The sequence below is a fragment of the Vipera berus genome, assembly GCF_964194415.1.
Source record: "Vipera berus genome assembly, chromosome: 7".
Lineage (NCBI taxonomy): Eukaryota > Metazoa > Chordata > Lepidosauria > Squamata > Viperidae > Vipera > Vipera berus.
In genome coordinates, this window is record NC_138209.1 from 80,350,969 (window position 1) to 80,488,331 (window position 137,363).

The 137,363-nt window shown below is 54.3% G+C and overlaps 6 protein-coding genes across 10 annotated transcripts; 3 read left to right on the forward strand and 3 right to left on the reverse strand.

The window, feature by feature from the left end:
• The first annotated feature begins 3,880 nt into the window (after positions 1-3,880).
• ABLIM2 (actin binding LIM protein family member 2) lies at positions 3,881-41,127 on the forward strand. 2 transcript variants are annotated; one of them, XM_081333214.1, is made up of 20 exons: positions 3,881-4,220; positions 10,957-11,100; positions 12,992-13,175; positions 14,324-14,427; positions 15,351-15,477; positions 15,582-15,675; positions 17,155-17,242; positions 18,489-18,547; positions 21,144-21,227; positions 22,292-22,438; positions 24,668-24,788; positions 30,471-30,569; positions 32,347-32,448; positions 33,361-33,414; positions 35,307-35,356; positions 35,781-35,925; positions 36,104-36,165; positions 37,115-37,163; positions 37,930-38,196; positions 40,057-41,127. In XM_081333214.1, exons 1-19 carry the CDS (start codon positions 4,202-4,204, stop codon positions 37,971-37,973), a joined length of 1,776 nt encoding a protein of 591 aa, XP_081189340.1. In that variant the 5' UTR covers positions 3,881-4,201; the 3' UTR covers positions 37,974-38,196; positions 40,057-41,127. The 2 variants fall into 2 exon arrangements, with proteins under 2 accessions (XP_081189340.1, XP_081189341.1); XM_081333215.1 differs by lacking the exon at positions 30,471-30,569.
• A 1,625-nt stretch (positions 41,128-42,752) lies between these two features.
• Positions 42,753-57,299, reverse strand: LOC308670537 (solute carrier family 2, facilitated glucose transporter member 3-like). Its single transcript, XM_081332090.1, has 10 exons — positions 57,201-57,299; positions 54,478-54,576; positions 51,691-51,851; positions 51,042-51,282; positions 50,500-50,662; positions 49,678-49,865; positions 49,160-49,264; positions 48,580-48,681; positions 45,723-45,926; positions 42,753-45,350 (listed from the first exon to the last, which is right to left on the reverse strand). The coding sequence occupies exons 1-10, from the start codon at positions 57,231-57,233 to the stop codon at positions 45,135-45,137; spliced, it is 1,512 nt and encodes a 503-aa protein (XP_081188216.1). The 5' UTR covers positions 57,234-57,299; the 3' UTR covers positions 42,753-45,134.
• A 9,933-nt stretch (positions 57,300-67,232) lies between these two features.
• FOXJ2 (forkhead box J2) lies at positions 67,233-81,408 on the forward strand. Of its 3 annotated transcripts, XR_014027132.1 has the most exons (12): positions 67,233-67,632; positions 74,057-74,413; positions 75,719-75,793; positions 76,166-76,234; positions 76,657-76,797; positions 76,946-77,144; positions 77,898-78,182; positions 78,435-78,536; positions 78,672-78,875; positions 79,395-79,493; positions 79,792-80,369; positions 80,479-81,408. XR_014027132.1 is itself a non-coding variant. In XM_081332919.1 (11 exons), the coding sequence occupies exons 2-11, from the start codon at positions 74,081-74,083 to the stop codon at positions 79,869-79,871; spliced, it is 1,587 nt and encodes a 528-aa protein (XP_081189045.1). In that variant the 5' UTR covers positions 67,233-67,632; positions 74,057-74,080; the 3' UTR covers positions 79,872-81,408. The 3 variants fall into 3 exon arrangements, 2 of the variants coding, with proteins under 2 accessions (XP_081189045.1, XP_081189046.1); XM_081332919.1 differs by having other exon boundaries at positions 79,792-81,408; XM_081332920.1 differs by lacking the exon at positions 67,233-67,632 and having other exon boundaries at positions 70,599-74,413; positions 79,792-81,408.
• A 1,584-nt stretch (positions 81,409-82,992) lies between these two features.
• C3AR1 (complement C3a receptor 1) lies at positions 82,993-86,682 on the reverse strand. Its single transcript, XM_081332334.1, has 2 exons — positions 86,397-86,682; positions 82,993-84,880 (listed from the first exon to the last, which is right to left on the reverse strand). The coding sequence occupies exon 2, from the start codon at positions 84,858-84,860 to the stop codon at positions 83,496-83,498; it is 1,365 nt and encodes a 454-aa protein (XP_081188460.1). The 5' UTR covers positions 84,861-84,880; positions 86,397-86,682; the 3' UTR covers positions 82,993-83,495.
• A 221-nt stretch (positions 86,683-86,903) lies between these two features.
• On the forward strand, positions 86,904-94,633 carry NECAP1 (NECAP endocytosis associated 1). 2 transcript variants are annotated; one of them, XM_081333146.1, is made up of 8 exons: positions 86,904-87,113; positions 87,771-87,871; positions 89,256-89,360; positions 90,169-90,250; positions 91,157-91,265; positions 91,345-91,531; positions 92,301-92,412; positions 92,750-94,633. In XM_081333146.1, exons 1-8 carry the CDS (start codon positions 87,010-87,012, stop codon positions 92,796-92,798), a joined length of 849 nt encoding a protein of 282 aa, XP_081189272.1. In that variant the 5' UTR covers positions 86,904-87,009; the 3' UTR covers positions 92,799-94,633. The 2 variants fall into 2 exon arrangements, with proteins under 2 accessions (XP_081189272.1, XP_081189273.1); XM_081333147.1 differs by having other exon boundaries at positions 92,755-94,633.
• A 19,040-nt stretch (positions 94,634-113,673) lies between these two features.
• Positions 113,674-116,999, reverse strand: MSX1 (msh homeobox 1; the record flags this gene model as incomplete). Its single annotated transcript, XM_081332108.1, has 2 exons — positions 113,674-114,116; positions 116,564-116,999. 2 exons carry the CDS (start codon positions 116,997-116,999, stop codon positions 113,677-113,679), a joined length of 876 nt encoding a protein of 291 aa, XP_081188234.1. The 3' UTR covers positions 113,674-113,676.
• Positions 117,000-137,363: the final 20,364 nt, after the last annotated feature.

Genomic DNA, 137,363 nt, shown 5'->3' on the forward strand with positions numbered 1-137,363 from the left:
CAGAAAGTGTAACTGAAATATTTCTTCAGTTCCCCACTGTCAACCAATGTTAGCTTTTCATACCTCTACAGAAAGCTGCTAATAAGTAAAAATGATTTCAAAAAAGGGGGGGAGACCTAGTAGTAGCCACAATTTTGAAAACAAGACTGCAGTTAGGAAAATATTAACCACGTCTGAGAAACAGTCCCTGAAAAATTTCCAGAGTCTCTTACCTCTTTTTGTGGACTCTTGGGGCTATTTGTAGTCATGCCACCAGACCCCAGAAACAAACCAAAAACCTGGTGAGAAGGAAGGATAACGAGATGCAGAGCTGAGGGGGAAAGGCAAAGCAATTTAGCAGCAGGAAAACAGCCAGGGGTGGTTTCAGCCAATAAAGAGGGGAGGAAACCTCAACTTAAAGGGCCAGATGGGGGATCCCCACAAGGCCACTTCTGACCATCACCTGCATTTCCTTCCTTGACCGAGCTCCATGTATGCGAATTCACCCCAGGGGGAGCTTCCAACGGCTGTTTTTCCCGCCACAAAGGCTGCCTCCTTGCCCACCATTCTGACGGCTACTCTTCTAGCAGGCACGGCTAAGGAAGCAGGCAGTGCCTCGGCTGTCCCGGGAATCCCATTTGCCAATCAGGTCCTCGGCTCTCTTGGTGCTTTTGGGGTCACTTCAACAAGGGAAGGTTAACAGAATTCAGGTATGAGGTACGTGAGGGAAGTCAGGCAATTCGCTTGAAACAACTGGGTAACTCCTGAGACCAGCAACTGGGTGAAGGGATTGGAGCATGTGTGAATTCTCCTCACACAGGGGGAGGAGTGCTCTGTCTGCGCCTCCCTTGCAGCGGTGAGGACAGCGCACACTTGGCCACTTAACTGTGGCTTCACTTGATGCTTCTGGCCTTGGCTCAAGATGGCAAAACTCCAAAGGGGAGCCAATTAAAGCCCAGCTAGGTATTTGTGAGGTGATGTGAAAAGACAAGTGTTTTTTTTTCTTGTCCCTTTCTTGCATTTGTAGCTTTCTCTTTGATTTCTTCTGTCTTTTTTCTCACTTTATATTAATTTGGTTTTTCAAGTAAAATATTTAATAAAATTATACGACGCCCACAAAAGAAAGAGTCCAGGTTTCAATTTTGCGGTTGTGGCTGCCATTCTGTTTTGACTCCCACCTGGGACGCCAAGGAAAGCCCCAGGAACCAAGTAAGAAAATCTACCTGACAACGAAGCCCAAATACAGATTTCTCAGCAAGAATTCAGCACTTGTTAATTTTAAATAGTCCATTTCTACCGTCTTTTATCTTTTCTTGTTTAATTAGGCAATCAGGTTTGTTTAAAGAACAGAATGGCGGGGTCTACAGGGGCCTCTCAGGGTGGGCGAGGGGACCCGATGAATCTCATAAGACTGGATTTTTATGGTAATAATAATTAATAATAATAATAATAATAATAATAATAATAATAATAATAATAATAATAATAATAATAATAATAAGAAGAAGAAGAAGAAGAAGAAGAAGAAGAAGAAGAAGAAGAAGTAGTTGGAAGGTACTTTGGAGGTCATCTAGTCCAACCCCCTGCTCAGGCAGGAAACCTTATACCATTTCAGGCCAATGGCTGTCCAGTCTCTTCTTAAAAACCTCCAGTGTTGGAGCATTCACCACCTCTGGAGGCAGGTTGTTCCACTCATTAATTGTTCTGTCAGGAAATTCCTCCTTAGTTCCAGGTTGCTTCTCTCCTTGATCAGTTTTCACCGTTGCTTCTTGTCCTGCCTTCTGGGGCTTTGGAGAATAGCTTGGCTCCCTCTTCTTTGGGGCAACCCCTGGGATACTGGAAGACTGCTATCCTGTCCCCCCTCACTCTTCTCTTCGTTAAACTACACATACCCAATTCCAGCAACCGTGTATGTAAACATGGGGGGCTTTGAGGGCACCCTCATGACTCCCCCCCTCCTTTGTTTTTCTTTATCTCTCTGGACTTCACAGGCCCAAAAAATGAAGCTCATGAACCGCTCCTCAAGGAGTAAGACTTGCTGCCCTGTAGACCTCTGTGTGTTACAAGAATAATAATTAAGACTACAAGAGCAGCCTCGGTTTAGCAAACAGGCACCAATTCTTTTTTGCTTGTTTGTTTGTTTTTAACAAACACGTGTCCTGCCTCCCAGGAACCTGTCCTGACAACTATCCAGAATATTGGATATGTTTTCATTTGATTTTTATCTGGCCTTCTGAATTAGGATGAAGCTGGCTTCGACTAGACCAGGGCTAGGCAACCTCGGCTCTTTTATGACTCTTGGACTTCAACTCCCAGAATTCCTGAGTCAGCTCAGGAATTCTGGGAGTTGAAGTCCATGAGTCATAAAAGAGCCAAGGTTGCCTAGCCCTGGACTAGACTATTATTCTTTTCCACATTTCCATATGAATGCGGTCTTTCTCAACCTGTGCAATTTTAAAGACTGTGGACTTCAGTCCCCAGAATTTGGGAAGTTGGAATCCTCTGCCTCAGCTGCCCAGCTGGAGGAAATCCAGCAGCAATGCATCAGATTCCATCCGGGCACCCTGAGTTGTCCTCAGATTGTGAACGTTTAATGGAGTGTGCACATCGGTCATAACTCGTGACGGTCATAAATTGGATCAGCCACCAATGCCATTTTACAGCTTTTTTTGAGGCGGTTGTAAAGCAAATGCCACAGTCATTAAGCGAAGCAAGGGTCCGTTGTAGGCCAGTTTTGCTGAAAAAAATGCTGCTTTTTGAGAAAACTCTCATAAAATGCCGGAAATGGCCATATATACAGCCCGGTTGCCAAGCTCCCAAGTTTTGAATCAAGGTCATAAATGCCCCCTGGGGGGGATGGGGGTGTCTTTCACAACTTCAAATGGTTGATGACTGACCAGCTGCAAGTCAAAGACTAGTATTTTGTTATATAAATTATAGGAAAATAATACTAACAGCTTTATTGTTGCAGTAGTTATTAACATCGTTATTAAAACATGGAATTTTCTTCGTTTTGATTACTTTATTATTTGCATAAAAAGAATACTAACCATCAACCCTGCTTGAGCTAGGAAAAATGCCCCAGGCAGCCTGAGCCGCCACAGACAGGTGCCGGGAGGGGGGATCCCAAACCAGGGGGGGGGGGAAACCCCAATCTTTGGCACAGCCTCGGTCCTGGGAGCCGGGAGGGCCCAACCACTCCGGGACCAAAAATACAATTAAAACCCGAGTTTGCCGCAGGGCCGGAGACGGGTCCCGACTTCGGGAGCAGCGGGGTCTTGGCTCCGCGGCCGAGGCATCCGTGCCGACTTTCAGCGTGGTTTTTTGGGTGGGCAGACCGCCCCAGGCGGCCGTTCCCGCGGGACCGGGTCTCCGCCGAGGGACGGAGCAGCCTGCAGACCCGCGGCGGATGCGGGCAGATCTGACCCGCTCTCGTCCGCGATCTTGAGCTGAGCCCGGGAAGAGCCGTCCGAAAGCCGCCTCGACCCCCAGCCCGGATCGCCGGGGCCCGCCGTCCATCCAGACCCCGCCTGGCCGCCCCCAAGAGACGCGTAGTAGCAGCCCGTCCAAGTTTGCGCTCAGCCCCCCGCCTCCCCGCCCTGCAAAGCCCGCTATGAGCTTTACCACCCCCCCCCTCCGCGCCCAGCTGCCCCTTCCCCGCCCCCCCCGGCAGGCGGGGGACCGCAGTGTTTTCCCCCCCAGCTATGTTGGGGCGCCACTGGCCGCCACCCCCGGGCCCCGCCCTGCCCTCCGGCCGGCCATGCAGGCGCTGCTCTCCGCCCGAGACTGCGGGGGGGGGCTTGTGCGGGGGGGCGCGCCCGCTTCTCTCCTCGCGTCTCCCGTCTGCGGCGGGTCCAGCTGGCGCCCAGCCCAGCGGCTCCGCAGAGGCGCCGGTGCCCGGCTGAGCGTGGCGGCGGCCGGCTGGCTGGCTGGCAGCCGGCGCGGACTCCCCTGCCCGGCCGCCGCCCGCCCGCCCGCTCGCCCGCTCGCCCCACCTTCTGCGCCGGAGATCGACAGCGCGGAGGAGCGGCAGCCGCAGCCGCGCACAAGCGCCGCGGCGCGCCCGGCTGGCCAGCCGCAGGGAGGAGGCGCGAGCCCGCAGGAGGTCCGCAGAGGAGCCGCCGCCGCCGCCGCCGCCCCGCAACAGGTGCCCGGGGGATGCGCGCCCCGCCGGCCAGCGCCAGGGGCAGCCCCTCCGCGGCCGGGGCGCGAGGCGGGCAGGATGAGCTCGGGCACGGCAGGTAGGTGCGGGGCGGGCGGGTCCGGCCGGGCGGCCACGTCCGACTGCGGCGGCTGCGGCCGCCGCCCCTCCAGGGAGGCGGGGGCGTCCCCCTGCCCGCACCCCGCGCCCGGCCCGGGAAGGCCAGGCAGGCCGAGCCGCGCGGGCGGAGCCCCTCCGGCGGGGCAGCTGGATCGGCGGCGGGGGCGGGAGGGGGGGCGGGCGAGGTGGCTTCCGAGCGCCGCCGGCCCCTCCGCGCCTCCCCCTCCCGGCCCAGGCGCCGCTGCGCTCGGCAGGTGCCGCTGCGCTCCGGCGCCGTTCTTCGGCCGCTGCGGCTGCGGCCCCGGCGGAAGCGGGCTGGGCTGGGAAGGCTCCGGGAGGCGCCGGGTCTGCCCGCCGGGCGCCTCGGCCGGGGCGTTGCTGGGCGCAGGTGCCGCGGCGATGGGAAGCCCCCGGCTGCCTCCTGCGGCGCTGCCCCCCACCCCAGCCCGCCTTCAGGCCGCAACGGGCGGCTTAGTCCGGCTTTGCCTTTCGGGCACCGGCGCGGCGCTGATATCCGGCTCGGAGGGACGATTCTGCGATGCAGACCTTGCAGGCGGAGAGGGTCCCCGTTGCGGGCGTGGGAGGCCCGTGGCCCTCGAGCGGCTCCTGAACTACAACTCCCGGCATCCCTCGGGATCGAGCGGTCCGAGGCCCGGGAGCGGGGAGTTCTCCGGAGCATCACCCGAGGCCTCTCCCGGTTTGCTCGGCTGCAGCAAATTCAGGGCGAGCAATGGCGGTGAATTTGCCAATAGCAGCAAAAAGACAGGCGAGGCCGGAGCCCGGTAACCGGGAAGGAGCCGGGGGACTGGACGAGGGAGGGCTCCTCCTGCCCCTGGGAGGACCCCCCCCCCAAGTCCCTGCTCTGCCTTCCAGCAGCCGCCCGTCCCTCTGGCCTGGCAACCAAGAGAGCGGAAGGTTGGGAGGCCCCTCGGGGTGCTGGGCGCCCCGGGCCAGGAGGGCTGCAGCTGAGAGGGGGCAGAAGGGGCAGAGCTGGGGAGCCTGCTTGGCGGGGGGGGGGTCAGCCCCACACTTCAGTGGTGCAAAGGCGGGCGAAGGGCCCGCCCTCCCCAGGGCCCAGTAAGAGCAAATCTACTAGATCTCCCTGGACTCCAGCTGCAGATGGGAGATCTAGAAGATCCTGGAGGGAGAGGAATGGCAAGAGGCGGTCATTGGGGGGGGGAGGGAGGCCTTGGATGCCTGGCATGGTGGCTCCTGAGAAGGCGAGCAGGTGCAGGTGGCCCAACTTCCCTTGGCAGGTCCAGGGGCTCCTGACAGAACCCCACCCCACCCCCGCCGCTCCCCCATGCACTGAGTCTTGTCCAGTCCTGTCAGTTGCCCCTCACGAGGGAGAGAGAGAGAGAGAGAGAGGAGGAGGAGTCGCCCCCCCCACCAGGTCCCGCAAATGGCTGTCCAGTCTCTTAAAAACCTCCAGGGGATGAGTGGAATTGTCTTCTATAGTACCTGGAGGGAAGTTTTAAAATTTAATAACATCTGCTTTGGTATGCATTTTTGAGTACCTAATTTCCTCCCATAAATTTTGCAGATTAGCTTTATTGTGCCTTTTTATTACACGGTTCTTAGGTGAGGGCCTTGTTTATCAACGTGGGTCCAACTGTAGGACAAGATCGAAGCAGCCTTTGGGCTGTCCTGGTTTACCCAAACAAGTCGGTCAGAGTCAGATGTGGTGCCCCCTCTGGGGAGCCAGCCCAAACTTTACGTAAGCTGTTTCTCAGATTATTAAAAATTTGGGCACCCATTACGGAAACAGACATTCCAGTTTAGACTAGCAGTAAAGGAAGCCACCTCTTCTGTGAGAAAAAGACTCAGAAAAGTCCCACCACGAGATCTATATGGATTCTAAACAGTAGCGTCTTCTTGCGGGAATTCTTATACCGGGGCTTCATTTCGCGTTAAAAACTTTCTAGAGGGAATGCTGCCATGTCGCGCTTCAGTTCAGGTTGCTGCCAAAGTCCTGGGCCAGACTGCCTTCAGCACCAGCCTCGGGCCCACCCCAGAGGGACGCTTTAAACACAGGGGCTCCTGACCTCCTGAGCTTGTTCCCAGAAACCCTGGAGGGAACCTCCTGCCTTAGAAAAGGTGGGATAAGCAGGCCGTGGAGAGGCCAGAGCGGGGACTTTGGCTGTTTTAATCAAATGACTTAAATCTATAATGACTTATCTATAATTTGAGGCGCTTCAAAATGCTGCTGTGTTTTGTTGTTAATTTGCACAGTACATGGATTCCTGCCAGTCTGATTAGCAGGCTACATGGAGTGGTTTGGATGGCATGACAGGGAAGGGGGTACAAAAATCATGGAGAAGCACTCGGGGGGGGGTCCCTGTCAAACTGGAGGGACGGAAGGGGGTGCTGAAAGGTTCAGCCCACTGGAACATTTTAAATAATGTGTTTGGTGAGGGAGGTAAAGGATGCTTATCAAGTTTGCAGAAGACATAAATTGAGTGGGATAGTTAATATTCCAATAGCCAGAAATAAACTACAAAACTGTCTTGGTGGATTAGAGAAATGATCAGAAGGAAATGTCTTTAATTTAAAAAACAGAAATGAAATGTCCAGGTATAAAATGGGGGGTATTTATAAAAAAGATATTTGAATTATAGTTGACAATAAACTGAATAAGATTAATTAGTCTGAGACACGGCTGTGAAAAAGGGCTGCAGATTCAGGATGCCTAGGTGCTGTTTCCAAGTGACTAAAGGTCCACTCTGTTTGGTTTGGATATATACCCCACCCCTGCCCTGAGGACCGGACTCTCGGAAGGATTCAGAGAAGCAGGAACGCATTTTCAGGAGAGCATCAGAGATGACCGGAGGCCTGGAGGAACAGGAGAGTCCCTGAAGGGAGATTCTTCGGATGGACTCGGTTAGCCTTGAGAAGACAGAGGGGGCTACGATAGCACTCTTCAAACACCTGAAAAGGTGTCGGGCAAGAGAAAATGAAGGAAAAAAATTGGGTCAAAATCTTTTGGTGTAAGCTCGTGAAATAGTTGAGCAGTGGGTTCAACAAAGAAGCCATTTGCCCTCTGAACAGGACAGGTGGGGGCATTTTTGGCCAAGCATGTTGATTAATTTGATTTACGCAGCCACCCAGACTCTTGCCTGGACCGAGCAGATCCCCCTACAGACAGGAGAAGCGTGCTGGCCCTCTTTGCCCCTAGGAATCTTGGACCGTCTTTGGCTACGAGAGGAGGCGTCTTCACATGCTCTGCCTGGCTTGTTTCTACTTGACCCATTGCTAGTTCAATGTGTCCCTGTTTGCGGGAGCTTCTGTTTCTCGTGTTTCTTCAATGGGAGAAGATATTGTGATTGGGTCTGGCACACGGAGCACAGGATCCATGGTGCACCTGCTCAAAGGATGGAACAGCGAGCGTAGCGCTCTCTGAGGAGAGCAGGGCCAGCTGAGCGTCAAGCCTCAGGATCTCATCCCAGCAGCCACTAGCAGGCAATCCCTCTGCCCTGTTCCCTGTTCCCTCTTCCAGGTCAGTTTTACAGTGCTGGTTGAGGTGCAGACAATTACAGAAACCTAACACACACACACACACACACACACACACACACACCAGTCAGGTTAGTGGACAAGATCCAGGCACATGGGAAACACTCAAAAGTTGTCCATTTGGGAAAGCAACAAAGACGAGAGGGTGGCCACTTGAGGATCTTCCTGCCGCAAGAAAAGCAAAGGTGGGTCTTCCAGATGTCCGACATTACGAGGCCAGAGGACTGGCTGAGGGATAGAAATGGCAAAGACCCATCCCTGCTGCTGCTGTGGAAATGCCAGTGGCAGCCAGAGGCACGGACGTTCTGGACACAAAAGCCTTTCTTGCATGGAGAATTAGAGGAATATACTGTTTTGTTCGTTCATTCATTCATTTATTTAACAGAATATTGGAGTTGGGAGGGACCTTGGAGGTCTTTTGTATCAGGCAGCAAACCCTACATCATTTCAGACAAATGGCTGTCCAGTCTCTTCTTAAAAACTTCCAGTGCTGGAGCATTCACAGCTTCTGGAGGCAAGTTGTTCCACTGGTTAACTTCTGTCAGGAAATTTCTCCTTAGTTCTGGATTGCTTTTCTCCTTGATGAGTTTCCATCTGTTGCTTCTTGTCCTGCCCTTGGGTGCTTTGGAGAATAGCTTGACTCCCTCTTCTTTGTGCCAGCCTCTGAGATATTGGAACACTGCTATCCCGTCTCCCCCGGTCCTCCTTTTCACTAAACTAGACTTACTGAGTTCCCGCAACCCTTCTTCGTATGTTTTGGCCTCCAGTCAAATACTTGTGGCTCTTCTCTGCACTTTCCGGAGTCTCAACATCTTTACATTGTGGTGACCAAATTAATCCAATGCAGATGAAAAGCCTCTTGGGATTTTGGAGACTGGAAGAGATGAAGAAAGAAGTCACCTCCTGAACTGAACGCGGCATTTGGTTTAGAGCACGTGGAGGCTCACCTGGTCAGCCTCCTTGTGAGGCCAAATTTCCCAAGGGAAGATTGAACAGCAAAGCTGGGAACAGGAAATAGAGGAGCAGAGTTAGGGAGCTCCTGGATGTGTCGACACAAACTAGACCAGAGACGGTCACAGTGGGGAGAACCGAAGACAGGAAAATAAGTGCCAGGCCAACACAGGCGGGACTGCAGCCAGAAGGCTGGGCGGAGGGCTTAACTCCTGGAGGATGAATTGAGCTGAAGTCAAATCTGCCAGCCAGCAGCTAGCTACCTTGAACCGTCCGGCCACCTGGATTCAGACTGAGTTGAGGATAGTCTACAAGTGGACATCACATCGGTGCAGCAGTCAGCCATAAACCGTGGCTGAATAGGTTTTGTCTGGCCAGTTATGAAGCCACAGGGGCTTGCAAATCACCAGGAGACCAGCCAGAACAAAAGCTTCTGCCTTTTAATAAAAGGGGCCGTCAGCCTCTCCCTGATTTCTGGCTACTATCTTTGGAGTGGCTGAACTCAAGCTCGTACTAATTTTAGGAGAGACAAAGATGGCATTCAGTTCTCTCAGAAAGAAGGAATTAATTACTGTGAAGAGAGGAGCTCACTGACGCCAAACAGTCCTACTTCTGGATTTGCAAACTCCAGACATGTCGGTCTGCAGGACCGGCTCCCAAAAGCTGTTGGCGGCTGATGCTCTGAGGACCCTGGGAGAAGAGGGTGGCCCAGAGGAGGAGAACGGCCTCCACGAAGGCCAATGCTGGGAGATAAATCCAGGGAAGCCTCCGTCCATTCCAGCTGGTCTGTGGTTACCTGAAGGACCCCTTGTGTGTTACACAAGGGTCAAGGGCCCTTGCATTTCTCTTCTCACCCTGCCTGCCCCCCTCTCCACAGCTTGCCTCTCCCTCTCTCTAGTAGCCTAGTTAGAAGTGAAACTTTCCTAGTCTGCGTATTTCTTACCAAATGGAACTTTTCCTCAAAACAGTATGAGGAGTATCTGCTAGCATTCACTGAAACACAGGCTTAAGTCTCCAAGGTAACTATTTTTTGAGCCTTTTACTCTCTTTAAAGTGACTTCCTGCTGCATAATTACCATCATTAATTTAGCCAGGAGAACATCCTCTCTCCAGACTCCTGCTGGGTCTAAATCCATAACATCAAGCTTACTTGTGGCCAAGGAGGGCAGCAGTCCAGTTAAGGCCTGGGTGGGCAGGAGAGATGGCGCTTGGGTACCTCTCCCGGTGCAGCCAGGCCACCATTAAGGGTCCGGCTTTGATAGGAAGGCAACGTACTAGGCACGTTCACAAGCAAACAACCTGATGCCTGAACAATCATAAAAAGAGGGGACAAGTAGCCAAGTAGCCTCTCTTCCCCAAAAGAGGGGTTTCCACCCATCACATCACAAGAGTAGATGAGAGAGGAGCACAAAGCTTGAACCCTGATTTTATTACAGGTTGGAGTTGGGTTTGATATGTAGCCATTGCTGGGATTCTTTCCTAATCACTTCAGTAATACTGGTTTTTGCACTTTTCTTATTCCATATAAAACACCTTACTTTACACACCCTGTAGGAAATGAAAATTAGCATCGCTCTTAATTTCATTAAGGTAGTTATCTGATGATAATTAAAGCAATATAGTGACCTAGAGGGGAAGACCCTCGCCTCCCACTCGAAGTTTGAGAGTTCAATCCCAGGTGGCGACAGATGTTTATCAGGGCATGAAGAGAAAATATCTACTGCGATCTCCACGTAGGCATCAGGGAGGGAGTCTGGCCAGTAAATGCTCAGCTCCATTCAGCCGCCCAGACTCCACCCCGATACAAGGGATTACTGGGTTGTAAAAAGAAAAAAAAATCTGATAATAATTATTGAGTTAAAGCACTCTGGGAAATGGACTTTGTTCAACGTCCTCTCCACCCCATCTCTCAAAATTTCAGAAACAATCCCTCTCCATTGTTTTCATGGATCTTTTTATGATCTACTTGAGGATTCTTCCAGGTGTTGAGGGCAGTGAGTGGTCTATACTTCCTAAATTATCTTTTTGGGGGCCTATTTTCAAGCAGAAACAGTTGTTCTCCTTCACTTGTTGGTTCTTGCTGGCAGGGGAATTCTGGGAGTTGAAGTCCACAGGTCATAAAATGGCCACGGTTGGAGACCCCTGTTCTAGGATGGGCAGAGTCGGGTCAGTCTCTGCTGAAGGACGAAAGCGGGGATGGAAGCCACCTTCTCTGTAACCCTCTGAATAAAGGCCGTTTTCCTTTCCTGCAGCCTCCCAGCGACAGGCTGTGCACAGCCATCTGGAGACGCCCTCTGGAGCCGCCATCCTTTGCCACAACTGTGGGAGTCCGTGCAAAGGAGAGGTGCTGAGAGTGCAGAAGAAGTATTTTCATATTAAGTGCTTCGTTTGCAAAGGTAGGTGCGATAACTTCTGTAGTGGGGAAATGATGTGAACACTGAGCTTTTTTGCCAGCGGGGGGGCCCGGATGCTCCTCCCTAAAATTTGCACTCCGGCACTCTTTGCAGACATTCGCACATGGGGAAGTAGGACAGTTAAATTAGGGGAGGGTCCTGTCCCCTTTTTTCAGGTGTTGCATGCAGGAATCACACAGTCACAGCCAACCGCTGGTCTTTTTTGACCCCCACACATGCAACCCTCCTTTCCCCCCCCCCCGGCTACGCATAGCCAGGGTATTATATCGATCCTTATTTCCGAACAGAGGCTTAGATTTGTATTATACCCCAGAGCTGAAACTTAATTGGGGGAAACTTAATTTGCACATGGGAAAATAGGACAGTTCAATTAGGGCGGGGTGTGACTGCGCCACTGAGTGTTGACGATCCAGTGGCTGCTACAAACCCCAAAGGACGAGGCTTGAGAGAAGTGGGGGAAGGCCCTCTCCGAGGCGTTAAGTCTCTCTCAAGCCTCAGCCTTCGGGGTTTGTAGCAGCCACTGGATCGTCAACACTCAGTGGCGCAGTCACACCCCGCCCTAATTGAACTGCCTTGTTTTCCCACCTGCAAAGGCCCAGGACCCTTCCAGGGAAGGGAGGATCGGGTTTTCTCTGATCTCGCCTTTTCCTGGGAAAGGAAGAGGTGCCTCTTCTGGGCACTTTTCAGAAGGAGACCGATGGTCACAGATTTGGCCAGTGAGGAGACTGCAGGGTTAAGAGGTAACTTCATAGTAAACACTATGTAAACACAAGGCCATTGCTGGGGGAGGGGGGGCGCTCAGTCAGTTGCCCCAGAGCAGACCCCTCCCTGGGCAAGTCTATAAATAGGGTCCTTCCAGAGAACTGAAATGTCATCCTGGAGAGCCGGCACACGGCGAGAGGGACGGGCCGGTGACTGGCTGGAAACAGTTGCTGGGTGATGAGAGCTGGAATAAGGGCCTCCGCGTGCCCGGTGCCAACCAGGAGGGCACAGCAGAGATGCTGCGTCCAAAGCAGCAGCTGTGCCTTGGCAGAGGCTGGGCTGCAACGCCCCTGTGCCTCTCACCGGCTCCCGCTCGGTAGGAATGCCTGGGGTGGGGGCCCTTTGGAGCAGAAGAGCTGATCACCAGGGGGCCTCTGTGGCCGAAATGCAGGGCTGGACGGGGGCTCTGGCTCGGGCGCAGGCGCCTGGACCAGAGGACCTGCAGCCCTTCCACAGAGCAGGCCACGACCTCCATTCATAAAAATTAAGGCAGCTCTCCAAACAGCCCGCATGTGTGTCACATGATCAAAATTCAGATGCCTGGCCAGTGGTTCAAACTTATGATGGCCGCAGTGTCTCGGGGTGTGTGTGTGGAGTCACAGGATTCCCTTTTGCAACCTTCTGACGAGCAAAGTCAAAGGGGGAAGCCAGATTCACTTAACGACCGAGTTCCTTATCAGCTGCGGTGATTCACTTAACAACCGTGGCAAGAAAAGTTGTAAAATGGGGCAAAAGTCACTTAACAAAACTTTCTCTTAGCAACAGAAATTTTGGGCTCATTTGTGGTCATAAGTAGAGGACTACCTGTAATAAGAGTTGGAAGGGACCTCGGAGGACTTCTAGTCCGACCGATGCTAGAAGAGAAGAGAGGGAGGCTCTTGCCCTGGCTGACCTCTGCCGGCAGCCGGTCCTGGCCGCCCGAAGGCCCCCAGCCCGGTTGGGAGAGAAGGGGGGAAGGACAGTTCCCAGCATTCCCAGCCAGCAGATCAGGGGCTCTTCTGCCCTCTCTGGAACCTCCTCCCTCCCCCCCCGTGGTTTGGTTCCCGGATGGTCCTGCAGGAGGAGGAGACGCTCCTTGGGCTTCAGCTCCCTGGGTCTGTTTTGCTTGCAGCCTGCGGATGCGACCTGGCCCAGGGGGGCTTCTTCGTGAGGCAGGGGGATCACATCTGCACCTCGGACTACCAGCGGCTCTACGGCACCCGGTGCTTCAGCTGCGATGGGTTCATTGAGGGCGAGGTGGTCTCCGCCCTGGGGAAGACCTACCACCCACACTGCTTCGTTTGCGTGCTCTGCAGGTAGGCCCCCGGGGCCCCCTTTCCTCCGAAAACCGGGGAGCCACGGGGAAGCCCAAAACAGGCTCGGTCTACTCTGTTTTCCCCTGGGGCTGCTCCAGAGAGTGTCCAGGGCAGCGGACAAGAACCTGGGGCTCCATCCAAGAACCGGCCTCACTCCAGTTAAGGTCCTCTGCTGATGGGAAACCTCCATCCAGGGGCCCAACCGAACTCCTGAGTGCTGTGAGCCTGAAGGGCCGCCCAGATTCGTTTGTCCCTGTAATCCCAGAGCCCCCCCCCCCCCGCCACACACACACACACACACACTAGAAGGGAGAGAGTCAGCCGAACAGCCTCGGCCTCTTTGTCAAACCTTCAACAACTGGAGAAGCAGGAATCAGCCAGAGTGTTAGTGATCCCATTGAATGCCAGGAGAAAAAGGGGCTGGGATGCAGAATTGTGGAAACGGAGCAGGCCCTTGTTTATTAGTGGAACCGTGAAGGTGACGTCTCTCCGAATTGCTCGACTTTCTTTCTCCCAGATTGCGAAACTGAAGGTCTCGGAGGACTTCGGATAAAACTTTTTTCTGTTTTTGTTGTCAGCTTTTGAGATGATCCTTTTTTTTCTCTCCTCTGAAAATTTGTCCACTCGGCTGCAGCCTTTCAGAACACATCAGAATTCCCCAAATCTCAGAGGGGGAGAAACTGTGATTTCCGCCTGTGGCTGATGATGTCCAGTCCTCCAGGCCATTTGTTTGGTGGCGGTGGGGATTTCTTGTGTCATCTCCATCCCTGCTTTGGATAAGACCTAGGAGAGTTCTGGAGAAACTTCGTGCTATCAAGAGAGGTCCAGCCAGCTCCTTAGATTCTTAGAGAATGACAATTCTCAAACCAGTTCATGTGGTTTGTGTAAAATATACACCTTCAGAAAGCGAACATTGTGCCCTTCAGTGTGTCTGTGCAAAGACGGTTAAATGTTGGTCTGATCTGAAGGGCAGCCACAAGCAGGGATCATCTGGGTGACTGAGAAAGGGAGCGAAGGAACATTTGTGGAGGAAAATGGCCCCTTCTGCAGAGGATTTCCATGGGGGAAAAGATTGAAGGGAGGGGAGGCGAAGGGGAAAGAGAGCCGGAAGACCCATTTAGTTATGCCGCTTCTGCATCCTTCTGCAGGCAGCCGTTTCCTCCTGGGGACCGGGTGACTTTCAATGGCAAGGAGTGCGTCTGCCAGAAATGTTCGCTGCCCCCTGCTGGTGCCAGCTTTCCAGCCCTCCGAAGTAAGTCACGGCTTTAGGAATCTATTGCGAAGTGGCTGCTTTTAATAGCCGAAGGAAAATATCCTTCCTGAATGTTTGCCTCATCTGCAGCCTCCAGTTTGATGTTAAGTAAAGGATGCTCAGAGTAACTTTTCAACCTTTGGCTGGCCTCCTGCAGTGTGCGGGACGTGGCGCTGCTGATGGAGGCAGCCTGTGCCAGCCGGATTCCTCCCCGGTTAGGTGAGAATAGGATGGATCCTGATTGCTTATCCCTGACTTCTGTGCCCGGTTCACGGTATGGATCGCTGCTCGGTAGTGGAGCCCCAGGACACCCCCTCAGCCTGCCCGGCTTGATCTTCCAGACGGGGACACACACTCCCCTCGAGGCAACAGGCCTTCTCAGGAGCGCCCCTTCTTTAGAGCTCGCCTGCGCAGAGCCCTGGTGGCCTGGAGAAGTGGTCAGCCGATGGCCGTTCGTTTAGTGGTGGTCCAGAGTTATAATGGCCCAGGGGGGAAAGTGATTGATGACCTGTCTCCAAGGCCGGTCCCAGCATCCGTGCAGTCGTGGGATCATGACTGGCAACCTCCCCAGCAAGTTTCCAACAAGCAACATTAAGCTGGATTTGCTTAATGACCATGTGATTCACTTAATGGCTATATGATTAGTTTAACGACAATGGGGATTCACTTCACAGTCAGGGTAAAAGGTTGTAAAATCGGGTTCAGTCCTGTGATGACTCGCTTAATGACTGCATTGCTATGTGAATGAAATTCCGGCCCCAGCGGTGCTCCTCAGCCGAAGGGCCCCTGTGGGTTTTATGAAGGGGCTCTTAATTGTCCAGCTGTGGGGCCGCCGCTCCCCCCCAGCCAGTCTTGGCGCATCCCTTGCAAGGCCCGGTGGGAGTGGTGGGTGCAGCTTCTGAGGTTTGACTTTGTCTTCGCAGATTGCGGGAACTGTGGCTCCGAAATCAAGAACGGCCAGTCCTTGGTGGCTCTGGGCCAGCACTGGCACCTGGCCTGCTTCAAGTGCAAGGCTTGCGGGAAACTCCTCACCGGGGACTACATCAGCAAGTAAGTTGGGGACCCCCTTCGGCCACCCCGCAGGGAGTACAGATCAGGTAGTGCCAGCTAGCCTTCTGAAGTGCTGCGTGACCGTGATCTTTTCTCCCCTGCAGGGATGGTGTTCCATATTGCGAAAGAGACTATCATGCTACCTTCGGGATCCAGTGTGACCGTTGTGGGAAGTTTATCACTGGCAGAGTTTTGGAGGTAAGGCGAGGCTGAAAGAAAGACGCAACAGGGATAGAGCAGCACGGTTTGACTCGTGAGGTACCTGTCAGGCCCTGAGAGCATGGAGTTACTTTGGAGTAGTTTCCTTTATTGTTCTTCGCCTATAGATAGGATCTTGCCAGAGTGAAGTAACTCTTCACATAACTGCAGATGCACCTGAGAAAAGCAGGGCAGGAGGCTTCTGAATGCTCTTCCTGCCACCCAAACTTCCAAAAGCAGCCCCTCCCCCCTGGGAATCCAGGCCACATTCCATGACAGTAGCAGACGTTTTGTTCAGTGTAATTTAAAATAAGGAGAGACCCTCTTTCTCAAGGCAGACATCTTTATCTGGATAGTCCTCTTGCTCTTCCTTCTCCAGTCAGACCTGCTTCTTGGACCCTGCAGGATTTCAGGGAAGGCAAGCAATGGGAGACGGCCAAGGGGGTGATGGGGGTTCCCTTGCCTGAGACTCCATTGATTGCCTCCCCCTCCCCATTTTTCTCACTTTTTAAATCCAGGATAGAACTTTAAAAGCCCCATTTTTAAACTTGGAGCAGAGAACTGGGGACGCCTCAGATCCTGAAAACTGGAGCCCGGTGGCGTCCATCTGCTCACGGCAGCAGGCTCTCTGCCCCACACCCTGCCTCCCCTCTGGAAAGAAAGTGCCCCGATGGTGATCGTGTAATTTCATGTCTTTCCCTGCTCCTGTGGGAGGTGGTGACTTTAAGGCCTCGGATGGATTTTTATCCCCTGGGGGAAGGCAAACCCTTGCAGACAGAGGGTGCTTCTGTCCAAAGCTCAGGCTAAACCCAGCCTTCTATTTAAAGCCGAAAGATAAATCACGGGCAGAAGAGTTATTGCAACGGAGGGAAGAAACTGGGCAGGGTGTGTGGAAAGGAATTGGCCAGGCACCTGCTGGAAGAGATCAAAGATTTTATTAAGTGCTACCAGAAGAGACAGGGAAATGCAAGCAGTGAGGAACCTTGGGGGCGGGGGGGGGAGGAGAAAAAACACAAAAATCAGCATTTCAAAATGCAGTAAAGCAGCGCCTTCCCCCCAGCCCAACCTTTTGGGAACCAGGGACCGGTTCTGTGGAGAGAGGTTTTTCCACGGCTTCGGGTGCTGCTTGGGTGCGCGGCCCGGCTTCTAGCATACCTCCACGGACGGGGGGGTTGGGGACCCTGCTGTAAAGCAGATTTTTTTTAACATTTTGTCATCTGATAAATTACTAGTTATAGCCGTTTTATTTTCTTTTGTAAAGCAAGGTTGTGACCGCATCTCTGCTGCGAAGTAAACCGGGAGTATGTAGGATCTTTTCACATATTTAAAGCTGTCTCTTCGCTGAAGCCATGTGAAAGCAGTTTTATGCATCACTTGCGGGTCAGCACTTTAATACAACTGGCCTCGCATTTCAGGGGACAAGAAGTGGTTGCGCCCTCTCCGATAATGTTCACGCTCACTACTTGCCCCCCCCCCCAGGCTGGAGAAAAGCACTACCACCCCACCTGTGCCTGCTGTGACAAGTGCAGTCAGATGTTCGCGGAAGGAGAGGAGATGTACCTTCAAGGTAAGCCAGCCAATCGGGCAGCCAAGCCTGCGAACTAACTGGCGTTTGGGGTGGGCAAATGTTTCTCCTCCAATTCCAGATATTCCGACCTTGAGATATCCTGCTAGGAGTTCAGGACAGCTAGTCTGTGTTTGAAATGGGAGGCTAAATAGGATTCTCGGTCACGTTTTTCTCAAGGGTGCTTTTTTCAAAAGGCAACGGGACAGCTTTTTCCTTGAGGAAGAAGACATTTCGCTTCTCATTCAAGAAGCTTCATCAGTTCTGACCGATGAAGCTTCAGAGCTGATCAGACTTTTTGGATAAGAAGCATGTGGTCTTCTTCCTCAAGAAAGAAACAGTCCAGTTGCCTTTTGAAAAAAGCACCCTTGAGAAAGGGGAGACTGTTTCAACAATTCCAGTAGTGAAAAGGAGCTGCATACTGAATGCAAACCACTTCTGGGGTGGCCAGAACAGCTGTCCTCCGGTCTGCAACAGCTGGCTCTGAGGGCATCTGGAGCAGGAGGGTCAGCCGGTTTGCAAGGTTTTTGTTCAATATGCAATGGCAGGCAGAACTTTCACTTGGATCGTTCGCTTTCATTAAGGGAAATAGACTAAAAAATAATTGAATAAACGGGCTGTGATTTCCCCCCCCTGCAAAATATATGTACGGTGTATATTTCTGTAAGGGTCTAGGACAACTTGCCGCAGCCAGCTCATTGTGGCCAACTCACCTTGGGCAGCTCACTACAGCGAGTTGTCCCATTCCGTTTCTAAAAAGCTGCTGCTGGTTGCTTAGTAATTCCCAAATGGTACCTTTGTGTCTCCAGTGACCGTGATACTGACAGGATCGAAACACTCTCCCATACTTAGAATCCTGCAAATAATTAACTGACACACGGAGACGTCACCCTTCCCTCTGAACTTGGTTTAGCGTGTTCACCCCACTCCCAAGGAATGAAACCTTCCCCGTGTAATTCCTGGCTGTCCAGCTAGATGGCGGCATCTGCATGAGTGTCGGAAGGTCAGACCGGCCAGGAGTTGGAGGGAAGCCCCCACCACAAAGGAAAACTGTGGGGATGTTTGCAGAGAGGGCAACCCAGGGCACCCTCCGTGGAGGCGAGTAGGGCTGGGTCTGAAGGGGGCTCCCCTCTGTAATCTGTGGCTGGGCATAACCGTCCAGTAAAGCGGTCATTTGTCGTCTGTAGGCAGAAGGCTGAAGAAAAAACTTGGGCAAACAGCTAACTGGGACTCTTAATTCTGTTTTCAGGATCTTCTATTTGGCACCCAGCCTGTAGGCAGGCAGCTAAGGTTGAAGAAAAGGCCAAGGTAAGGGATCCCGGCCGGATATCCTGCTGGGCGTCTTTGTCAGAGCGCTTGGCAGCCTCTGGCCGCCTCTTCCTGGCTGCCCAGAAATCCCACAGCCCTCAACCGGGAGCTTAAAAGAACATCCTCTTTGATGCAACGCTGGCAAAACTTTCCATTTTCCTCCAAGAAAGCTACAAGGAAATGTCCTGGGAATCTCCAGGCTCCACTCCCGGGACTGCCATCACCCTAACTCACGTCTGTCAAACTGGGGGTGCTTTTTCTTTCTTTCCAGAGCCATTAAAGGTGCTTCCCCAATTATTGCGTGGAGGCCAAGCTGGGTTGCATTGCAACTGTGCCTCTTTGGAAAGACGACAGTCTAAATTCCCCTCCCCCCAACGTTCAGGCCCCACCAGGTTGTTCCAAACGCAGCTCCACAAAGGCAGCTCTGCTCCTGGGGGTGGGGGGACTATTGGAGGCACAGGCCCACATGCACATCTAGAAACTTCTCCCTGCTGGTTCTCTGTGGCGCTTTGCCTGTTTGCTGTCCTGGCAGGAGAATCCACAGGGGCCTTCATAATGATTGATGATGTCCTTGCGCCTGGAGCCCTTAAGCCACACTTTACTCTTTGGTGCAGAGATGCTGGACACACTTGGCCTAGTGGGCATCCCAGGAGGTATAAACCGCCACTGGCTACTCAGTACAAGCCCACATGGCTGGCAGTGGCTGAATTTTGTCATGTTCAGGACCAGCGTCAAATTCTGATCTAGCAAGAAAAATATACTGTTCCTAGAAAGAATTTTAGTATCTTTTTTTGTTGTTGTTTTAACTTGGCTTCAAAGCTATATTTTATCTGGAGGACCTACCTTTTCTTTCTCTTCCTTTTGTATGTTGTGACCATAAATTGAATAAACTGAGTTAAACACTCAAGGGAGACCTTGCTTTTTACCGGGATGGGTCTCGTCCCCACCCCTGTTTAACCTACCCAGCAAAGAAACATTTGGAAGGAATGACGGGTGGAATAAAAAGCAGAGCCCGTCTTCTCTAACCCTTTGAAAAGTGAAAGAGAATGGAAAAGGGGGCAGGTGAAAAGGACGAAATTTTAAGAGCAGCAGCAGCCGCCTCCCTGCTCAGAGAACACAGGACTTAGTCAGGAGTAAAGGAAAGCGGGGAGGAGTTCCTGTTTTCTCTTGTCAGTTCAGGAATAGATGGACAGAGTGCTGGTCAAACAAGAGAAAGGCAAGTATAGATTCAGCCAAGGACACTTTGAAAGGGAACGTGGGGGGGGGGAAGACCTTGCGGGGTGGGGGGTGGGGGGTGGAGGACGAGGGAAATATATGCTACCTAGGAAGCAATCAAACAAGAGAGGGGGGAGTTAAAAGGTCAGAGGAAGAAATTTAGGAAGTTAAAAGTGGTGGTGGAAAGTCTGCACGTTCAGCCTTGCAAGAGAGTCTGTTCATGTGTCCTTACGATGAAGTAGATTTCGCTCATCGCTTGTCGTGTTTCCTGTCTGGTCTGCCTGGGCAGGCTGTCTCATATGTCTCATCCAGTCTACAACTAATCAGAGGAAGTTGTGCAACTGTGCAAGTGAGATAATTCTGAGAAAAATGTTCCTTTGAGCGATGGATTTGGAGACAGTTACTAAGAGGAAAGCCCCAGTAGCTCCCATGCTAGCGAAAAACTAGGGGTAGTCTGTTTCTGACCAACACAGTTTATAGGCATAAGTTTTGATGAGCTGCACTTTCTCCCTTCAGATAAAATGTATGAGTTGGAAAAGAAAATAGCAGATTCCAGTAGATCAAGAACACCAGGAACTGCCAGTCTTTGGCGTTCCTCCGTCATCCGGGTCACGATGCCTCTCCCAAAGGTGCTTTTTTCCCCCAAAAGGCAACTGGACTTTCTTGGTTTTTTTTGCTTGAAAACGTTTCGCTTCTCATCCTTGAAGCTTCTTCAGTTCTGAACTGCAGAAGCTTCTTGGACGAGAAGCGAAATGTTTTCAAAGAAAAATCAGAAGAGTCCAGTTGGCCTTTGGGAAAAAAGCGCCTTTGGGTCAATACTAGGCACTCTTGGAGCTGAGAATCAGCAAACGGAGACCGACCGATTGGACTTTGCTAGGCGGTGGGGGAGGGACCAGGAAAAAAATGACTGCGCCTGGAAAGGTTGAGAGAAGTAGGTTTAAAAAAAGGGTCAGGTGAGTGGACAAAATCAAAGAGCTTCTGGAGTGTCCTCGGTGTGTTGTTTACAAGACGGGGAGCATCTGGCCTAGAAGGCTTCTATCAGGATGTAGCATTTTTTCAAATTTCTTGATTTTTGGCTTGCATGGATCCAGTGATCCGGCTGCTTCCTGTATGATTCTGGACTTGAGAAATAAAAGGAAAATTGAGATGGGGCAGCGAAGGATGGACCTTTCCTATGGGGCGAAATTCTTATTTTCCTCATATTGCTATAGCTAAAAATAGTTGGTTATAAAATTAGCTGGTTATAAAAATTCCAGTTTTGAAGTAATTGAGTCCCTTACCTGCTAATTTTAGGGCAAAGTTTATCTGTAAGCAGGAGGCTTTTAAGGTATGTTTACAAAAATAAATATGTAACAAACTTCTCACCTATATTTGTTTTCAGTTGCAGGAAACCCGAACTTCATCTGAAAGCATAATTTCGGTACCTCCTTCAAGTACATCAGGTTCCCCAAGTCGAATAATTTATGTACGTATCCATGGGTGAAATGCAAAAAAAATAAATAAGCGGGAAAGTAGGGATTTTTCAGAATACGACCATTTAGATAGCCGGTTATTCGTAAGATTGTCACCCGGAGTTCTTTGGGGGGAGCCTCTGGGTTTGGTGAGGGGGAGGGCTTGCCTTTATGTAGGACACTTGTGTGGCTGACCAGCTCAGTCACCCGAGTGAGTCTGGCTGGACTCAGTCAAGAAAATAAAAAGAGCAGAAACGGTTAAAATCAGAGCAGCGAGAAGCAGCAGCCAGTTGGGAACACCAACATGCCTCAGGCCTGCCCTGGCAAGCATGCCCACCGTCCCGGCCCCAGGGCTCGCGCCGCCCTTCGGAGGGCCAGCCGCCTCGGGGCCAGCTGGACATTGGTGGGAGGTCGCTGCAGAGGCAGGCCTGGCAGGCCTCGTGGGCCCCATGGACGGCCTTGTTTCAGAGAAGGACCCCAAACACGGGAGAGGCTGTGGGGGCGGGGGGGCCCTTGGAGCAAGGTGGAAGGGGCAGGCAGAGCCTTCCTCCCTCCTCCAAGAGCTGGAAGCCAGAGCTGCTCGGGCAGAGGCCTCCCTGACGGGTCCCTGGGCTGTGAGGAGGAGGAGGAGGAGGAAGGCTAAAGCATCATCAGACTGGCAGGGCTGCATTCCCAGAGCCCGTCTCCACAAAGCCTAGCTCTGGCCTGCCTTCTGGCCTGGCCTGCCTCCCAGGCGGCTGATGTCAGCCTTCTGCATTTGGCTGCTTTAGTCATATTTTCTACTGTTTTTCCCGGAATGGCCCTTCAGCAAACTGGTGATAATTTCCACTAACCCTCCTCAGTCAAACAGAAGCTACTGTATGTTAGCTATTTTCCTGTTCTATTTTAGGAAAAAGTTTCATTTTCTTTTCCCTTGCTAAGTCGGCAATTTCACATTGTAAGTTCTCTAAAATCTCGGGGGGGATCCGTTGTAGGAGCCAGGATGATGATATTATTATTATTATTGTTGTCGTCGTCATCGTCGTCGTCGTCTTGTCAAGGAAGCTGCTACCTTTTGCCCTTCTCTCTTCTCGTCCAGGCGAAGCTCGGGGAGGAAATCCTGGACTACCGAGACTTGGCTGCTCTGCCTAAGGACAAGGCCATCTACAATATTGACCGCCCGGACATGATCTCCTACTCGCCCTACATCAGCCACTCAGCCGCCGACCGGCCCAGCTACGCCGAGGTACTTCCGGTCTCTGCGGGCCTGGAGCGGCGGCCGTTGCGCTGGGACTCCAGCCTCGCTTTCCTCTCCTGCTCAGGTGTTCACGCCCTTTCGTGGGGCGGGTGTGAACCCTGGAGTTCAGCGCAAAGCCCTGTCCGTTACTCCACAGTCAGGCCTAAGTGCCACGTTTGTTTCGTATCTTTTGCTTCCTGAGGGGGAGACGAAAGTTTGCATTTTTTGCTAAAACTGAAATCGCAAAATTTTGGACGTTGGGCAGTCGCGATGACCGTGGAATCTTGCTCAGGGCAAGAATCTGTATGAAAGCATCCCCAGCGCTGGCTTGCACAGCTTCTGCTTGAACGTACCAGGAAGAGTGACTTTAGCTAAGAAGCAGGTGTGGATCAGTGTAACAGAGTTGGAAGGGACCCTGGAGGTCTTCTAGTCCAACCCCCTGCTCAAGCAGGAGATCCTAGACTAGGGGCTTCAAACTGCCGGATGCCTCACACGGAAGCTGCGCTCACCCCAGCTCCGGCAAGGGGGAAAAATTTGCGATACATCGCGACACGTCGTGTGACACAGCAAGTTTGACACTCCTGCCCTAGACCATTCCAGACCAGTGGCTGTCCAGTCTCTCCTGTAAACTTCCTTTGTTGTAGCACCCACAACTTCTGGAGGCAGGTTGTTCCTCTGGTTAATTGTTCTCACTGCCAGGAAGTTTCTCCTTAGTTCCAAGTTGCTTCTCTCCTTGGTTATTTTCATCCGTTGCTTCTTGTCCTGCCTTCAGGGGCTTTGGAGAGTAGCTTGACTCCCTCTTCTTTGGGGCAGCCCCTGAGATATTGGAAACATGGCTATCATGTCACCCCTGGTCCTCTTTTTTTCTAGACTAGACATAACCAACTCCCCTAACCATTCTTTGTATGTTTTAACCTCCCGTCCCCTGATCATCTTTGTTGCTCTTCTCTGCACTCTTTCTAGAGTCTCAACATCTTTTTCACATCGTGGTGACCAAAACTGAATGCAGAACTCCAGGTGTGGCTTTACTAAGGCTTTATAAAGCGGCACTAGAACTTCACGTGATGTTGATTCTATCCCTTTGTTAATGAACCTAGGATTGCATTGGCTTTTGTGGTGACCACTGCACACGGCTGGCTCATATTTAAGTGATCAAAGGACCTCCCAAATCTGTTGCAGTGAAGAAAATGGTCATCTGGTGATCGGGTGATCCATCCAGCCTAGTATTCGCTCAGAATTGTCTGCATTCTCCTCCATCTCTCTTCCACCCCAAGATGGTTTTGGACTGAAATGCAGAGACAGTTGTCCTCTTGTGCTGATGGTGTTTCACTCTCCAACTTTGGACGGTTTTTCCTTGGGGCCTGATATTAAAAGAGCGCTCTTAACGCCAAACTTGCATTCAGCTTGAAAAAAGGAGTCATCTATTATTCTGAGTTTGGTATTTTGGCAGCAGAAAAAAGGGCTGGTTGAGGCTGCACAAGTTAGCTCTCATTATCAGCTTATTTTCTGGGGTCAGAGAAAAGAATATTCTAGATCCAGTATTTGCAAATTGTCTCTCAGTCTCTTCTGTCTAATTCAGTTTATTGGATTTTTTGATTTTGAGGATACCTGCATTTCTGAAGCTGTGTGTAAACTTTCCATTGCTGGATTTTCTTAGATGACAGAAATAAAACTAATCACCAACCTAAAACTAAGGAGGAACGTCCTGACGAAGAGAACAATCAACCAGTGGGCGCTCAATCGCTGGAGGCTTTCAAGAAGAGACTGGGCAGTCATTTGTCTGAGATGGTGTAGGGTCTCCTGCCCGTGCAGGGGGTTGGACTAGAAGACCTCCAAGGTCCCTTCCACAGCTCTGTGATTCTTTTATTTGGAGTCTGGGTGGATGAGGGCCTGTTTGGCACCCTTCCTTTAGGGAGATTTCTTCCTCTTGTCTCGTGTTTTCTGCCTGATTATCTCCTTACCTTTTCAGACCTGAGCTGCTCTTCCTAGCTCTTGTCTTCTCCGTTTGCGTTTTGCCTTGCTCCGAGGGGCAGATCCCCCCACAGCAGCAGATATTTCATCAGGGCCATTGGCCACGGGGGGGGGAGGTCCCCCGGCTCCCATAAAAGCAAAGCAAATAGCCGAAACAGTCCCAAGAAAGGAATGTTGCCTACCTGAGAGTGGCTGCCGGATGCCTTTTGTGCCTTTCCCTCTCCTGGGGGCATGAAAAAAGCCCCACCTTCCCTGCCCTCTTCACAGGGTGACCAAGAGGACCAGCCCCTCAAGCCGGGCCGGATTTCCAGCCCCAGTTCCACCAGCTCGCTGGGCTACGGGCGCACCACGCCTCTCTGCGCTTCGCCTCCGAATTTCAGCCGAGCAGGTAAGGGGCCGGGCAGGCTGATGCCCGTCGTCCTTCCTCCTCCAGAGGAGACCCCTTTCTCTCTTCCAGAGTGGGTAGCCAAGACGTCCCAGGCCGGGCGGCAGGTGTGGCCCAGAAGGCTTTAAGCAGGGCCAGACAGACTGTCCTGAGAGGGGGAGCCCCCTCGGGAAGCCCTTTCTGACCCGCCAGTGTCCCCGGCCTCCAGGCCTCCCCACGGAAGGGGAAGGGCCTCTTAGCCATAGGGAGCAGGGAGCAATTCTTCCGCCGTGGGTGGCCCTGCTTCTCTGGAGGGGCTGGGGATTCCCTGGCTGCCTTCTTCTGAAAAATTAACCCAGTCCGAACAGGGTGCCGGGTGCCGGAAAGGGCTGTGGATAAACACGCCTGAGTTGGCTGGCCATTGTCACGCTTGCTGTTTGTCTGGGACTGGTTTTTTTATTTATTTATTTATTTATTTATTTATTTATTTATTTATTTATTTATTTATTTATTTATTTATTTATTTATTTATTGAATTTCTATACCGCCCTTCTCCCGAAGGACTCACAGGGCAATAAAAGCATTACATACAAAAGTTAAAATAAAATTAAATTAATTAAGCCCTAACAATAAATAATTAAAAATACCCCAAACCCTTAAACCAGGCCGGCCTGTTCAAATAAATAGGTTTTCAGATCACGGCAGAAAGACTGAAGGTCGGGAGCCATCCGGAGCTCAACCGGTAATTGATTCCAAAGGGCTGGCGTGCCCACAGAGAATGTTCTCCCCCTGGGGGCCGCAAACCGACACTCTCTGACCGACGGCACCCTGAGGAGGCCCTCTCTGTGGGAGCGCACTGGACGGAGGGAAGATGACGCCGGCAGTAGGTGCTCCCGTAAGTAATCCGGACCCATGCCATTTAGGGCTTTATAGGTCATCACCAGCACCTTGAATCTCACCCGGAGGGCACCTGGAAGCCAATGCAGCTCGTGGAGAAGAGGTGTTACATGGGAGTATCAGGAGACCCCCATCACAACTCACGTGGCCGCATTCTGCACCAGTTGAAGCCTCCGAGTGGTCCTCAACGGCAGCCCCATGTACAGAGCATTGCAGTAGTCTATACGAGAGGTCACGAGCGCATGAGTGACTGTACGCAGGGCATCCCGGTCCAGATAGGGTCGCAACTGGTGCACCAGGAGAACCTGGACAAAAGCCCCCCCTGGTCACAGCTCCTACATGGTCTTCCAAACTGAGCTGTGAATCCAGGAGGACACCCAAGTTGCGAGCCCTATCTACGGGGGGTAACACCTCACCCCCCATGGTTAAAGATGGAATGGACTGAGATGCTGGAACGTACAACCACTCGGTCTTGTTGGGATTGAGCCGAAGCCTGTTCCTCCCCATCCAGACCCGAACCGCCTCTAGGCAACGGGACATCACATCAAGGGCATCACTAGGGTGGTTTGGGGTAGAGATGAAAAGCTGGGTATCATCGGCGTACTGATGATACCCCACTACAAAACCACGAATGATCTCACCCTGCGGCTTCATATAGATGTTGAACAGGAGAGGCGAGAGGACCGACCCCTGAGGAACTCCACAAACGAGAGGCCTTGAGGCCGACCTCTGCCCTCCTGTCAGCACCGACTGCGAACGTCCCAGGAGGTAGGAGGAGAACCACTGGAGAACGGTGCCCCCCACTCCCAACCCCCTGAGGCGCCGCAGTAAGATACCATGGTCGATGGTATCGAAAGCCACTGAGAGGTCAAATAGGACTAGGGCAGAGGAACAACCCCTGTCCCGAGCCCACCAGAGATCACCAGTGCGACCAATGCCGTCTCCGTGCTGTACCCGGGCCTAAAGCCCGATTGGTACGGGTCCAGATAATCCACTTCCTCCAGGAACAGAGGGAGCTGATGCGCCACCACGCTCTCAACAACCTTCGCAAGAAAGCGAAGGTTGGAGACCGGACAATAGTTATTCAAAATAGCCAGGTCCAGGGCAGGCTTCTTGAGGAGGGGCCTCACCACTGCCTCCTTCAAGGCGGCAGGAAAGCTACCCTCACTCAAAGAAGCAGTTATCACTGCCTGGAGCCAGCCTCGTGTCCCCTCCCGAGCCGCATAGACCAGCCAGGAGGGGCACGGGTCCAATAAACACGTGGTGGAGCTCAGCTTCCCCATGATCCTGTCCACATCTTCCGGAGTCACAGGGTCGAACTCTTCCCAGATAACATCACCAAGACCGCTCGTGTCACCTCCGTCAGACTCTGCCCAGTCGGAGTTCAGACCGGCCCAAATCCAAGCGATTTTGTCCACCAGATGTTGGCTAAACTCCTCGGCACAACCCTTCAAGGGCTCCATTTAGGGTATTTTTTAGGGGAAAGGCAGAACACAGATATTTTTACCAAAGATACATATTTTTCTGGTGTACGTGCGTGTAGAAACTTTGGAGGGAAAACCTCTTTTTAAATGTTGCAGCATTTGTGAGCAAACCGAGAGTGTGAGAAAGCGGGCCCTTGAGGACAATTACCTTGAATGCCTTTCTTCATAGAAGGAAATTGCGGATGCTTTTAATAAGACAGGAGACATACTTGTGCCTTACAGTTTGTTTGTTTGTTTCGTGCTATTTCCTGGAAGTGTCTTGTTCTGGATGAATGTGAGGGATGAATCACCTTCCCCTTTTTTTAAACTCCGGAGGAAGCGCTGGAGAATTGCGAGGGCTGGGAAAACCCCAACAGGCCGGAGAAACGGGCGGAAGAGTTTGAGCTTCAGGAAAAGCAGCCTCCTCCCGCCAGAGCCCTGGGCTGAGCGGGGAGCGTTGAAGCCAGACCACCGCTCTGCTCCGAAAGGGTGGCGTGCAGAGGCAAAACCTGCTCTGGAGGTGGCCGCCCTCTCGCTCTAGCTGGGGGGAGAGGCAGGCCGGAACCCTTAGCTCAGCCAAAGACCCAGAAGAGGCAGGCTGAGACCCGGGAACTGCAGTGCCAGGAGGAGGAGGAGGAGGATGACTTTCGGTTTTCCAGGCAGAGTTGAGGGCCTTCAAAGGGGGGGGGGGCAGAGGGGGCCCTGACCCGTCTTTGAGACCCCCGGGGGGGGCACATCATTTTATTCGCAAGCAGACTTTCTGAAATGCTTTTAGGATGGGACTTTTGTCTGACGTTTGTCTCTTTTCTGTATTTCCAAACACGGAGAGCGGCTTGGTGGCCCCTCTTCCATCTAAGCAAGCCGACTGGAAGGCAGAGGCCGCAGAGAGGGGGGTCCTGGGGGTAACGCCACCCCACTGCACCCTCCGGCTGCTCCCCGAGAGGGTGGGGGCCTCTCCTCGTGGTCTGCAGTGTGTGTGTCTGTGTGTGTGTGTGCTTGGGGGGCTCCGATCCCGCAAGCAACGCGGCTGAATTGTTGAGCCTGATTGGCAGAGCCAGCTAGTCCAAGCGGCCCTTTACAGACCCCCAGCCCACTGGGGAGACAGCTGTCACTCATGCTTTTCTGCCATGCATCAAAATTTGTGTTTTCTGAATCTCTCTGTCAAGTCCAGCTGTCTGGATTGGTCGATGGACCAGATTGCTAAGGCCCCCAATGCACACGCTACAAATTCCCTTGTAAGCCAACACCTTCACTCCTGTGGTGTGCCACAGAAATGCTCCCTGATAACCTTCGGGGCCATTTTATTTCTATTTTTAGCAAATTTATCTGCTGACTGGTGAGAAAGTTGGCTTTCTTAAAAAAAAAAACAACCAATTTCACTGATGGAGCAGTCAGAGGAAGGACCAGTCTTTGAGTTGTGCTTTTTTTTGTTTGCTTGCATGTTTGCATGTTTTTGTGTTTGACCTGCTGAAATTGGCAGGAGTCCCGCCTCTTTCGCTCCCGTGTTGTGGCATCGTGATGCAGGTCCCGCCCCTTTCCCAAGCCTGTGCACGTTCACGGAGTCCGTGTGCCAAAGGAGAGCTGGCATCGGGCCAAAGCCATGCCGTGTGTTCCCACCCCCTCCCCGTGGGCAGCTCTGCCTGGACTCTATAGAGCAGGGGTCCTCAAACGTGGCCACTTTAAGACTTGTGGACTTCAGCTCCCAGAATTCCCTAGCCAGTTCCACAATTCCCCAGCCAGTCATGGCTGGCTGGGGAATTCTGGGAGTTGAAGTCCACAAGTCTTAAAGTGGCCAAGTTTGAGGACCCCTGTTCTAGAGGGTCACGATGCCCCTGATGTGGGCCTGGCTTTTCCTCCGGAGAGGGGAGACCTTCAGTGTAAGACCAGTTTCCTCTTGGGCAAATTGCCAGGAGCGGCCCTTGAAGACTGCAGATGTCACCCATGGCTGACACCTGGCTGGACCTCCTTGCTCATTCCAGCATGGCTACCTCAGCATCTCACGTTCCCCTTGCTCACACACACACACACACACACACACACTTGGTAAGAGGAGGCCCCATTCCTGGCACTTCACTTGGGCTTTTGTGATAATGTCTGAAGGGCGTTCTTGGAACGTTTGTGCCCTGGGTGGTGTGGCTGATGTTTCCCAAAATAAGCCATGAGTTTGACACTTACCCGTGTTCACGGACGTAATGGCTGTGATCCTAAGTGACCTTGGGGATAAGGAGTTTTCCTTCCAAGTCCTAAAGGAATAATAGCCCGCTTTAGTTACTGCTTTCTTGTGGCTAGTAAAGAGCCTTTAATACGGTCTCCCTTTCAAATTCAAATCAAAATGTACTAGTGGGTATTAAGGTAGACCCTGCTGTGCCCTGTAGGTATTACACCCTGACACATTCATTTTAAGATTTTTACATCGGGGGTTTTCTTTTCATCCACTAAATAAGGTTGATTTTATACACGGTGCAAAGCCTTAGTGTATTTGGGTGCTTGCTTCCCTATTATAGGGTTGTTGGCCAGGGCGATGTATCAGCCTCGGGCCTGGGGTGATCAGACAGGGTTTATGGCTAAGTGGGCATTTCTCTTGCAGGGCCCCTGGTGTGAGCAGCAGCAGCCCCTCTTTTCAGCCCCCAGGGTGCTTCAGGACTGGCACTGGTTTAAGGAGATTCCTCCTTGAAGCAGCCACATCCTTTTTCAGGCTCATAGGAAAGCCTGGGGGAAAATTATGGCTTTTTTATTGATTAGCAAAGAGGTGCTGCGTGCACATGAGATCCAAGGGACGATTTCCAAATCTCTTTCAGGCTGCATACCCCCATAATGGTCACGTCTGAACTATGCCACTGCGGTTTGTTCCAGTAACCATTGCTTACTGTGACTTGAACCAATGCACTGCTGCACGATTTAGATTAATTACGGACGCCCTGACTGAGAGAGGTACTGATCTGATCGTGGGGAAGCCCTGGACTGGACAGGAGAATGAGGCTCCAGCCCAGGAAATCCCTCCTCCAGCTACGAGGGCCCTGCCCAGAAGCGGGTGGCTGTGTCCAGACTGGGAAAGGAAGGGGGCAGGACGTAGACCACCCCTTTTCTTTGGGGCTTTTGCCCTTGATGGAGAGCAGAGGGGCTTCCTCTGGGCAAAAGCCCCCGGGGTCCTTGGCTTGAGAAACCGGCCTGCCTGGGCCGCTGCCAGGAGGGTCAGGATTGCAGTCTGACTGGGATGCTGGGAACTCTCAGAACCAGGGGAAAAGACGCATTTCGTGCATTGAAAGATATCGTTGTTTTTGCGAGAACTTTGTAGCAAGTGAGAGAGAGAGTTTGTTTTCACTGAACTTTCTGTTGCCCCCCCCAGCTGGTACCGAGACTCCTGGTACCAGTAGCTGCATCTCCCTGCCCACCTACCCCAGCCTCCCCTCCGCATTCAGGCATCGCTACGTCCCTTTCTTCAAAGGTAAGGCCCCGGAGTGCCCTCTGTGGTGTGGTGCCTGTGGACATCTCCCGCTGTGTGCTTCATGCCTTGTGTGTCTGCATGTGCCTGTGTGGCGTATTTTTTCTCCTAACCTTTGTGAGTCCTTTCTCACTTTAACTTCCAGCCCAGGCCCTCCACGAGAACAGAATGGTTACAGAAGGCAAAACTTTTTAAAATTTATAAACCATATTGCATTATTTCAAACATGTTTTGTCAATGTTTGAGTAACCCCCCCAAAAAAAAAATCCCTCATGGAAATAAGGAGACTTTGCAGGATCAGACCCAGAATTTGTGTGGGGATTTGGAAAACCTGCTAGGAGGAGGATGCTGACGCAGAGATCTCTTTCCGTTCATCGGTGCAGCATCGCGGAGACTGTTTCGGCCTCCGTGCGTCTCCGCCGGTTGCTGTGGGCCGAAGGGACTTGGCTCGCTTCCTTTAGAGACTGAACGACCAGGAAGAGGGATGTCAGTGCTCAGGACCAAACACAAGGGGGAGGGGCCTTTGAGACCCCAGGTGACCTCAGCCAAATGCAGGAGGAGGAGGAGGAGGAGCTGGGCTAGGAATGCCCTGAGGCTGGGTGGGCAGCCGTCTGCCTAGAGGAGGAGAAAGCCACAGGCAGCCTCTGGGATCCCAGAACCAAAGCGGGTCCCAGAAGCTCTTCCCGTGATCCCTGCATCCGATCTGCCAGGGGACCCTGCCAAGGGGTGGCCTTCCCAAGAGGGTCGCTGCCCTGTGGCCCTTTCCCTTTGAGGCGCACTAAGCGCCCTTCTCCCACCAGCTGCCCCTTGCTGGTGCCTCCTTCAGTGCCCCCTCTTATTGCTGATGAGCCACCCTGGACCTGGAAACAGGAGTGCAAGAATGGAGGGGGCAAAATGGGTACCAGGTCAGAGAAAGAAAACTTTGCTGAAAGTGGTTTCCACCGGCCCCTTCCCTCCCCCCCCCACATCCTGACCCTGATTGACACACTCACGTGTGGCTGGGTCCTCCGTGGTCTGAGTTTCTTTCTGGCAGCCGTGAAACTGCAGAGGACCATCAGCTGCAGGCCGCTCACCTCTTATCCAACATAGCAAGTTATTTCGCACAGAGAAGCAACTGCGATGATGCTGCACCTTGTGCTTTTTTGCTCCGTCCGGGGGAGGCCTTTGCGGGCCCCCTGAAGACCCCACTTGAAAAGAGCCAGGAGAGAAGCCATTGCTGGTCCCATCAGAGGTGGGGGGGCACTGAGTTGGGCAGCCGAGTGGTGGGGCCGGCATGCCTGAAAGGCCGAGCAGAGTAGCCAAAGGGGAGGGGGCTTTTTTGAGCGAGGTGGAGAGAGAGCTGTCCAGAGGGCTCAAATGCTGCGGGGGTGGGGTCTTCCAGACTTTGCCTGGTGAAACAGAGGATGAGGATCAAGGGATCGCCCTCGCATCGGCCTAGAATGATGGATTCCTTTCAGATGTTCGAGGGGAACCAGCAGGAGTAGCCAGCCCTTCTGGCGATGGTGTTTTGGCCCTGTGAATCCATGACTTGATAGTCCAACATCTTCATTAACTGGAGAGATAGTTTTGAGACCGATTTGAGCTTTTTGGCCACAGAATCGTGAGCCAGGGCTGAAATATGAGTCCCAAAGTGTTTTACGTAAATATTTGTTGGATTAACGAGTTATTTGAAAGCAGCTTTTTTTTTCCATTGAATTTTATCTATTTTGCTTGCCATTTTTTGTTTTATATGCTTTTTCTTTTCCTTTCCTTTTCCATTTTTGTGCTCTTCCCCTTGGAGGCAGTGAAAGTGGCCGGAGCACCCCAAGCTTATCCCTCTGCTCAGACAGCAGATCTGCGTCCTCTCTCTACCAACAGGCACCCAAACATTTTCATATTCCAGGTAGGATTCGTGACTCCTTCCTCACCTTCCCTTGGGGCCATCGGCAGCCTTTTACAGGCCGATAGGTGCGCTGCTGGGTAGGGAGAGGCAGAACGGAGAAGATGCGGACCTTGTGTAAGATCTAAGATAGATTCTTTTTAGAATAAGTGGCATGTGGCTGTGGAACCATCTGTTCAGCAACCCTCTCACTGGTGGAAAAAAAGCCCTTTTAGAAGCATCTGCAGAAAAAAAAATTCTCCAGCATCTCTTCCTTTGCTAACAAGGAGTAAAAAACAGAGAAGTCCTGGAGTTTGCAGATTCCCCAGTTGAGGTCACCGGTGTCCCAAGATGGGTCTGGACAGGAGAATTCCACCTCCCTCTCTCCTCTCCCTCCTGGGTCTCTCCCTCACAGGGGAAAGAGGGAGGGAAGGAAGGAAGGAAGGGAGAGAGGAAGGAAGGAAAGGGAGGGAGGAAGGGAGGGAGAGAGGGAGGGAGAGAGGGAGGGAATGTAGGGAACTCATTAGAGATTCCTCCTCTCGTCAGTTTTGGCTTGACTCATAACTGGCTACGTTTAAAGGAAGAAATGGAGAAAAAGAGTTGCCCACAAATTTCAGCTCAGCCCATTTGAATTTAATTCTTCTAAGAATGAGGGAGACTTCAGGAGTCAAGTTTTAAAAACGGCCTTTCGTGGTAAAAGACGTGAGGGTTAATTGGAGAAACCCAGGCCTTAAGATAAAAAGGGAAGCGCTGTGAAGGGAAGGCGGAGGGCGGCCAGGTCCTCCTGCTGGGAAGAGAGTGGGGCTGCTCCCCCAGCGTTGGCGCCCTTGCTTGAGATGTGTGGGGAACAGGTTGGGGGGGGGGCTTCCAAACAGAGAAATCCTGTTTCCATTGCTTGTTTTTTTTTCTTTTCTTTTTTTCTTTCCTTTTCCTCAGAGACTGGAATAAAAGATAACATCTATAGGAAACCCCCCATCTACCGACAGCATGGTACAGTCTGCTTTGCTCAGCTGCCCTTTCCCCTCCCTGGCACACACACACACACACACACACACACACACACGGACAGCACCCCTCTGGAGTTTTGCTGGCCGGCCCCCGCCTGGATCTGGCTGCCCTGCTTTTCAGGATGGGTCTCCGGACCGCCACGCAGGGCCCCTCAATCCGAGCAGCCTCTGGCTTCTGGGGCACCTGAAGAGCTGCTGCCTGGCTTTGGGGGGGGGGAGGGGCTTCGTCCAGGCGGAAGGCTTGGCTCTGCAGCCCTGCTTTTCTGGAGCCCCCCTCCCCCCCCAGGGGAAGCCCTCCCGAAGCGCTTCCTGGCGCTTCCACGAGCATCCGTGCCGGCCCTGGCAGCCCTGGGCAAGTTGCCTCCCCTTTCTGCCTCTTGCCCCTCCTTCCTGGTGAGTCCTTGCAGGAAGCAGCTGGTCGTCTTCAACTCCTGAGGGATAGCAGGACAGGATCAAAATGTCTTATTCAAGAAAACGTTAGCATAAGGAAACGCGGGCATAAATTTCTGTCCTGAAGGCGTGGCAGCGTACCTAGAGCTCACTTCTTCAACGAGGGTTTGCAGTTGCTCTGCCGCCTTGCGAGCGTGTCTGGATGTAATTGTGTGCAGGGTGGGTTCTACGGGCGAGAAAACGTCTCCTCGAGGGCATTCGACTTGTGCAGGAGGGTGCAGCCACCTTTTTAAATGGAAAGAAAAAGTGAGCACCACTGGATTTCAGGCTGGATACGGCAAAACCAAGAACGTTTTGTCTGCAGAGACAGTTCCAGATGGTTCTCGGCTGACCTTGCTGGCTTCTGATCATCCTCCCGTTTCAGTTTCTGGATCAGAATAGCTTTGAGCTCCCAGGACAGACAGCGCCTGTCAGGCTGGAATTGGCCAGGTCACTTGAGATGAACGTCGTTTCTAGAGAACAAGCAGGCCACGGCTGTTTGGCAGTACTTAAATATCGACCAAACAAGCTTTTTAGAAACTCTTTGTTAGCTATTTTTTGACATTTTATTGTCACTCAGGCTTTCCGTCTGGACGAAGTGCATCTCAGAAAATCAGGCACAATGTTTCCAGTCTGGGCAGGTTAGAATGACTAGAAGGTGCCACCGTTTGGAAATTGCCAGCCGCCACGTGACGTGAACACCCAGCGATAGGGATAGAGATCTCTGTGACCTGCCCTGCATCTCTCCCTCCTGGAGGGAGGCAAACTGGCCGGTCCGCCTCCGTTTCTTGCCCCTCGTCCGACCCGCGGGGCCTTCGGACGTGGGTCCTGAGGGCGGGCAGGCTGTTTGAGCTTCAATTTAGTGGTGCGTTGGGAGGGAGCGTCATCACTTTTCCAAGGCCCCAGCCCCACACTCGGCGCGATCCCGTCTCGTGGTGAAGGTCCCCTCTTCAGTGGGGTGGTAAACGGCCCCTAGGAGCAAGAGCCGATTGGGCCCCTGCAAAACTCCCCCCCTCCCCCCAAATGTGCCACCAGGTCAGTCAGGTGCTGCACAGTGAGGCTGAGCGACCTGTGTGGAGGAAGGGCCTCACGTCTGCAGTTGCAGGGACATCCCTTGCTGGAGAAGTGAGGGGGGAGGGGGCAGTGGCGGGGGCCGGGAGGGGGTGTGAAATGAGCTTGTCTGCCACTCAGGAGGAAACCGAGCATCATCCCCACGTTTCTCCTTTGGGCCAAGTGCCTCCCCGGCAGGGAACCATCCCACACACATCCCCTGTCTCAGCAGGGATTCCACCAGCTTTCCTCCTCCTCCTCCTCCTCCTCCTCCTCCTCCTCCTCCTCCTCCGGGACCCCTTCCCACCTTTTCACCCCCTCCCATCTGTTGGGGCAGAGGGAGAAATTTAAAATCAGGCCTTTTTCTTTTACCTTGGACATTTTTTTATTGTCTAGCCTCAAGAAAATCCGATGGCGAAGGGAATTCCGATCAAGACAGCAAGAAGGTAAATTTCAGTGACATCCAGTGAGGATTTCCAGTAGCAGAAGAGCCCTCTTTTGCAGTCCAGTGCTGCAATAAAATGTCTTCCTTCTCCAATGCTCGGCCCTTCCCTTTCCCACGTCCACCGGGGTCCTGCCCCTCTCCGACCCGCTGATGCCCGAGGGAGGACGGAGCTTTCTCCCTAAACCACCGGCCGGATCCCCAACAGGCCCTCCTGAAGGGCGATGCAGGCCTGGGGGGGGCATCCGAAAAGGAGAGCAGCCACCCCCATCCGCCCTTCCGATCGATAGAAATCGATTGTCCCCTTGGTAGAAACCGCTTTAAAGCTGGAGGAGAAATGCAGCTTCCTTGGTTCACCTAGAGAGCCCCCCCTGAGGTGACCGGAACGTGCAAGGTTTCTGAGGTGGGAGGGACGTTGTTTCTGGCAGTTGAAGTCCAGCTGGCTGACTCTGAAAGGGGACCTGGATTTTAGAAGTAACTCTCCCGACCTGGATACTCAGTCGCTGCCTCAGAGCCCCGGGACAGAGCGGCAACTTCAGCGGCTGCACAGCAACACCAGCTGCACCTTCCTACGTGAGTAGCCGGGGGCTGCCAGGCCTGGGCCGGGGGCTGCCGGCCCTTCCGGGTGGTCCAGAGCAGGGAACCAAAAGGGCACAGCTGCGAACGGGCTCCTCTGGAATAGAATAGAATAGAGCTGGAAGGGATCCTGGAGGTCTTCTAGTCCAGCCCACTGCTTCTGTGTCTCCCACAGGGCTCCCCTATTCCAAATCGGCTTCTCTCCCCGACTACGGAAAGCACGGCTTGCGGCAGCACGTAGGTGGTGGACGTGACAGCGCCGGAGCCGGGTGGAGGATGGAGCGAGTCCCGGCCCTTCGCCACGGCCCCTTTTGTGTTGCACGGCCCGTTGGGGCCTCCCCTCGGCTGCCATCATTGTTGGGGGTCTTTGGCCCCTTCCCCTAAACTCCCCCAATCCTCTCCCCCCCCCCCGGTTTTCAGCAGCCTTTTGAGAGCCTGCAGACTGCACTTTGCTTTGGGCCTCCTCCCGACTGGCAGAGACGGACACGGGGTCTCCTGGAAAAACCTCCTGGCACACGCCGGCCCTGCCTCCTCCTCCCCTCCCCTCCCCAGGATAGCAGAATTGGGGGGATTGTTATTGTTATTAATTTGCCATCACAGAGGGTTTTATTTCATTAGTCAACATTGAGCCAAGAGCTAAGCCCAGTTTCATTTAGGGTTAGTCCTCGGAGTTACGGCCACATACGGGATCAGAATGTATCAAAATGGGTTTTTTTATTTTTGACTAGTTTTTTTTGAGGGAAAAGAAGACGTTTCGCTTCCTATCCCGGAAGCTTCCTCAGTTCTGTTGGATGGTGTGTGGGAGATGGGAAGGCAGTTACTGACAGTCAAAATTCATTCACTCAAAGATCAGAATTTCCATCGCCAAGCGATGTGATTGTTGTAAGATGCAACGTCATGTGACTGCTTCTCTTAGCAACGGCAATCACTCCCGATGGCCGTCATTAAGCAAATTCTGCTGGTCGTTAGCCAGGGAGCCACTCCGACGCAAGTCGTTGATGGGCTTGCTCCACAATCCTCTCAAAATGGGCCTGGCAAATAACCTGTTGATGCCCGCAGTGTGTGTGTGTGTGTGTGAGAGAGAGAGAGAGAGAGAACTTGTGTAGGAATTGACTTCTACGCAAGCCTTTCCCCTTCCCCCCCCCCACACACACAGACACACATCAAATCTTCCTTTCTCTCCTAGGCCGCAGCTGAGGACCCGGAGGACTCGGAGGCCGCCTGGGGCAAGAGAGGTACTTAGTCCGCCCCACCCTCCCTTGGGGGGGCAGCAGGAGGGGTGAAGGGGGCTTTTCCCCACTGGATGGATGCTGCAACCCACAAATCGGGCTCCACAAAAGCCACCATCAACACAAACTGGGGCCACTCCGGCTATACGGGACAGATGGGAACTGCCATGCTTTAGGGGGGGTCAGTCGAGGCCGGCCTCTGGCTCCCGATTAGACCCCCTCGCTTGGCCAGGCAGGCCCTCTGTCCCTCTGGCTCCGGAAGCACACACCTGTTTCCCCCCCTCCCCTCCCCTGGCGGTGCCGCCCTGAAGCTCCCCCTCAGCCTCGCTTCCTCCGTGCACTCGCTTAGCGTCCAGCCTTTCCCGTAAAGTTTCCTTTCGCCCTGAAACTTGGGGCGAGAAAGGAGCTGGTCTCTACTAATGCGGGGATGGACCTGAGCTGGCCAGGCCGGAGGAGAGGGTCAAGAGGTCCCTGTGCACCTGTCCGGCCAGCCCCCTCGCACCCGCTCACTGCCCGATGCAGGACCAGCCCTTGCTCTGCCCCAAAGGGACCCCCACACTCCACCAAGGGGGCTGCGGCAGCTGTCCTGCCCCCAGGCAAACCAGGGCAGCTCCTACCTCCCTCCCTCCTTCCTGCGATGGGCAAAGCCCCCCCCTCGGGGGGTCTCCCCGCATCCTTGCTTTCCCCCAGAGAAAACAGGAGATTGCAGAAAGAGACACACTATTCTAGCTGAACCTACACTGATTTATTTATTTTTCTTTGTCTTTTGCAGAATACAAGGTAAGGAAAGCTACTAAAGACACCAAAGCATGTTGAAACTCAGCCTTTTCGTCCCAAAGGTTGACTCCTTTCTTCTTCTTTACTCCGTGTAAAAACTGAGCAAGTATGTACATCTCTCTAAAAATGGCCGCCAAGAGCCCGTTTTTCCAGGAATCAGACTTTCCCCCTTCCCTCCCAGATCTATCCGTACGAAACCCTCATTGTCACCAACCGAGTTCGGGTAAAGCTACCAAAGGACGTGGACAGAGCCAGACTGGAGGTAAGAGAGGATGGCGCGGTAACCCTGGAGATTAATTGCAAATACGAAACGTAGCAAACCCATCTCACAGAACTTCCAAAATTGGTTTTAGGTCGATAGATTTCATTTTCTTTTCTCACACTGGCGAAGAAGTTGTAAAGCTACAGCTTTGTAGCTGTTCTGAAGAGGGCCAGATTAGAAGAGAGTCTTTTGTGTGGTTTGAGAATCTGCACCTGATCTAAATAACTACACGTTTTGATGGTCTCCTCTCCCATTTAAACATTTCAAGACCTAAACTTGCTAAAAAAGAACCCACCGCTAGAGGACTTTTTTTACTAGGACTACATTTCAAGAATCGATGTTTTTAAATGTTAATAATGGTGCAATTTCACAGGCTGTGCCATTGCCTGAATGGTGACAGCCTTGAGCTGTCCTTGCAGAGGTTCGGTATTATTTGCCAGCTCTTTGTTAATTTGAAGAACTGTGAAAAGTGACTAAATGATTAAAATTCCAGTGAACCTTATAAATGTAGGTCTCTCTCTCTCTCTCTCTCTCACACACACACACACACACACAAACACACACACAAAGTAGAATTCCTGTAAGAAAACAGAATAAAGAGTTGAACCTGCAATAGATGAATGAGATTTATCTGCAAGCTCAACAGATTAAATTAAATTCTGTAGAGGACATAGCCATGTCTCTTCTGCTGTTGTTTTTTTATTTATTTGTTGCAAGATTTAAAAAAGAAGAGAAATAGAAAAAGAAAGCAACAAAAACATTTAACAAACATTCAGTATAATTTTTGAAAACATTGAACTTAGCCCACAGAAGATACGGTTGATCCATCTTTCTGCTCCATCAGGGGAAGGAGAGGCCAGATCCCCGGTGAAGGAGCCCCCTGCTCCGTAAATCCATCCTTTGTAGCGCAGTGGTCCACCCCAAACCTCAGCCGGGTGGGCTCGGCCCTGGCAGGGCACGGCGGGGCATCGCCTGCTACTCTCCCGAGGGCTTAAGAGACGGAAGGCGGAAGGCAGAGCATTCCCAGAAGTTTCCCCCTGCACAGCACTCTGCCCTCAGCTCCAGGCAGCCTTGGGGGCTCTGAGGCCTTGTGGAGAACCGTCTCCACCACCTGAAGGCGCCTCTGCTCAACGCCTGGCTTAGACCCTCCCAGAATCGCCTTCTAGACTATCAGGCTGAAATTGGTGGTCCATGTGACTGAAATTCCAGCATGTAATTCAAGAATACCTTCGCATCTTGGAAGTTCTCTCTCTCTCTCTCTCTCTCTCTCTCTCTCTCTCTCTCTCTCTCTCTCTCTCTCTCTCTCTCTCTCTCTCTCTCTCTCTCTCTCTCTCTCTCTCTCTCTCTCTCTCTCTCTCTCTCTCTGTGTGTGTGTGTGTGTGTGTGTAAGAGAGAAAGAGACTGCATTACAGTCAGTGAGGGATTCCCAAATTGACTAAGGTTGTGTGGGTACTTTGATAAGTATGTGGTAGAAATGGATGTTTCCAAAGCGTTCAAATAAGTCTTCCAAGGGCCTGTTTGTGAGCCAAAAGTTTTCCTCCCTCCCTCCCCTCCTCCCTCCCTCCCTCCCTCCCTGCCTTCCTCCATCCCTCCCCTCCTTCCTTCCTTCCTTCCTTCCTTCCTCCCTCCCTCCCTCCCTGCCTTCCAATTTCTACAGGCAGCTTCCTCCGTAGCTCGGGGGATTCTTCCGGTACCATCTGGCCTAAGAAAGCCTTCTTAACTGAATCTGCTGTTCTTGCTCTGTAGACAGAAGTTGTGGGTTGATCCACAACATCTCAGTCCCTTGGTTTCTGGTCTGCCGCGTAACGTGGATTTTGCCTCTCTTTGAAGTACTTACCGTGTCCATTCTCTGTCTCCAAGCACCACCTCTCCAACGAGGAATTCCAGGAGGTCTTCAAAATGAGCATGGAACAATTTGAACGACTTGCACTTTGGAAACGCAACGAGCTGAAGAAAAAAGCTTTGCTTTTCTAGCCTGCCCGGAACTAAGAGAAACGTGCTTGACGTAGGCCAGCTCCATCCTTCCTTCCGCCACCTGTGCGCACCTGCGACTCACCTCATCGCGCTTCACTGTATTTGGGCAGAGAAACAGACCCCGCGGGAGGCCCGGCTTGCCCTTGCTCCCCCCCCTCTGGCCAGCTCATTAAAGGGTGTGACAATCTCGCTTCCAGTTATTGCTTTATTCCTTGCTTGCCGCAAAGGCTAAACCAAACCCGATAATCTCAGATAGCAAAGAAAGAACCAACATTTTGACCAAAGCAAAATACTCGGCTACTGTTTGGCCTCTACATGTTTGGACTTGTGAGCAGACCCTGTGCAAAGTCAGAGTTGATGAAAGAGGGAGGGGGCATCCCCCAGGGAGCAAAATAAAATAAAGCCAGTGTGAAAATGGTCAAAGAAAAGCATCAGAGAAACTCACTTTTGCCAATGATTGTGTGTGACACCTTTTTAGAAATAAAATAAGAGCAAATCTACACTGTAACATTGTGAAATCTAATTTTCTCACATGCCAACCAGTATTTCAGACTCAAAGTACTGTAAAAAACAAAACAAAAAAAATATTACAACTAGACTGTAACGTAAACGTGTCCAGATTGGCAAAATACAATTCTTCTTAGCTGTACTTTTATTTCAAACATGTGAAATGTTTGCATTTGTGGAACAAAATTCTCCTAAATTTAAATTCTAGGGATTATATAGTAATTCTGTATTTACAAATAATAGTGCATTCTGGTGTGGAAAAAGTCATCTGGCTGTGCAATCCTGGCTGTGTGTCCTCCTGTTTTGCTCCACCGTTTCACACTGACACAAAACGTGTAATTTTCTGACACACACGTCAGCATCCCCATTAAATGTCTTGTTTGGTAACCGACCGGTCTCCGGGTCATCTTCCCCTCGCCTGGTGGGGTTGCTCTAGGCAGGGAAAGGAGCTCCATGTTTGGCCCAAGGACATACACAGAGAGAGAGAGAGAGCCTCGTGGAAGAGCTTGGTCCTGACCTCCACTTTCCCGCATAAGGAGCTTTGCGCCTGGCAGGATCAGGTGGGGAGGCCCGACTGGGGCTGCCTTCCCACCCCTGCTCCCAACTGATCCCTTTGGATGCTGGAGGTGACATCCCAAGGAACCATCACAAATAAAACCAATTCCTTGCATAATTGGGTGGGAACAGGGCTCTCGTGGGGACCCAGTGAAAAAGTTGGTGAAAACCCTGAACCCTGAACAAACATTGCTTTGATGCTCAGAGAACCCTTGATTAAACAAAAGTCCCTCGGGAGATAGGGCGGGATATAAGTCCCATTAATAAATAAATAAATAAAATCCAAAAGGCAGATATAACTGAATGTGTAGAATGGAGACCCGAGTCACGATTGGAAAATGACAATTGAAAGATAAAGATAGCATTTGTTGAAAAGGAACCAGCTTGGGGTTGGTGAACTTAGTCCATGCTCTTGAGCAGTAGCTCTCATCTGGGCAAGGGGGGGCTGGAAACTGTCAATCTGGCTGCCTGATCCAGAGAGAGATTCAAGCAGAGAACCCCCCCTTCCCGTTGTTGTTTTTTCCTCCCATGGGGTTTTGTGGGAGGGAGAAATGCCCAGTGACTCTTGGCTTCTAAGCAAACCGGGGAGGTGAGACATGCCAAACGCCACAAATGCAGGATTTCTATTTTATTTTAGCTTTCTTTCAAAACTTCTTTTTTAATAAAGCACGTGTGCTGTTGTCATTTTGGGAGAGATTGTTCTAAAGGGAGAAAGAAAACCCAACTTCAAAGATAGATTTCTGTGCAAAGGTAAAGTTTGACGATGCAGCTGTCCAAAGGCGGAAAGCTAATTAGCTCTCAGAAGTTGAGGGAAAAGAATAAGGGATGAACTTTTTAAGAGGCCAATTTAGGAATAAAAAGACCAGAAGGACCCTGCAGACAAGCAGTCGGAAATGTGGCAGTCCTGTCTGGAAGATCAATCCTGGGCTGGATGAGACCAACAATGGTCTGTTTGCAAGGACTCTTCTGATTTGAGCTCAGGATTTGCGGGGGGGGGAGGGGGGGAGGGTTTCACCATAGTCACCAAATCCCTTCTTGGGCATTTTACCATAATCAACGACGTTCCTTTTTCACCCCAGTTGCTTCAGAGCTGAAGCTCCAGAGAAACTTCTGGGGAACCAGAACCAAAACCAAACGGGTCAGTTCCAAGGAGAACCAGCTCCTTGGTTTGCCCCGTTCCACAGCTACTGACTGGCCTGCTTTGGGACAGGGTGCAGCTGGCCACACAGTGTGTTGTGCTGGCAGAGGGTGGCAACGGCAAAGGCAGAAGTCCCCCGCCCCCCCTTTCCTCCCCGAGGGGCTTCCTTCTCCCGCTGCTCTGCGCTTGCCTTCATCCTGCCTGCTGGGGCTGTTCAGACAACCTCAATGGCGAAGGCTGGAGTCATTTTTGCCCTTCTGGGCTGCGAATGGAAAGACAGGCAGGGGGCTGTGGGGGCCCTCTGGCGAAGGCCCTCCTAGGCACAGTGGGGCCATAGAAGGAAAAAGTTAGATTTGGATCAATAATGACAGAGAGGTCCATATCCAGCCAAAAGTTTTGTTTTATTTTTTTTTTTTTTAAAAATGACACATTCACAATAACATTTATAAAACTCCTTGTAAATCTTCACCACACAAGAAACCAAAACTTACAAACATACTTCAGATGTGGAATACTTTGCACTCCCACAATGTCATTGTTGGAAGAGAGGAAATAAATGAGCGTTCAGTGGGTTAAATAAGGATAAATATATATATATATATATACAGAAAAACAAGGCAGGATGGAGAAGAGGCAGAGATTTTTGAAAGAAGAGGGTGGGGGAGGACGGTGGAGAATGCAAACTATTCCAGATGTCGGTTGAGGCAGGCAGTCCAGCCACACTCCAGAAACCATGGTCCCCTGCCCAGCCTTCCCTTTTCCAGCTTCCAATCAAACCACACATAGACACATCGAGGAAGATCACGACTTTTGCGCTGTATCCCCCATCTACCTTTCAATCTTAGCCTCTCTTTTACAGCCGGGTAGCTGCCCAACATCCCTCCAAGCAGAGGGGCTGAGCTGGAGGAGGTGGGTCCCTTTCCTGGCCAGGACTTTCCTGACCCTCCTGGAGAAGCAGCATCCCGGCAAAGTCACGAGGGGGGAGGGGGCCCCAGGAGGGTACACACCCCTGGGAGCTCTTAACCCAGACTGGGGCTTGGTCCCCTGGCCATAGAAAGAGCAACCAGCAAAGTCACTTTGCATTATATAAATATATACCATAAAGCTAGACTGCAAACTATTTACATTCTTTCCAATAAATAAATAGATCAGGAAAAAAACTATAGTTTAGTTCTTTTATTTGATTTTGGTCTCTAAGTTCCTTCATCTGAAATCTTAGCTGCCTATTCTTCATCCTCAAAATTTCACTTTTGATTTCATCTAGCAACAAAAGATTGCAAAAATATACTTTAGCAAATAACATCTGATTTTTTTTTTAATGTAATCATCGTAAAGGAGGAAAGTAAATCAGTCACCAGAATTGGTAGGTCAAAAGTCTCTGGAGAATTAAAAATACTCTATATTGCCTTCTTTACAAGACAAATGGCTACTCCAGGGATGTCTGGGTGGGCGGGGGGAGACAAAAAGGTCAAGAGCTGCAGCTGCGCCATTCAAGCGCTGCCCCTTTAAGATGCCAGTTAAATGGGGACAGTCACCCCCTCAGGAAGTAATTGGATGGAGGGGGGTCCTGAAGAAGACCCCCAGCCCCAGGACCATCTTGGACATCTTGCTTTTTATGCCCCCCCTGAATGGGCGCCCTTTGGGGCTGGCACTAAAATGCTGCCCTGCCCCTCCGTTCTCTTCAAACCCTTCGGGGCCTTTGGGAATTCAGGTCTGCAAAGTTCCCAGCAAGCCGCAGTCTGCAGCCCCAGTCCTGAAAGTGGGAGAGGATGATGGGGCCCACCATCTGGGGTCCCAGAAGGCTCCCCAGCCCCTGCCTCTGCCATCCCTCAGACCCCATCGGGGAGCCCCCCCCCGAGAGGCCCCAGGCAAGTCCTTCCGGCCGAGGGCCAGCTGGCTCCCTGGCCCCAGAGCCCGGCAGACGGAAGCTCTCCGGGAAGGCACAAACCCCAAGGCTCCCCATCCCACCCTATCTGGGCAGGCCTCGGGTTCTCCCCAGGGGCAAGGGCAGGCCTCCCCCCGACTGGCAGGACTTCCGCCCTCCCCCCGTGTTCCCCACCCCATGCCTTTAGCTTCCCCACCTTGGAGGGACCCTTAATGGCTGGTCCCAAGGGTGTCAACTGGCGGGTCCCCTTCTCCAGGCTCAAGGGAGGCAGGCATCACCCACCCTTGGTCTCTTTGGTATCCCATCGTCACTCGGACTTTTTTTCTTTAAAGGTCATCTGATGCTTATTTCTAGTCTTTATACTCAGAGGAGAGGAATGTTGCATAAAAATAAATATTTCCAAGCAAAGTGACGTAAGGAATAAATTAAGTCTGGTAAATAAAAAAGTAGTTCTGATCATAATTTCCCAAACATAGAAGGAAACCCCCATTGGACGAAGTGGGGCAAAATATCTCTCCCTGGCATTTAAGTAAATTCCAGTGTGTTGCACTTCACCCTGCAGGAAACACTGTAAACCATCAGGAGGGAGGGAGGGTTAACTCACAAGGAACTGGCCTCTAAGACAGGAGCGACCAACACAGAAACATGGTTTAGCCTCCACGCAAGGTAAGGAAGGATTCGAGGAGCTGAAAGGGCCATTGCTCAGTCCTCCAGAGGTACGTGGCCGGAAGGAGAACGGCAGGAGAAACAGATGCCTTCCTCTTGTCCTAACGGAGCACTGAAGTCACGGCAAGGACCAGGAAAACACGGAGGACTTTGGGAAACACAGCAGTGGTTACAAGGGAGAGCTCCTTTCAGAGACAAGCAAGGGTGGGGGGATTAGGCATCTTCCTTAGGCTGAATGCTAGTTAATTCCACCCCTGAACCCTTGTTGCCAGTTGCTGGAGCAAAACCATTCACGACCTGCCTCTCAAACCCGCTGGAGATGTCTTCAAAAGTCCTGCCTTTTGTCTCAGGGACTTTGAAGAAGGTGAAGAAGAAGAAGAAGACAAGGAAGGCAACGAAGATCAGGAAAACGTAAGGCCCACATAATTTCTGCAAGGAAGATAATCACAACGTTACCTTTGCTGTAAGACAACGGGCAGGAGCAGGAAGTGCAAGGATAAGGACCTTCTCTGGTTTGGTTCTTCGTGGGGAGCAGAAGTATGAATGTTGCTCCAGCTGATATCTACGCAAAGCCCCTCCTACTGGGCTTCAGCCGAGCAACGAAGTGCAGTGAAGCAAACCCTCCAAGTTCTCCCTCTCAACAGCCGTTCTGACAACAGCCACCTGCGGTTCTCAACCCCCTTTTAGTGTTTGTCCTTTCCTCCTCCTACTTCCCACCTGACGGCCAACTTCAGGGGAAAGGAGCAGACTTCACTGCGTTCACAGTAAGCCCACAAAGAAGGTCCAACAGGGAGGCCTTACCTCTGCATAGGGAAAGAGCATGCCCACCAGGAAGTTGGAGGTCCAGTTGCAGAAACCAGCCACCGCCACAGCTGCAGGACGAGGGCCCTGGCTGAAGAGTTCGGACACAATGAACCACGGGATCGGTCCAGGTCCAATTTCAAAGAGAGCCACAAAGGCAAAAGTGCCAAAAATACTGACGTAACTGATCCAAGACACTGTGTTCTGCAAAAACAGAGATGCGGAGTTAACCATTTGTAATCCCAGGGTAGCACTGGTTGATCCCAACTTTTAGCATCTGCTTATGCGGAATTGATCGACCAGGAACCTTTCTTGGCTCAGATGGTCCAAGAAATCTGCACAACTCCAGATTTCCGTGGAGAGCAGAGATGAGCAGCAACCAGTTCATTCTCATTTCTGGCCTTGCTTGGCCAGCAAAATATTTTAGTCAAAGAGACAGCTAAAACTACAGGACAACCTGGAGAAACAGCTCACACCTTCTGCTCTTTCTGTCTTTCCGGAACACTTATACCAGTTTGGTGGCACTCGGCATTTGAAGAGTTTTGGTTCAACCCAGTTGGCCACTTAAACATTAGGATATATGGGAGTGTGTGTGTTTGTGTAGTGTGCCACTGTTGTCTTTCCCATCAGCATGAATGCCTACATGAAGTATCCAAGAGGAGACCCAGAGTTCGCAGTTATCAGAATGGTGGCAACTGTTTATTTCTCCTTTTACTAAATTAAATGAAGCCATTTGAAGAGGGCACTTTGGATATTTATTTATTTATTTATTTATTTATTTTATTTATTTTATTTATTTAATTTAATTTAATTTGTATACCGCCCTTCTCCCAAAGGACTCAGGGCGGTGAACAGGGCAATAAATATCAAAATACCGAAATACAAAAATTAAGAACAGATTAAACCATAGTGCCCAAATGCAGAAAATAAATTACATTAAAAACAATAATTAAAACCCAAACCCATCAGACCAGGGTGGCTTGTTCAAACAAATAGGTTTTTAGATCACGTCGGAAGGAGTGAAGGTCAGGAGCCATCCGGAGCTCAACCGGTAAACGGTTCCACAGGTCAGGCGCACCCACAGAGAACGACCTCCCCCTGGGGGTCACCAGACGGCATTCTCTAACCAGTGGCACCCTGAGGAGGCCCTCTCTGTGGGAGCGCACTGGGCGGAGGGAAGTTGATGCCGGCCGCAGGTGCTCCCTAAGGTACTCCGGACCCATGCCATGTAGGGCTTTAAAGGTCATTACCAGCACCTTGAATCTCACCCGGAAGGCAACTGGAAGCCAATGCAGCTCACGGAGCAGAGGTGTAACATGGGAGTATCAGGAGACCCCCAACACAACTCTCGCGGCTGCATTCTGCACCAGTTGGAGCCTGCACTTGCAGGAAGCAAGACTGGCGACCACACTTGAAAGAAAGTGGCCTCTTTGCAGGCTTGCCCAGCAGATAAGCTTTTCTGGGGATCACAGTGGATGACCTGCATGCAGAGTTCAGTAAAGTCCATGATGAAGATCAGATACCAACGACGTTCCTACTGTGAAAGCACAGGAACATAAGACAGCAATGGCACACGAGGGTGGATTAAACAGTGATATGCCCCAAACCGGAAGATGATCAAGGTGTCGCTGACAGATCAAAGTATCAAGAATCAGCACATGGTCTTCCATGATCAGGAACTGCCCAAGAACATCTCAACTCTTCCCCAATTTGTTTTCTCAAACCGTAACAAAAGCCCCATGACAAGGTTGATGAAAAGCAGCTGTCAGAGTTATAAAATAGGAGACAGAGAGGAGCTCTGTGTGTGTGTTGTGTATGTGTGTTTGAGAGAGAGAGTGAAGGGTTCAAGGGCTCCTCTACTCTGCACCGTGTTATTTTAGCTGCTGCTGTTGGTCTGCTGCTTGGAAATCTTTCTGGAAACAAGGAAGTAAAAGACAAATTTTGGTAACTATCTGGATTACCAGCTTGGTTAGCCTCTCTGCTTAGAGTAGTTGGGAAAGTCATCTCAATCAGCAATGTGAGCTCTGACTAGTTGGACTGGGATTGGAAAATGCACTAAAGGAAGAATTATATTCATGAAGCTATGCAGACATTACTGATTGTGCCCACCACGGACAAAGCCTCCCCGAGAGAAATGGGGAAAGGGTTTGCTAAATTTCCACCTTCTGAATCTTGATAACTACGATAGTGCTAAAGCAACGCCTTGGATGAATATGGACTGTAAGGTATTTAGTAGGTCTAAACTCGGCCCTGATAAGATCATTTTGTGATAGGCATTTGTCCATAGTGGACATTCATGATTGTCTTCCTTGGACTATCACCACATCTCCCCTGTTTTTCTCTCGTGACTAACAAAATTCTAAGGGTTCAATAACATCTAATGAAATCTCTGGAGCCCATAGGAAATCCAAAGTTCAGTTGGAATTTCAGAAACTTAAGTTTGTACAAAATGCCAAAGCTAAATGATCAAGATCAGAAGAACATTATCCCATCCTAGTTCATGACCTCGATTTTGATTCCTGCACTCCTAAACTGCTTGGGAGGAGGACATCTCAAGGAGTTCCTGTTCTCCTATGAACCACCTGGAACAGAGTTTCTTTTCTCTAAGGGGCAGCTGGGCAAAGTGGCCTCAATTATCTTGTTTCCCAGCTAGATTGTACAATCTGTGACTGGCAGGAAACTTGATTAGAAATCAGTGGTTTTCCGCATGGGGATGAGGAATGGGGGAGGGTAGAACCCCCTAAGATATGTAACTCCAGACACAAAACTGCCTCCATTCTCTTTCCTCAGGACGTGTACTTCATTTCAGTCCAAACTGGGAGAGGGGCTATCAGGAAGCAGAAATGCTGCTGCCTACCTTCAGCGCCAAGGCCACCGTCATGAGGATTCCGCAGACAGCCATGCCTCCTAAGCCAATCAGGTGCAGGGTCCGACGTCCCGCTCGCTCCACAAGGAAGAGCTGCAGAATGGGAAGGGGACACATAAGATTGCGGTGGGGAGCAAATCTCTCTGCAGCTGTAGGAACAGTTACCAGAGAATGGTCAAAAAACTCTCCGTGAAATGGTAAATTAGATCCCGCTGCTGTGACCACTACCCTTGACTTATTGAACCGCACCCTCTGGAATCCCCTCTCCACACAGAGGTCCAGTGTGGTACCACACTTTAAAAGCAACATGCACATGAGCCTTCCATGATTGTCAGGTGGGCACCAGAGTGTGTAATGCCCATCTTAAGCCCACTCCAGGTCAACATGTCAACCACACTCGGGTGATCTAAGCCCCATCCTTTTTTAACATAATGGGTCCCCATCCCCACCCACCCAAAGCTGCCCCTGATGCTAGGAACATTTTCTCTGGCAAGTCCCTCCAGGTTTCCAAGAGGGTCTTCCGCCTCAGGCCCCCCAATGCAGGGCAATCCCATCCTTTATCACCACGTACCGACACCACAGTAAAGACGGTGTTGACCACACCAGCCCCGATGGTGGCATAAACTGGTTGCTCCACTCCAGCATCTTTGAAGATCCCAGTGGAATAGTAGAACACCTGCGAGGAAGACCAAGGGTGGAGGGCGGTGCTTAGAATCGGGAGGGAAATTTGACCTCTGAGCACACAGCACCTGCTGGAGGACAGGTGAGAAAGGAAGGACCCTCTTGCACCCCAGTGAGCGTGAAATATGAAGCCAAACAAAAGCACCAGGTACGTCCACAGGAAGATCCCAAAATCCATAATGTCACTGTGCCACTGACCCCCTGCCCTTTTGATCCATGCAACAGAGGGGTGGCTTCAATGGCATGGTTGCAGCGGGCATCCTGGCCTTTTGAGTTCCCCTCTTATGGCTGCTCCCCACCTTCCCTCGGACCCAGCTCCCCTCCCTTCCCAGGGAGCTCCTCCCGTCTCCCACCAGACAAGTGGCTTCCAGCAGGTCCAGCATGGAGACTGGCCCTTGGGGGACCCACCGCGTTGATCCCTGAGAGCTGCTGCGAGAGTTGCAAGGCGATGGCGATGATGATGGCCTGGCGGTAGCTGGGGGAGCGGAAGAGTTCTGGGATGGTGACTTTCTTCTCCTGGGACATCTTGGTGCTTTCCTCTTTCATCTCCTGGATGTCGCTGAACACATCCTGGACACCCCGCAGGCTCTGGAGCACTGAGGGAAGGAGGACATGGACCGCGTCAGACACTGGACGCCTCACACTGGAGAGTGCCAATCAGTTTTGTGCCCAATCTATTTCTAGGAAGGACTCTCCCTCACTGAACTACTCATCCTGCCCAGGTAAGGACAGGAGCCCCATTCACTAGCGCTGGAGATGACTGACGGCCAATATTCCATCTTTCCTGGTCAGGGAGGAGAGGCTTCTGAGCACACACGGACTTTTGTGCTGTGTTACATTCCAGCGTGCCAGAACCTCAGCCTCAGAACAAGCAAAGAATTGTGCCTGCCGGTTCAGAAGAGGGGAGCAAGAAAGGCAGAGATCCACCTTCGGAAACAACAGAGAGACCTCCTGTCTTGAGCCATCTGTGATTTGGTTGGAGCGGCTGGACCAGCAGTGAAATCTGTGAAGACTCCGTTGCCATTCTTTCAACAAGGAAGAAAGGACGGCCAAGTTTTGAAGACTGCTGTGCCCTTCCTAGCAGGTATTATTTTATCAAAGTTCTCCATTTTTACCTATCCTTTCACTTACTGCTAAAATGCTTTTGGGGTTAGCACCTGCCTGGCAAAATGTTTTGCTAAAACAGGCATGCTGTTGCGTGGCTCTGCAAGGCTGCTGCAGGACGAATACCTTTGACGGCCTTCTCTTCCTCCGCCTTGTTGATGAGCAGGAAACGGGGGCTCTCCGGACAGAAGGGGAGGGCCAAGATCTGCAGGAGGGCTGGGATGACGGTGAAGCCCAGCAAGAGTGGCCAGAGAGTTTCCGTCCCCAGGATGACGTGCAGGCCGAAGATCTGAGGGCAAGGAAGAGAGAGGCACAAGGGGGGTCAGGCCCCGTCCCCAGAAACCGAAGTGCGAGGAGGCAATAAGTCAGTCGGGCAGGATTTCCTCAGAACCGCCAGAGAACTTCCTTGGGCTGCTGATGCTCAAGAGATCCTTGGCCTTCCACAGACTGAGCAGACCCAGAAGTCCCCCTGCTGCCCCAGATCCCACGGAACTGATTTAGCTGAGGAATCCTCTCCTGCTCAGCGCAATCGCTACCCACAGCGGATCACAGAGCATCAATCTCTTCCCCAGGAAGTCAAAGGGCCAAGTGGACAAGTGCAGGCCTCTCTGCCCTGTGAAGGCAAGGCTGCCAACAGAGCCACACTTCTGGGATGAGGGCTCGCTCACCTGGGCCACCAGGATGCCCACCACAATGCCCAGCTGGTTCAGGGTGCCAAAAGCCCCCCGCAAACTAGTCGGGGAGACTTCACTGATGTACATGGGCACAAAGCCGGTGCAGAGGCCACAAAAGACCCCAATGATGAAACGCCCGATGATCAGCATCTCCACCGCCTTGGCCAGCTTGGACAAGCCCATCAAGATGCCAGCCGCGATGGCCAGAACGTTCACCAGCAGCATGGAGTTTCGCCTGCAGAGGGAAGAGAGAGAGAGAGAATCGAAAGAAGCATTAGAAAAAGTCAGAGAGGGTTGTGTGTGGGGGGGTCCTCTGGGGCTCCAGCACAGCGTCCGAATTCAGAGAGCAGCCACAACAACTCAGGGCTTCACCAATCTCTGGGACAGCCATGATTTGCCGGTCATGGCACGGAGGGGCCCACAGGGGTTGCCCAGCTGGGCTCCCCTCCTTGGCCACTGGTGCTTGAAGTCCTGGTCTCGTAGAGGCTGCCTTGGGGGGAGCCACCCCAGGCCCTTCCCTGGCCAGACTCAACCCCCAGCAGCTTCCCCCCCCAAGGCCCCTTTCCGACCTGGGGCCCCACGCCCATTTCCTAAGGGAGGTTGCTTCCTCTCCCATGCCCCCCCCGTGCCAATCCTCACCCACCTGCCAAATCGGTTGACAAAAAACCCAACGGAGAAGGAGCCAATCATCCCTCCGACTGAGAAAATGGCCACCGAAATGGACCACAGAGCGGTCAGCAGGCTATCCGGGATGTCGTGTCCCGTCCGCTCTATCCAGGTGCTGTTGAAAAAGCCCTTGATGATCTGCAAGGACAGAAAAGGGAGCTCAGGGTTTCTGAAGCAGAAGAGGAGGAGAAAAGGGGAAGGGAGTTGAGAGGGGGCACGGCCAGGTATCGGAGAGAAGATAATCAGACTGTAGATGTTCCCAGGATTAAATCCATATGTACAAGCGGAAGCCAACAATAAAGCCAACAATGAAAAATCAGGAAATTTCTTCAGTAAATTCTGGCTGGGTAACTTCAATGTTCATACGAGTCAGTTTTTTCTCACTCATAAGGAAAAACTGCTTGCACTCTCACGTCAGTAGTCTGCTTATATTTTCATCCAATACTAGAGGAATATCAAATGCTCCTCCGATACCCACATGGGTTGGTAGATTTAAAGAGTTAGGCTTTATTATTTGTAGCTCTTTAAATGTACCCAAAGGGCTAAATTGTTAACAGGGACGTAAAAGGCCTTCCTTCCGAAAAGGGCCTGGGGGCTTTGTTAAAACGGGGGGGGGGAGTCCCTCTGCTGCCCCCGGCAGCTCCCTTCCCAGGCAGGGCTGGCTCCAGCTGCCCCTTTCAGGGTGGCCTTCCCGGGTCTGGGCTTGAGGGCAGCCGGATCCTCTGCGGAGACGCCAGGGGGCAGCAGGGGGCCGGCTCCCCGGGAGAGGAGAGGAGCCCGTCTAGCCGTTATCCTGCCTCCCCTCCCCCACCCCCCATGAACCTAGACGCCAGGATGCGGCACATGAATCACCACCCTGGCGAGGAGGAGCGCAGGAGGAGCGCGACCCACCACGCATTTCCTCCTCCATCCTCGCCGTCTTCATTAAGTGGCCCAATTCAGAGACAAATTATTTTGGAATTCCCTGAGTCATTTTCCTTCCCGTATTTTGACCAGAGCGTGGAAAAGATGACAGCTGGAGGTGCTGGCAGGATGAAGGAGCTGGGGAGATTAAGCCTGAGGATTTCTGGCCGGCCAGTCCCCCCCCCCCCCCGTGGCTCTCCTTGCTCCTTCCACCCTTCCGTGACTCAGCAAGTAGATTCCTTCCCCCTCTCACAGCTGGAAGGGAGTTTCACAGCTGGGCACGTGGCTGAAGAGGGGCCCTGCTTTCTGGGAATGTCCCAGCAGACGGGAGGGAGACCCGGAGTCGGACGGGGCAGGGGGGCTTGCAATGGGGCCCCGGCCCACAGCAGGCGTGGGGAGCGCTGCAGTGGGGACCCTCCCTGGTTTTCCATAGATTAGAAAGGGAGGCAGGGACAAATATTTTCAACCTTGCCAGATTCTCTTCAGGCAACCTTGCAATAAAAGTAGAACCAGGACCGCTGGCTGTGCTTCTTGTCCGGACTACCTGGCAGGGCTAGCTTTCCAAAGACCTAGCGACCCCAATTTAATCTCAGCCGAAGGTAAAAATCCCAAGATCTTCTCCACTCCTGCTGATGCTTTTGGGGACGGGGTGGGGTGGGGGCGTTATCCTTCTCAGACTCTTCCTTAATTTTAGGTCTTGCATCAATAAAGGGGGTTTATACAAAAAAAATGGAGCTGGAGTGATCCTTATTAAAAATGCTCAGCCATGCAAGTTGTGGTGCCTTGGCAAAGTTCTCTGGAGGGGAAGTCAGCTCTGCTCCCACGAAGCAGCAGGAGATCCCCCGGGGCAGCCACCCCTGGTGAGGCCTCAAGGGGACCCCCGGCCTCTCCCCATCCAGCACTCCCCACTCCTCTGTCCCCAAATGCCCGCAGGTTTCTCCCCGGAAGAGACAACCCCACTGGCCCAAGGCCCCCCAGGAGTCCTGGGGACCCGGGGGGGGGCTCCATCCCCAGACATGCTGGCACTCTGCAGAAACAGCCCCCCCCCCCGCAAGCCTCACAAGGAGATGTGGGAGGCCCCATCAGCACAGAAAGAGGAAACGCTGCTGCTCTTTCTTTGGCGGGAGACACACAGAGCAGCGGAAGGGGAGCGCTTGGAGGACTGAAAGATGGGGGTGCTGTGTCAACCCATTTCCCCCCTCCCCGCCTCAAGGCCTCCTCGGCTGCCTGGGGACAAGCCGCTCTCTCCTTGGCCCTTCCCCAGCCGAGCTATGGAGAAGCAGCTGCCGGAGTCGGGCCTCCGCACCAGGTCCTATCCCGGCTGGGGGGAGGTGGCCCTTCCCCAGAAAGGGCCCGTGGGGGGAGGACTCCCCCCCGATTTGCTCAGCTATCCAGAGCGCTGCTCGGCCCGTTACTCAGCCGAGGGGGGGCCGAGGAGTCCGTTGGCTTTCAGGGCCGAGGAGGGGGGAGGCCTTCTCCGTCCCAAGGGAGGGTCGGACCGGCCCCCCTCCTGCCCCCATCTCCGGCTCCGAGCCGGCCTCTGCTTCCAGGGCCCGAGGGATGGCGGAGCGGCAGCACCGCACCTCCTCGCCTCCCTTGCCCCGGAGAGGCTCCTCCTGCTTCCGTGAAAGCACGAGAGTCCCGGCGTCACCTTTTCCGACGAGCCCTTCGCTCTCTTGCAAAGCGGAAAGCTCCGTTGCCTCCTTAACCCGAGACGCCGCCGAGTCCTCGAGGCTAAATGGCCCCCTGACCGACTCCACGACGCCCCCCTTGGCCTCCGGGCTCTGCCCCGATTCCTCCCCACCTTTGCTGCTACAGCAAATTCTCCGGGTAACAGAAAGCCCCCCCCCCGCGCGCTTACCTCCTCAGGGGCGTTGATGACTCCCGTGTTGTAGCCAAACTGGAGCGATCCGATGGCCGCCACCGAGACGGCCGCCAGCAGGGACCAGGTCACCTTCCTCTGGAAAGAGAGCGCGGCGGCGGCCAGTCAGGCTCTCCGCAGAGGCGGGGGGGGGGGCCTGGCGGCTGCTCAGCCGGATTCTGAGGAAGGCAAAGCCCGTCGACGCAGCGTCGGTCGGAGGGGAGGGGGGCCCTTCGAGCCGGCGGCGACTGCCGGCTACCGCCCGGACAGTCCCGGCAGTGTTCCTGGCAAGGTTTCAGGGGCTCTTCCTCGGGCTGAGAGGGAGGGAGCAAGCCGGGGTCGTCCAGCCTGAACCGCCGCTCCCCACTCGGTGCAGTCACGGGGCAACGTCCCCCTGTTCCGAGGAGGGCTGAGAGATCGCGGGCCAGCTTCTCTCTCTGCATCTTGCCAAATATCTAGGGATGCACAAAGCAGCCAGGCCCTCCCTCTCGCCAGGAGCCATCCCACAGCCAGATCCCAAGATAGCCCCCCTTAGACCCCTTATCTCATCCCCCCCAACGCCTCCCTCCCTCGTGAGCCTTTGGCTGGCAGACGGGCTCCTTACCCACCCAGGGAGTCCATGTTCCCATAGCAACAAGTGAAATGAAAAGACAAGTGGGAAGTCATTTGGTTACTGCCTCCAGTGGAACCGATTCCACACACACACACACACACACACCCCACACACACACACACACACAGCGTGCCCCCCCTTCCCACCGTTCTGCTCCATTGTTATAGGGAGTGGAGTGTGGTTCTCCTTTAATTGTTCTGTTTGGCTCTTTCTAGTTCCCTCCAGTGTCCAACCTTCAAAGCCCCGTCCTATCTTCTTTTTTTAGAACAACAGCATTTTTCCACAGAAAGTAGTCATATAATGAATTTCAAAATATTGTTTCAAATATATCTGGACTCTTAAAACAGTTTGCAATTTTCTAAAATCAATCATTTTGTTCTTTATTTCACAAAAATATCCTTAAACCTGTATTTAAAACTTCTTTCACTAAAGACTGAAAGAAATTCAACTAGTATTGTAAGAACTTGTTTCTGAAGTTTCCCAAAATCTTAAAAAAAAACAATTTCCGAAAGTGATTAGAAAAGGAAGTTGCACACCCAGTGTCCTTCTAAAGGCAGCAAAGGCGGATTGCACAAGACGCCTCTTTCCTCACCTCCCAGAGTTTTAAGTTCCCTGCAGACGGCTGTCTTGGGGTCTCCCCATCAGGATCAGCTGTCTGGAGCACTTGTGGGCGATCCCGGGTCTTCTCACGATCCAGAGAAGAATTTTTGCTCTCAGTAAAGTTGTGTTTACTTTGCTATCTTTTCCCTATTTTTGTTTGCATTTCAACTATTTGACTGGCCTGGTTTGCGTTTTAATTTTGTGATGCTTCTATGGCTGCACAAATTGATTAAAAGGGACGGGTGTGTTGAGAAGGAATTTAGCGCCCACTGCTTTCTTGAGGTTCTGTCTTAAACCTCAAAAAAAAAAAAAGTTCAGCTAAGGCTTCTCAGCACTCCTCTCAGCTGCCACTCTTAGCCCTTAAATTGAGTGAAAATCACCCAGCAGCCCAAGGCAGGGAGTTAAGTGACCCAAGAATAAGGGCGAAGGGCTAACCCTGACCCAATGGCATCCCTGGCTACAGAGCCACAAACAACGTCACACCTCCGGGGTCTGAAGGACTTAACGAAACGATTTCGCCAACTCCTAGGCAGGCGCTCAACTGAGGCCGAGAGTCAGAGGCGACTCCCTGGCGGTGAGGGGAGCTGCGTGGCTCTGCAGCCCAACCTTTCAGCCCCGGGGCCACCCAGGTTTAGAGCTGCGGACACTGTGGCCCCTCGGGGCGTCCAATTGCAATTTCTTCCCACTAATCACTTGACTTCTTGTCTCTGGAATCCTGCCGGGGGGGGGGGGGCGTTATCTGAAGGGCAGGTGTTTGACGCTCTGTCTCTTGCACTGGAAGCCATTTGCTAGCAAAATCCCGCGTTGCCACCCTTCTGCCTGCCCCCCCCCGCAACTGAGAGAGGGTCCTGTTGCTGGCCAGCATCCCTTGCAGCGTCAAAAGATACAGATGGGGGGGGGGCAGGGAGAGACAGGCAGCAAAATGGCAGGAAATCTGCCAGAGAATCCGCCGCCGCCGCCCTTCACAGGCGCTGGCATTTGCACGGATAGGAGGTTGGCAGGGGGCTGGGTGGATCTTGTCCCCCCCCTTGGAGGTAGGGCGGGGGGCTTGTTCTCTCCCACCTCCAGATGACCTTGACACCTGCTGAGGGTCCCAATCCGAAGCCGCCCTGGCCGAGCCCGCCTCTGCTCCCGGCACCCTTCCGGAGCTCCAAACCAGCCGGGCTTCCACCCATCTCTCTCTGTCTTTCTCTCTCACGCTCGCACACACACGCTGCTTCTCCTCCGAATGGGCCCTGGTAGAGCAGCTAGGAGGCTGCCGGAGGCTCGCTGCTGTGGCCCTGGAGACTTTACACCCAACGCCTCGGGAGAAGCGGCTTCCCACGCGGGTATTTCGAAGCCTCCCGCCCTGCCCGGGGCAGAGGCCGATCCTCCCTTCCGGCAAACCGCCCCAAAGCGCCCTTGGCCAGACGCGACCCTCGCCGCATCCTCCGCGGAGCCCGCGCTGCGCCCGCGAAGCCCGGCGGCCTCTACGCGCCAAGCCCCCTTTTCCGCCAAGCCTCGCGCTGACCTTCGTCTGCTCCACGGGGCCGACCGCCTCCATCCCTCGCCCGATCGTCCGTCTGTCCCTGGTAGGTCTGCTGCAGATGAGCCGCCAAGTCCGCGCCCGCCCAGATGCCGCTTCTGCCTCCCGCCGTCGCCGCCACCTTTATAGCTGCCGTGGGCTGGAGGGCGGGGGGGGGGGACGGCTGGAGCAGCCCCCGCGCAGGGGCCCGTCGGGAGAGGCGCGTCTGCCTCGCCCCCCGATGACGCGCGCAGGGCGGGCTGTTGGGCCACGAGACGGGCGGGGGAGGCTGCGGGGCCGCCAGCTTCCCCTCCCCTCCCTCTTTCTCCTCCTCCTCCTCCTCTTCCTCAGCCGGGCGGGCCAAGGCTTCTCGGAAGCCAAGCCTCCGAGCGGCAGCTGCCGCAGAGGAAAACGCCCGGGGCCGGCGGGCTGCCTGGGTTCTGGGCTGGGCTGCTTACGAGCGGGACGTGCCGCCTGGCCAACTGCTCCCCTCCCCCCCTCCCCCCTCGCAATCGCGGTCTCCGAGCGGAAAGATGCGGTGCAGCATCCTCGCCGTCCGTAGCCCGGCCTTGCTCTGTTGCCATGGCAACCGAGGCCTGGCATCCAAGGAAAGAAGCCGCTGCTCCCGGGCACCCGGTTGGGTGCGAGAAGAGGCCTGGCGTTAGGCCGGCATCTCTCCGGGCAACTTCCCCCAAAGGCCCCGAGGCTCGACTCCCCGGGACGTTCAAACAGAGCCGAACTTGCCCAGAAGAGCCTTGGGGGGGGGGGGGTAGGCAGAGTTTTGCCGAAATAAGCGAGGAATCTGCAAGGGGTGCAGGAAAGGCCTTTGTCTGCAGGAAGGAGGAGGGAGGCTAGCTCCGTCCCAAAAGCTCTGCTTAACTTCTGCCAGGGTTTTATTCTAGGCCTAAAGCGAGCAGGGCTGGCATTGGGGGTTGCCTGTCTCAGACCTTGCTGGGCTACCCTTTGTAGTAGAGATCTGATGTATGTGCTGCGTAGAATGAGATGTTCCGAGGAGGCTCCCTGAAAGATTCGTTTTGCCCAGAATCTCAGACAAATTCATCTTGTCCTGCCTTCTAATTGTTTCTTAGTGTTTTTGGTGAAGATAGACCTTCTTGAAAAAAGTCGCCATTCCCTCCCTCTACTAAAATAAAGGTTTTATTGCACTGATAACACACAAGATTTTGATGTTGCAAATGCCTCAGGACCAAATTGCAAATTCAACTGATGTCCAATCGAATATGCTGCCTTTTTTTCAATTTGGGGCAATCTGAATTCCTTTTGCAACAACTCACTTAAAATGATTGATGATAAGCCCAATCAAACTCACTTGGGGGGAACAAACCATTTTACAGCTGGGATGTCTCCTTTGCCCAGAGACATTCCTCTTCCTCTTCCTTCCCCAGGGGAGGAGCCCACCCAGGACCCATCCCCCACCTGCTCCGCCAGCTCCAGCCTCGCTTCCTGCAGGGGGGGGAGGCCACTCACCACCCTCTTCCAAAGGGCCAAGGAAGGTGAAGGGAGGAAAAGGGTTTTTTTTATTTTTATTTTAATTCCATTTATATCCCGCCCTTCTCCGAAGACTCAGGGAGGCTTACAAGCTTAGCAGTAGCCTTCATTCTATGTATATGCCTGCTTATTAGGGCTTTCACACACACACCCAAGCAGCATTATTACAAAGTCAGCTTAATTGCCCCCAACAATCTGGGTCCTCATTTTACCTACCTCGGAAGGATGGAAGGCTGAGTCAACCTTGAGCCTGGTGGGATGCGAACCTGCACTAATTGCAGGCAGCTGGTGTTACTTAAGGAGGCATTAGCCCACTGCTCCACCAAAGGCCTGAGAGATGGCAGGAAGCCACAGGGGGAAGTGGGGGGGATGGTGAGAAGCCCCCAGGAAGCCAGAGCCAGGGTGTGCAGGAAAGGGTGGGGCCACACTAAGTTTTTAACCTGGTTTTTTGAAGTTCCCATTTTGAATGAGCAGTTCAAAGTTCAGCTGAGGATCCGTCTTCCTTGGAAGTCTAGAAATAGACCCTGCTTGAGAAAACCTTCAAAAACAAAGAATCTTCTGAAATCATTCCAATTTTAGATGGTCAACAGATGAAGCCACAGCTCTTATGATACTCTTCCTGGGGGGGGGAGGTCTGAAGGATATGGTCAAAAAAGTCAAAATGATGGTTGGAATGATGGGGGGAGCCCCCCTTTAAGTGTGTCGCATATCAAAGCAGGTGGAGCTTTGGTGATCATGGCCAAAGTCTTGACTCTTTTTATAGCCCTTTGGGGGTCTTTCCTGTCTACACCGTTTGCCTACACAAGTGTTGTCTCTCTAAAGCTTCCTGCTCAGCAGAGCACAGAGGGTTTGAGCACAACTTTCTTCTTCACAAACCTTTCCCACCCTAACTGGGAAAACAAGGAAGGACTTTTGTCTTTGGGGTACTCCTCCCCCCTTTTGTTGTGTGGTTGTGTTTTGAATGAGTGCCAATGTCTGTGCCCCCCCCAGTATGAGTGCCAAACAGGGCGGTGGTCGTGAGCCCCCTCGGAGGCAAAGCCCTGCTGAGCTCTGAAGGGCATCGAGGGGCACCTGCAAATCTCCTCAGAAAAGAGATGCAAAAAAGGGGGTGAGGGGCAGTTTCACAGATTGGTATTTGCTGATGGACCCTGGTAATCCCCCCCCCAAAGTGGGGACTTCCTGCCTTCAGTTCTGGTGTCCTCAGAAGAACCCCCCCCTTTGCCCCTCCCCCAGAAGCAGCACCAGATGCTTCCTCCAGACATTAAAAGTTTTTTTGGGGGGGGAGGAATGCAGAGTTTGGGCACACACCCCTCCCAACAGGTAAGCTTGGTCCTGCAGAGGCGGCCAAGGCCCTGATGCCCCCTAAGCACCTTACCCCAAGGCCACGCTCAGCCCTTCAGGGCTGCTGCCCCACCGAGGGCAGAGCTGCCGCAGCTGGAGCGCTCCGGATTTCTTTTGTGCAGGGAAGACAAGCAGAGACTTTAAAAGACCCGACAACCCTCCTGAACGCGACCTGCATGTTTCCTTCCCTCAGCTGTTGCAAGGCCGCGTGCAAGTCTGAGGGCTTCTCCACCCGCCGCCCCCCCCCCCCGCCGCTCTCCTGGCTACACAGCTCGGCCCAGCCGCCGATTGCGAGGCCGGCGGAGCTCAACTTCGGGGCAAGGGCGAGGAGCAGGGCCAAAGGGTGAGGGAAAGGCCCGGCTCCCTTCCTGGGCAGGGCGGGGAGGAGAGCAGGGCCGCTACAGGCGCAAAGCTAAACAATAGACAACGTGGCTGCGACCCGGCCTTCCCCGAGTGGCCCCACCGGCCTTTTCTGTACTGCACCGAGAGGAATTCGTAACGTACCCTTCGCTGTTAACGAAGGACCAGAAAGGCAAATCCTAGGAATGTTCATTGCGAAGCGGCCGAGCTTCTGCACGTGCCCAGGAGCTCTCCGGTCGAAGCAAAGGGGAGGGATGCCCCTCCGACGGCCCCTGGGAATTCTTCTGTTCTCGCCCTGCAGAAGGACCCAGCTCCCCGGGGAAGGGCGCCCTTGACCGTCCCCTGAGCGGCGCGAGGAGGGGACCCGCTTCCTACCTTCCAAGAAGCTGGGGGGGGGGTCCTCTCGACCTGGTCCACCTGCCCGGAGCTCCCCGAAGGACTGCTGTTGTCGGTGGGAAACCGGGACGAGGAGGAGGAGAGCCGGCGCCTGGACCCAGCAGCCCCGGCCAGTCCTGGAGGCAGGCGGGAGGATAGATATCCTCTGCCCCCTCCCTCCCACCCACCCACCCAACCCGCCTTGCAGCAGCAGCCTCCCCCGGGCGAAGGGCTGGAGCCGCCGGGAGTTTTCCCCGAAGGGCCCCGAGACCGAGAGGATCCGCTGGGCAAGAGGGAGCGGGCGCCTCGGGGTCCCGGCCACGGAAGGCGCTCGGCTTCCACCCTCCCCTCCCCTCGCCCGGCCAAGGCCCGGCAGGGGGGACTCGGCCGTCCAGACCCCTCCGCTCCGGGCCGCGGCTGCTAGCCGCCTCCCCCGCGGGCTTTCCCTGTTAAGGCTTTGCGCTTGGGACGCTGGCTGGGGAATTCTGGGAGTTGAAGTCCGCCCATCTTAAAGAGATGCAGGTTGAGAAACGTCTCAGTAGGAAGGTGGGCGGGATTTTTTTTTAGTCCAGGCGGCGTGAACATTTTTCACCAGGATGTGTTGCGCGTGTTTGATGGCGATGATGGTGGGAACTCTCAAGTTCCAAAAACACCAAAGCAAAACAATTCAGCCCCTGCCACAAAGTATCAAGGCTTGTAAACTATTAGACAATGAAGTCAACCATAAGGATAACATTTCATCTCTGAGAAAGAAAGCGTAATCTAGAGGGAGCAATTTGCAACTTCGGAGCTAAATGTTACAAATTGCTAGCAAATGGTTGAGAAAGTATTTAAGCCACAGCAGCGCTGCATTTTCAAAATCTTTTATTGCAACAACTCATTGCAAATCCAGCATGACCTCAGCATGGGGGGGGGAGGGAACCGGAAGGGGACAGAGAGGAGCAGATGTAATTGACCGAATAACAATCTGGGAGGGGGCATCAGAAGAAGAGGAGGAGGAGGAGGAGGAGGAGGGGGAGGAGGCAGCAGTCAAGAGTAATGGAGGCTGAGGGAGCTCTTAACAGGTGAAGGTTCCCCCCCTCCTGCTGTGAATCTTGTGGCCTCAAAACATGGAGTTTTATCCTCCTCCTTTCCTTCAGCATCCAGACTGCCCCACCCTGATTGCTCTTTTTGGAGCAGGGGAGCTGAACATCTGGTTTTCTTGGTCTTTCTGGATGTGGACGTGGGGCACGGATAGCGCAGCAGAGAGAAGTAGATTCAGAAAAATGCTGCTGAGGCCTTTTCCATCCTTGTGGAGGAGAGAGTGACCAGCTTGGCTAGTGCACGGCTGGGCAAATATCCAGCCAGATGGAGCAACTGGGCAACAGACTCTTCCTTCAGGTGGCCCATCCTGCTGGGCTCAGCGGCACACTGACCAAGCCCACAGTCCAGAAGGCCCACTCATCCTGAAGGGAAGATTGGTGGATCTGACCCATTGTGGCCCCTGAAGCAGCTGCCCACCCCACAAAGCCATAGGCCCCATTGCCAGAAACTGCATGGGGCGGCCCTTCTGGGGCCTGGGTTCTTCTGTGGCTGATGCTAGAAATGGGGGTCCCCTGGCTCCTCGAGGGGGCTCTTGGGAAGCAGCAGGCCTTCCACGGAGGCTCCTAGCCTGGGAGCTTGTAGCCGTGCAGAGATCACCTGGGTAGGATCAGGGCAGGAAGGCTGCCTGGGGCATGTGGTAAACACCCGAGGCCCAGAGGCTGGGAGAGGCTGAAGTCAGGAAAAACTGGATGAAAAAGGCCTGGAGGCAGAGGGGGCGGGGGAGAACTGCTTCTCTGCTCAATTAGCATGCAAAGGCTGTGCCCCCTCCCGGCATTGGGGGAGGGGGGCCTGCCTGCAGGAGCCCTGGGAAGCTCCTCTCCCTTCCCTGCCCTGGGCTGGACCCTGCCTGAAGCGTGAGGCCTGGTCCAGTTTGAAGTTGACCATTTGGCTTCCTGGGAGGTGACTGACCTCTCACCTCCTGGAGCATTTTATATCTGGGACCTGCCAGCATGTAAGGGACAGGCCAGGAAGGGGCCACAGCCAGGCGGCCTTGGGCTGCACCTAGAGGGAACACAAGGGGACAACTCCCCCCAGGACAATCCAACAAGTACAAAAGTTAAATTAATTTCAAGGGAACTGTGGCCAATCATAATAAAGTCAGTCCAGAAATGCAAGCGTTACAATAATTTCAATGAAAACGTGGTCACCAATAATAAAAATAACCGAGTGAAATGATTAATACAGGGTTGAATTGTCCTGCAGCCAGTTGCCCCTTGGCTAGTTGTCCTGGGCCCCTCTGGAACCTGTAAATTGTTTAAATTGTCTGCAGTCAGCTCAAAGGAGACTAACTTTTATCAGATGGTTTGTGAACCTTTAGAAATTGTCCAGCTAGGGCACCTGGAGTCTGATCTGGTTCCCAAAGATCTCTCCCCGTTAAGGAGGAGCACGTGAGCAACTGGTATTTTGGTTTCTTAAGAAAAATGGAACATTTTTTTGTGCGTTGAGTGTTCTTTAAACCAAGCAATTGCTGGGTGGGTCGTAGTGTGCCCCCATTCCTAACTGCACCGGGGATCTCCTGGCTCCACCCAAGCTGCCTTCATGGCACAACCACCTTTGCTGGTGCCTCACAGAGCGACGTCATCCTCAGCTGAATTGGGGCCTGCCAGGCCCACCCCAGACCATGCCAGTCAGCAAATGGTGGCTGCTTCCTATTTTCTTTTTTTAAAAAGTTATTTTTTTTAGTTCAATATTTTTTCTGAACTTTGATCTCTTGATCCAGAAATGTTCATGAGGATCTGAACTGAAGCCGCTGCCAGGAATGGCAGCACCAACCCGCTTGGTCCCAGGGCCTTATCGGCTTCTGCTCCCTCAGGTGGGTTTCTGGCAGGTCATTTCTGCTGTTTGTTTAAGCAAAACCGACTTCTACCTCTGAAGATGCTCACAAGTATAGTTGGAAACACTGTTTTTTCTTTTTAAACATCGTACAATTTTGGCAGCTAATTTCTTGATGAAAAATGGAGATTGTCTGGAGCTGCAGAGTTTCTTTGTTTCCAGAAATATTTTTTTTCCAACAAAGCAAATCTTTTTCATGACAAGAGTAAAACCTCACTAAGGACTAGGCACTTAGCCCCATCCACAGGCAGTTGGGGCTCAAAGTGCAATGTGAGAAGATGTAAACATGAGAACAGGCTTCCTTCTCAGCCATAGTTTGTCTTCTTAATCCACCACAACTGTTTAACTTTGGTGGGAAAACGATGCTTTTGTCGTATCCGGCATCCGGGAGGATCTGACCGGACCTCTTCCAGAAGGGCAGCCACAAAACAGTGGTGGGAACCGCAGACGGAGGCCAGCGCTCTCCCTTCAAGGGTCCGCTCTCCCTTCAAGGGTCCCCGAACCAGAGTGTGCACACCTGCTGTGTTTGCTTCCCTATTACTCCACCCCTGAAGAGTTTGTGGTGCCGTTTAAGAAAACAAAGACCTCACCGAAGGTCATCTCCTGGGGGTGGAAGGACATTGGTTGGAAGGAGCTCCGCTCTTCCAGGGAGGGGTGCGTTCCAGCCCTCCGACGGCCGGGTGGTCTTCTTCCCTCTGAGCAGGGCGGAGGGTCCTCACCTCAGCTGTGCAGAGATTTTCCTTCCCTTGAACTCTTCTATCCATTAAAGGGGAAAAAAAGTTTTCTGCCAAAGGATTTAATTAATTCATTGGCAGGGACATAGAAAAATGTAATCTAAAAGATAACCAGTGTTAAAAAAAAACGCAAAGGACTTTAATAATATAGCAGGAAAATAGGGGACAAAGCGGCGGGATGCAGCTGGCTCTCCCCGACCACAGGGGGCCGGCTGACCTCCACGGGGGCTGTCGGCGGTGCAGGGGAAAAGCCCTCCCCCTCCCCCCCCCCGCAGTCCTGCAGGCCGTGGAAGGTGGGACGTGTTACTCCGGGGCAGTTTTCCGCCGCAGCTTTTTATCGGAATGGTCTCAAAGTCAAAGATAAGGCTTGGAAAGAGGCAAACACCGGGGGGAAAGGAAGGCGGGCCGCTTCTAAACCAACCCGGATGAGGCCGGCTTCCGAATCCGGGAGCAGGAGACCCGCAGGCGCGCCACCCAGCCGAAGGAGGGACCCTGGACAGGCCGGAGAAAGCCCATCGCCCCCCTCCGGGCCCGGCATCCGAAGGGACGGGAAGCGCGGCCAGCCTCCCCCTCCGCCCCTGGCCGCCACCAGCCCGGCTGGGAAGAGAGGCGCTGCTCCCTGCCTCTGCCTTGCCGGGGGACGCGGGGGGGGGGGGGCGCCGGCAACTCGCCCCCAGGTCTCTCCGCCGGCCGTTGGGGCTCCGGTTCCGCCCGTCCGAAGCGCAAGGGACGGCTCGCTCTGGACCCGGCGCAGGGCTTTGGCTGGGCTTTGCGGGGCGGGCGGGGGGGTTCAGGGGGCGCCATTTGGAAGTGGGAGAGCTGCGTTCTCCGCCAAGCCGGAGCTTCTCTCCCGCTAAGGGAGCCCGACGAGGGCCGGGGCCCGAGGCTTCCTCTGCTGGCCAAGGGCGGCCGGAGAAGACTCCCAGAGCCGAGGGGCCCCCCTGCCCCTCCGCCCTGCCAGGCTTAGAGGGCCCGGAGCGGCTCGGGCGCCCCCTGCTGGCGACGGGGCGCGCGGCAGCCTCGGTGCCCAGCGCGAACCCAATTGGCCAGGGAACCTGCGCTCCTCCGTCTGGGGCGCCCGGCCAAGAGTTGGGTTTGCGGCGGAGGGGCTTTTAGGCGTTCTGGCGGCGCTGCGACTCTTCCTCCAAACAGAAGGAACGGCTGAGGAGGAGGAGGAAGAAGGGCGGGCTTTGCCTGGGGGCGGAAGAAGAGCGAGCGCGGCTCCTTTGGCGACCCCGGTCGGGTCCCGCCCAGTCGTGCTAGTTTTGGAGGTCGATTGCGGGAAATATTTGGCGTTTGAGGATTGTAGTGGTTTGAGCCTTCTTCCAAGGACATGTAGGGTTTTCGAGCGGGTGGGGGGCCATCTCTCCACCTGTCCTGAACGACACCTGCCACATGTAGCTGCCCCCAGTCCCGTCCCCACCCCACCTCCCCCATCTCGCCTTCCCCACTTCCATCTCCCCTGAATTGAGAGGGGGATCACACCTCGTAACTCCCGACACCCCACCCCCCGGACTCCTCACCCATTCTTGAACGCTGGGCTCCCCTCTGCCTAAGTCTACTCCCACCCCCGTACAGAGGCTGTATCCCACAACAGAAACTCTTTCCGATGTTTTAGATATACAATTCCGGGGGATCCCTTCGAGGGAGTCACTCAACATTCTGGCCCCCCTCTCCCGCCTCAAAGCTCTCCTCCCGCGACGCCACTCGGCATCTCTGCGCGATGTGGCCGTGAAATCTAATTGCGTCACTTAGACACACCGGATTTTTTCGTGAAGGGCTTTGAGTGTGACTGGAAGAGGCAGAAGCAGCACTTGAAGCTCCTCGTGGAATTCAAGCGCGGGAGCAACCGGAGACGAGCATCCTTCCCGGCGAGGCTAGCGAATCTAAAAGCCGCCTCGTGCAGAAACGCCGCCCCCGCCCCGGACAGTGGCCAGGCCCCGAAGCCCCCGGGCCATCCCCCAAAGCGAACTTCCCCCGCCCGGCCGCCCAGAGATAGACTGCTCCCCCCGCGCCGAGCGGCCTCTCCGTCCGCGCCCCGGAGGCTCCCTGCCACCGCCCGAGGTTGCCCGGAAGGGGCGTCGGGGCAGGGAGGCCGGCCGCGACTCCACCGGCTCTCTACGCCGGCGGCCGCGGCCCACGTTCCGGGGCTGCCCGCCACACGGGGCTGGGAGAGGCGCCCGCGCGCGGCCCCCGGACGGCGTCGAGGGCGCTTAAGGTGGCCCCGGCGTCTTCAGCGGAGCGGGCGCTGCCGGAGGAGCCGCCCCTCGGTAGAGGCGGCACTCCGCGTGTCCCGGGCACGGGCGAGCCCCGCCGGGAGGGCCAAAGAGGAATAGGGGGCGGCGGCGGCGATGCCTCCCGGCTGCTGCTGGACGCGCGCCCCCCCGGGCGAGCGTGAGCCGGTGAGCGCCGGGCGGGGAGGCGGGCGGTTCAGCGCGGATGGGGGGGCGGCAGGACCCCCGGCGGAGGGCTTCCCCCGCCCTGGAGCGGGCCACGCTGGGGGTGGGGAGCGGTGTCTCTCTCCACCTGCGGGCGGGACCGCCCCCTCCCCCGCCGCAGCAAACGCCCCCGGGGGGGGTGAGCGGGGGGGGCGATGCGCGGGGGGGGCTCCGACCTGCCACCCGGTGTCCCGCGGCCCTCCGGGGCCGCCCGCCCCCTCCCCCCGGGGGGGTCTCCGCCCCCTCCCCCCCGAGGGACCCCGCAGAAGCTGCGGCTCCTTCGGGCGGAGCGGGCCCGGCAGCCTCCCCGCCGAGATGCCGCCGCCGCCGCCGAGGGAGCCTCCTTAAGGCGGGGAGGGCGGCGGGTGACGCGGCCCGCGGGGAGGCGGAGCAGCGGCCGGGGAGGAGCCGCGGCCTGCAGTGGAGCCGCGGCCCAGCGCGCACCGAGCCCGAGCCGAGGCGGAGGCGGCGAAGGCGGAGGGGAAGGCGGAGGCGAAGGCGGAGGCCGGGCGTGCTGCGCGGGAGGGTCGGGCCGGGCGCTGCGAGGCTCCGGGGCCGGGCCGGCTGTTCCTGCCGGCGTCGTCCGCAGCGGCCCTCGCCAGGCAGGAGGCCTCCGCCGCGCCCTTCCTGGTCCGGCCAGGCCGGGCCCGGCGCTCGCTCCGCCGGAGATGCGGGAGCGGCGGGCGCCGAGGGCCGGGCGGAGCAGGAGGCCGGGGCGCGGGGCGGCGAAGGCGGCGAGGGAGGCGGCCTCTCCCTGAGCAGCGGCCGGTGAGCGAGCGAGCGAGCGGGGCGGTCGGGGAGGGTTGCTGGGCGCCGCCGCGGCCTCTCCCGCCGGAGCCGTTGGCGCCCCGGCCCGGCCCCGATGCCCTTGAGGAGGGCCCGGCCGGGCCTGGGCGGGGAGGCGGGTGTGGGCCGCGCGGGAGCCCGAGGCGGCGGCCGGATGGCGGGGGCGGCGGGCGGGGGCGGGGGCTGCCCGGAGGCGGATTGGGGAGGGGACCCCGCTGGGGACGTAGCGACCCCCCCTTGACCCCCCCAAGGCCGAAGCCCCCCTCCCCCGGGACAGAGGGGCTGCAGAGAGGGGGACCCCCGGCTGTACCCCCCCCTCTGGTTCCTGGCGGAGGGGCAGTGGATGGGATGCCCCCCCTCCCGATCTCCGTTTCTGGCCCCAGGAAAGCAAGAGCTGCTGCGGGACGGTTTCATTAAGTGGGTGGTGGTTTCCTAGAAAACTGAAAAGGTGGTTTCTTTCTCCCCCCCCCCAGAAAAGACATGCAATACATGGGGGTGGGGGTTGTTCATAATGAGCTATTTTTTTTCCCTGCAAGTGGAGTTATGTCCGGAGTTGGGGCTTAGGGAAGCTGGTCATCTGAACAGGCAGGCAGAGGATGCTACAAGATAATGTGGTTTTTTTGGTTTGACTTTGGCCACCCTTAACAGCAGCAGGAGTTTCTTTCAGGAGCCTGGCTGGCTGTTGGGGCTGCCTTCGTGGTTTCCCAACTTTCTCCCACTGCAGCTGCCTGTGGTGGAAAATGTTGCTGCTGCTGTTACATAATGAGCCCATCGGCTCCTGTGATCCCCAAAGATTTATCAGCACATCTCAATCTCCCTCCTCCCTCCGCCTTTGCTAGACATTTCTCCTGGTACAGCTAGAAAACGCTTCTTTCTCCCTGCAAACTTATTAAAAACCATCTCATTGAATGGCCTGCCCTCCTCTGGACCAGCGTGGTCAGCCTCTTGCCTTTCTTAATGGAAATAAAAGTGGGGAAGGACCGATTGACCCCAGAAAGTCGATTACAAGTGGGTGGGAGCGGATTTTGCTTTTGGCTGGGTATATTCAGGTCACCTCCTCCTTCCCACCCCAGGGGTAAATTAATTTAGTTGCTGGAGTCTGCTAGTAAAGCCAGGAGCTGGATTCTCAGCTGAGCTGTTAGATTCCTGCTGTCTGTGCTTGCAAAACTGTGACACGTAATTCATACAGCATTCATAAAATTCTGGCATTGGGAGTTGAAAAAACTTAAGTGGCAGAAGAGAAACCCCGTATTAATTAAGAAAGGGTCAAATGTATTAATGGTTATGTTTTCTATCATGCTTAGTAATTGCTTTCCTTTTCGGAATGACCTGTTGGCAAAAGCTGAAATAGGAATGGACAGAAGCAGCAGCTTTCATTGCCTTGCAAATTGTCGCCACCATTGGCCACCATCGGTTTCAGTCAGTTTGGCACAGTTTCTCCTCTCCTGCCTTGTGCTCTGCAGGATCCCTAAGGGGCCCACCAGCCCCAGAAGTTGGAGAGCCAACACTAAGCCAACCCCCCCCCCCTCAAACCGCTAAATAGACCACTCTGCATTAGAGCTCTGGAACTCTCCATCAGTCTCCATCACACCTCAGTCTAAATGGCGGTTACAATGGGGAACACAACACGCCGTGTATTCAGGCTAGCTATGTATATTATTCACGGCTTTTGTTCTCATATCACCTGAAGCTGAAAGCAAGCCAACCATATCATGGCTTAGTACAATGTGTGAATGCAACAGAGTGTACTTCTTCACAATTGCTTTTGTCTAGTAGTTCGATGTTTAGTCTCTAAACTGACCTGCCTTAGCTCTTAGGGCTAACTACTTGCAGTTTTCCGTCTTAACCATACAATTCTTCACATATTTATTCAGACACAAGTTCTATGCACACAGTCTAGTTAGGACTCTTGCCAAATGGCTTACGATTAAATTACAGCAATAGAAGAAGTTGCTTTAACAAGAACAAAAGATCGTAAAAGATTATGTTGATTTTTAAAAATGAGCACTTAAATATCTCTTTTCAGATTTCATTTCAGTTCAAGGAAATATTTTATCTTTTTATCTACAACAGAGGGGCCAGTTCACTTCCATAGCAGCCAAAAGGCAGTTTTAAGACAAACTGGCAATTGTTTGGGGGGCTTTACAAAGACATTATCTGCTGGATTCATTGTGCTAGATTTTTTTAACTTGTTTGATTAAATGGGCAGGTACTTTAAAATCACATACCTTCTGCTTAGAAGAATGGATAACAATTTCTCATTTTGCAGTGAACAACAGGGCAAGGGGCATGTGCAGAGTGCCATTCCCCAGTCACTCATTCCTTGCTCCCACGTGCCAAGAATTCCTCCACTTCCTGGCAGGATGAGGTTCCCATTCCAGAACGTAACAGCTGCATCTTCTGGTCTGGGGTGCCTCGTGGCATTTGCATGGTTTATATCCAGATATTCAAAAATATGCTAACTGTTTTCAAAATAACACAAAGTTTGCATATAGAAGACTTAAATATATCTTAAATTAGCTTTTTAATGGATGTAATGAAAGAAGAGGGCTGGACACGGGCCCATGGCTGTGGGGAGAAACGCTGCTGGGTCTCTCTGGAGGGCAGGAAGGCAGCCCGCCCGCCCACCTCCAGCGCCTTCCGGCTTGGCTGTGAGGCTGTGAGGTGGCGTTCAGGGGTCTGCAATGGCAGGAAGAGCCACCGCGGGAAAGACATAGATGCACCAGGTCCCTCTCGTAAGAGCTTTGATCTCTGTACCGATTAATTTGATTAATTTGATGAGACCATCGGCAGAATGCCTCCTCTATTGTGAACTGGCTGTGGATTCACAGGCCTTTCGAGGGGCTGTCCTATTGTCCGTAATGGCCGAGTAGCAGCCCGGCGGAGTTTTCATTGCAAATTTCATGACACTTGTAGACAGATTGCAGAAAGCATTCACAAACGCTCAGGGCTGTTTTGTAACAGTTTTTCTCAGCAGGAATCCACATTTAAACTGCTAGGTTAGATTTCAGACTAAATAATCAAAACATGAACAAGTTTTGAACTTCATTGTTGCAGTTTAGGTATCTTACCATTAAATCTTGCAGCTGTCCTGTGTTGAAATCAGATATTATGAATCTGTTTATGTTGCATTCTTCTTTTTAGTGATAAAAGGGAGAGAATTATATTCAAGCTTGAATGTTGTTGTTCTTGTTATTATCCACTCCACAATCAAAGGTATCTGGGCAGAGTAAAGCTTATAAACATAAAAACAGCAAAAGAGTAATTAAAGCAAGCTATCCTAGTATAAGACAATTTATATTAATGTATATAAAAAAATGAGAAAACAACGTCCCTGATGTTAATTTTTTTGAACCAGGACAGCAACATGATGACTTCAGGTGCTTCCCATCAGCCTTCTGGCAACGGGCAAGGGCTTCTGGGAAATGTAGTTTAGTGAGCAGCAAATTGCCGGTCATCGGCTTAGATTTTTCTTTTGTTTGCTTTCAAGGAGAAAATTGCACACCCCACAGAAGAGAGGAGTTATTCTGTTCATAGTCTTGCTATATAGACTACGTTAGGCTCCTTATTTTAATATCTTGGTCACTGAAGTAGTTTTTAAATATTTTATAGATAAATCTGACCAGAACAGCCTATTTTTCAAAATATATGTCCTTCGTGGTAGGCCCAGACAGTTGTGTCCTTGTGGGTTTCCCCAGATTGAATTGTGCGTTCCAACCCTCAAGGTTCTCCAAACAAGGAAGTCTAGTTCTAGTATCTCAAACGTGGTGCCAGGAGATTCCACCCCCCTCCCAAATTTAGTGGCTTGTTACCTGCTTATAGCATGAATCAAGTGCTTTATGCTAATCTCTTGTGCTTCCTTTCCTGATATATTCATGTTTATTTTCTTTTATATTTATTTAGTTTCATTTAGTTCATCTTTATCCAAAGGCCCTTGGTGTTCCCCCCTGGAGCTGGAACTCTCTCTCTGATTCTCTTAACTTTTTGGTGGGCTTTCTTCTATCCTTTTCCCCCCAAGAGTTTATCCGTTCTGCTTTCAAGCACTGGAAGTCCGGTTTTGTTCTACGTTTTACTCCTTGCCTTGTAGACGTAGCAAGCGTCCAGTTCACAAGGAGTGCTGAAAATGGCCTAACTGATCTTGAAAGGGTTAGCTGGTCATCTCCTGGTGCTTCAGACCTGGAAAGCTAATACTGAAATAAATAGTTCAGTCACTAAGAATAGACAGGGCAGCATGTTTCGTAATAATAGCAGGGCTGCTCAGCAGACTCCAAATGGGCCTTCACGGAGGCCCCCAAAGCATCCGAGGAGCAAGAAGGCTGCTTGTGTGGCGGGAGGGAAGCTCCCTCCCTGCCTGGGCCCAGGGGCAGAGAGAGGCTCACGGAACTCAAAGGTTGGAGGAGACCCTGGAGGTCTCCCAGGCCAGACCCCTGCCCAGGGAAGGAATCTGCAGACCACCTGAGACGGAACGAGCGGTCCACCTTCCATTGAAAACCTCCAGCGACGCGAGCCCAGCAGTTCCACCGCCTGGATTTTCCTCCTTATTTTAAGTTTGATTCTCCCTCTGTAAGGCTTCCCTTCTTTGGTTCTTGTCCCACCCTCTGCACCGTGGCATCCCTTCAGGTCTTGGAAGGTTGTCGCGTGTCCTCTCCGCTTTCTCTTCCTTAAGCTAAACATAATTGCTCTTCATCATTCTAAGTGGAATTCAGCCTACGAAGCCCCTCACGATCCTCATGACGTTTCCCTCGCTCTTTCCCGTTCTTTAGCATCCTCCTCATTTTGGGATGACCAGAACTGGGGTGCTCTCATCGCTGTGACGTAGAGTGGAGCGTTATTCCTCTCTATTGACGCAGTTCGGGATTGCGTTGCTCTTTCGGTAACTGCAGGACGTTGCTGGCTCCGATTTAATGCGAGGCCGACCCCAGCGCTCAGATTCTCCTCACAAGCGTGACCACCGCATTGTCTGTCTCTGTGTTTCTCAACCTTGACCACTTGAAGAAGTGTGGACTCCAACTCAGCCCAGCTGGGGGATTCTGGGAGTTGAAGTTCACACATCTTAAAGTCGCTAAGGTTGAGAAACACTGGTCTGTCTCCTTCTCTGTCCATCAGGTTCTTCCTACGTAAGTGCAGAACTCTCCTTTCCTTGTCACTGAACTGCATTTGTTCAAATCAGCTCCCCCCACCCTTTGGTTTGAAGGATATTCTAAGCTTAGTCATAACTGATTTAACTTGAGTTCATTTTTTTCGTGGGTGGCTAATTGTCTTTGAATTAAGGCTGTGTTGAAAAAGCTATAAGGGTTAGTAGTTTACCGATATGAGAGAATGCATAATTCAAGGCCCAGTTGGGTCACGAAACGTCTGCAAGAAAACAAGCCAGCTCAGAGAGCACCAAGGACCCCTCATGTCAACCCAGAGCTGCAAATATTCTCCTTTATTATAAGTTATATTGGAAAGAGAGACCTAACGCGGGCCTTTTACGATATATCATATAACACAAATCTTTTCTTAAAATCCTGAGGTGCATTTGAAAACAGTTTTCTCTTAAATCTGAAGGCTGCCATCTCCGTCTGTAGGCCTCATACCAGGCGGGGCTTTCTGAGGCGGCTTTGTCGTAGTCGAGGAGGCCTCAGTCCTGACTAAAGAGGCCAGTGACGAAATTAATATGCCAAGTCAGAATTCCTTGCTCTTTTTCTAAATTCTCCTAAACCAGTGAAGAAGCTCATAGGTTAGGATGGGCAGCAGGCGGCATTTCAAGGCATCTGCAGCAAACTTCATTCTCATCTCGATTTCCACCCTTAGAGGGCTCGGTTGAGAGCCCCCCCCCGAAAAGGCCTTTGTCTTTAGGAGTGCAGGCCTTCCTCCAGAAGGGTGGGTGCTGTTCCCACAGGCCACGATCCTTGCCCTGCCCCCTTTGCGCAGGAGAGTTGTTCCTCTGCACTAGTAGCATCTCCCTGGCCCGGAAGGAGACCCCCTTCTTGATTCCCCCCCCCACCCTGAAGAGCCCATAGTTTTCCAGACGTGGCTGGTCTTGGCAGTGTCATCTCAGCCCTGGGGACTACGGTCTGCTCTTGGCAGATTGTTTAAATATTGGGAAGAAGGGGACCCCTCAGGTGTGCCTGATATCTCGGATAAATTGTTCTGGCGGGAGGCGTCCCGGGTGGCTCCATGGCCAGCTCGGCCCCTGCGAGGACAAGGGTGGCCGGCTGGCAGGCGCTCTTTCCCAGGGGCTGGTGCTGCCTCCCTCCCCCTCCCTCCCCGAGGTCCTGGGTGTGAGGAAGGGCAGGCAGCGTCCCTGGTGGCTCTGACACGGCCTTCGACCTGGAAGCCTTGAGGAGGGGGCCCTCGGCTTTGGGCCTCCACAGGAGCCCCGGCCCGCTGCTCACCTCTCCCGTCTGTGCTTCTGCCTCAGCCACAGGTCTTGCCCTCCGGGGTCATGGCTTCCGACCTGGAAAGCAGCCTCACCTCCATCGACTGGCTACCACAGCTGACTCTTCGGGCCACCATTGAGAAATTAGGGGGGGCTTCCCAGTCAGGCGCCCCGGGAGCTGGCCGGAAGTGTCCACCTGGCTCTCCGACGGACCCTAACGCCACCTTGAGCAAGGATGAGGCCGCCGTCCACCAGGACGGGAAGCCCCGCTACAGCTACGCCACCCTGATCACCTACGCCATCAACTCCTCGCCCGCCAAGAAGATGACCCTCAGCGAAATCTACCGCTGGATCTGCGACAACTTCCCCTACTACAAGAACGCGGGCATCGGCTGGAAGGTGAGCACACACACACCCACACACCGGGCCTGGGGCTCCCTCGTTGCTGTGGCCCGCCCCCAGTGCAGGGAGGGCTCGACTGAGCCAAAGCCAGGAGGCTGTGCGCATGAGGTGGATGGGAAGCCTTTTTTTATACAAGTAGTTATTTATTTAGAACATTTGTGTGGCTGCACTGTGACGGACCCTGGGTTGCAGGGCAAAAAAAAAAAGGGTCAAGCAAACCTATAAGAAAAATAGCGCCCGGTGTTAAAACTGGCTGGAACAAGGAAGGGGCGACGGGAGGCGTGATGCCCACCTCTTATCTCTCTCCCGTCGGGGACTGCGGGGTAAAAGAGGCGGGATGCAGCTGCCCTTCGGAAGCCCCAGAGGCTCGGGGCCGACTCTCTGCGAGTCCTCGTGTTTCTTTATCGAGAGTTTGCTGCTGCTGGAGTAAAGCTTTTTCACCGCTAGCCTACCTTGTCTGGGCAACAGTACCTGCTGGAGCCTGGTTTTCTGGCAGACAGCAGCCATAGTCTGAGGATTAAGGATTAAGTCTTGATCCGGAAACATTTTCAGAAGACGGGCTGATCGGGGACTGGAGATACGAGAATCGGGGGCTCCGGGTTGGAAGTCTCATAAAAAGAAACTGGGCAGGCAGGAGATTGTGGGGAAAGTCCTGCTTCTTTTCAGAGTTGGGGGTCTTCCTGGCCTGTCTTGCCTGGCCTGAAGAAGCGAGCAGGGCGGGAATCTGTCAACAAGTGACATTCCTTCCTTCGTTTCTCTGCCGAGCGTTTCTGTGCTGATTTGAGATGATTACAGTACAGAATAAGACAGATAAATGACACAGATCTACTTCCCCGAGTCCTTTTGGAAACAGTGTTTTTATCGGGGGGGGGGGGTGTCTGCCATCCAGGTCTCACTCAGGCCAGTCCCACCCAGAGAAGGTCAGCCAGCCGCTGCTCCCAACAAAACTTGACCCACAATTTTTTGGCTGCTTGGTGGTGCAGAGAACAAGGGGACACCCCCCCCCAAGGTTTCCAGAGCCTCAGGCCGCAGCTGCCTTCCCTGGGCCGAAGCTGGGGAAGGTTGCAGAGTCCTCGGTGGCCGGAAGCCCCCATGGAGAGGCCAAGGGGTTCTTGGGGCTGGGGGCTGGGGGCTTGGATTGCTGGGGGGGGTGGCGGGGCGGGCTGAGGCGCAGGAGGTGGGGAAGCTGCCGGGCTGACCCCTTTCCGCCAGCGGTGGGCAAGGCGTGGGGAGGGACGGTTGGGGAGGCGGGGCTGAGCAGCTGCTTGACTGCTGCAGCAATTCCTCCGGTTCTCCTCCTAGAACTCCATCCGGCACAACCTTTCGCTGAACAAATGCTTCCGGAAAGTGCCTCGGCCCCGGGACGACCCTGGAAAGGTGAGCTGGCTTTCCTCCACAAAGGGGCTTCTTCGAGCCCTTCGCCTTCTTTGGACCCCTGTGAGGCAAAAGAGAAGGGTGGAGAAGCTGCTCTGACCCGAGGGGCGGGGGGGGGACTTTGGAGGCAGCAGGCAGAGGCAGGAGGACAGGAGCTTCGCCCGGGAGGCCCCCTTCCCTTTCCGTGGGGGTCATGCTCTTTCCCCCACGGCAGCGGCCCTCCCGGACCAGCCTGTTCCTCCCAAGAGGAAGACCGAAACTCGCTGGGGATGATGGGGCTGAAAATACCACAGGGGGCCTGGTTGTTGCCAGAGAGGGGAAGTGCGGCAGGCGGCCCCAGCAGAGGCTTCATTCCCCCCCCCTTTGTCTTTTCAGGGCTCGTACTGGACGATTGACACCTGCCCCGACATTTCCCGGAAGAGGCGCCATCCACCGGATGACGATGTGAGTTTGCCTCTCCAGCAGAGCACGGGGGGGGGGAAGCGGGTCCCTCCTCCCCAGGGGGCACCGAAAAAAGCGTTCCCAAAATAGTCGAGGAGCCCCCCCGTTCCTTCCACGTATATCCACAGCTCAGTGGTGCATCCCCCAAACCAGCTTCCTGCTTAAAGAAACACAAGAGATGCCATTGATTGAGCAATTGCTTGACCATCCTGTTCAGTTGACCACTTGACCACTTTTCTGAAACTTCCAGCCCTGATCAAACCGTGTTCATTAAATGTTGGGCCAGCGGCCTCTGGAGGCTCCCTCTGGCCCCCAGGGAAGGAGCAGGGAGGGCCCTTGCCCCGGAGGCCCCTTCCTTGGGAGACTGCGCCAGCCCTTCTGGCGCCTCCCCGCCTGCTGAACTGCCGCCTGCTTGGGTTTTCCAGCTGTCACAGGATTCCCCGGATCAGGAGGCCAGCAAAAGCCCCCGGGGGTCCGTCTCCCTGGGCCCAGAGGCATCGCTCTCCCCCGAGTCCAACCAGCAGCTCTCCTTGCAAAGCACACCCCCTCTGGGCAGTTACGGACAGGTGCGTGGGGGGGCGGGGCGCAAAAGACATTTGGCTGGGTGGGGGCACGGGGGACGGTGAGCCTTGGCCCCATCCAGCAGCCCAGAACAGGTGCCCCCCCCCGGTGCTCTCGTTTCACCCCCCACACACACTTGCTCGTCCTCTGCAGCAGAGCGCTGGGCCGGGGGAGGTGGCGGCCACGGTGGCGGGCGGACAAGGCCGTGAAGGGAGCGAGGTGCCCCCTCCGCACTACAGCACCAGCAGCGACTTGAAGTTCTCCTACTCCGAAATCAACTTCCAGGACCTGAGCTGGTCCTTCCGGAATCTCTACAAGTCCATGCTCGAGAAGTCCTCTTCCTCCCAGCACGGTGAGCAGCGGCGGGGCCGGGGGGGGGTCTGGGGAGGGGGCAGGAGAGGTGGGCCAGCAGCACCTGGTACCGGCTCCTCGGAGCCACCTGGGGGCCGCTGGATGCTTGGAGACCCTCTCGTGGGGATGGGTGGCTGCCATGAAGCGGCCCCTTCACTCTGCCTCCCCCCCTTCCTCTCCCTCCCCTTTGCCTCCCTGCTCATTGGGGGAGGGCAGCAAGTGCCCGGGAAAGGCCAGTGAGGGAGCAGCAGGCAGCCTGGGGTGGGAGGTGGCCTTCCTCCTTTGAGGGGGGGAGGAGGAGGGCAAACTCTTCTGCCCCAAGCAGCCCCAAACAGGTCAGCCTTCTGAAGCCGCTCCCTGGGCCCAAGGGGGGCACAGCTGGCAGGGCGCCCTGTTGAGCCGGGTCTTGTGCTGTGGGGCAGACCTGCTTTTCTCGGGAGGAAGCAGAGCTGGCTTGGGGGGCAAAGGGGCTTGCTGGGCCGGATGTGGCATCTGAAGCAGGAGTTGCCACCGGAAGAGCCAAGATGGCAGCCGCAGTGGGGCCAGCAGAGCTTGGATCACCCCACTGTGGTCACCCGCAGGGCTCTTGACCACACCCTGGCCCAGAAACGGTCGGAGACAGGAAACGGGCGCTCTCCCTGCACCACAGCTGCACCCCCACACACACAAAGGGCAGCTTTTGGCTCAGCATTTTGCCCCCCCCCCCCGTCCCCTGTGTGCCCCGTGAACGTTTCCCTCCTGATCTTCCCTTCAGATTTCTCCTCCCTCCTGGGGGAGATGCAGCCCTCCAACCACAGCTACTACATGTACCAGCAGCCACAGGGGCCCCCCTCCGTCGGAGCTGTGCCACCCCTCCACACTCCCACCTCGGAGAGCTGCCAGTCCCAGGGCAGCAAGCAGCAGGCGGGGGACGGCTACGGCCCCCCTCCCGTGATGTCTCTGCACCCCTCCGCCATGCAGCATGGAGGGTACCACCAGCACCATCATCCCCACGCCCACCCACCGCAGTCGCAGGCCTCCCTCAATAACGCCGGCTTTGGTGAGTTCCCACCCGGGGAGACGTGTCGCCCGACGGTTCATTTTAACGGGACGGAAAGCGAAATTGCTCCCTGAGGGGGGAGGAGCCACACCATGCTCCGCCTGCTGCCCTGAGCGACGCTGCGATCGGCCCTGGGGTGCATTGGGGCGCACCCCATGAGCCCGGGGGAGGAGAGGGCAGGCCTCGGGGGAGGGGGCGAATGGGCAGCTCATTCCTCTGCCGGCCTTGTTTCTCCCCCCCTCCCCCCGCCAGCTTTTCCCTCCGACTGGTGCTCCAACATGGACTCTCTGAAGGAAAGCTTCAAGGCAGTCAATCGACTCAACTGGTCCAGCATCGAACACTCCCAGTTCTCCGGTGAGGGCATCTCCCTCCCGGGGGTGGGGGGAAGGGAGGGAGGGAGGGAGGAGAAGGGGTCCCGCCCTCCTCCACAAGGGGGTGGGGCCCTTGGTGTGGGCGGAGCAATGATGGGCAGTTTCCCCCCTCTTGCAGAGTTAATGGAGAGCCTCCGCCAGGCCGAGCGGAAGAATTGGTCCTTAGACCAGCACCACATTGCCAACCTCTGCGACTCCCTGAATCACTTCCTCACCCAGACCGGGCAGCTCCCTCACCTGGGGGGGCCCCCTCCACAGCCCCCCCGCATCTCCGAGTCCTGTGCCATGAACAGCAACAAGCAGGAGCAGCCCATGAGCCAAGGTGGGCAGGGCGAGGCCAGCAAGCAGGGCCGGGTCCTGGGGGCGGAAGCGGGAAGAACGTTTCCCTGACCTCTCGGCCACCCTCCGTACATTGAACGCGGGGTCCTTCTGGGGCGGCCTCGTTGACGGGGAGCAGGGCCGCTCTTCCGCAGCGGCTCAGTGTTGGGGAGCCCCCTCTTTGCCTCGGGACTCTCCCCTCTCTCCCTTCCTCTTTTAAAAATGACCCCGTCTCTGAGGTTGGGGATAGCCCCGTGGATGGTGGGGAGGCCCCATTAGACATCTCTGTCTCCAGCTGCCCAAATGAGGCCCCCAACCTCTGTCCCAGTCCTGGAGGGCGGGGGGGGGCAGAGGGGGCAGGGCTCCGGGCAACCCTAACCCTTTCCAGTTACAAAGCCTGCCATGCACCGGATATTCATCATGGGGGGAAGCAAGCAGACACCATAAAAGACCACACGCGCCCCGCTGCCCACCCAAGGGATTTTCAGAGCTGACCCTCCCTCCCTGTCTCTCTTCTCCCCAGTAAACTCGTATGGTCAGCCAGCGCCTCCCCACCTGTACTCAGGGCCCTCTCCGATGTACTCTCTTCCCACCCAGGATTCGCCAGGGTACAATCGCCCAGGTAAGGAGACGCCCAAGTCGGCGCCCAGCTGGGGAGGCAGCCGGCCTCAGCCTGAGCTGCTGGGCAGAGGCTCCTCGCAGTTCCCCTGGCAGACTCTCCGGACGCCGGCCTGCCCACTCCTCGGCCGCCGGCCTTGAATCGAGGCGAAACCTCAGGAAGGTTCAGCCCTTTAAATTCTTTGGGCTAAATGGGCTACTTCCATCAGGGCTCCCTCGAAAGGGCGGGGGGAGTTCGGAAGAATCCAGCTGACTAAACCACTTCCTTCTTTCCCGTCTTTCCGCTTGTGCAATTTACTCAGGTCATCATTTGGTTTCGCGGCCCCCTCCCGGTGCCCCCGAGGAGATCCCTGACGATTTCAATTGGGATTTGATCACCTAGCAAGCGAGAGACTCGGCGGTCCACCCCTCCTGGAGGGCTTTCGCCCCGGGCCGGCGCTTGGCCTCCTTCCTTGCCTGTATATAGATATATATTCTCTACTTCAGCCAGAGAAGCTGCCACAAGATGCTGCCGAAGATAATCTTCCTTGCGCTCCTTGTTTTTACCTCCTTTTCTTCTTCTTCTTCCTTATTATTATTATTGTTATATTATTATTACCATCCTCATCATCGCTGTACCCAGCCCTTTTTGCTCTATCTGCCAGCTTCGGATTTTACGCGTTGATTGAGCACCTTGTCTGGATGCAAGTCGGAGGACGGCCCTGGTGCCGGAGGAGACTTCCAAAGAACAGAGGGCGTCATCTTCACCATCATCATCATCGTCATCATCATCATCCTCTTTGTCACCCCTTGCATTGTACAATCCCTCTTTCCCCTCGAGGTGGCCAGGGACTCTCTTGACGGCTGCTGAAGTGAGCGCGCCCGTGGATCTTGAGAGTCTGTAAGAATTATGTTCTTCCTAAATGTTGTGACGTATGTGTGTGTGTTGGCGGGGGGGGGCGGGAGTTGGACTGGTCTGAAGCAGAAATCTGCCCGCTTTCTTGCACCAGCGAGCGAAGGGAGGCCAGGGCAGTGGCGAGATGGGAGGACCGGGCCTGCAGAGAGCGAGAGAGGCTGGAACAGGAAGCAAGGACGCCGCCGGTTCTACTCGCACGCAGAGGCGGCAGGGGTGTGCGGCTGCCGCTGAGAGAGAAGGGCGCTGGTGGCCATCCCCGTTTTCGACTCCCTGCCGTTTTGCACTTCGGCCGTTGGCAGATCAGAGGCACTGGAGGGGTCTGCTCCGCATCAGGTGGACTGGACAGCAAGGACCGCTGGACAGACCCCTCAGGGCTCGTCCCACCCCCCCTCCGTTCCTCCCCAAAGGCGGCAGGGCTCTCGTTTTGAATACGCAGATGAGACAGACAAATCAAGAAGAATCGTACTCTTCTCCCCGTCAAGGGTTTTTTTCTTCTAACTTCTGGATTTTACTTCCCCCCCCCCCCGCTCATTTTGCTGGAACGTGTTGTGACTTGTGATGCAAAAATGGAAGAGGTTTTTTTTACACACCCCCTCCCCCCCCCCCCCGGCCTTGTATAGCTAAGCAAGTGATGCTTCCTGTGTGGTGGATAAAGTGAAGCAAAAAGAGGAACGTCGTGCCGGGCAGAACTTGGAGGGTGCGGATTTGAACCTCTCCTGCAGCGAAGGGCCCGTCTCTGAAGGAGACGGGAAAGTCCGTGATTGGGAAGGGAAGCTGGACGCCCCCTTCCGCTCCAGAGAGAATCGGGAATGGCAGAGGCTTAATGGACGGCACGCGCAGGCCCTTCCGATCATGGGCGCCAGAAAAGGTGCCCGCCCGGGGTTCCATTTTGAACCGGCCCTGGCGCCCTAGCGCATTGCTTGGTTTCCCCTCCCCAGTGTGTCTCTCTCGGCTGGACCTCTCGTTGCCCTGCATGCCCTTCCAGCTGCAAGCCTGCTTTGTGGGGGTGGGGTGGGGGGAGAGCGGAACCATCGTGGGGGGGGAGGGGGCCGGTTCCCGCAGCATCCAGCTCGCTGCTGCGTGGGAGGGAAGGAGGGAGGGAAGGAGGGAGGGGAGTTTGGACAGGGGGGCATCGTCCGGTGGTCTCAGGGGAGACCCTGAGCTGGATGCGCAGGAAGCCCCCCTTCGTGAGAAGGCTGCCCAGGGCAGGATGCAGGAATGGCTTCTACAGATTTCGGGCAGGGTGGCTTCTGAGGAGGGGCCCCCCCAAAGGGTCACTCGGGGGGAGGCAAGAGATCATCCATCAGGCTCTCCGTCCACACAGCTGCTCCTTCTTGCATATGTAAATACATGCCGGTCAGTGTCCGAATCTGCCTTGTTCTCCCTTTCCTTCCGAGTAAAGAAACAGGGTCATCCTGCGGGGAGGATTGGATCCAAGGCAGTGCCCCACCAGTGGGGTGGGGGTCTCGGTCTACCTGAGGAAAAGGGGTCAGACCCCTCCCCCCGCTTGCCCATTGCTCTGTGCGGTCCACGTTGCTTGATGCCAAGGAAAGGAGGGGGGTGGCCTCACAAAAATTATTTTTGTGCATGCTTTCTTAATTAAAAAAGTGAATGTTTATGGTTTAACCGTTTTGGTGCCCCTGTTTTAATTTGTGGTGGCAGCCTGCAGGACTGACGTCTCTAAGGCCCTCTTAGTCCTTGTTGAACACAAAAGCCTTCCCCTTGAACGTGGGGCCCGCGCTGGGCCGGCCGGCGTCTCTGCTCAAAGGGTGTCTGGCTGGCTGGCGCGGAGCTGCGAATGGCCGAGCTGCCCTTGGCGGGCTTCTCTGACAAAGCCTCCACCTTACTTCCCCCCCCCCCCGACCCCCTTGGCTGGGTAGTCGGAGGCCCAGAGTCCCAGGGGGGCAGTCCCGGAGAAGCCCAACCCTTCCTGCCCTTCCCCGGCTCATCCCTTTGGCTCTCCCGGGCAGCTGCACAGGGGGACTCCTCGAATCACCACCGTTCATTCATTGACCTTTTAGAGTGGCGCTCAAGACGCCTGCCCCAAGTTCCAACCACTGCAGCCCCCCACCCACGGACATGTGATCAAGGGTTGTGCAATGGAGGTGGGCCTGCCTTTATGACAGGGAGCGCTGCAACTCCCACACACACACACACTTTGGGCCAGAAGGCCTCCATCGCTAGCCCCACCCGTTGGCCAGTAGCCTCCCTCCCTCACTCCCAGTGGCCTGGGCCTTCTCCCCACCGCCCCCAGCCCACTTCCCCTTCCCTTGCTGTGCTGACAGGCGCACCCGGCCAGTGGATGCCAGCTCTGCCAGGAAGCTCTCCGAGGGGGCATCTCCCTCTGGGCTGGCCAGAGATGAGCTTCGTTGGGTGACTTTCTGTTCCCGGCCAGCCTCCAGGAAGGCAGCCTTTGCTAGCTGTCTGGCCCAGAGGATCATTGCAGAAAGTCTTCTCTCTCTCTCACACACACACACACACACACAAACACACCACCCCGACTCCCTCATCCCACCAGCCAGAAGAGGAGCTCTGCTTCAGCCCAGATTGACCTTTGCAAGGAAACGGACGGGGGAAAATAAAGCCGGCCATGGAGAGCTCCAGGTTGTTTATTTTCCATGCAGCCCAAAAGTGCAAAAAGAGAAACTGTCCCTAATGAATGTATGAAAAGTATCCTCCCCCCCCCCGAATCCTCATCCTTAATCCCCAATGCAGGTGCAGCCCCAGCCCCTCGTGGCTCCTCTGAAGGGGCTCCGCTTGGGAGGGGGGCGTTTCAGTGGGAACCAAGCCCTGGGAAGGGGGGGGCATCTTGCAGGAGCCAGCCCAGGCTCCAGACCCCCCCCCTCCAAGGCAGCTGGCGGGACTCTAGTAAAAGGAGCGGCAACTGAAGAACTGAAGAAATCTGTCTTCTTTTTAAACATCTTTAAAAATATTTGAAAAATACTCATCGCTGACATGCTACAGATACAAGCCATTTAAAATAGCCCAGATAAAGTGAATGCAAAAGGTCGGTAGAAGGAGTGCCGATTGTAACCTAAGCCAGCATCCCCTCCCCACCCCCTTATTTGACTAGAGACTTCCCTGAGCCTTTGGCTGCCTGGAAGAGCCGCGTTAGAGGACCGAAACATCCACCTCGTTGTCCACTGTGGTTGTCTTGCTTTTCTCCTGGGAACAGACTGGCGAGGAGGGCTCCACAAAGGCCCCCTCAAACATCTCCTGCACCGTCTGGCAGACCTTCTTCCTGAAATTCTGCCCCACAAAGACGTAGAGAAGAGGATTGATGCAGCTGTTGGCATAAGCGAGGGCGACGGACACACTGTCCCACCACAGCAGGGCCTGGTGAAGCGGCGTTTGGGGGGCAGCCAGGAGGAAAAGCAGCCCGGTGACGTGGTAGGGAGCCCAGCAGAGGAAGAAAGTGGCCACCACGAGCAGGATCACCTGCAGGGCCCTCCTGCGAGGCCCCACAAAGTGCTTCCGGAGCATCTTCCAGGCAATCAGAGCGTAGCAAGTGGCCATGATCAAAAAAGGCAGAAGGAAGCCAAAGGTGGTTCTGGTGATGGTGGTGGACACAAAGACACCAGGCGGTTGGGCTTCTGGGACTGGGGAAATGCCGGCTGTAGCTAAAGTCGGATGCACCCTGGGAAGCCCGTTTGGCCTGGGAGGAGCAAGAGTAACTTCCCTCATCAATGAACCTCTCTCTATGTTGACTCTATAAGGGTGCCATGCAGACAAAGGCACCGCGGTGTTTCCGATTGTGTTTACAGAGGGGTAGGAAGGGTGTGGATCCAGATTCCCAGCCGGGAAGGCAGGGCCGTAGGTGCTCTCGGTGACCCAAAAAGCGGAGTCTTGAATGGGGGTCGTCTCCTCTATGGCCGCCAGATCATTTAGCCACTCGTAATCATCATGTCTCCCCGTTTTCAGCCACTCGTAATCGTCATCTCTCCCCGTTTCCCAGTTGTTGAGGCACTTGATATTGCCAAATCCATCCTCCAGGGCCTCCCGGTAGAAGAAGGAAGGGCAGCACAGAAGGAAGGCGAGGATCCAGATGACACCGCAGACCACGGAGGCCAGCCTGACTGTCCGGTGATTCTGACACCAGACGGGTTTCATCACCAGGAGGTCAATGCTGATGGCGGTGAGGAGGAAGATGCTGGCAAACATGTTGAAGATGACCACGGAGGGGAGAACCTTGCAGAGGAGCTGGCCAAAAGGCCAGTGCTCACGGAGGGCCAGCTGGGCAATGGAGAATGGCAGAGAGAGGCAGCAGACCAGGTCGGCTATTGCCAGGTGGAGGAACCAAACTGTGTTCACTGTTCGCTTCATCTTCAGGACGATTGCCCAGATGACCAGGCCATTTCCAGGAAAGCCCAAGAGGAAAGTGATGGAGAAAATGGCCAGAGAGGCGACCGAGGTGGAAGGCAACGGGAGAGGCTCGCTGTTTTCGTCCCAGCTGCTGTTCACTGGCAATGGAGCCATTTTCCTTCACAAAAGGATGCCTGAAAAAAAAGTTTTTGAGTCGTTACCTCAGGTGGCAGGCAGACGTGGGGTTTTGCAGACGCCGCCTTCCCCTGACCCCAAAGGGCTCTTTGGTCCAGAGCTACAACTGATCTCCTCAGCCAGCCTTGTGGGGAAGACGGTTGTGGGGCAGGTTCCCAAAAGGCTGTTCTTTATCAGCCGGAAGGCACTGGCCAGTCTGGGGATTTTTGCTTTGCTTTCCAACCACAAGATCCATGTCATTAGCTGGGTGGCTCCATTTCTACGTAGCAGCAATATTAAGGCAGGTTTTATAAACCTGTAAGGGAGATGGTTTTAATTAATCCAGAAAGGATGTGTTGGTCCTGCTTAAAACTAGAAAATCCTTTTGCTTTTAACTGTAAAAACCTATGGCTTTGAGAACTACAGTATTTCAAGATGGCGGAGGAGAGCCAGGTGGGAGAGTCTGGACTGTGGGAGCTTCCTAACGTTTCCACCTGTAAACCCCCCTCCCCAGATTTGCTACCCACCAGGCTCGCGGGTCCCGATGGCTCCTGAACCTTTGCAGCCCAAGGCCGCAGGATTAGACCATGGAAAATCTCTGCACACTTTTACAGGACCTGGCCATGTGGAAATCCAGGGATCATTTGGTTACACTGCTCTGACAAGCGTGCCTGAAACGGCTACCTGCCACCTTGAGAAAATGGGAGGGGGTGGGGATGGTGGCAGTACCGTGTCCTTGCTGACCATCTGAAGCAGAACCTGAAGACAAAAGCCTCCCTTAGCCTTGCATTAAAGTGGCATCTTAGGGCTGGAAGCGTGAAAGTTAAAACCATTTTAAGCAGTGGACCTAGAACAATCCATCAGTGGAACGGAAGTTGCCTCCAGAAGTTGTCAAGGCTCTGACGCTGGGGGTTTTTAAGACTGGACAGCCACTTGTCCGGAATGGGATAGGGTGAGGGTGAAGGTTCGTTCTCGGTTTCTGAACGTTTCGTTACCAGGCTAAGTAACATCTTCAGCGGACTTTAGCTATAGGGTCTCCCGCCTGAGCAGGGGGTTGGACTAGAAGACCTCTAAGATCCCTTCTGCTCTCTTATTCCGTTAAAGCCGTCTTTCTGACAAAGTGGCTGCTCCTCCTTCCTTCAAGGCTCCACAGAGCCCGCCTGCCCGGGATTAAGAGAAGGTGGTGGAAGACGGCACCAGGGGGTCGACCTCCTCGCCCGGACTGGGGGAGGCGGGCGCTTCTTTCTGGGTCTCCTCAGCCGCTGCCTAGCAAGGGCCCGGGGAAGAGCCAGAAGCTGAGCTAGGGGGGCGGGGGGGGGCGAGGAGCGGCTTTTCTTGGCCAGGTTTGTCTCGCGGGCTGCAGGGCAACGGGGAGCCCCCAAAGCGAGTCGCCGCTTGAAAGTCAAGGCGGAGTTGAACGGGGAGCGGGGGATGCAGCCGATCCAGGGAAAGCCCGGGGCTCCGGCCTGCCGCCGGGGGAGGGTCGCGGCCCCCGCCCCCCTCCTGCCCGCCAGCAGCCCCCCCCCCCGGCCCTACCTGGGCGAGGCTCCCGCCGGGCTCCCTCGCTGCTCCTCCGCGAAGGCGAGAGAGGAAAAGTGCCCCATCAGCGTTTCGGGGGCGGCAGCCGCTCGGCCAGTTCCCCTTTCCCCGGGGGGGGCGGGCGGGGAGGAGCAGCCGCAGGCGAGGACGGGCCGGGGGCGATTCCCGGTCACTTGCGGGGCGGGGGTGACGCCAGCCTGGGCGGGGCAGAGAGCGCCCCGCTGCCCCCCGGGGGGGGAGAGCAACCTGGGGCTGCCGTCGGTGGGGAGGAACTGCGGGGACCCCTCCCCTCCTGTCTCCGCGCCCCCCACCCCCGGGAGCAGCCCCGCAGCCCCCTCCCGCCCGTCCTGCCCACGCACGTGCAGAGCCCCCCCCGGGAACGCCTCCCCAGCCCGGCCCGGGGGCGGGGCCGACCGCGGGCTCCGCCCTCCCGGCCCGGCCCCTCTGTCCCGCGCGGCTCTATGGCCCGGCGCGGTCCCCGCGGTCAGCCATAGAGGCCGGAAGGCGGGAGCGGAGCGGCGCCTGCGCGCTAGGACGCTGGGCGGAAGCGGCGGGCGGAAGGCGGCTGCGGGCCATTTCCCTTCCGGCTCGCGGTCAGCTGGCGGCGGCGATGGCGGCGGCGGCGGCCGAGGCGGAGTACGAGTCGGTGCTCTGCGTGAAGCCCGAGGTCAGCGTCTTCCGCATCCCGCCGCGGGCCTCCAACCGCGGCTACCGGTAGGAGGCCGAGCCTTGCGGCGCCGCGTCCCCCGCGGCCTTCCCGCCCCGAGCGGAGGTCGGCCGCGTCCCCGCTGGGCCCCCGGGGGGGAGGGGGACCCCGCTGGGGGAGGGGCCGGGAAGGGACCCCCCCTCCGGAGCTCCGCTCGGGGCCCGCCGGGCCTGCCCGCCCGCCCTCGCTGCGCCCCTCCTGCCGGAGCCCGCCCTCCGCTGCCCTTTCTAGAGGGGGCCTCGCCCTCCCCCCCGCCCCGCCTCCGAACCACAGGCAGCCCTCGACTTACGACCACCCTAATTGAGCAGAAAAATTTTGTTCCTAAGTGAGACGGTTGCTAAGTGAATTTTGCCCCGTTCTGCGACCTTTCTTGCCACAGCTGTTAAGTGAATCACCGCAGTTGTTAAGCGAGTCTGGCTTCCCGTTGACTTTCCTTGTCGGAAGGTCGCAAAAGGGGATCCCCTGACCCCCGGGCACGGCGACCGTCGTAAATATGAACGAGTTGCCAAGCGTCTGACTGGGATGCTGCAACAGTTGTAAGCCTGGAGTAAGGGTGACGGGTCACTCGCTCCAGCGGCCCCGTTACTTTGAGCAGTCGCTAAATGAGCTGCTGCCACTACTGCTGCTAAGTCAAGGAGCCCCCCCCCCCCGTGCTTGCCTCTCAGGGCCTCTGACTGGAAGCTGGACCAGCCGGACTGGACGGGGCGTCTGCGCGTCACCTCCAAGGGGAAGGTGGCCTACGTGAAGCTGGAGGACAAGGTTTCAGGTAAGGCAGGCCGGGGGGGGGGAGGAGGAGGCGGGGGGCACGAGAGCCCCGGGGATCCAGGCACCCACAGGATGCGTCGATGGGCTTTCAACATCTCCCTGCGATGACCTCCGTCCTGTGTCCTTATTCCTAACAGCCCAGTGTAGTTTCTTCCTTGGTGGGAGTGATAGGAACCCGCCATTCTGCTTGGTGATATTTCAAACCACCGTTTCCATTTAGGTGCAGGTAATGTTGAGGCACGGCCAGTGAAATGCTTGAGTTGTTTTTCGCTCTGCTTACGGAAAGTGATGCTGTAAGCCATTCGAACCAGACCGTAATTATCTCTGATCAATGAGGTGTTGGGTGGTGTAGAATAACAGCTAGTTTTAGGGTGAGCCTTATTTTCAGTGTGTTTTTGGCAATACGGAATACTTTCTGGCCTGGTTCTTGGATGCCTCCAAATCAGGATTTGTGCAAATTGACTTGGATTCCTAACCTCACTTGTGGCATGGCTGATTTTTACAGTAGGCCCCAGCTTGAAGGTTTGTTTTGTTTGTCTTTTTTTTTAATGCCAGTCCAGGCTGATGCTTTGTGTTCCAAATCAGCCTTTTCCCAAACTGGGTTCTCTTCTCCCCCCCTTCCCATCTCATTCTTACCCATTTACTTGCCCCTCCTCATTCAAAACAGACTGATTGACTTTCAAATCACAACAAATGCTCAAACATCCTTCCAGGAAATGTAACGTTGAAACTTATGAAACACAAAGGTTTTCTAATTGCAGCTTTGAGAAAAGGCATCTTATTTATCAATTTTTTATTTGGTTATTGTATAAATTATATAAATTGATTTGATATTTTGCTGCGGCGGTGCAGTGGTTAGAATGCACTATTGCAGGCACACTGCCCACTGCCAGGAGTTCGATGCTGACCAGCTCAAGGTTGACTCAGCCTTCCGTCCTTCCGAGGTCGGTAAAACGAGGGCCCAGATTGTTGGGTGGGGCAAATAGGCTGGCATTTGTGAACCGCTTGGAGAGGGGCTGTTTTAAAGCATTGTGAAGAGGTATATCAGTCAAAGGGCTGATGCTGTTCTCCTACTTATTGATCCAGTCCTGTTGCGTAGCGTCGCCCTGGTGAAGGACCTCATTCCAGGGGTCAACCGGTGCTGCAGCAGGATTGTCTCTTAAGAGGGCAGGAAACCAGGGCAGGATGGTTTGGACCCACCCATCTCTTGGCCAGCTGGACGGGGGTTAGTGGGCTGCCTTCCCTGCACTTGCCATTTTCTGAGCGGGCAGCTCTCCGTGGCAGCCGTTCGGTCAGAGGCCCCCAAACACGGTCTGAACAGGGTCTGCTTTCCGTTTTCCTTGCTGGGCCTCGAACGCGGCTCTCTCCTCCTTGTTTTCGCCTAGGGGAGCTTTTCGCCCAGGCCCCGATTGATCAGTACCCTGGCATCGCATTGGAGACGGTAAATGATTCGAGCCGGTATTTTGTCATCCGTATTCAGGATGGAAACGGTAAGAAAAAGAAGGATGCTTCCTCTTGGCTGACGTGAATGATGGAGGCCCCACAGAGCCCGCCTCCAGCTGCCCTCACGGGGAACTCGCCACGGGACTCTAACTCTGTGGAACAATTTGACACTTCTGTTTAATTATTTAAAATAAATTTAAAAATATTTTTTTTCAGTCGCGTTTCATTCTGTCCCTCCTTTTGCATCCTTTCTTTAATTATTCTATTCCATCATTTCTTTGATGTTAATGTAACTTTTGTCCAGCAACCAGTTGTCCTGTGGCAAGTTGGCCGTGGCAAATTGTCAGAGATTCTCCCCCTCCCCCGGGTCTGGCCCCAGGAGACTATCTTCGGCCGTCATCAGAGAGCCAGTAAACCCCCCTCGGGGGCAGGCTAAGCGAAGTGTTTCGGGGCAGAGCACAAATGCCCGGCGAGGAGAATTCTAGGCTAAACGTGAGAGACGCTGAGCTTGGGGAGCGAGAGGGGAGAGGCTGGGCGTCAGACAGGCTGAAGGCCGCGAAAAGGAGCCGCGGTGGCGCTAAGCATGTGACCGCCAGGCCTCGTGGGCCTAAGGAAAGGGGCCTTTCCTTGGGGCAGCGGCTGAGACAGAAGCTGGCCTTCCTTTGGGTGGATCAGAAGGCCGAAGGCAGCCCAGTCGTCCCCTTGGCCAGATGGGAAGCCAGAGACTCTTCCCTGGAGGCCGCAGACCACCAGGCAGTGTGCCGCGTCAGCGAAAAGTCGCAGAGCGTTTCCAGGGGCTCTTGGGGGTCTTCCCGGCCAGCGGCTGCTCTAACCACTGCTGGCTTTCTTGATCAGGGCGCAGCGCCTTCATTGGCATCGGCTTTGGCGACCGAGGCGACGCCTTTGACTTCAACGTGGCCCTGCAGGACCATTTCAAGTGAGTCTGCCTGGCTGCTCTGGCTCTTGATGGGCGGGGAGGGGGTTGGACGAAAAGAGTCTGCTGGAGGGGGCTGCACCCAGGGCCCGGCCCATTCAGGGGTGTGTGTGTGGTTTCAGTCTCAAGGGATCAGGCTTTCTTAAAGCCTAAGGCCAAAAGGTGTGCCCGGTTGCATTGAAACGAGTTCCAGCGTCTCATGGCGAGTCTTCCCTCCACAGCCCAACGTCCCCCTGGCCAAAGGGAGAGAGAAGGTTGTTGAGCCATTCCTTTGGGCAAGCTCAGTTGCCAGAGAATAGGAGGTACAGGCAGACCTTGACCTTCAACCATTCAGACTTAACGGCAGGGCTGAACTGATGGTGGCTAGGACAGATCCTCAGTGTTGCAGCATCCTCACAGTCACCTGATCACGATCTGGGTGCTTAGCAACCAGTTTGGGCTTATGATCAGCTTCAGTGCCCCATGATCACATGATTGCCATTTGCAACATTTCCTGCAGGCTTCCCCAGAAAGTCAGTGGGGAAGCCAGCAGGAAAGGCCACAATTCACTCAGGTAGGCTTACCCCACCCGTGCACCCTCCCCGCCACAGCACCTTTGCACTTGCTCAGCTCCAACCGCTTGTGCATTCTCCCTCCCCCTTCGCTTACTCCTGGCCTGGGACTTGCAACTTCCTGCCGGCTTTCCTTCCGACTTCAGTTGTGGGGGAGCCAACAGGCAGTTGCCTCCCCAACAACTCTGGGGTTCAGTTAACAGCAGCCGGGATCGCCGCCACTAAGGGGCGCCCTCACTCTTTATGACCCCGTTATTTAGTGACAGGCATTCCGGTCCCGGCTTTTGTTTCTCTCCTGCCTGGTTGCCGCCCTTCCCTGTCGCTGCCTCTCACACTCTCGGCTGCCTTTTGCCCGCAGGTGGGTGAAACAGGAGACGGACCTCTCCAGGGAGTCCCAAGAGCTGGACAGCCGGCCCAAACTCGACCTGGGCTTCAAGGAAGGCCAGACCATCAAGCTCAACATCGGGGTGAGGTTCCCCTGCGCCTCTTTCAGGGGGGGGGGTGATTCTGAGAGACCCTCTTAATGCCACCTTTCTCCCTTTGCAGAATATACCCACCAAGAAAAGTGGGTCAGCGAAGCCCCGCCCGCCCGGCTCAGGTGGACTCAGCCTCCTCCCCCCACCCCCAGGGGGCAAGGTGGCACCTCCCCCTGTCCCCCCTCTTTCTTCAACAGCCATTTCCAACCACGTAACTCCGCCCCCCGTGCTGAAGTCCAGCGGTGTTGGCCACACAGGTAACGGCCGTTCTGGGGCATCCGGGTGGGTGACCCAGCTTGCCAGGTGCTAAGAAGGGGGGCAGCAGAGACTCTGGAGCTTCAGATTGGCCAGGGAGGGGGGCCTACTCCCCCTGCCCACCCCCACCCCCCGGGAATTCCCTTTTGTGCTTCTGTGTTGGAGGCAACAACCCAAGCAAAATACAGGTAGTCCTCAACTTACGACAGTTCATTTAGTAACCGTTCAAGGTTACAACGGCACAGAAAAGAATGACTTGCGGCCTCCCCCACAGACGTGATCAAAATCCAGAGGCTTGGCAACTGGCTCAGTTTTATGACGGTTGCCGTGTCCTGGGGTCACACGATCCCCTTTTGCACCTTCTAGCAAGCAAAGCCAGTGAGGGAAGCCCGAATTGCTTTATAACCGTGTTACTAACTTAACTGCAGGAATTCACTTAACAACTGTGGCAGGAAAGGTCGTAAAGTGGGGCAAAACTCACTGAATGTCTCATTTAACAACAGAAACTTTGGGCTCAGTTGTGGTCGTAAGCCGAGGACTTCCTGTCTACCCTGTGGTGGCACATTTGGGAGGTTCTCGGGCTCCTGGCGAGGGTTGGTGGGGCCGGGCAGCCCAGAGGGCCCAACTCTGCCTCTCTTGGCCAGGACGAAAGTGGGGCGGCAGCGGAACCTCCGCCAGGCGCGGTTCACCCGCACCTGGCCTTTTGGGTGCCGAGAAAGTCAGGCGTGGCTCCCGCCCGGTGTCCTTTGACCCCCCCCCTTTCCCCCACAGATGTCCTCCTAGAGCTGGATGATTTGCCACCCCCCGCCTCCAAGGCTCCTGCGGCGCCTGCCGCCGTCCCATCCGGCGCAGATCTCTGGGGAGACTTCAGCACTGCGCCCAGGTAAAGCTCCAGTTCTTAGATCTCCGAGACCCGAGTAGGGTAACCTACGGACGTAATGTGTGAATAGGTGAAAGTTGGGGGGGACCGGAGTCCTGGCTCTTCCTTCTCGGTTTGCCTGCCTGCCTGCCTGCCTGCCTCTCGAGTTACCTCTCTCGTTTGTCCAGGCAAAGGGACTTTCTTGGTGGCCTCTGCTAAGCCTTTCCTTTCCTGGTTTCACCCCCGGGACGTTTGCCTGAAGATCTTGCTGGAAAGATGGGAGGGGTTTCTCTGGGGTGGGCCAGTCCTTGGGGGCCCCGGCCACGTGCCTCTCTCCTAATCCTTCCCCCAACACTCCCAGTGCAGTTCCCAGCCAGCCCGCTCAGGCTTCTAACTGGGTTCAGTTCTGAAGAAGAAGCAGCAGAACGGAGACGGACCAACGACCGAGGCAGACGGAGCCGCCTGGCACGGGAGTTTCCTGACATATTTGGCTCTTGAGTCGAATCCTAATTTCCAGACAATCCTCCCCTGTTTTTCTTGATGTCCCCGTTCCACTGACGCCCATTGCATTTTACCTCGGCCGGCAGAATTGCAAAAGCTTCCCGGGAGCTGCTTCGGAATTTGCCCCGCCCGGAGCTTTGGGAGAGCGAGGAAGGGTGGCTGAAACCCCGGATCCTGCTTCTGGTCAGTCCCCGAGGTCCGAGAGGCTGACCAGATGTGGCTTTTTGTTTGGGATCTCCAGCCAGGCTTTCTTCCCTTTCTCCCTGTGGGCCTCGGCGAGCAGCCACGGCCGGTCTCCATGCCAGCGCTGTGCCCGATGCCGGCCTGCGGGCGGAAGGCCAGAGCTGCTGCCGCTGTAGGTCTCTGCTCTGGGGGGAACCAGTCGGATACCTCTTGTGGCAGCCCTCCTCCTCCTCCTGCCGCTGCTGTTCAGATCGTCTGCTTTGTATTTGGGGGCCCCTGCAATCTCCCCTCCTCCCTTCTCCCCGCTCACTTCTGTTAAGGAGCTCCCTTCCCAAGCTGGGTGCGGTGGTAGCACCCAAGAGACCCTCCTGCACCCACCACGCCTCTTCCCATGCGGGGGGGCCCTCCCTTCTGAGCCCAGTTTGTTGTGCCCTTGGGATGGGCTGCCTGGCACGCACATGGCAGGGGGCTTGTCCCCGCCTGACGGAGCAGGGGTGTGTGTGAGTCTGCCCCTGCCAAGGGAGGGTCAGGCTTCTTGGAGGCATCTTTCTGGCCAGTCAGCTTTGCAGCCAGATAGCCTATCTCCGGCAAAAAAATTACCTAATCAGGAAGAAGTTTCTGGCAAATGCTGTTCCCTCCGCCTGCCCGGTCTGTGTTTTTCCGGGCTCTGCGCAGGCCTTCCCTCCCCTCCCCTCCCCTCCTGCCGTTGGCGACCTAGAATGGCTCTGGAACGCCTGCTTCGCTTGGCTCTCGCGTCGGGAGGCCGTTTTCTTGTTGCGCTCTAGATAACCGTTTTTCCCGGCAGGCTCGTGACCCCCTGGGCGATCACAATTACGCTGCTGTAACCTTGGCTCTCGCCTGTGCATGTCCTGAGTGACCCCCGTGGTTTGGTGCTTCTCCTGTGGGTAGTTTTAAGTGAGCGAGGCCCTTAAAGGCAGCCTCTCCCTATTTCGTCTCCTCTCCACTCCCGGCCACATCTTGATCTCCTTTGCAGGGGAGCAGAGGACCTGCTCCGTTAGTATCACGAGAAAGACCGAGAAAGACCGCAAGGAATGAAATGCACTTTCTGAAAATAAAAATGGGTGCCTGCTTAGCGAGGCTATCCGGAAAAAGCCCCCTCCCCACTGATTCCTGACACTTTCTCTCAGCCGACACCGAGGGTTATGCTGGGCTGCAGCTCCCGGAAGGACCCAGTTCCTGTGGAAAGTGGGGGCCGTAGCCCAGCGCAGCTAGAAAGCCCCCCCCCCCGGTTGGGTTTAGCCGGTCCCACCCCTCCCTCTCGCCCTGCAGTGCTCTGCCTGGAGATTCTGGGTCCAGCTGACTGGGTCCGTGGCAGGGAGAGACCCCTCCCCATTCCCACAGCCTCACGGCCATACCTCAATCGCCTGGCTTCCTAAGTTGACTGATCGGGAGGCTGCCCCTTTGTGTGCCTGTTTTCTTACGGCTAGTATTACCTAAATAATATATTATGTATTGTCACAAACAGAAGTAATATTCATCTGTATGTATATAAAGTATAAGATGTACTGGTTAAATAATAGCAAATAAAATGAGAATTAAACCTGGGAGAAGCCGTTCATTAAAGGGCAGCTCAGGTCTTTAAAGCCCCCCCCTCCTCCTCCGGGCTGGCCAGAATCTAGCTTCTGGGGGGGCGGGGGCGGGAATTGATCAGCTGAGGAGGCTCCAAGAGAGGGGGGCGCTGGCGAGCTGCAGTGTGAGCCTTAGCCTCCCTGGCAGTGCTGGGGGACGTGTAGCACGCTGGCCTCTGCAGGGGGACCCTCGTTGGGGGTCCCAACGTATGAATGGCGCCTCTGAACCCGTGCAAAATCCACGCGTGTCCAAAAGGGAGGAGCTACGGTTGAAGCTCTCTGACTGTTGCTTGTGTTGACCGCCCCTGAACCTCCAGCCTTGAATAATTTCTCAGAGAAAGCGTTAAACGGCTCTAAACGGTAAAACGGTAAATCTGGAAGGATGAAGGATTCACTTCAAAGAGAGAAGGCGGGCTGAAAGAAGAAACGCAACCGAAGCAGCTTTCCTAAGAAGGAGGAAGGAAGGAAGGAAGGAGCGAGCGAGGAGGTGAACGAGAGCAGAGCCGCCCCCGCCGAGAGTTCTGCAGAAAGCGGCGGTTTTGTGGCCTTTGCAAGGGGGGGACGAGGCCCTCTCCAGGGCTGAGGGGAGGCGGCTGTGCTCCATGGAGCCGCAAGGAGGAGCGTCATGGGTTTGGTGACTCGCCACCACCCAGGAATCGCCACAGAGGTTTCCGTCCAGGCCCCTCGGCGCGTGGCCCGGGGGCGGGGTGGGGGGCTTCCAGGGCCCTCCCGGCGGCAGAGAGAGGCGGCTTCTCGTCGACGCGTTTCGGTCTGCCGTGGGGACGGGGAGCGCTGCGCCGGGCGGAGGAGCCGGGGGACGGGAGGCCAGGGCCTTCTAGCTCGCCAGCTCTGCGTGAGGGCAGCGAGCCCCGCTTCTCTTTGCCGGCCAGAAAGCCCGGGACTCGCCGTCTCGGAGCAAACGGACGGAGGGCGCTGCTCTTCCGCCCAAAGGCTGCCTTGCGCGGAGGCCGAAAGTCGCCCGGGGCCCGATCGCGCCCTGACCCGGCTCGGCCCGGCGGGACGCGGCGGGACGCGGCGGGACGCGGCGCCGGCAGCCCCTGAGGCCGAGCGGCGGCGGCTGGCTCCAGAGCGCGGAGGACGGAGCGAGGCGCCTGGGCCCCCCGGAAAGAGCCCCGTCCTGCCCCCGACCCGCCCCGCCCCGCCAGGACGCCTTCCGAGCGCGGGGCCGGCAGGCGATCCGGCGGCCGGGAAGCAGGGAGAGCCGCCCCGACCCCACCCTCTGTCCGGGGCAGAACCTCCGGGGGTCCCCGCGGCGGCTGTTTTGAAGTTGCTCGGGGCCGATTGCACCGACGGCCTCCGCCTCCCGTCGGGCAGGGAGGGAGGGAGGGAGGGGCCGGACTTCCTTCCTTCCTTCCTTCTTCGGGGCACGCTGGACCCGGAGACTTCAGGGGGAGACTTCTTCGTTCTTCCGTGTTTTGTGACGATTCCTCCCTTCGTTGCCCACGCAGAAAGCCCACCGGTGCTCTTGCACCCCACCCCCCCACCCCTCTAACTTGGCGCGTTGAGTAGCCGGCCCAGCAGGCACTTGTTAAAAGGGCCCAGAGTGCATTTGATCGTGTGGAAAGTCCCGTGCTTGAAGCTTTCAAGAGCCGGGGGCGGGGAGAGAGAGAGAGAGAAAGAAATTGTTCTCGGAGCTCTTCGCCTGGAATCGCGAAAATAAATGGCTGCGTTTTGGAAAAGAGCGTCCGGCGCCCCCTGGTGGACGGACAGTTCAGCAGCAGGCCTTAGGAAGCAACTGCGGGAAAGGTTGGGAGGCGAGGAAAGCGGGGGGGGGGATGGACCTGGGTTTGCGGGCGCTTCGGTGCGATCCTCAGGAAACCAAGGAAGACTTGGGCGCATCTGCCGCAGGGGAATACGGAGGCTTTGTCCAGTGAAAAAGAAATGCTGTTGCTGGGCGGCGAGAGTTGTTATTCCTCGGCTGAGTAGGCCTATTCCTTAGCCAGGATGGTGCTTGGAGATTTGCAGGGAACTTGAAGGGTGGCATCAGGAGAGACCCATCTTTGCAAGGGCGGCTTTGTATGGAGGCAAAAAAGCCAACACAATCCTGGGTTGCATAAAGAGAGGCATAAAATAAAAATCACCTGAAGTATTAGGACTCCTTTATAAAAAGCTTTAGTAAGGCCACACCTGGAATATACCGCATCTAGTTTTGGTCACCACATTACAAAAAGATGTTGAGACTTTGAGGCAAAGTGCAGAGAAGAGCAACGAAGATGATCGAAGGCCTGGAGACTAAAACATACAAAGAACGGTTGCAGGATTGGAGTTTGTCTAGTCTAGAGAAAAGAAGGATTAGGGGGGAAATGATAGCAGTATTCCAGTATTTGAGGGGCTGCCACAGAGAAGGGGGGGCAAACAATTATTCTCCAAAGCACCCGAAGGCAGGACGAGAAGCAACGGATGGAAACAAATCAAGGAGAGAAGCAACCTGGAACTAAGGAGAAAATTCATGACAGTTAGGACAATTAACCAGTGGAACATCTTTGCCTCCAGAAGTTGTGGGTGCTCCATCACTGGAGGTTTTTAAGAAGAGACGGGATGGCCATTTGTCTGGAATGGTGTAAGATCTCCTGCTTGAGCAGGGGGCTGGACTAGAAGACCTCCAAGGTCCCTTCCAGCTCCATTCTGACTGATGAAATGCTCCTTCCGGAAGGGATGGAACGGGCATCCTTCCTCCTCTTTGGTTCTGTTCTCCAGCCCACCAGGATTTGGAAGGATTTCCGCTCTCCAGATTTTGGCTAGGTTTGAGTTGTTTCTTCAGCGGGCCCACTTTCTTCCCACACTGGCTCAAGTTCCAATTGTTCCTGCCTCCCTTCCCTGATGCCTCCCCTCTTTCATTTGAACTTCTGTTGTGAAAGAAAACAGAAAGAGGATGTCTACTTAATTGCGGTACTTTCCTATATTACACACCCACCATGTTCTAGGGCCCAGGCCTCCTTGTGTGCAGTGCTGCTTAGTGATGCCCCCTCAGGGGACAGGCGGGTGAGGGGGGGAGAGATGGGTAGTTAACTGCTTCTTAGGGGCAACTAAGGGCGGACCAGGCCAGACCATGGCTTGCATTGTCTCCCAGCCACCCCGGCTTAGAACCGGCTTTAAACAAAACCAGATTGCCTGCTCCCTGCGGTGTCCTGGTCCATCCAGGGCTGCTTTTGGCTTCTTGGAAACAGACCTTTCATTAGCCCTCACAGGTCCTCCTTCTGCTCTAATCTCCTGCAGATGCAGCCCCCACCCCAAGGCAGCCCCCTCCCAGGTCCGGGTCACACCTGCACCCGGATTGGAAGCCCACCGTGTCCAGAAGCTGCAGAGGGCTCGGCCAAAGCGCTTGGGAAATGCTTGGAGGGTCTCCACGTGCTCTGGGGCGTAAAGGGGGGCTCTCACATTCCTCCCAAGGTGGGGGGATGCCACCCCTCAACCTGTTCTAAGAGCTTTTGAAGCTGTGGAGGGGGGCGGCTCTGAAAGACGAGGACGTCTCCGGGCCGAACACAGCATAATCCGAGGGTGGAAATGTCTCCATCTATTCTTGCCATCATTATCCAACCCCAGATATTGCAAGTAATCATATTTTACCCTCTTCATTCAACCAAGCATGTTTATTCTAAACATTAAAAAGTGTCCGTTTTAACTTGGGTAAATAAATCAAAATCACTCCCCCTTATTTATGCATTTATGTTGTCCCCGATCCCTGTTATCTCATCTGCAATGGGTCCCAAGGATTTCTCAGGCTCCCCCCCCCATTCTTAAGCTCCCCCCCCCGCGAGAGGGCTTAACCACCAAGGGAGGGAGACCTGCAAAGAGAGCAATGAGTGATGCCGGAAGGGAGAGCAGAACGCTCCCACCTAAACTTTAAGCTACGAAGAGTCAAACCAGTCTGTAAAAAGATGAACCCATGGCTTTCTAATTTCTGCTTTGTTTATTTAATAAAACAGAACACAGAGGAAAAAATAAAAGCACATCAACAAGAGGAAAAGGAAGCAGAAGACATCTCGTAGACATGCATGGACGTAGGAAGTTTTATGCAACAGTCTGAAGGAAAGACGAGCATATTTGGGAAAGGGCGGTATATAAATATAATTAAATAAATAAATAAATATTTCCTTGGGATCCTCCATGTGTAACCTACGTCTGTGAGCAACTCGCACGGAGGCTTCCACCCACTGAGCAACTGGAGCCAGGCATTTATCTTTCCCCCACTCAGGGACCCCCCTTTTGCAAGGAGGGTGGCACAGAGGATCCATTCTGTTGTGCAGCCATCAATTTCCACGTAATCGGCATGTGGTTCAAAAGAATGTGGATGTCCAAAAATATTAAATCATACCTTAGAGTTAGATTAATACATTTAATTACCTTTCCCCAGAGCATAATAACTTTATGATATGTTTTAATGACTCTCCAAAAAAATGGTGTTTTAATTGCATCTTCAAAAAAATGGTGAGTCACCCATTTATTTTCTATTCAAACACAATGAGTTCAATGAGTTTGAAATATTATTTTTGGTTGAATAAATCCTAATCTAAGATCTACTGACATTTTTGACACTGAGGCAAAACAGTTTCCCGTTGTTTAGACAAAAGAGGAACCCTCAACTTCTTATTCCATTCATTCTTTAAAATTTGCCTATTAAATTATTGATAACAGATATGATCATGGGCTTTTTTCTCTCATAAAATTTAATAATGCTTTATAATTATTCAGGTGTTTTTGAAGCTGAAAATGCTGCTGCTCCAAATTACAACGTCAGTGGCTGCTGCAGCTGTAAAAACTGCAGCTGAGGAGCAATGAAAAGACAGTGTTTATCTTTTAAAAGAGAGTGATCAGGCCAGCATTTCCAGCTTCAAGGGAATTTTTGTGCCTGCTAAGTAATTTTTTGGTCTGCAGGCTTCTCCCAAGTCCTCTTACACAAGAATGGTCTGGATCTGGAGGTGCCTCCCTCCCTCCCCTCTCTCTCTCTTTCCCTCTCTTTCTGTCTCCCCCCACGTGAGAGAATAATGATGACAGATTGCTGCAGCACGTGCGGTAGAATGTTATTAATTTATTGAACAAACATTTATATTTCCACTTTTCCCTGTATCATTCAAGGGGAGCAATTACGATTCTTACTCAGGGATGGTTTTATTTTAATATCTATACTACCAGCTCAGTATTCCAGTCTGGCATGATGTTTTTACACTTTTCAAACTCTTGTAATAGTCTCACCCACAGAGAGAGTCACTCTTGGTATGCGTTTCCTCCTGATTTGCATAGCAGTTCAAAGGAATTGCTAGAGATTCGGGTCAAAGGGGCCCTGGCATCCCTCCCACGCACCTTGGGGGCCCCTTCAAAGTTGGGTGGGGGAGGGGAGAAGCCCAATTTGCTTCCACTGCAACACCTGGCACTTCCCTCCACCAGCCCCCCTGCAGGAAAGCCCTCCGTCTCTTCCTGCAGAAGGAACAGAGGGTCCCGGGGCCAGCAAGGCAATCTTTTTATAAAGGAGCCTCTGTCCCCAGGGAGGAGTGCCGTCCCGGTGCCGAGGTGTGCCAGGGGCAGAGGGGAGGAAGTCTTTGCCTTCTCTGGGGACCCAGCCTGGATGGGCCCAGCAACTGCAGCAGCTCTCTAATGCCCCCTGCTGGCCGGGGGTCATAAAGCGGAAGCTCCCCTCCCCCCCCAGCCTCTTTATGGCCCATCCATCCCCAGGGAGCTGCCAGCCCCCCACCCCACCCCAGGAAAAGGATAAGGTGAACAAGAGGAAGAATAATATTAGGAAACGGCCTAATTTTAAATTCCCTCCCATTGTGCCAACTGATGATTACATTGACACGGTTTCTAATCACTTTCTCCACATCGATTATTTCCCTCTTAAAAATCCTATTATGGAGTTTCTGTCCTTTTACGACACATGAAATACATGGTGGGGGGGGAGGACACTCTCGCTCAAATTTGGGCCAAGCCTCTGCTCCGAATCTCTGCTAGGGCTTTGTCATGGCTGCGATTGGGTTTTCCAGTGAGATCCTGGGAATTATAAGTCAAAGATCCTGCCTGGTGGATCTATGCAGTGCTTTTTTTGTAAAAGAAAAAGGTGCCGGAACTCACACATGTCATACAACCCGCCTTTCCTACCCTACAAGGTTCCATCCAAAAAAGGTGCCGGAACTCCGTTCTGAGCGTTCTATGAGAAAAAAGCCCTGGATCTATGGATGTTTCAGCCTGTGAAGGTCCCTCTTCCCACACGGAGGCAAATTTTTCTCCTGCAGCTCTCAGCACAGATCTTATTGTGGAAATTTGCATTGGTTCATTTCTTACCAGTGGAATTGTTCTGGAACATTTCCTAGTAGAGGAAAAACCCCAAGATTTCAATTCAAAGTTATTTTTTTTACAATTTTTAAATAAACTATGTATTCTCCTTCAGTACTTACAAGTAATTTTTTACAAGACCAGCCCCTATGATTAAATCTTCCTTCGGTGTTGCAACATTTCTAGTATTTCATGATTTTTTTCTTAAATTATAGCATATTACTGATTTTTTCCTATGTTCTCCCAGTGTTACATTGTAATTGTTTCTTTAAAATGTTGCATCCACTTTATCATGATATGTTTCCTTGTTGTAACTCTGTGTTACATTTTATTGAACATTGACAAATACATCTTACTGAATTATTTTGGTCCAGTGAAAGAGTTCCTAGGCCCAGTTTTATCTTTAAAACACTCGATTCTTTTCTTCAGTTTGCTTTTTATCCCAGCGATCTGTAAATCCATCAGCCATGGTGGATTTGGGCCTTCACCAGATCAATCTCTTTGCCCCTTTAATCCTTCTCTGGAGCCTGGGCGCTCCCGGTCCACAAAATACACAGAATCACACTTTTCTTGCAATAATTTTTTTCTATGACAAAAAGCATTTCAGGGCAATCTCAAAAAGCAGCCCCACTAAAGGCAAGATTGCTGCACTTATTATTGCAGGTTGTTTTTTTTAATGGTAGTCCCTGTTTTTGTTCACCTCTGCCTCATAATGCATCCTTTTAAGTTTTTAGCTTGTTTTCTATCTGCATTAGTATCTGTGAAGTCCATTAGCCAGGCTGACCTCTTCTAATGCTGAGACTCTCTTGTCTAGGAATTTTATCTTTATTCTAAATGAACAATTTGCATGGTAAAATAACTCACATTTTGGAAAAACAAGTCTACTTCTATCTTTTGAATTGTGTAATTTTTATTTTTATTTTTTACTTTCAGGTTTTTTTTCCTTGTTCTGTTCTATTTTTTATTCTGTCCTGTCCTGTCCTGTCCTGTCCTGTCCTGTCCTGTCCTGTCCTGTCCTGTCCTGCCCTCCTCTAAACAAGGATGTTCTTCTTGGTCTTCTCAGTCCACACTGCCCTCTTCTCTCACTCTCCCCTCAGAGAGGTGGGATCTGTGATGGAGGGGCCCCCTCTACACGAAAGCAGCTATGCCAGCCCCCCCCCCAGCCAGAGGAAGGCTGAGACCCTCAGGGAGAGAGGGGCTGGGCTCCCCCCTCCCAACTTGCATTGGCTGCTGCTGCTGCTGCCTCCTGGGGGTGGGGTCCCTGGGATCCAGGAGGAGGAAGAGGCAGCCCCCCCCCAGATCAGCCAGCGATCCTCTATGTCAAGAGCTTTCCGCCCCTGGTGCTGGATTCTGAATTCACTCTTCTCTTTTCCTGTTACTGGTGGGAAAAATCAAACACAAACCCTAACCCTAAATAAAGTTCTTTTTATGAATATCGATACTAGTGCCTTTCACACTTCACAGCCACAGGGAAATGGCAAACTGGGAGGGGGGAATTACCTTGAGAGTCAGTGAGAAAAGTTCCAGTTTCCTCTTAATGCAGGTTTTAATGTTTTACACAGCCCCTGTTGAGTTCTATGTAAAAATTCATGGGTCGGCCTGAAAGCAGCCCATGCAGGGGGGTGGGGGAGCCGGGCGCAGTTGGGCCCGCCTGGCTCTTAAATGGCGGCCCAGAAGTGCCGAATGCATGCTCTGTTGCTCTTCGAGGGAGGCAACTGAGATGCGGATCAGATGGAGGGGCGAAAGAGGCAATTTCAGAGCCCCGGAAGACCGGGCACCCTCGGCAGAGGCAAGAGGGATGGCCGACTTACTCAAATTTCACCTCTTGGGAGAGTGATTAATAAAATACAGAAGAGGGGAGATTTCTTCCAAAACATGTGGAAGCTATTTATGGATTATGCTGATGGGCCTGGCATTAATGTATGAAAATATGCAATACCGCTGCATTTGGTGGAAAGATTGCCACATAATGAAGGTTTTATCAGTAAATTATGCATTCCTCCTCAAGTTCTACGTTCAAAGAAGAGCAGGAGAGGCGGAAGGAGGGATGGCTTTGTTTGGAGAGGACGCGGGCTTTGGCTGGCTCTCCTGCTTCGAAAGAGAGGCCCGCTCCTTCGCAGCAGCGGCCCAAGGCCTGCTCCGCCACTGGGGAGAGGCAGCTGCCAGGCTCCGTCCCTCATCCTGACCAGCGCTGAGCACCTCCGCCTGGGAATCGCAAGAGGGCCAGCACAAGGAAAGAGGAGGCCCACCTGGGCCAGAAAGGGGATCCCCAGCCCAGCCGTGACTTGGTCAGAGCACAAGGGCGTTCTGGGAAAGCTCCCCACTCTCACCGTCCCAAAGCCTCCTGGAGGAAATCGCAAGCGGGTGAGGCTGTCCTAGAGCCCAAGGGATCCGGTTCAGCCTAACAAACATGGTGTCATGGTTGATCTGTGTTTGAAAGCATAACGTGCCTTCTGATCTGGATGCTCTCTCGGGGGTGACACAATAGTTCTAAGGAAGGCAATAAGCAGATATTAGAATTAGACTGGATAGTACTTTTGGCTGGTGTTATTTCATTAGAATGCAATTTAAATTGTATTATCTAGTGTTTGGAGATCCTCAGACAGCATCCCTCTCATATTACAGTTTTACAAACAGTATCCAAATCCAGAATGTAAAAAGAAACCATAAAAATATGTAAGTACAAAATTTGTAAACATCTACTTTTCATTATTACATCTATTAGTTGCCATTTTTTTGTGTTTTTCCTGATAATGAGAGGTTTAAGGTGGGATAACAGACATATGCCTTACGTTGATCTTCATAATTGACCAGCTAATAAAGCCAAACATTTAAATTCTATTTCAGCAAGTAGATCCATAACTTATCAGAGCATTCAGCAAAATCAAATCAGGAGATCTTTTCCACTATTTAGCTCTTCTCAATTTTGCTAGCGGGCTATCAACTTTCAGTCCCCCAAACAGCTTAATCCTCGGATCTGCAACGGTTATGTAACTGTATATATTTTTTTCCATTCTGCTTTCTCTGCTTCTGAAAAATGGGTTCCTTTTCTAATCATGCCGAAGGAGACATATTGTGCTAGACTATGTTCCAGTTGCTGAATCGCTTATTCAGCTATTCCTCTAATTTGTGAAATTCTGCTGGGCTTTGCACGTTATTTCTACCATAATGGCAAAGAAAGGATTCTCAGTAAGGAAAGAAGAATGATAATCAGTCACAGATTGCCATAACTCACAGGTGCATGTTCTGGATGTAGCCCAACCAGGTACCCAAAGCGTTGCTGATGTACTGGAAAGCTCTTTTTTTTGTTTGTGGGTGACCAATTCAGGCAGATGCTTCCGCAGAGGGAACGGGACCTATCGCCAGAGAAGTGGCACGGGGCACTTTGAGCTGGTTTGGCCTGTTGACCAGGAGGCCTGGAGGGTCGGCCTGGGAGGGCCCTTTGGATTCCAGGGCAGAGGGCAGGGCTTGGCTGGTGGACACAAGTTAGCCCTGCTTAGGGCCCTCACTAGAGAACAGACCAGCTGACCAGTTCCCAAACTTCGCTTGCTGGATGAGTGGACAGTCGCTTTTCCTTTGTCATATTCAGGCCTGGGGGGGTAGGCGGGGGGGGTGAGTACACTGGCTACTTTGTCGTCTGCCTTTGACAGGAGAGAGATGGAGGGAATGCTGCTATTGGGGGAGGGGGGGCTTGGGACCCACTGAGAGGTGGGAATGAAGGACTCTGCCCTGATCATGCTGTCTGGCAGGTTAGGGTTAGGGGACGGTGGGGCAATTGGAGAGAGACTCGCTGGGTAGCCCCATTCTCACCTTCCAGGCTCAGGGCGGGTGGGGGGGTGTCTGTTCGGCTTCTGGGCCGAGTTTTCTTCAAGGAGGGAAGGAAGGAGTTAATCTCTTTGGCTACCCTCCCCGTCCTCCCCTCTGGCAGTCCACCCCAGTCCCACTATGAAGGGGCGCCATTATTCCTTGCCACCCTCCTCCCTTGCTGAGAAAGCCCTTCTGCTTGCAATTTGTTACAGAAATCCCTGCCAAATGCCCCCAACACAGACTTTACTATGTTTTCTCTCAGAAGTAGTTTGTGGACATTTTTTCTGCTTTATAAATTCAGAATTTGAAGGAACATTTGTTTCAGTTTGGTGCACTTTTTAATAGTAATTTCAATTTCCTGTAAATTCTGTTCTGGTGAAAGGAATTTCTTTTTTACGTTGCGCATGAAGAACAATGTAATACATGGTGCAGACTACACACGTGTCCAGCGTCCTTAGTTCTCATGAGCAAGAGCTGGCTACAGCTGCATGTGCCGGGTCTGCCCCTCGCTAGGCAGAGCAAAACCTTAAGCCTCTTAGCTCTCTGGGTTCTCTAGAGGGGGGGGGCGGGAAAGAGAGAGAGAGAGAAAGAGAGAGAGAGAGAGAGAGAAAGAAAGAAAGAAAACCGGGAAAGCCTCTTGATGGGAGGGATGCAGAGGCTCCCCTGCTTAGATCAGGTGTGCCAAGAGTTGCTCTCCCGGGAACCAAAGCCTGCAGGGCAGAGCAAAGAGGAAAGGCAGAGGGTGGCTCTTTTCTAGCCTGTGCCGTGAGACACCTGCTCTCTTTGCAACCCTTAAGGAGAGTTTGTTACCTTCCAGCCCATGAGTGAATCTCCCTCGAAGGGAAGGCATGAGACAACCATAAGGCAATCTTGTTGTAAGTCACAGCTGCTTTATTGTTGTTGTTCTTGCTGTTGCTGCTACTTTGCTGCATACCTTGGAACCATAAAACATAGCAGGGAGATCTTTGCCCAAGAATCTTATAAGACAATAAAGGGTCAAGCACAAGGGATGTATCCAAAAGAAAGTGCAGACAAGCACAACAGAGGAAAAATTACAGAAAAATTAAGAGGATGAGGTTAAAATGCTGCCAACAATGGCAATTTCAACTAAAGCTGACCAATGCTATTGATATGGTCAACTGTGAGCGATTGGCAGACATGCTTGTAAAAGACACAATTAGACATTAATCCTGACATAATATTCAGAGGATTCCCTTGTTTTTTTCCAGTGATAACACCATTTCCATGTTCAAATATTGTTAACGTTCACAGGAAAATTTCATGAGCTCAGAAGGAAGTAACTACAATGTCTCATTTAAAAGATGGCTAGAATTTGATCGCTCAGTAAAAATATATGCAAGAATATATGCAAGAGTTCGATCCTTTAAGTCAGACATGTCAAACACAAGGCCCGGGGGCCGGATCTGGCCCGCGAAGTGGTTTCATGTGGCCCACAAAGCAGTGAGGGAACGGCCCCCTCTGCCTTGGCCCTGGCCCAGAGACCCTCCTTCTGCCAGAGACCCTCAGATCTGTCTCACTCCTGCCCATAGGCACCCTTGATGCGAAAGATGTAGAGCTGGCCACGCCCACCTAGTAGGCCATACGTACTCTAGCCACACCCACCCAGTAGGCCACGCCCACCCTGGCCATACCCACCCGGCCCCCTGAGGGCAACTGCAATGCTGATGCAGCCCTCAGTGAAATTGAGTTTGACACCCCTGCTTTAAGTTCTTAAATCAGGGGTCTTCAAACTTGGCCCTTTTGTGCCTGGCTGAGGAATTGTGGGAGTTGAAGTCCACAAGTCATAAAAGGGCCAGGTTTGAAGACCCCTGTCTTAAAGCTTCCCGTTTTTTGGGCATATTTGCTAGATATATTAAAAGGTAGGAGAATCAGTCAGCTGTTGCTCCCACATTTTCCATTTTTTTAAGGTCTCTTCTAGATATGGATTTGTAAGCTACAGGAAGGCCCAAGAACCAGGGACGAATCACCTTTTCCTGTGAAATGGAGAATGCAGGGCCAGCTCAGTCTGTTCCCACTGAGTGTTGTTTGAATTTTACTAATCTGAATCACCTCCTCACCGATTGCTTCAGCTCTTGTTCAGGGCTGGCTAACTTGCCAGGAAAAAAAGAGGCCGAGACAGGGAGGCGTGGACCGGCTCTTTCGTGACCCGTGGTTGTGGATCTCTGGTAACAAATGATTCCAGCAGACACCTCCTCTGATCCACCTGCCTGTTCACTGGTCAAGCTGGAGGAGTCTGGGGGTTGAGCCTCTTTAAGGATTCTTCCACTGGGTGCAGACCTGGAGCTTTTGAAGCAAAAGGAAAGAAAAAACACACAGAAGACACCGGTGTGCACGTTTATACACAATGCACACACAGAGAGTCCAAGAGAATTATTTGTAAATTATTAAAAGCCATACGAAGACTTTGAACCTTGTGGGGTTCCCCCCCCCACCCTCTAACATCCCCTGCTACTATTGTACCAAGAAGGCCAAGAGCACGTGAGGAGAGTTCCCCATCTTCCCTCACTGGAAAAAATAATCCACATCTAGAGCCGGATAGCTCTAATGCAGGGAAATAGAACAGATGTAACGTTTTATACAAATTCAATTTCTAATTCTAAATATTATAAAAATATAAACTGGAATGACATGCTGAGTCATTCTGGCAACTGAACCAACTGAAGCAGAGCAGATCATTTGATCTCCCCCCTCCCCCCCCCCTCTCACAAAGCCTGGGCTCCCTCTCTCAGCTCACAAGGCTGGGACCGACTCTGGGCTATTTGGGGGCTAGGCAGCCTTTCAAATCCCTGCCTTAGTTCTCCTCCTTTTTCAGGCGTAATTCTGGGTTCCAGATGGGACATTTCCACCTAAAATTCAGAAAAGCTTCTGAAGTCCTTAACTAATTCCTGAGATTAGGCACAGAGTAAAAGAAGAGAAACAAATGAAGTTTGACGGACTTTGGATTACAGAGAAGCTCTGTGGCTAGACGGAATGCAGATCATGAATGATCTCGCTCGCCAGTTTGGAGGAAAAGGCAGGGTCCGAACTGGGTTAGCCACGGCCAAGAAACACCCAGCCCCTCAGCCCGCCCGCGCCCTTTGCAACCCGGCATCCTCCTCATTCCTGGACAGGCGGACGGAGCGCTGATCGGCCCCAAAGCGGGCACCCCGCCCCCCCCCCCGCCGCCGCCGCGTCCGCCTTGCTGAGAGGCTCTTTCGCAATCTAAGCCAGCTCCTAGACCGAGTCGTTGGCCGTCTCTGACTCCAGCCACGGGAGGAGAGAAAAGCCAGTAAGGGCCATTCAGAACTATTTCCCCCTCTCTAAGCTGGAACGGAGGCCGGATTCCAAAAGGCATCAAATCTGGTCCCCTGAGGTTTTTATTTCCTTGCAACTAGACTATTTCAAGCCTCCCCCGGAGCTCCAAAGGAGGAGAGGACAGTGGGGTGTCACCCTGGGACTTGGGGTGCCACCCTGGTCAGGCTTCACCTGCAGAGGGCACCGTGGCTGCTCTTCCCAAAGAGGCGGCAGCCCTCCTGCCTGTCCCACCCCCGCCCTGGCCACAGAAATCGCGCACACCTCTTGCACAGATTCCCGGGGTGCAGCCCAGCTTGAGGAAGATGCTGGAGAGCCAGCCAGACCACAAGGGCCTCGTTTCAAAGGAAGCAGAAAAGTCATTTATTTCCTCAGAAAAGCAGCTGGAAGAAGATTGCTCAACGGTGTGGAAAGAGCCCTAGGTATAAATCACGAAGCGAGCGAGGCCCAGGCTTGAGGCCTCCAGGCGCAGCCGCCGATAAGGCCGGGGGAAGGGGAATCCTGCCTTTCTGGCTTGGTCCCCTCGACTTTTCCCTCCCTAAGGAGGAAGCGAAACCTGCCCTCCAAAAGAGCCCCGCCTCTTTTCTTCCTTTGCATGCAGCAAACCCACCCGCCCCCCCCCCCCAAGGGTGCGGAGCTTGGATCTGGCCTCCTTGATGCCCCCCAGGTAGCCAATTTAGGAAGAGCAGGACAGGAAGAGGGACCGGCAGAGGGAAAATCCGTCCCCCGGAACCTTCAAGGGGGTGGGGGGTGGGATGTGCATGCCTGCATTTTAAAAGAAGAACCACCAGCAGCCCCGTTTAGGGACTCCAAGCTGAAGTTTCTTTTTTCCTCTCTCTGGGAAGATGGCTTCCTGATCCTGTTTTTGCCTGGTTGCCCCGTTTTCCCCTCCCCTTTCCTCGCTTGCCTTCCCCCTTCCCTTCCCTTCCCTTCCCTTCCCTTCCCTTCCCTTCCCTTCCCTTCCCTTCCTCCGCCTTCCTGTCTTCCTTCCCTTCCCTCTCGCAGTCTCTCTCTCTCCCTGTTTCCCTCTTCGGCTGCTCTTCCCTTCAGACCCGCAGAACTGCGGCCTTCCCCTCTTCCCCCGCTCTTCGCTCTTCTCTGCCCAGGATTTGAATGGAACCGCGTCCCCGCCTCTCTCGCTCGGCGGCCCGAGGCAAATGCAGCCTCGTCCCGTCAAAGCCTCCGCACTGGGCCGCCGGGGATCCCGGAGGGAAGCTCAGCTGACCAGCCGCAGGAGCATTTCGGAGGCCCCTGGTGGGAAGCTGCCCTCCCTCCTCCTCCGAGCCCCCCTCGCCGGCCCTCCCGAGCCCTCTCTGGAAGCCCCCCTCGCTCCCTCCCTCCTTCCCTCCCGGCTCCCAGGCAAAGGCGATTCCGCTGCGGCCGGAGAGGCGGCGATTCCTGCAGGGACAACGGGGGCGGTGACAACCCGCTTTCCCTTCTTGTGGCGGGGCCACAAAAAACGACGCCGGTCGGACCTTTCTCGACTCTTTGCCGGCTGCATTCCCACGGGAGGTGGTAGAGGCGGTCGCTCGGGGGCCGATCGGCTTCCCCTCTTCTAGCGACCCCGGTCTCTGGGCAGAATCCAGGGGGAGTGAAGGGAGACGATCCGGAAGGGAACAGCCGACTGCAGCGCTTCCGCACCCGCCTGCTCACAACCAGGACAACCGCCGGGGAGTCCGGCAGAGGGAGGGAGGAGGTCTTGTGCTGAGGGCGGCAGCCGACAAGGGGTTAAAATACAATGTGTTCATCTGTCATATTTGTCCAATAGATAATCGATGACCCCACCCACCTGAATCTCAGATGGAGTCCCCAAATAGAGAGCAAAAGGTTTGGAAAGGAAGGAAGGAAGGAAGGAAGGAAGGAAGGAGGGAGGGAGGAAGGAGGGAAGGAAGGAAGGAAGGAAGGAAGGAAGGAAGGAAGGAAGGAAGGAAGGAAGGAAGGAAGGAAGGAAGGAAGGATCTAAGCAAAACTGGTGTGTGGGGGGGGGAGCCTTGGGAATCTCAAATAGTCTCAGAGCTGCAGATGTTCTGGGCATCAAGGCCAGAGTCTATCTTGGAAAAGTCTCAGCACATATTAAATCTCTTCAGGCAGAATTAAAATGTCAGAGCAGCAATTTAGTGTCCACATCAGGGAAACTGGTTGGATGCACCGTCATAAAGAACAAGTGAAATGGTGACGGCACTGAACATAAAAATGCACAAAGGTCTGTGCAAATGCCAGACTGAAACCTGGGAACCTGGCCAGGTCTGGCAGCCACAGGGCACAGGCCCCTGGCTGGCCTCCTTCAGGAGGGCTGGTGGTGCTAGCAGACATTCAGAGGGCTGCAATGCCATTTTCTACCCATCCCTCTCCAGGCTGCCTAACATGTGGAGGTGGCGCTTGGTGGTTTCCAGCTGAAATATATTGTCTTCTAAGTGTCTATGGAGGTTCTCAGTCATCCAGGTCATTTTTTCCTGGTGCTTTTTTCATCAGGCAACTGGACTTTCTTGTTTTTCTTTGAAGACATTTTGCTTCTCATCCCAGAAGGTTCTTCAGCTCTGACTACATGGTGGCGAATGGAATGATTTATACTCCTTTCACAGCTGGTCATTTGCCTCCAGGGCCTTCAACAACTCGCTAAAAGAATGCAAAAGACCAGCTGACTGCCAGGAGTACATATCCAGCCATCTTGGATGAGAAGCGAAACATCTTCAAAGAAGAACAAGAAAGTCCACTTGCCTTGGGAAAAAAAGCATCTTTCGGATTGTATTTTGAGGCATAAAATCTTGGCAAATAAGGATTGTAGAAAAAGGAGTGGCAGAACCTGGAGTTAAAAGAGGGATCAGCCTTGAATCCCCATGTAGTCACAAGTTAAGTCCAAGCCCCCTGTACCTTGAATTCCATGGACCTTATCTAACTCTTAGCTGGTACTAATCATGAGTTGACAAGATTCCTGTGCAAAGGCTTTTTAGCAATAAATCAGTTTAATTGGATCTTAATGTGGACCTGGCTTTTTCTGCCTGAGATTAATCAATGAGACAAACTACAATGGAAATAACTGAGCTTGGACTGAGAGTGAGAGTGTCTATAGGTGAGCACATCAAAAAAAAAAAAGTCGAGATGGCAGCCAGGACCACATGATTCAAGCTCAGCCCTAAAGTGAATAAAATGAAATTGCCACCTTGACTTTTCTCATGGACAAACTGGGTGGGTCCCCTGGTGCTTCTATCTCCTGGGACCTGGGTAGTGCCAGGGCAGGTGTGTTTGTGTCTAGTCAAGGTCCTTGTGTGTGTCTGTGTGTCCACAGCAGGATTATGGACACAGCAGAGGGAGGATTATGGACACAGCAGAGGGAGGTGCAGGCAGGAACCGATGCCTTGCCCGAACGGTGTAACAGCGAGGGGCTGGGCTCGTGCAAGGCCAGAAACGCTTTGGAAGCGCGATGGCTCCCTCGGAGCTGACTTGACAACAGCGGGAGAGGCCTGAGCGCCGGCGGCATGAACAGAAGCGCCCTTCCCAAATCGCTCCGCGTTATCCTGCTTCCTTCCGACCCCAACCTGAGCGCCAAGAGTCTCGGCTCTACCCTTGAAGGAGGACCCGGGACTGAAAAAAGGGTCTCGGAAGAGGGCTAGGACCAGGTGACTGATGGACTGATGGCTAGGACCAGGTGGTCGAGCTCTTCGGAGCCGGCAGAGAATCTCCCGCAGGAGGAGGTCGCGGCTTTCTCTCTTGCTTCGGACTGCAAGGATTTAAGCTCCAGGAACAAATCCCGATGGAAGTTTTTTTAAAAAATACTCCTCCGGGTCGGACAGGGGACCCAGGCTGAGGTCTAGGGGTAGAGGGGGGGGGCTCGCGGACATAGATGGGCTCAAGTGGAAGCCAAGCAGCCCTCCCGAATCTGGGCTTCTGGACGGAGCGGCCGGTGGTGCGTTTCAAAAAGCAGAAAAGTTGGATTTTGAACATTTCAGCAGCGCATCTGCACCCGCTGCTTTTAGAAAGTACGAGGACCGGCAACTCCACTTCTCGGCTGATGCAGCGGGAGGCCCAGCCTCTCTTCAAACTCAGCGCGCGTGGCGGGGCTGGATCCGCCACCCGAAAGACTCTCGGGAGGCGCTTCCACGACGCAGTCGAAGCGCTTCGCTCCGCACACGGAAGGAACAAGGTCGGCCCTCCGGCCGCGACCCGTCCGGCGGGCGCTCCTGCTTTGCGGCTCTCGACGTCGCTGCCGGGAAGCCTCCGCAGTCGTGGACGGGCCGGCGGGGAGCGAAAGGCAGTGGCGGCACCTCCCCACGGCGGAGGCTCCCCGGCGTGTCCCTGCACCGGTCTCCCCCGCCGGCCGTGGGTCAAGCAGGCCACGCTTCCCCGGGCGCTGCAACGGCACCCGTCCGCCCCGGCGAGTCTTCACTACCTGGCCCCTGCAGAATCGCGGCGGCGCCCTCGGAGAAGCCGACCCCGAGGCTGCGGCCGATTCTTCCTTCTCCAGGCGGGGCCAGAGTCGCCGATCGCCATCCTCTCCGCCAGTCGTGCGCTCGAAGGGCTGCACGCCTCGGCCGGGCCGGAGCGCCGCAGAGGCCGGTTGGGCGCGCCACTTGACCCGAGACTTGGCCGGCCGCGAGTCGGCTTTCCCGAGAGACGGAGGCGGAAAGAGCTGGCAGCCCTGCGCTTGCCTTCCCCGGTTCGCGGGTCGTGCCATCCCGTCTTTTCTGAGGGCGGCGGCGCGATTCTCTCCTCCCCGCTTCCTGCCTTTCCCTGCAGGGGCCAAACCGGCTCTACCTGGGCCAGGTGTGCATCTCGGCAGCCAGAAGCCCCGCTGGTCGTCGGGCGACAAGAGCCAGGAGACCGTTACTTTTAGGCCCACTGAGGAGTTCCCTCCACACCTCGCTAAAAATGGAAGCCCCGTTCCTTGCCTTAAGCACACGCTCCCCTGGAAATGAAACATGGTGGGATTACATTTACCTGGGAGGAGATCTTTTTGAATTCGATAGAATTTGCTTCCAAGTAAACTGGTACCCGAAACGATGAGTTTTTGCTTAATTGGGGGTACAGTATATATTCTGCAAGGCGAAGCGGGGCTTGTGCACCTCCGATTCGCAAAGGGCTGCCAGATCTGAGGGAAAGCGGAGGGAGAAGCACGCTGCGGAAGCCGCTTTTCGACGGAGCTGCGAATCCCTCCCACCCCCGCACAGAAAGGCTCGGAGGCGCCCGGCAGAGCAAATTCGGCGCGTGTGGATCTGCTCACACGTGAACGGGTCCCTCTCCGCGGGGGTTCCACCCCGGACGGGCGGCTGAGGAGGCCGGGGGAAGGGGCCGGGGCTTCGCCCAAAGCACAAGGCAGGCCGGCAGCCGAGCCGCAGCGGAGCAGAGAGGGACGCGCCGATCTCGCGGGCCGGCGGGGAGGAAGGCAGCGCCCGACCCGCTCACCCCGCGGTCGTTTAAAATTAATTTATTTATCAAATATAGCTATTAATATAAACGATAATAACTTTTTCGACTGTACAGTATGGTACACGGGGCGCCGCGCTCCTCCCTCGCGGGGAGGCCGCCGAGAGCCGCGGCGCCTCCGACGGGCAGTCCGTCCAGGGCGGCCCCGCCGGGGCAGCGGAGGGTCCGGGCTGCTCCCGCGCTCGGCCTAGGCCAGGTGGTACATGCTGTAGCCGACGTGCGCCGCCGTGTAGAGCCCGACGGGCGTCACCGGCATCGCGGCGCGCTGGAAGGGGCCTCCGGAGGCGTAGAGGGAGGCGCCGGCCACGGCCGGGCTGCCCAGCGGGAAGGAGAGGCCGAAGGCGGCGGCGGCGGGCGGCAGGAGCGGCTTGGCGGCCATCTTCAGCTTCTCCAGCTCGGCCTCCTGCAGCCGCTTGGCCTTGGCGCGCCGGTTCTGGAACCAGATCTTCACCTGCGTCTCGGTGAGGCTGAGCGAGCTGGAGAACTCGGCGCGCTCGGCGATGGAGAGGTACTGCTTCTGGCGGAACTTGCGCTCCAGCGCCAGGAGTTGGGCCGTGGTGAAGGGCGTGCGGGGCTTGCGGTTGGTCTTGTGCTTGCGGAGCGTGCAGGCCGGCGGGCTGGAGCGCCCTGCGAGGGAGGGAGGGAGCGGGGGAGAACGAGAGAAAAGGGGAGAGAAAGACCGGTCCTTTAGGGGGGAGATCGTCCCGTCCCGTCCGAAGGCCCATTGCCTCCTCCGCTCCCCCCTCCCGCGCCGCAGCCCGTCTCTACCGCTCGTCTCCTCCGGTCCGTCCGGGAAGGGATCAGCGGATGGAGCCCTCCCGCCCCAGCCGGGCTCGGGCCCCGGTTCGGTTCGTCTGCGAAGTGCCCCTGGGTCGGAAAGGGCTCCGAGTGCCGCTGAATGTGCTGGGCTTGCAGCTGCCACCCTTCGTTCTCCAGCCCTTGCTTGGCCTGGTTCAGGATCTAGGTGAAATGGCCTGGAGATGGAGGCCGGGAGCTTCTGGGCGATTAGGGGAGGGTCTGAGGTCGTTAAAAGGAGGGAGGGATCCCTTTTCCCTCCAGAAATTCCCAGAGAGAAAAAGATAGAGGAAGGGGCCTGCTTCAGCTCTGCCCCCCCCCAGCAGTAGGAGGGCTTTTTGCCACATTCCTAGATGGAGGTGACAGGGCACCCCTCCCCCCAGGCTCCCCCCTCCCGGATGGGCTTAGAAAGGAAGTCCAGGCTAAACTGGGGAGGGTTTGCTTTCCTCTCTGCCGTCGGCCGGAGACGGGGGGGGGTACCCCAAGAGTGTTGGGGCTGAAAGCATCTTGGTCTAAAGACGTGATGCTCTTGTGTGGGGAGAAAGCAGCTGACAGGAGAGGTGGGAGGGAGGAGATCTGGAAAGAGAGCCCCTCTCCTGCCTTCCCCACATCTCCTTGGGGGGAAATGCCGCTCGCCCCACATTACAGACATGAAGGGATGGTGGTGCTGCTTCCTCCCTCCCTCCCTCCTTCCCTCGGCCTGCTGAAAGGCTTCGGAGGTGCCCAGGTGGGGTCTTGGAGATTTCCCCTCCAGAAACTGTGCCTTGAATGGCAGATGGGATCTTTCTGAATTATCTTCATTCTGATTTCAAGGAATGTTGTTGTGGGCCATGTGAATAAGGGATAAATAAATCAGAGTCATTCTGGATCTTCCTATTGAGCAAGGGAGAGGCCCGCTTCACTTACATGGAGAGAAAAAAGGGTTGGCGTGCAATTGTGCCCTGTGCACACTTCCTGTAAAAGTGAGCCATCTGAGCCTAAGGGAGCGGAAAAGCAGGAGGTGGTGAGAGCCTCTTTTCTAACACTTTTTTTTTTTAAAAAAGCCCCAATGACGTTTCATAAAACCTTGTTTGGAAAGGGGCTGCCAAAGTCTGGGACCTTCCCGGAGGATTTTGTTTAACGCCCTCTATTCTTGCTTTGTTTAACGCCCCCTATTTTGGGCCACAACGACAATAGCCTTGTTTCACTTCTACTGCCTGTTTCCCAACTGCCCTTCTCCGCTGATTTGTACCGGTTTTCTTCCCTGCCCAAGCAGGACAGAAACTCACATCTGACTCGGGAGCAGAAAACACCTGGAAGGCTGCAAGAAACGGCTCCGAGGACCCTTCGGGCAGATCATTTGGACACCACAGTTTCCACACTCACTGCAGGGCACCGGCTGGCTGGGCATTTGGGGTGTGTAGACACAACACAGGCAGGTGTTCAGACACACCAGATCAGCAGCCTGGAGGAGCGAGCGGTGGTGGGGGGCTTCTCTCCCGTCCCCGGAAATCCTGGACAGCACCACTGACTGGGGTCTCGGGGACCTACTTTCCCTGGGGGGAAAAACCAGCTCCAGCACACGGGGGGGACTGCTGGGTTGGCATCCAAATGGGAAGGGGCTGGGCCGATTCCCGTCGGGGGCCCCCCTGCCAAGCCCAGTCCCGGCAGCCAGCGTGGTTTGGGGAGGGATGCCAGAGCCGGGAAGGGGCTGCACAGCTCAGAGGCGGGGGGGGCAGGGGGGCATTTTCTCCAGCAGAAGGTGTCACGCGCCGCAGTCTGGGAAGAGGCTTTGGGGGGCATGGGGGGGGTCAAAGCAAGCACCTTGCTGAAGGGCGCTTAGGAGGAATTCTGGGCTGGGAAGAGGCAGGCGGGCAGGCGGCAAAGGTCGAGCCAAGCTTCGGGCAGCCGGAGGGTCTTCGAAGCCCAAGAGGACGTTGGGCCTTTGGTCAGCCACCGGTTCTGGGAAGCGAGGCCTGGGAAGCGAGGCCAATGGCCAGGACCCCGCGCCTTTCCGCAGGGGAGTTCCCAGGGCAGCCCGCTCGAGCCGCTCTTCCTTGGCAGGCAAGACGAGGAGCCGAGGCGCCTGGAACCGGACTAGGAGCCGCGCCGGGAAAGGACCGTGCCGAGTCCCCCGGGCGCGCGGCGAGCACCCTTCAGCCGAGGTGGAAGAGCGGGGACCCCCGATAAAGGAGTCACCTCCGCAGCCCGAGGGCTTCTGCCCAGCGGATTCGGCCTTCGGCCTCCTCCCGGCGGTGGCGGGGCGACGGGCGGGCACGGGCGGCGAAAGGGCCACTTACTTGGCGGCGACGGGGAGAAGCGGGGGGCGGGCCTCCAGGGCGAGCGGTCGGCCTTCTCCGGGCTTTCGGCCTTGACCAGCGCTTCCTCGGGAACTTTCACGAAGGCTCCGGCGCCGAACGGGCTGGGCAGGGCCGGCGGCGAGGCGGAAGCCCTCCTCGGCCGGGGACTGGGGGCTGCCGGCGGGCGAGCCGCGTGCCCTCCGCGCTCGGCCAGGCGCTCGCGGGCCCCGCTCCCGGCCTTCCGGGGCTCGGCCATGAGCGCCTCCACGCTGAAGGGCAGCAGAGCCGCGCGGGGCTTCTCGCCCTCCTCCTCCTCCTCCTCCTCCTCCTCGGCCCGCATGGCGCCCCCGGGGGCCGCCTTGCTGCGGGCCTGGGCCGGCGGCTCCTCGGCTCGGGCTGCGCACTGCACCGAAGTCATGGCGGGCCCGGGGGCCATGCAGCGGCGGCTCGGGGGGCGCGCATGGAGCGGGCCAGGGCGACTGCGGGGCCGGGACCGCGCGCGGCTGCACTCCGGGACACTTTCCGCGGCGCGGCTAATAAAGCGAGGCGCCTGTCCCGCCGGCCAATCCGCGCGCCGAGGGGTGGGCCTCTGCCTTCCCATTGGACGCGGCGCTCGGCGAGGGTCCCGGGCGGGGCGGGCGGCGGCCTCGGGCGGCGGGCCTTCGGCCGGGAAGAGGCGCCGGGGCCGAGAGGCCGGCTGGCTCGGGAGGCGCGGGCGCGGCGCTTCGGAGGAGCCCTTTCGGGACGTTCTCCGGCTGTCGCTGCCATGAAGGCTTGCCGCCTCGCCGGACGGGACCTGCCGCCCCCGCGTGTCTGTTGCTGCCCCGGAGGGAAGCGGCGGCGGCGGGCGCTTCGCTTGGTTTCCGACGGGGGTGAATGGGAAGGAGCTGCGCGGTCCGGCTCCGCTCCGCTGCCGCGCATCGTCACCCCGAATAAAGTCCCGATCCTTCCAAGCCTTTCCCCGAGCAAAGGCCCCGGCGGCGGCCTCCGCGTGTCCCTCCCAGCCAAGTCCGGTCGCTGAGTTGCCAAATGCCGCCGTTCCGCCCTGAGCGGTGGAGTCCGTCGGCGGCCCGGACACCACCCCGGCTTGCGCCAGCAGCGGAACACCTCCGGGGCCAGCCCTCCTCCTCCCCGCCCAGCGACCCTCCTTTGGGCCGGTCTGGGTGCCGGGCAACCCCGGCCCTCTCCCAAGGCGCCCTGCCGGGAAGCCGGTTCAAAAGCACCTACATCTCGAGGGACCCGGAGGGACCGCGGAGCTCCTGGAACCGAGCTTGCCCGGCCCCTTCCCCCGGCGGGCGGGCCGGCCGTCTTGCAGGCGGCGGCTCGGGGAAGGGAACTGGTCCACGCGGACCCCCCACCCCCCTCTCCCGGGCGCCTCAGGGTCCCTGCGGGGTTCCCGGAGGGCCTCCAGCTGAAGCCTTCTAGCTGCCTGGCCGCCGGTGTCCGGCTCTGCCCCTCCAGCCCTCGAGTATGTGAGGACCCCCCCCCCCCCACTTCTCGGAAAGGGAGGAGAGGAGACCTGCCTCCAGGCGAGGGGCTTATCCGCGCTCCCTTTCGGAAACCGGAGGTGTGGCAGTGAACTTTGTCCCAAGATTCGTTGAAGCGTTTCTGGCACCTTGGCCAGCAACCACCTCCGGAGCCCTCGGGAGTTTAGTAGCCGTCGGTGGGCGATCGCATCTGCATTACGTCGGGCAGAGAAAGCGCGATCCCACAGCCGCTTTGCTGTTCTTTGATTTCGAGGATCCAAAAATGGATTTTTAACAGACTCCCCTGGAAAACGGGGCGAGGAGGAGAGGGGCCGCGCCAGGGCCGGAAGATGCGCCTTGAGAAGCACCCGCCCGCTCCGGCCTGCCCTTCCTGCCCCTCTCCTCAGGGCCGCCGTCCGGGCTGCGGGAGCGCAGAGCGAGAGGACTCGGCCGCCGCGTTCCGCGTGGCCGCTCGCCGCGCCTCCTTTTCTCCGCGACGAGCAACGCCAGCGAACGCCGCCTGTCCTTTCCGGGCAGCGGCCAAAGGCAGGCCGATCCGGGCTGGCTGCGACGGACGGCACCCCCCGCCCGTTTCCCACGGAGGTATTTGGAATGCCGCCCCGGGTTCGACCCCGGCGCTTGGTCGCCCTCCCTGGCGGTACGGACCCAGCTTGGCCGCCCGCGAGATCTCCGCCTCTCCTCGAAGGATCAGGCTCGCTGCCCCCTCTGCGGAGGGGGGCTCTTTGCCCGAGGTGGGGCGGGGACGCCTACGCGGCCTTCCCAGCCTCCGGAGCAGAAGAGCCGGTCCAGCCTTCCTGCCTCCGGATCTGCCAGCTTCGAAACTAGCCAAAGACGATCAAGTCCTCGTCTCCAGATCGTTCAAGGGGAGGGGGTGACTCTGCAAGTTTGGTCGACGCCCTCCCGGTAAAAGGGCCCTGGGTTAAAGCGGGGAATCCCTCTGGGGATTCTGGAACTCTCCGCTGCCGGATGAAGCGCCTGGACTTTTACCTTACAGAATTAGCATCGTTCCGAATCCGGGAGCTTCTTCCTTGAAGACTCCAGGCCATAAACCTCTCAGGACGGGAGAGCGACGATCGCCGTTGGGTCAGAGGCTGACGCCCCCCCCCCCAGGCCAGCTCAGCCTTGTGAGCGAAGAGAGCAGCCCGAGAGGCAAAGCGGAGGGGCTGGGCAATCGGCGCCATCTCCTCTGCCCCTCCCGGGTCCTCTGCAGAAGGAGGCCTCCCCTCCCAAGCCAGGCGTCCTCGGAGGTCCGGTGAGGCTTCCGTGCCTCCGGCCGCCCACCCGCGGGTTCCCTCTGGCGGCGCCTGCCCTTTCCACCTGCGGCGCCTCCTGGTCGGGCCTCTCCTTCTGGGCCGCTTCCCTTTGCCGGGCCGGGGCTGCTGGCAACCCGGGAGAGCAGAAAAACGGCCGCCCACGGGCGACTGCAAAAATTTGGAGCGGCGGGAAGAGAAAACGCCGGAGGCGAAGCGGGCGCGGCTCCGGCGCAGCAGAACGCTCTCTCTCTACTCGAGGGTCGTGGAGCGCCTTCAGCGACCCCGGCCGTCGTGGGGGCCATGTTCCCCCTCCTGGCCGAGGATGTCCGGGAGGCTCTTTGAGGGGCGGGGTGGGATCCTAAACCTCGGGGTCCAACCCTCGCTCGCTGTTTGACCACCGTGCGGGGCGCCCGCCTTTTCTGCTTCCCCTCTGAGGCCAGCGCGGAGAACACCTGACATTTGGAAAGAGCGGGGAGGCAACGCTCACCCGGGATCGGGGCAGAAGCTCCAGGGATCGTTGGTTGCAGGCAGCTTTGCGGTGTGTGTGTGTGTGTGTGTGTGTGTGTGTGTGTGTGTGTGTGTCACGCTGGACAGTTCCGGCTCTGTTTCAGATACGGAGAACTCTTGCCTCGGATCCCATTTGCTTCCCTGAAGGGAGACTAGAGAGCCCCAGGGACCACTGAGTCTGGGGTCGCTGCCTCTGCCCGAGGCCGGCTCAGCTTTTCCCTCGAACAACGGGCTCCCCCGGAAAGCCGTTCGAGTCAAGAAGGCCGCTGCCGTGGCGTCTCTCTCCCCGCGCGCGTTTCTGTCTGGGAGCGGCGGGGGACCGGGCCCAGGCAAGCAGGTGCCTCCTGAACCGAGAGGCTCTCCGGAGAGGCTCCAGCTCCCCTGCCTGGAGCGAAGAGGGTCCCGCCGCCCCGGGGTGAGGCGGGGGCTCTTGTAGCAGCCGGTTGGACTGGGCGGCTAAATGGTGAGCGAGGGGAACGGTGAGCGAGGGCTGTCTGAGGCCGTTTTCCCACGTTCGGTGGTTAATTATAGGGAGAACCTGGGAAACAGTCCGGCCTAAATTACTTATTCTTATTCTTATTCTTAAACTTAATACCGGCCCACGGATTCTACCATAGTTGATCCTTCAGGCCTGCCCGTTCCCCGTTTATCAAGCGAAAATCCGCCCCGCCCCGTGAGCCGGTAGCTCTCTAAATCTGCAGCCTGCCGAGAGGCCTTCAGCCCTGGGGATGCGGCCAGACCCCTCGCCCCACGCAGGCTTTGCCCGCTCTAGACCAGCCTCGGGCCTCTCGCGGAGAGAAACTTTGGCCGGATTTCACGAGCTCCTCTGCTGACTCGGGAGCGCCCGGGCCCTTCGCTTCCGCCAGCGGCGCTCGCCCGAGGCCTCGGCTTGGCAGGGGTCGCCGGCACCCCTCTTAGTAATGGGAAAGTTCTCCCACGACCCTGGACCCCCTTCTCCGGGGTGGGTGGGTGGCCGGGTTCCTGCAGAGTAGCCAGAGGAGCAGCGGGGAGGGACTTTGTCCCTCTGGACCCCGAGGAGATTCCTTGACGCCCCACCGGCTCCCGGAGCTGGGCGTAACCTCGGCCACGCGCCGGCTCTGCCTTCAAGAGAGGTGGGGCGAAGGGGCCGGTCCTGGAGCTGCCCCGGGCTTCTCCGGTTCGCCGGCAGGCCCCGGTGGCTCCCACGTTGCCCGCCCCACCCGTCCAGCAAGCCTCTTCCACTCCAGCTGGCCCTCCGCCGGTGGATTCTCGATTTCTGGCCTGGAGAAATTGGGCCAGCGCCGCTTCAGAGAACGGTGGGGAAAAGTTAAGAACAGCTTCGCCCGCTGCCCTCGCCGCGGGACGATTCGAGGCGCCGAAGCTCGGGCCCTTCAGATTCTCCCTCTCTCCGGCCGGAGGTCTCTGCCTTTAAGCCCTGCCAGACGGAGGTGGGCCCGGACAGCGGCGCCCTCGGCCGAGGAAGCCAGGCTGTTCCGCCAAGCGCCAGGGGGATCTGGCGGCCTCCTTGGATCTGGCGCGGCGCCCTCCTCCCGCGGCCTTTGGGCTACTGCCCCTGCGAAGCCAGCCCCCTCCTTTCCCTCGGCTTTTTCATCGGTGTTTTCTCCGTTTCACCGGGATATTCCCTCCCGGGTTGGGTCGCCGTCATTCGTTGGCTAGAAATTCTGCTTCTATTGAACGGAACCCAGTCTCCGCTTTGCGCCCCTTCTGCGCCCTTTGAAAACAGGGCTGTTCGATGGCGGAGGCGGCGGACGGGGGTGGGAAGACGGGGAGGCAGTGGAGACTTCTTGGTTTGCAGTTCGGACGCCCTCGGACCTCGCGCCCGCTGGCTTTGAACTGAAGCGCCTTGACTAGGCGACGGCGGAGGACGCTGCTGTGGAGACACCCGGGCCAATTCGGGGGGCTGCAGGCAAGTCCGACAGGTGCCAGCGCACGATGGGCGGCTCCGACCAGCCACAGGCAGAGCCGCCCGATTCGAGGCCCGGTTGGCCTCGAGACCGCTGCCGAGGTCTCGTTTGTTGCCGCCGCCCAGCCCCGAGCCTCCCTGCGGGGAAGCGCAGCCCCGACCATCCACGCCGGGCGGCGCTCCGAGGCTCCTGCAGCCAGCCTCTGCTCCGTGGCCCTGAGCCCCGCTCCAGAGGAACGGCGGGCGGGTCCGGCTTCGAGAGGCCCCTCCGAGTCACGCGCTTGGGTCAGGGAAGCGCCTGGCCCTGTGCGGCTCGGCCGGCCCGCCTTCGGGGTGACCCGGGCCAGGCCGTCGGGCGTCTTCTCAAAGCCCGAAGCTCGGGCGGGCCCCGCGACCGTCCCGAAGCCGGGAGACGTCGGCCCCTCCGCTCTTCGGGGCGGGGAGGGTGGAGCGGACCGGGGCGGCCTGCGAGAGACGCCGCGGGAGGAGGACAAGGCCTGCCAAGACTGCTGCGCCTCGGCTGAAGTCAGCGCCTGGGCGAGCCTACCTCGCAGAGTCGGTCGTGCTGCCGGCTTTTGTGTGTTCCGGCCGGGCAAGGCGGACTCGAACTCCAAGGGAGACGCCGCGTCTCTCTCCATCCTCCAGCCCCGCCTGTCCCTCGTCTCTGGACCCCTCGGGGGTCAAACCGCTTGGGAGGCCCGGGTCCCCCCAGGCCAGGGCTAGGCAACCTCGGCTCTTTCAGGACTCACGGACTTCAGCTCCGAGGATTCCTGAGTCGTCATAGTCCGTGAGTCCTAAAAGAGCCGAGGTTGCCTACCCCCGCCCCAGGCTCTTGTTGTACAAGCGCGGCCGCCTGCCGGACTGCGGGCCTCCCTCGTCGGAGCCCTTCCGCCAGCAGAGCAGAGGCGCCAGGAGGCGTCGTGGTTCCGAGAGGCCGGGCTGGACGGCCGTCGGCGTGGGCTCGCTGGGAGGAAGCAGGCGCAGGGGCGAGGAGCGCCAGGCTCGGTCTAAAAAATAATGCAAGGTCTCAAAGGTAAAGCCTCTTCCCAGGTGATCTGCTTCCCCCAGGTGAGCCTTTCGCCCGCTGGCACAGCTGCCTGGACCCACCTGTGGGCAGGCACGCGGCTCTTCGGTGCTGGTGGCTTTTCTGTCTTTTCTACCTAAAAACAGGTACCATAGGTGCTTTATTTTCTTTTCCTGCAAATTTGCAAACATTTCCTTTGCACTCTCACAGACACACACACACCTACGCCTCTCCCTCTGAATTCGGCATGGTTTATTTTCAGGAAAGGACAGGTGTCCCAGCAAATAGCATCTAATTTTGTCTCAACTGGAAAGGAGTTTCAGATGCCACCGGGGAGGTTGCTGGACCCATTGGGTGAGTTGGAATGAAAGTCAGCAGCTGGGGAGCCAGATGTGGAGATTCCCCTTCATCCTCCGTCCTCCTCCTCCCTTTAGTCAGAGTAATAGAGTTGGAAGGGACCCTGGAGGTCTTATAGTCCAACCCCCTGCTCAAGCAGGCAGCCCTAGGCCATTTCAGATAATGGGCCATCCAACCAGTGCAGTTACATCGCATCTCATTAAATGTGAATAAAAATTTAAGGTTGTGCAACTGAAAGGGTGAATTAGACCAAAAGACTTGCACCACCCATATTTTCTTTTCTGAAGTTGAGGGATTTCACTATTTATGTATAATGTTTGCACGTCTGCCCATCTCACATGACAAGCCCTCCCTCCTTTCAGCGTCTGGGGGCCTTGTTTTGGATCAGCCTGGTTCTTTGGGGTGGGGGGGCTGACCCTGCAAGAGCTTATCCCTGGCCTGCAGTTTGGCAAAGCGGGAGGGGGGGGGAGGCTCCATGAAGCAGCTCCTGAGCTCTCCGGCTCTCAAAATAGAAGGTCATCCAAGGGGCCCACTAAGTAAGAGCAAAAAAAAAAGTAAATAAAAAACCCATTAAGTTGATTTTGTCACAATATTTAGGAAGGATGATGGAAAGCCATGCAGATCAAGAAGAGATCTACAGCGCTTTCCAGGAAGGTCAGAAAAGGGAGGATCAATTGAGAGTGGGTCAACCAACAAAAGGGACTGAAGATGGAAAAGGGAGGGAGGGAGGGAGAAATTTGGTCATTTGAAGTAAATTTTACCAGTACCCACAATCCATTCCTGAGACAACTGGCTGGGCGAAATATGCTTGCAACAGCAGTGAGTATATAGTAATATGAGGCAGACCAGCTGCACCCCCTTCTGCTTCCGGTGATCTCCCCACCTGCAGTGTCATCCAGAAGACGGTTGTTGGGTTCGCTCAGGGTTTAGCTTGCTGGCAGGAAGACTTGCCCCCCCATCCCCTCCGTCTTTCTCTGGGAAATATACAGCTTGGCTAAAGTTTGATCAGCTTCAGGCTTTTCTACCACAGTTTTAGCAGCTCTTCTTTCCTTCCATGGAGGATCCAGTTCAGGACATTTCTGAGTTTCTGGGGTCGGGATTCTGAGCAGCGCATTCTAGGGGGGACGGTTAGAGCTAACCTGGCTGTATGTGTGTGTGGGGGGGAGGGGGGGCTCAGCTGTGACAAGCCAGGAAGGGCCTGCTGTTATTGCCAATGGGAGGATTTTTCCCCCCACAGAGCGTAAGCCTCCCCTGACTCAAATCTGGAAAGGACCCAGCCAGAAAAAGGAAAAAAAACCCCGTAATGTCAGCCTGGTTTCCTGCTACAGCACACAATTCCAGACAAATGTGTTCGACCTAATTGGACACTTGGTGAGGCGCTTGTGGTTAACCCAACCGCTTTTATTGTATGGTGAAGTAACAGTGTGTCTTTTAACCACGTGCACAGGGTCACCAATCCACAGAATGGGAGGCGCCATCGTCCTCTTGCATAATCGCACTGCTTGTATGCACTATCCTTACTGAACTTTCCAAATATACATTATTTTTCCTTTCACTGAAGGAATAATTGTACATTAAAGCTTTCCAGAAGACCAGACCTTCCTCCGTGTAGGGGTCCAAAGGCAATGTATTGGCACTCATGTCTGAGGGCGGCATGTAGCAGCAGGTTTTGGAGATCCATTAATCTTTTCTCTTGGAGAATTCAAAGCAGATGTAGATAGCCGCTATTACAATTACAAAATTATAACAGTCTAAAATTGAAGCAACTTTGGAAAGTTGAAAAAGCAATTTTGGCATCCAAGATGACTAACAAGCTAGCCCCTTCCGCCAAGTGTTCTGTGCTAATGAGATAAATTACAAACGTAAAGAGGCAGAGCATTTTTGCAAAATGTTCCTGCTTTTCAGCAGGCAGGATATAAGAGCATCTTCATACACATTTTACACAACTCCTCAGCATGCTGGCTGCTGCTAATTTGTGCATCGAAATTTACTTCAGAATTTGCAAGATGGATACAGAATATACTGTACTCACAGCACCCTGGTAAGCCCAAATGGTGAGGATGGTCTCAGAATCTGACTCACAAAGGGTTGCTTTTATGGATGAAGATGACACCTAGTTGGGCCATGAAACACCTGCAAGAAAAACCCCCAGCTCAGAGAGCACCAAACATCCCACAGGTCAACCCTGAGGTGCAACATTTTCTTCTACTGGGGCTGCTTTTTGTTGGGAAGCTTTTATAGCTCTTTAACTTCTCTTTCCCTCTACTCTGGAGTAAGAGAAGGTTAGATATTAGGGTTAACTGTCTGCTAGGCCTTGTGTTAACCCTCATAAGTAACCTTCTCTTGCTCCAGAGTAGAGGGAGAGAGAACTATCGCACCATTGCACTCATTTCACATGCTAGTAAAGTTATGCTTAAAATCCTACAAGCTAGACTCCAGCAGTGGATCGAGAACTACCAGAAGTACAGGCAGGATTTCGAAGAGGCAGAGGAACCAGAGATCAGATTGCCAACATACGCTGGATCATGGAAAAAGCTAGGGAGTTCCAGAAAAACATCTACTTCTGCTTCATTGACTAAGCCTTTGATTGTGTGGATCACAACAAACTGTGGCAAGTCCTTAAAGAGATGGGCGTACCAGACCATCTTATTTGTCTCTTGAGAAACCTATATGCGGGTCAAGAAGCAACAGTGAGAACTGGACACGGAACCACTGATTGGTTCAAAATTGGGAAGGGAGTCCGACAAGGCTGTGTACTGTCGCCCTGCTTGTTTAACTTATATGCAGAGCATTAAAACCCGGGCTTGCTCCCTTCCTGGGACCAATCTGCCTCTTGTCCCAAATCCATTCAGACTGCATCAGTCTTTGTCGTTGTTTTTATCAGTTACTGCTATCCTTTTGGAAGCCTCAGACACACTTAAAACAAACCCTTCACCATCCCTTAGAAGCACAGAAAACAATTCGATGGCTCAGAAGCCGGGCAATGTTACAAGGAGACTCTCAAACTTGGGAGCAGAGGTTTATCCTATTTCTTTCAGCCCTCCTCGGTTCAGGTTAAACTTTACAGTTAAAGGTGTTCTGTCAGTAGAAGGAGTTTGTTTTGATGCAAATATGACTGCGGACAATCTTTTCCATTTTAGAACAGTGATAATATTTCTGTATGATGAAAGAATTCAAATTAATTTGCCTAAAGCTTGGCCTGCATGTACCACTAAGAGCAATAAAATAAGCGGTTTTTTTGTTGTGAAATAATTGCAGGAAAACTTGTAGTTTAGGTTCTTGTTCAACAGTAGGCAATATTGTTCCATTCTTGTTGTACAGAAACGTACAAATTCTGACTCCAGAAGGAAAAAGAAAAATGCGAAACTTTGGCTGCCTTCACAGTGAGGGGAGGGCCTCAGCTGAGCAGGGAGGAGGGGTCTGATGGCCCTCCCTGCCTAGGATTTTTTGGTGGGGCAGCTCCACAGATGGCTAAAGCTATTGTTCAAAACAACCCCAAAGTAGGAAGTCCCTGGGATCCCCTGTCCTTGGCCCCCTTAAAACTGAAAGGCCTGTGTCACTGCCCCCCCCCCCCTCCTGAGGCCAGAGAGGCTTCAGCCATGGGGCGGGATCTTGCCGGCCACTGACTGGCCACTGGCCACTAACTCAGCCACATGACAAGCCTTTTCTGACCAAGCCTCAGGAAGCCCCCCAACTCTTGCAGAAAGCATCCGTTGGAAAGATGCCCAGTCACATCAGTCCTGCAGCTGGGCCCTCCTGAAAATCTTCTGCAGGTACCCTGAGTTGAGCTTTTGAAAAACTTCTCTTCCTTTTTAAGAATTGCAAATATTGAAGTGGCTCTAAATGGAGCAGCCTGGTGAAGTCACTTTTCAGCCTGGCACTTTCAGCAACTAGTCACAGTCAACAAACCAAAGGCATTTCCAGGGCTTGGAAATAGATGAAAGGCAACTGTGCCGGGGTGGGGGGGGAGGCGGGGGGGGCTGGAGTGAGGATGAATGTTGCTTACATTCAGCTCTTTTTGTTATTTAAAATACAATTAATACATTTGTAAATTTATTGTCAACATTACTGGAACTTAATCCAAGCATATTTTCTTTTCTTGCTAAGATGTTAGTGCTGAACTAATGCTACCAGTTCTTGTAATTGTTTTATGTACAGCAAACTTTTATGCATTTGCTGACAATCTGAATAATACAAATTAAGAACAACAGATTTTGTTTGCTCAGAAATAAACCCCTTGGAATTTAGTTCAACAAAACAAGATGGAGAGGGGGAGTTACATCTGAAAATTCTGGCGTTTTGTGAATTCTTGGAGAAAACAAAAACAGCAACCAGGTCAAGCACGTTGCCAACTTGATACTCTGCCAATTTCTATCTGACTCTTATTGAAAATGAGGAAATAGAGAACAGGATGGAGCACATTTACTAAAATGAGCATCAAGTTTGTGTTTCCACCCCATCAGCCCCTGATGGAGCTAGCCTGGGATTGTGGCCGCTTTCCCAGAATATGGTGTCACTAACTCAGTTATATCTCCTGACTGTGGTTCTGGCAGGGACCCAACACACTCACTAGGTCAGAATTAACCATGTGTGGAATACTGAATCCCCACCACTTTCTCCAAGAATGAACTATTTATTTATATATTAAATGCGTGTGCTGCCTGACTCTAGCAACTCTGGGTGGTTTACAAATTGTTAAGAAAAATAATTAAAACAAGAAGACAAGGCAACACACGCGCGCGCGCACACACACACACACAAGTCAAAGATAGCAGCAAGGACAAACCTGAATGGGAAGAAAGAGGAGGGGGGAAAGGGGGGCTCCAACCCACTCCCCCAGGAGCTGGGCCAGGCGCCAGGCCTTTGAGGCCCTTTGAAGGACCAGCGGGGGGGGGGCTGTTCAGACGTGCATGTAGGGGACCCCCGTTCCAGAGGGCAGGCACCGCTGGAGAGAAGGCAGCCTTCCCTGACATGGTTTAAGGGCAGGAGTCGGAGGAGTCCAGGGATCCTGCCAGATGGGGTCAGCTGGGCGGCTCCCACAGGAGACAGACCAATGGGCAGTTCTTGTGGGTTTCATCAGAAGGACCGTTTCTGTACCAGGCTGAGTGAAGCTGCAGGAGAAGAAAAAAGGCTCTCTAAATCCAAATGGTTGAAAAATACATTCAATTCCAGACATCGTTTTGTACACATCACAGATAGATTAAAAAGATGGAGAAAATCTACCTATGTGGTTACTAGGAGCCAAAACTGGCTTTGTGGCACTTCTTCCACCCATCGCAGACATTTTACAGTACGTGCCAAGAAAACTCAATAATAGTCGAGAGAGGGAGGGACTACCTGGCCAGCTTTTTGGATCCAGACTGGGACAGGCCATTCTGTAACCAGGTTATTGTGCTCTCTTAGGAAAAGTTGCCGGGAGGTTTTGGAAGAAACTCTCGGGCTTGGACCAGCCACGGAGATTTGGAAACATGCTTGGGACAGCAAAGAAGGGAATGTCTCATGTACCTGGATATAAAGACCTTCTCTTCCGGGTCAAATGTCACCTTAGTGCCAACAAATAAATTCACAGCCTTACCCCCAAATGGCAGCCTGGCCTTGTCACCACATGGCCAAAGATGGTTGATTCTAGTTGACCAACTTGCACCCAAGTGGGAAAAAGGACTGTTAGGAAGAGGCTTCCGTAGGGCCACAGCAGAAGGAAATGGGATTTTTCTCAGCCTGGGGGTAACTCTCATTCTCCCCCCCCCCCCGACTGGTCTCTGGACATGGAGGAGGCTTTTCAGACTTCACATTGCCACCCTGCCCTCCACAAGACACACACTAGCAGTTCTCCCCTCGTCTCTTTCCTCCGTGGTGACGTTTTGCCTCTGTGGCATAACAACAGCCACAATAACTAAAAAGTATCCGATCTATCTGTTGGATCTGAAAGCAGAGGTGGACTCTCTGAAGCTTCATATAGTCTGTCTCCACAAAGTCTTGACCCTCCCCAAAATTTGTCCATGTGTTATAATTTTAAATTTGATGGAAGGGTGGATTATCCCCTGCTTTGTATAATTAATTGCAATTAATATTGACCAATCTCAAAAAGCTAAGCAGGATGAATTGTGTTAGTCCTTGGATGAGTGACCACCACATAATCCCATGGCTATCTGGGAAGGAGAAAGAAGTCCCAGAAGAATTAACCTTTTACTATTAGCAACAAACGACCCGGAGCCTTCATGAAACCAACTTTAAGCAGCATTAAGAGCAAGAACTCTGTGATAGCTGAATGAGGAGGGAGATCCAAAGGACTGTTCCTCCCCCCCCCCCCGCCCTGGGTCATGACACCAGTCCAGTAGTGGGATTCAGCCAGTTCGCACCACTTTTGCAGAACCGGTAGCTAATTCTTTGTTGCCCAGGCCCAGAATGGACTTCCGGAAGCGGCATCCACACAGAGAACCGGTTGTTCACCTATTCGAATCCCACCACTGCACCAGTCCTAGTTGCAAAGCTGGCCACCAAGGCTGCCTGCAGGCTCTATCCCGGAGCCATGTCCCCCCCCCCCGGAGCTCCGTAGGTCTTCCTCCCAGAAAAGCAGTTCAGAACTAAAACTGGGAATGAAGCGCAAAGAATCGGAAGCCTGTAAGACGGACTAGGCCCCGGCCTCTCCAGCTTCTCCCCCGCCTGGCCTGCAAAAGGGAGCTCGATTTCAGGCAGCCGCTTCTGATTCTGCCGCAGCAGCCGGGGGGGGGGGTTTCTGAGGCGCAGCTCTGGCACGGAGAGGGAGGGAACTTGGCTCGTCACCCCCTGCCAGCCTCTCATCCTGCCCACAACGGGGGGGGGGGGGGCACGGCGTTTCTAGCAAGGATCGGTCGGGGGGGGGGGGGCAAAATGCAGCTCTGTGACTGACCGGCTAAGGCCAGGTTCGCTTTGATCAGAGCTGAATGGCGGCCAGCTGTTTTCAGAATATATCTCTGTTGCCCCCAAATCAAAAGATGCCGGGAACTGTTAACGAACCGGTGGACGGAGGGAGCAGAGGGAATAGCCCAGAGGAAGGGGCAGGCCAGCCGGGAGGCCAGCGGTGATGGTAGCACCCAGAGGCTGAGCGCCAGCCAGAGGTGTGCAGGCCGGAGAGCCAGAGGCCTCCTCGGACACTGGGCTGGCCTCTTCTTGAGCTGAGGCTCAGGGCAAGCGGGGTGGGTGGGTGGGAGGATTCTGTCTGCACCGGGAAGAGAGGTTCCCTTTGCACCATCGCCTCTCCTGGTGGGCTCCTGTCCCTTCTCCCTTCCTCATCTGACTCCTGGAGCTTCACGGCTGGAAGGGATGCTTAGGGCCTTTGTGGAATTACCAGACATCTGGATTAGATGTTGCTCCGTGGGAGAGAAGCTCTTCACAGGAAGATGTAGCTATGAACGCCCCAATCAGGGTGGACGTGGCGCTTCTCTTCCAAAGCAAATATTCAGGTCCTTCTCTAACCTGGTCTCCAAAGGCCTCAGGTGCTTCCGACCAATTTCTCTGAAGCGGAAGAGCTGCTCCTGCTTATCCACCCTCGGTTTAAGAGCCGCAGTGGTTTACGTCACGCCGGCATCTCAGCCAGGCTTTAATCGTCCCCTGGCTTAGAAAGGAGCCCCTCGGAGGGGGGGAGGGGCCCTCCAGCGGCCAGAGGGGCCCGCACAGAGCCTCACCTGGAGGGCAGACAGCCTGTGGATTGGGAATAGCTCATCCCTGACTCTGGAGTACCAGGAAACTGAAATTCCACAGTGAAGAAATGTCCTTAAAAAGAAGTCTCTCTGGCTCAAATGGGTGCCCGGGGGCACCTGCAGGTACGGTCCAAAAAGTCAAAATGGCAGCTGCGAGAGTTCAGCTGAAGCCCACCCAGTGCTTATGGGCACCGCTTCAGTCATGCTTTCCACACGTCCGGGAATCTTCGATAGGGAAGTGGTCAGCATCCTCCGCACCCCACCCCAGAAGCACTTTATTTGGGAGGGGGTGGAAAGTTTAACTGAGGGGGGTGTCAGCTGAAGAGCCGTGCCAAAGGGAGGGAAGATCCGACACCCTCTGCCCATATGGACACCTGCCAACGGGATGGGGCTTGCCTTGTGCTGCCATGCCCACCACGCACAAATCCTGACCTCCTCCTCCCCCCCCCCACCACCAGCCCAGAGACTCCTGGGAAGGCCCTTTTCATTTCCTCTCCCCTGTTTTTGCCTGCCTAACTTGCTAAGAGCCTCGGAGGGGGTGGGGAGAGAGAGAGATTGTTCTGTGGGGCTGGAGAACTGGCAACGGGAGAGCCAGGGGGCTTCGGTTCCCCATAGCTGGCCGCAGGAAACGGGCAGGGGGCTGAGCGGGTGAATGACAACTTTGCTGGAGGAGCTGAGCGGGTGGCTGGAGATGCAGCAGAGGAGCTGGAGGCCAGAGGGCTCGGTGCCTCAGGATCAGGAGGTTCCCCGGGCGCCCCGCCGCTTCAGGAGTGGCCCAAAGGCAGAAGGGTTCTGGAGAGCGGGGAACCCTGTGGCAAAATCAAGTGGCCTTTGCACCGGACAGAAGCAGGTTTCCAAACAAGTGGCAGCCACTTCACAGAAGGAGAGACCGAACTCTCCCCCTGCTGAGCACGAGGCCTTTCTCAGAAAGAGCCACCTGGGCTCTGTGGCCACAGAGGGACAACAAATCGGGCACCTCCAGTCGCCGTCCCTGTCTGGTTGTATGCAATGCTGCCTATTACTCACTTTTTTCCAAGCAATCTGTTTAACCTTTAGAATTTTTGTGCATGGATAATCTGTACACTTTTTATATGTGGTATCGATGTTTTGAGTTGGAGTTTGGGGTTACAGAATGCAGCTTTTAAAGGAAAACTGACTGAATTTGCCTCCCAACTCTACCTACAGAGAGAAATTGTGAGTATGAACAATCAAGGGGAAACTGTACACAAAGACTGGGCCTATGTCACAGAAAGCTGTATGCCAAGATAGAGATGAATAGGATAGAGAGGAGAACAGTTGAGTAATGGGCACAAAGAAGCAAAACATGCGGAATGTTATTCTATATTCCTAAAAACAAAAGGAGATAAACAATTTGTCTCAGAATCTGAATTTCCTAAGGTATAATCCCCACCTGACTGTTATTTAGGTGCCGAATGAAATTTGTAAGCTTATAAAGAGATTGCTGTAAAAGAGTGAGGCCGACGTAAAATTAAATTTAAATTAGCAGTGCAGTCAACTGTGCCAAAATGACGGATGTGGAAAATGATTCAGAGACGTCGTTTGGGATATAATTTTCACTTTTCACTTTGGTAGGGACCGGAATGTTACAAGCTGCTTTGAAAAGAGATTGTCCGCCTCTTGTGCACAAAAGAGAGTGCCTTAAAATATGGGCTATGGAAGTGGATCCTTTTATTTAATCTCACCTATGAGGGGGAGATCTCCCCTATACGTACTATCCAGGGGCTTCCCTCCAGAACCTGAGCAGGGCCACAAGGATTTGGGGATCTTGTAAACCTGCTCTTTTCACCATCTGAGGAAGGAGCCCCTGTGTGCAAAGGATTCCTTTACAATTCACCGGACAAGAAAGATTTTGCTTCCGGAACGCTTTTGGGTATATCTTATAGATTTTTGGCTGCTAATCACAAAAATAATCTAACCTTTTTTGTACCATTTTATAGAAATCTCCTCTTTTTATCCCTTTCCGTGCCTGTGGGTATGAAAGAAACATATGAAAACATATTTGAAGAGATAATGCCACCATTATGGGTATTTCAAATTCTTTTCCATTTTTTACCAACTGTCTTTTACCTTTGATATCAATTAACCAGCAACACCATGAAGGTCTAATCTGTTCATTTCCTAATAATGCCAAAAGGACTTTTGCCAAAATGGGAACCTTTCACATTTATACAGTTATCCGTTTATAACTTTCTTGTTCAAAACCTTGTTAAGATCTTTGTTGTTATTTTAAAGTTTTTTAAAAAATATTTTCCTCTTGACTTGCCGTAATTCAGAAGGAAGGCTGCCTCAAGACCTCCCTCCAGCCGTAAAGGGGTTATGTCCCAAAGCGATTAAGACAGAGGGGGGTTGGTTGAACTTTACTGTCTTCCACTGTTTTCTCTGTTTCTCCCTCCTCCGCCAGCGACGCTGTTGCAGAATCAAGAGACTCAGACCCGGGAATCAAAAGAAGTTTGTTTTATTTTGCGCAAAAGGTTCAGAGCAAAAAGCAATATCAATGTCTGAACACCTTTTCATGGAAAAGCAAGTACATATATAGTCTTCAAAAGTAGCAAAACACGGAAATGTAACTTATGAGCATTGATTGGTTACTTGAATTACAGCCCCCATCTCCCCTTGTTGCTATGCTGAATTTAGCTAAATATCTTGCAACCGTTCAGTGATCGAGGTCACAGGTTCCTTGCAGAAGCACCTAAGTTTCCGGCACCATGTTTGTGGTTAGCTACAAAGGAGACATATGTGGTTAGATGTAGCTTAGCTCTGTGCTTGATTAAATAGGTGTGAGAGACAGATGAACTCGTGGTTTGGCATTTTCCATTTCCTTGTTCTTTTCTAACTAATACACGTGTTTTCTTTATGCCTCACTTTTATGTCCTGCCTTCACTTTATGTCCTGCCTTGATGTCCTGCCTCAACGCTACTCACAAGAAGACTACCAGACCCCCATCCAGTGGTCTCCTCATGACCAGCAGCGGTCTGGTGGGAGGTCTCTTGGTCTCTTCTTTATCCAGAAAATCTTTGCAGGTCGGAAACCTCTGCTGGCTGCCATTCACACCTGCAGCAGTATCTCTGCTCCTTCAGAGATAGGTAATCTGCCGTAGAATCTCACCTGGAAGGCCTGAAGGAATATATCTGGAACGGTGTGCCCTCCCCAGGAGATCCACACCCACCCTTTTGGCCTTCTAAAGGGCTTGAAGACATGGCTCTGCCAGTTGTCCTGGGGCCCCAATGGGGGAGCAGCATCCTGGAGGAGGTGAACGGGTTAGAAAGACCCCCACCTCCTCCTCCCCGGTCCATTCTGCTCCCTTCTTCTCCATCTTGGTCAACTGAATGTCAGCTGAATTTGAAGTCAGTCCTATTACATTTATTGAAGATGGGCGTCCATTCCTATCTTCACTAAGTTGCCAGATTAAAACTCTTTCTGAAAGTCAGGCAGTCTTAAAAATCCAATAAATTTAATTACCTTAAATTAATTAAACACGCTATTAACTGTCTTAGCTTCCTGCAGCACGGAATCCAGTGTAAGAAATGGGGGCTGGGGTGGAGATGTTCTCACTGGTCCTCCTGGTAGGGACCCTTTGGGATAGTCTCCAAGGCTCGTCCCAGATCAAGGCAAGGTGATTAAATTGCATATTTAATTCCACGTTGTTTTAAGTCCCCTCTCTTCCGGCCTCAGCCCCGCAGACTGTTAGGAGACTGTTAGGCAGAGGGGATTGCCAGGGAAGGTGTACCCCAGAAGCCCCCCCCCTTGGCTGGTCACCATGGTGTCTCCCTGCCCAAATCCAGCTGAGTGGCTCCATCAGGAGAGGGAAGGAGGGTTTCACAGGGGGGAAGGAGAGCCGCTGCCCCCGGGCTTCCCTCCCACCCTCAGGGCTTTGGCAGAGAAAGGCCCTGGGCCCTCCCTTGCCTGGCCTGCTGTAGGTCATTGCTCCTGGAGCCCTTTCAAGAGTGGCTGGATGCTCCTCCTCCTCCTCCTCCTCCTCCAGGGTGGAATCCATCATGCGGTGGAGCACGGAATCCCATCAAGCCGGCTTGGAGGCCGGGTCAAGTGGTCCGCTCCTGCTATGCTGTTGCAGCTCATCAGAGACATATTTAATTTAATTAAGGTTGTCAGTGCTATTGATTTTGGCAGTTTCAATTACAGTGCTATTACGGCTTCTGGATCTACTGATCTGTGATGAGGCATATCAGCACCAGTGCACATTGAGGAAAGAGCCCTTTGTCTCTTTTAAAAGCTGACACATCTGCCATCGGCCATAACTTATGACTTTTATCCAGACGGGCTCCTCTTCTGTTCCTCATAATTAATTTCTCATTAGACAGGTCTTTATTGTTTAATTTGTGCAGTTTATAATCAAATTGGGCACATTAATTGTCACAGAATTTAAGGCTAATGAAAAATAAAGGTTTTCAATAACTTACTCTTCCATTATTCCAGACAAGATAAAATAAAACACTTTAAGGATTGTCAGCTTCTTAAATTATAAATTAGGTTGTTTAAAGAGCAGGGGCATTTAGGAAGCAGTTATCACACATTTAGTAATGATAAATCCTAGCCTGCAGTGTAATTATTGGGGTTATATTTACTATTCCTCTTCACTTTCCCCCAATCTACCCTTTTCTAATTTAAGGGCATTATGTCTTTTTCCCTGGGAGTCAAAACAAGCGAATTCTCAGATAATGGGGTGGGCACGAGAGTTCAACGCTTCACACGTGTCACTGCCCAGCTCAACTAACTTCAGAGACTTCGGCTTCATGGCAGAGAATCCCCGAAGGGTCCAGCTGAAGGCCTGTGAGGCTGCTCCAGAGCTTCTCACGCAGGACGGATTTCCCAAAAGCCCAAGAGTACAAAATAAAGCTTAGACCTCACCTTCCTCCCAACGGAGTTTTGTCCGTTTTGCTCTCTCCCATCCTTGGCCGAACCTTTTTAACAAATGCAAATGGAATGTTTCTGCATGTCTGATTATTTTTGCCTAATAAAAATCACTTGGCCAAGAAATTTGCCCTTCATGAATGCCTTCTACATTTTGTTGGTTCACGGAGCAACACTTTCCCCATATAGTTTTGTTCTGAGAATCGCTGCCCAGGATTGGAGTCTTCCAGCATTTTCCAGTTTTCCAGGATTCTACTTCCCTTGGTCATCTGAAAAAGTCTGATCTGTCCACACTCCGAAAAAAGTTCTCTCTTCTACCTTTGCTCTGTAAGAACCTGCAGGACCATCCTGGGCCCTGCAGTTGGTTGGGGGCTTCTGACGCTGGACCTGGCCTCAGAACACCCGGAAGTGCAGCAGGGATTCTCTAGGCAGGGCAGAAGCAGGAAAAGAAACCTGTGTCTGTTCCCCCCCCCCATTTCAACAAATCCCCTCCTGAAATCCACAAGCTGCAGTCAAACCAGTTTCAGAGCAGGTGAATATCTCTTCCTGTGAGGTGAGGTTGCAGCTGCCATAACTTCAAGATGACGCAGCCCCTGCGCAGAGAGAACTAAAGCCAGGAATCTTGTCAAAAAGATCCCTCCAGGTAGATAAGAAGGAAACGGGAAACATCGAAGGTGGACAGAGGAGGCTGGGCCTGAGCACCTGTGGGAACCTCCTGCCATCACAGCTACCTGACCTGTGAATCAAGAAAGGAAGCAGCTTGGGGGATAAAAGGGGTCCTGAAGCCGGCCCACTTGTCCAGCTGTCCTGGATCTGGTCTTGCTGGCATCTGTCCCTCTAGCTCCTGCCTGGCTGCCTACTTCAGAGGGATGTGGGTAAGTGGAAGTGTGTGTGTGTGTGTGTGTGTGTGTGTGTGTGTGTGTGTGTCTTCCATTGTTGGGCCTCAGAATTTCATCAGCATTTATTACCTCTGTCTCACATTCTCATCCCAGTGCCTGGGACCTGTTTGCAGAGGCTGGATCCCTGGTAGGAGGCAACACTGATTCCTTGCACCATCTTTATTGGAATCCACCCCGCACCCCAAACAGATGAGATTTGCAGCTGAAACGAGCGGATTGATTCTCAGTGGGACATAAGTCTGCCCACAGTTTGTGGAGGCAGGAGGCACACATTCCTGTAAGGATCCTGCCAGAGAACAGACAGCGGCATCTTCTCCGGGACTACTTCAAGTAGATAAACTACCGACGCGTGGCGAGACTCACGAGCAGCAGTTCTCGCAGTGAGCAGTCCCCTGGCAGAGAGCCCAAGCCAAGTCTGACCCAGGCCCATTTGCAATGCTGAATACGTGGAAGATAAGACTCCACCTTGGAGTGGTCAGCAAGGGCCACACCTGGTGCGGTGGCTCATGAACTGCAAGGCTCAGCCCAGGCTGCCGAGACAGCAGCCCAGCCCCAGCAGAGCCCCTGGGGCCCCACCCGGCGAAGGGAAAGAGACGGGGAAACTTCAGCAGTCACAAACTGATATTGGGAATGAGCCCCTAAAACGAGGGAATTTCAGAAAAGAATGTTTAATATTTGGAAACACCAATATGCAGACCCAGGAACAGAGACGATGACTGGATCAATATCATTTATCTTTAGAACAAAAGCTTTTACAGATAAAAAATTTCAAGAATTAGACAAAATTGCTGAAGCTGTGAA

Excerpts from the sequence above, each read along its gene's own strand:
- ABLIM2 (XM_081333214.1), top strand. Across the intron at positions 18,548-21,143 it reads AGGTTGAAGAAAAGGCCAAG|TTGCAGGAAACCCGAACTTC; the intron begins GTAAGGGATCCC and ends ATTTGTTTTCAG. Across the intron at positions 22,439-24,667 it reads ACCGGCCCAGCTACGCCGAG|GGTGACCAAGAGGACCAGCC; the intron begins GTACTTCCGGTC and ends CCCTCTTCACAG.
- LOC308670537 (XM_081332090.1), bottom strand. The coding sequence starts at position 57,233 with ATGGAGGCGGTCGGCCCCGTGGAGCAGACGAAG. Across the intron at positions 51,852-54,477 it reads TCATCAACGCCCCTGAGGAG|ATCATCAAGGGCTTTTTCAA; the intron begins GTAAGCGCGCGG and ends CTGTCCTTGCAG. Across the intron at positions 48,682-49,159 it reads CCGTCTTTACTGTGGTGTCG|CTCTTCCTTGTGGAGCGAGC; the intron begins GTACGTGGTGAT and ends CCCATTCTGCAG.
- FOXJ2 (XM_081332919.1), top strand. The coding sequence starts at position 74,081 with ATGGCTTCCGACCTGGAAAGCAGCCTCACCTCCATCGACTGGCTACCA. Across the intron at positions 76,798-76,945 it reads CTCTGGGCAGTTACGGACAG|CAGAGCGCTGGGCCGGGGGA; the intron begins GTGCGTGGGGGG and ends CGTCCTCTGCAG. Across the intron at positions 77,145-77,897 it reads GTCCTCTTCCTCCCAGCACG|ATTTCTCCTCCCTCCTGGGG; the intron begins GTGAGCAGCGGC and ends TCTTCCCTTCAG.
- C3AR1 (XM_081332334.1), bottom strand. The coding sequence starts at position 84,860 with ATGGCTCCATTGCCAGTGAACAGCAGCTGGGACGAAAACAGCGAGCCT.
- NECAP1 (XM_081333146.1), top strand. The coding sequence starts at position 87,010 with ATGGCGGCGGCGGCGGCCGAGGCGGAGTACGAGTCGGTGCTCTGCGTG. Across the intron at positions 89,361-90,168 it reads CCGTATTCAGGATGGAAACG|GGCGCAGCGCCTTCATTGGC; the intron begins GTAAGAAAAAGA and ends TTTCTTGATCAG. Across the intron at positions 91,532-92,300 it reads CAGCGGTGTTGGCCACACAG|ATGTCCTCCTAGAGCTGGAT; the intron begins GTAACGGCCGTT and ends TTTCCCCCACAG.